This window comes from Pelobates fuscus, chromosome 5 (assembly GCF_036172605.1).
Source record: "Pelobates fuscus isolate aPelFus1 chromosome 5, aPelFus1.pri, whole genome shotgun sequence".
Lineage (NCBI taxonomy): Eukaryota > Metazoa > Chordata > Amphibia > Anura > Pelobatidae > Pelobates > Pelobates fuscus.
Window position 1 is genome coordinate 280,811,593 of NC_086321.1, and position 144,179 is coordinate 280,955,771.

General features: G+C 41.5%; 1 protein-coding gene across 1 annotated transcript; it reads right to left on the reverse strand.

The window, feature by feature from the left end:
* Positions 1–6,900: 6,900 nt before the first annotated feature.
* On the reverse strand, positions 6,901–94,279 carry TRABD2A (TraB domain containing 2A). The gene is made up of 7 exons (XM_063457286.1): positions 94,175–94,279; positions 67,966–68,526; positions 30,534–30,680; positions 21,724–21,898; positions 16,358–16,448; positions 8,968–9,228; positions 6,901–7,375 (listed from the first exon to the last, which is right to left on the reverse strand). Exons 1-7 carry the CDS (start codon positions 94,277–94,279, stop codon positions 7,192–7,194), a joined length of 1,524 nt encoding a protein of 507 aa, XP_063313356.1. The 3' UTR covers positions 6,901–7,191.
* Positions 94,280–144,179: the final 49,900 nt, after the last annotated feature.

Genomic DNA, 144,179 nt, shown 5'->3' on the forward strand with positions numbered 1-144,179 from the left:
TAGACTAAGATTTGCAATGCCTTGGTCAATTCTATAGTGAATAATCCAGTTAGTGGAGCTCTTCATGTGAATTTAAACAGAAAGTGTGTGTATAGTGGGCATAGTGTGCATAGAAGATGTAGCGAGTGTATGCATTGGGGCTATAGTGTGTGTGTGTGTAGGTGATGTAGTGAAGAGTGTTTGCTTACAGGGGATCTAGTGTGTATCTTAAAAATGTAGTATGTGTTTAGGTGATTCTGTGTGTGCCTATAGGGAATCTATTGTGTGCAGGTGATCTAGTGTGTGTGTGTTGAGGATCCAGAGTTGTGTAGGTGATCTAGTGTGTGAGGGGTGCAGTGTGTCTGAGGTGTGCAATGTGTGTGTGTGAGGTGTGCAGTGTGTGTGTGTTTGTGAGGGGTGCAGCATGTGTTTGTGTGAGTGGTGTATTGTGTGTGGAGGGTACTGTGTGTTTGAAAGTTACAGTATGTGTGTGTGTTAGGTGTGTAGTGTATGTGTGAGGGATGTAGTGTGTTTTTGTGTGAGCGGTGCAGTGTGTGTGATGGGTGCAGTCAGAGATGTGTCTACCACGAGGCAAACAAGGCATTTGCCTTGGGTGGGCTGCCCCCAAATGACCAGGCAAATATCTTGTTTGCCTCATTTTATTGGAGCCCAAGAGCTGGCAGGCGGTTGTTTCTCGGGTGAGTGGCGAGGGAGCACTTTCCCCTGAGCTCTCTGCTCAGCTTCCTCACGCGAACCGCAATAATGCGGCATCAATCTGCGGTGCGCAAGGGAGCTGAGCAGAGAGCTCAGGGGAAAGTGCTCCCTTGCTGAAAACTTAGAGCTTCCGGCCGCCTTCCTGCCCAGCAGCCCCACTGGACCCCAGGTGAGAAATCTACCCAGCTATCCCAAATGTAGGGAGGCTGGGTGGCTTTAAATTTATAAAAATAATAATAATAATAGTGAGTGTGGGGAAATGTGTGTATCAGTGGATGTGACTGAGTGTGTGTCAGTGAATGTGAGTGTCAGTGAATGTGAGTGAGTGTGTGTGTGTGTCAGTGAATGTGAGTTAGTGTGTGTCAGTGAATGTGAGTGTGTGTGTGTTTCAGTGAATGTGTGTGTGTGTGTCTGTCAGTGAGTGTGTGTGTTTCAGTGAATGTGTGTGAGTGTGTGTGTTTCAGTGAATGTGTGTGTCAGTGAATTTGAGTGAGTGTGTGTGTCAGTGAATGTGTGTGTCGGTCAGTGTGTATCTGTCGGTCAGTCAGTGCGTGCGTCTGTCAGTCAGTGCGTGCGTCTGTCAGTGAGTGTGTGTCCGAGTAAGTGTATGTCCATCTATCAGTGTGTCAAATCAGTGAGTGTGTATATGTCATTGTTTGTCAGTGTATATGAGAATGTGTGTGTCTGTCAATGAGTGTATGCATCTATCAGTGAGTGTGTGCATCTGTCAGTGAGTGTGCGTCTGTCAGTGAGTGAGCGTCTGTCAGTCAAAGTGCGGCCTTGACAGGAAGGGGTGGGGAAAATTTAAATTAGGGGGGGGCTGCCCGAGCACCGTCATGCCTATGGCAGCACAAAACCTAAATACACCACTGGGTGCAGTATATGTGTGTGTGAGGGATACAGTGTGTGAGGGGTGCAGCATGTTTGTGTGTATGTGGGGTGCAGTGTGTGTGAGGGGTACAGTTGTGTAAGAGGTGCTGTGTGTGTGTGTGTATGTTGGGTGCACTGTGTTTGAGGGGTGCAGTGTACCTAGCTAGCTGTAGTTTGATGTGAAATGTTTATTGCCACTTTAAATCATTTTAATATATATGTGTGTGTGTGTGTGTGGTTGTATACAATAATACACAGACCATGTGGAGTGCAGTGTGTGTGTGTATGTGGGCTGCAGCGTGCCTGTTGTGTGTGCATGTGGGCTGCAGTGTGTGTGTTGGGAGGTATTGTGTATGGGGAGAGTAAAGCAATATATGTATTTTTTATTTAAAATAAATATACTATATTTGCCCCCTCCCTTCTTACCTTTGCCCAGGGAGAGGGGACCTTGCTGCAATCCCTGGCGGTCCTGTGTGAGAGTGATGGTGAGTGAACTCTAGCGAGATTGGGTTGTTGCCATGGCAACTGTGGCAATGCTCTGACCTCGCAAGAGGTTGAACCCGGAGGCGGCGCCTGCAGCAAGATGCCTTTGTTCCAGTGAGGGAGATCGTTTCCCACCGGCCAATCATGGCACACAGCAGGGCCTTGCTTTGATAGCGCCAGCCCTGCATTGGCTTGCAGGAGAGGTCCTCTGATCTTCCATGCCAGCCTCAACCCCTGGTCATCGTGGCCCACCAGGCATTTGCCCAGCTTGCCCGATGGCCAGTCTGAGCATGTGCACACCAGGGCCGGACTGGCCCACCGGGATACCGGGAAATTTCCCGGTGGGCCGCGGCACCTGGGGCTGGGCTGCCAGCCCTTATCATTACTCAGGCAACTGTGATCCCTGCCGGCCATGTGTGAGCTGTGCGGCCACACAGAGCCCCATGGGAGCAGGGGGAGCCAGGCGGCCGACACACCTCACACATGGCCAGCCGGGATCATTAAAAAAAAAATACAAATTTGCGGCGGGGGGCGGGGCTTAGCGTGCGGCGGGGGCGGAGCTTAGCGTGCGGCGGGGGCCTGGCTGACTGCAGCATGGGAAGCAGGAGGTAGTCCCTGCTTCCCCAACACCCAGCCTCCAGGAGCTCCAAGGGATGTGAAGGTAAGAAGCAGGTCAGTGTGTCTGTGTGTGACTGCCTGTGAGTGTGTGACTGTTTGTGTGTGTGACTGTGTGTGTGTGTGTGACTGTCTGTGTGTGTGACTGTCTGTGTGTGTGTGTGTGTGACTGTCTGTGTGTGACTGTCTGTGTGTGTGTGACTGCCTGTGTGACTGTCTGTGTGACTGTGTGTGTGTGACTGTCTGCCTGTGTGTGTGACGGTCTGCCTGAGTGTGTGCCTGTCTGCCTGTCTCTGTATGTGTGGATGTTTGCCTCAGTGTCAGTGACTGTCTGCCTGTCTCTGTATGTGTGGATGTTTGCCTCAGTGTCAGTGACTAGTGTCTGCCTGTCTCTGTATGTGTGGATGTTTGCCTCAGTGTCAGTGACTGTCTGCCTTTGTGTGTGTGCATCTGCTAGTGAGTGAGCGAGCGAGCATCTGTGTGTGTGTGTGTGCGCGCGCATCTGCTAGTGAGGGAGCCTCTGTGTGTGCGCGCCTGCTAGTGAGTTTGTGTGTGTCAGTGAGCTTGTCTGTAGTGAATCTGTGTGTTAGTGAGCTCTTCTGTAGGGAGCATGTGTGTGTCAATGGGCTTGTCTGTAGGGAGAGTGTGTGCGCATCAGTGAGCTTGTCTGTAGTAAGCTTGTGTGTGTATCAGAGTTTGTCTGTACTAAATTTGTGTGTGTGCCAGTAACCTTGTCTGTGTGTGTCATTGAGATTGTCTGTCAATGAGCCTATTTATGTGCATCAGTAAGATTGTCTGTGTCTGCATGTGCGTATGCTTTACTGTATAATTTAATTACCCTGAAAGAACTAATATTTTGAATTAGAACAAGAAATGTATATATATATATATATATATATATATATATATATATATATATATATATATATATATATATATATATATATATATAAGCTGTTGTACCTTGCACTCAGGCTTCAAAGTTGAGTGACCGGGTGCATTACCAGGGCTCCAGTATCCAGGCAATTGAAACAGTTGGCTGCACTCTCAGATTTCCTTAAAACATAACTTTTATTGAAATATTTAAGAGAAGATCAACGTTTCAGTCCCTCTTGTGGACTTTCATCATGATCCTGATGAAAGTCCACAAGAGGGGACGAAACGTTGATCTTCTCTTAAATATGTCAATAAAAGTTAAGTTTTAAAGAAATCCGAGAGTGCAGCCAACTATTTCAATTGCATATATATATATATATATATACACCCTACATAGCACAATGACTTATGGGGCTGGCATAGATTTTTTCCAGGGCTGCTTTGTATCCATAGTCTAGCCCTGGTGCACACCCATCTATAACATGGCAGCATCACACTGAATACTTGGCCTTGCAGCATGTGCTTGTTTCCAGCTATGTTCCAGTTTTTACTGAGATCCTGGAGGGCAGCAGCAGCAGCACGCTGTTCAAGGATACAAAGGAAGCAACAAAAATAGAAATGCAGAGATATGTTATGACATACTACACTCTGTAAGGTTCATAAAGTTTTCTTCTGGACTTACAGGAACACTATAGGGTCCGGAACACAAACATGTATTCCTGAGTCTATAGTGTTAAAACCACTATCTAGCTCCCCTTGCCCCCTCTTGCCTCCCTAAATATAGTAAAATCTTACTTGTATTCAAGCCTGCAGCTGCTGGCTCTGCCCCTGTCTGCCTCTGACCTGTCTGCTGACATCATCAGTAGTGGTGGCCTGAGTCTATCACAATGCTTCCCCACAGGATTGGCTGAGGCTATCAAAGAGGCAGATCAGGGGCAGGGCCAGCACAAGTCAAACACTGCCCTGGCCAATTAGCATCTCCTCATAGAGATGCATTGCATTTATGCATCTTTATGAGGAACGTTTAGTGTCTGCATGCAGAGGGTGGATACACTTAATGGCATTGCTGCTCACTGTGCAGCACTGCCACAGGAAACACCTCTAGTAGCCATCTGAGGAGTGGCCATTGGAGTTATCACTAGGCTGTAATGTAAAGACAGTGTTTACAGAAAAAAGCCTGAAGGGAATAATTCTACTTCCCAGAACCAATGCATGTAGTTGTTCTGGTGACTAAAGTGTCCCTTTAGGTTCCAGGTGTTTCTGGAACCTAGCAATGCTCCTAGATTGCAGAGTGAATATTTGGCCATTAGTTGCTAGCCACTGTATATAAAGGAAGACCATGATACACAACGAGACTGCTTTCTATAGCTTACCACAATTCAGTAAGATAACTATTTAAATACCAAAAATGAAAAGCCATAAACACGAATAAATAAAACAAATGTACAGCTGCTAAAACCCCATAACCTTAAAACCATACAACCCTGCTTTTTTGGGAGGTTGTGGATACCTCAAATTGGTTGTCCCCCACCTTTTATTATTTGTTCCTGTTTTTATGTGTCACCAATTAATTTATATTTAAAAAAAAAAAATGAGTCTTGTCATTTGTTTTGCGTATTCTAAATACTCACTTCTGCAAGATTTGTCAAAATAAAACAAAAGAGAACTATACAACACTGCTAAAGGCTGTTAATAAGGACCGGGGGAAATGTAATGATCCTTTTGACACTGATGCTTCCATTACTTTCCAAGGAAGCCGTCTGACGCCTGTCAAGATGATGGCTTTGGTTCGGACCAGTGAATCTGGAAGAATAAAGTGCTGTATTTTCACAGCATCTCGCACAATGCATTGCTGCATCCTGTGAAGTTACATATCCCTAGATGCATCACCCTTTTGTGCTCTGATGTGCAAATGAAATCTGCTATCTCTTAGCCCTGCACATTGTAATTTCTGTTCCAAATTACTGCACCACTGAGAAGTGTATTAGCAGCGTGCAGCAAGATGTGGGAAGTGGCATGTACAGGAAGCTCACATTATCCCATACTGCTGTTACTCGGAGCAGCATGAAGGGCTACGCAATTTCACATGTATATATTAAAACAGCATGAAGACCCAAGCTATTTCAAATATGTATATTAAAAAAGATAAACCAATTTACAGCACTAGTTGTGCCGTTTCAAAAGTGTACTTCCAGACAGTTTCTGGTATTTTAATGTTGTCACACTCCATGGCTATAAGTAATGTATGGCGATTGTCACATATCAACAGACCAGACTAACAAAAATAGAATGGAAGCAGTTCTGCTCACCTCTTTGAAAAAAGGATTGTGGGAAATTAAAGAGTTCTGCTAATAGAATACCGGGTAAACCTTCCTTATTGAATATACTTTCCCTTTTACTCAGGGCTTCTTACCTACTTAAGTCTAAAGCTTTCTTAATCTTTTAATAATAGGTGTGAAATCTCACGCTAATGAGCAAGGCAACTTGGCACAGAAGTAGAATGATGGTGAGAATAGACTTTTTTCCTACAGCCTTAATTCATTTTCCAGTGTGATGTTGTTTTTTCTAAATGTAATTTTCACTAAAATAATGTCTAACTTACTGATATTGCAAGTAAGATAAACAGTCACCTTGATAAGCTCACATTACATTTGTGTACTTTTTCTTATGATTGTGTTTTTACATAGCTTTTATACATAGTGTGTGCTATTGCTAGTTTTGTATCTTTATTTTATACTTGGCATATATTATGTTTTAATAAATATATTTTATTAGCATGTCTGTTGAGCTTTTAGGTATATTCACTAAACTGTGTTAATGTAAGTGCCTTTTATTTTTCGTTATCTGCTATTTGATTCTGCATTTAAATCAGATCGGTAGGATATCAATTGTTTAGTTTATTTCTGGTCACTTTAATTTCAGCTTTTCTGATTGGCTGACAACTTAGATTTCATCCTCTATCTCCCGCTCTTTGGTATTCACATGATTGCTTTCACTATAAGGCAGGTATTTTGGCAGAAGTAATGGGCAGCAGATGCAACACCTATCGATATTTGAGAGATATCAAAATGTCTGTCAATGTATCATTTTATATAAAAGCTATTTGTATGAAAGCGTGGACCATATAGCTGCTTTGGTCTCTGTACGAACTGCTCAAAGACTCACCATCACTAAGATAAAAATATATATTTATATGTTTCAAAAATGAAAATATGTTCGAATGTCTCCCCCTATACACATAGCTGAGAGGCAGTTTGTTAGACTACGAATTGCATTACAAGTATGCAAAACAGGAACACATGAACACCAATTATAGAAAAATTCAATTTTTAGTTAACACATTATAAATCTACAGTACAGCTATGTTACAGTAACATTTTACATTTCCCAAGTGCATTATGGGATTAACATGAAATCATTCTTCTTCAAGGGAAGAAAAATATAATGACTTTTCAAACAAAAGACATATATTCCGTATTAACCAGTAAATAATATTAGAGGTCCGATTCAAAGTAGAGCTTCAGGGCAATGTTTGCTAAGCAGTTTAATGCCATAAAATATTTTCCAGTGCTGGCAGAAACAATGTGATCCTTTTACGTGAATGTCCTCGGGTGTCAGTTTGCATTTATAATGTTTCTTCATCTTTACAAATCATCACTGTGAAACCACCATTTGTTGAAGACACCAAGCCAACAGTAAAAAGGGAGGTAGAATGAATTGGATGAAGGAACTGCTTTTGGCGGGCTGTGCGTAGTTGTCTTTTCCATGCTCTCTTGGCTGAGGTTCCACTGTAATGTATCCGTTAATAATCCGAATTTGCGGAGGAGACTCTGTGGCACTGGAAAGGCAAAAAGCAAACAATATTTTCTGACTATTGTATTTCTGTTTTTCTCTTTATTACCATGGTATTTTCTTTTTCTCCCCCACCCGATGGCCCTTTTATATGAGCTACAGAAATACTAAAAGCCTTTGATGTTGACTGATTATGTTTAGAATGTTTTATTCTGTTGATCTTTTATCAGAAATGAAAGTATACATTAAACTGAGCCAAGAATACTATGAGACAGCACCAAGGAATGCCGCCAGAACTTTTTCGTGACAGCTGTAAATGTATTCAGGAGTAAGTCAATAGCTCTGACAACCCATTAACTACAAAAGGTATACAGGTTTGAGCTCAGTTCTGAGAAGCATTTCTACAAAACATCAACAGCAAGGTCCTATCAAGATCATTACAACACAGCAGTTTAGGCCAATTTTAATAATCAGACAAAAACTTTAAGCTGGGTTCTACACAGTCAAGTTAGTGTTCAATATAACTGCTGTCAAATGTACATCAGAGAATGCGTCACCCGTTTTCTTTTTGTTTCAAATATTTATTGAGGCGAAAGAACATCCCAACATACATTACTCAAACAAAGAGTGGGACACAGCTCGTTGCAGTTATGATATTCGGTTCAGGCAGATCCATTTACAATAGTTTTTATGGTGTGAATATAAATCTGAGAAATACATCCCAAAACTTCAATTTTTACCATTTTTTGTTCGAGACACAAACTTTGTTTTTTTTCTTGTCCCTAATAGACAGATCAATATAGACAGATCTGCCCGTTTAGAACAACTGCTCCTCAAACAGCAAAACCATTTTTTTATGTTAATGGGAATCATTTAGGACATTGATTTATTCAAAGTATATCTTGTTCCAGGTCATCAGCACCTTTGGATCTGTATTCACCCTGTAGTTGCTGATAATACTTGATTTTCTCTGCATGACTGGTAATTCTACACTGTCTGTGAAGTCACAGTCTTCTGTGCACTCATTATACTTCATGGCATGTTTTTTAAGTCAAAGTCAATAAGTAGGTAGAGGGTGCTTGAACAATAGCACACTTGCCGAGTACGTCAGACCTGATCTAGAACTCAATATCTCTTTTGAATACTATAAGGAATGCAACTTAACATAAGGCAGCAGAAATTCTGTCATGCAGAAGTGCCTGACTAGAATAATTAATAGATGTTTAGATAATTTACCTTTATAATCCTCATTAAGCCACATTATTATCTGAGGTGCAATAAAAGTCTCTGAATAAATGACCAACAGACGTGCATTGAACTGGGTATATATGTGTCACTATTAACAGATTCTGGCCATATATATATATATATAAAGATGTGTCCAATGTGTCTGCCCTCACGTTACTAACATTTTTTTAGCTACCATAACATTACTGGAATTTACAATTAAAATGTCTGTCAATCTTAGTGATTTTTTTTTTTTATTGAGATTTTCTAAACTAGTTTATGTATCATACAGCAGGATCCATTTTGAAACTTGTGTCATATTGTTCACGCCTAGATCTGTTACTTTCCTATTTTATTAACTACACTCCTGTAGTTCAGAAACAAAAAAATCTACAATGGATGGTAGGTTACCTTTCCTGAATGCGAACCCAGAGGTCACTGAAATGTCGATGTTTTTCCTTTCGTGGCTTCTTCTTTTTGTACTTCCTTTCACTCTTGTCCATCATATCAAGATTTTCTGATAGTAATAACTTGGGCAATGTTGCGGAATCTTTGTGATTATGTTCAGTCTGTTTTGTTCTAGAAGCATCCGTGCATGGTGGAGATAACCAATCAACAGGCATTGATGATGACGGGAGCTTGGATGGCTGCACTACTTTTTTATTTTTACCACTAAAGACAAAAACAAACAACACATTATTAATATTTACTCATCTTAACTGAGATTATTATTCTTGAAGTATATTCATAGTTTAAACATGTATCAATGGTTAGGTTTAGATAACTGCTACCTTTGGATAGCTTACGTGCAATAATTGTTATTTGACAAAATGTTTTTATTAAAAAAAAAATGAAAACAAAGTACGGACTGACTACTGGCTTTCTGTCCTTTGTGGAAATTTATTTCAACATATTTGGAGATAAAAATCAATAATGAAAGATTACACCACATGCATCACAACGTGTTACCTGCTTAGATAAATTAGAAAACATATCAGCAGGATATGTTTTGCCGTCTTATTGATCAATAAACACTGGTTCTTGAAAAGGTTGGAATTGATGGACTTTCAACTGAAATAACGATGTCAGTCCTGCTTAATATATTAACCCATTACATTTCTCATTACTCACAATCCTGCCATTGAAATACTTCATAGGTGAGGTATGTTCATTTTTTATGTGAATAACAAGAAGTTACTTTATGTCATTCAAGCCAAAAGCAAGTAGTACAAATCACAGCATAGATCATTGGTATCTGCAATGTGCTACTGGTATATTTACTGGCATATTTGCTTAAAATCAAACCCTTTTTTTAAAATTAGAAATAAGTAAATAAATAAACAAAATACAGCAAATTTGAGTTTTAACTGAAGATAAGGGGACAAAGATTTTACGTGTTTAATTGCATTGATGATAATTGTGTAGATATTAGTGCTTTCTGAACAGTTCCCACACTTCAATGCTTCACACCAACATTTGTGTATATCACTGTTATGCTATGACTGCAACATCACCACGCACACACACCCTTTCTCAAAACTTTTGAGAAAGCTCATGGACAAAGTAAAATGCATATACTCACCATCCCGCCTCCTTCTGCTGAAATTTAATGCATTTTATTTATTTAATTATTTTTCCTAATAAAAAAATGATTTTTGTTTTGTAAACATGTTCTCTGAGTACAGAAGTGAGGATGTCATATTTTTCATACATAGTTAACATAGATCACATGTGCTGTAGGGATCCCAATTTCAATAATCAATTGCCTTCACGGTTACAGGAACTCCTCACAATCAATCTTTTCAAAATCGCTACGCATGGGATGGATTGGATATAGGAGCCACTTGGCTTTCTTCTTTTTGTTCCACTTGCCCCTACTCCACCAAGGCAGGTATATGTCAGAATTAATTAAAAAAGGTTTCGATACGTTTGTGTGGGCAGCAATTGATAGTTAAAAATAAATAGAATGCAGTGTGAGCGCTCCTATCAATAATCAATATAATAAAAAAGTATATTTTGATAAATGAAATACACAGACTCTGCAGCATTTGATACTCACTGCAATAAGGCATTTTTCTCATCTCATTGCATCTATGAAGTTTTAAATAGTTAAATAAAACAACTGATAATAGCCAATCATTAATCTGTTGACTGTTTTATCCCATAGGATTGAAGCAATTAGTTAGAGAGCAAAGCCTAAAAATAAGGTACACTGTAACAATGTAATTGGATTCATCTAGTGAGGATGATACCCAATTAACTTCATGATAAATCCAAACAACATGTTGCCAGAGTATACCAAATATCAACATGTATAACATGGAAAAATGTTATCACAAATCTCCAGAATACAAGTAAATGGCTGTAATTTAATTTCAAACACAACATTTGCTCCTTGGATACAAAATCTTAATGGTAACAATGCTTATGGGTATTTGATTTTACATCATGTGCTAGAGTTGGACGTCACAAAGCTATCGATGCATATAAATGGTTTCTATGTTTGATCTATCATTGCACTTTATGTACTGTGCTTGATTACATAACATGCCATTGCACTGGTGATAATTGTATTGATATATTTTATATTCTTCATGTTCATTTTCATTCTACTACTTATTGCAGCCCCTTGATATTTTACAATGACCATGTATACTGCCAGGAAAGAAAATACTTATTTTCTCCTTGGTATTATAAAGGATCACAGCTAACTGCGGCTTTTTGCTTGTCATATATATATATATATATAACTTGCAGGTCTGATGCTACTGTCTTTATGACAGTATGAATGATTTATAATGAATGATTTCTATTAAATAATTTAGCTGTTAGTTTCAAAAGTCGCCTTTATTTAAATATCCTGTTAAAACAAAAATATGATTACTGTAGCTCTTTTGATTCTTCCCTTTCATACTTTCAGGGGCAGGTTGACCGTTAATAATAATTTGAGCAGAGCAATCTCAGCTTTTCTTTTTCTTTCCTGGCACTGCTTTTAATACGTCTCAAACGTTATTCTGCAGAATTGACAGGCTGAATCTTTATTAGTGGTAAAAATGAGGCCATGGAAGATTAACACAACGGAAATGTGTTTAAAAAAAAAAAAAAAAAAGACCTATTGTAAAAACAGGCACCTAGAATAGCTTGTGGAATGCATAGCTTGATTCCCAGGCCCTTGGTATCTCGATCGATAATCATCTAATGAGTCCTGTCTTTGACACCCTAACAGCTCTGCACATCTTGCTTCTTCTGCCAGTTGGAAGGGAGAAGCCAATAACTGTCTGTGACTGATAATTAAAGATGAGTTTAACTAAGCATTGCTGGGCTAAGTACGAGAGAGATGTTTTGGAAAATGCAAGGTGACATTTGCCAAACTAATCATGGGCAGCACTATTTATGCATATATTTTCTATAAATTAACTTTAGAATGATTTATAGTATAATTAGTTATAACGCAAGTGGAATGAATTATGGGGATTGTCAACACATTGATTTTTTTTTCACCTCTTGGTAAATTGCAATAATTCACAAAAGCACCACTGAAGTGATAAAGGCGAGATTAGTCATATTTTATCACAAACTTGCTGTTGACCCTTCAGTGCCAAAGAGATGTGGAATGGTTGTTTGATCTAGGGTTACTATATATCAAATACTTAGAATATAGAATATACTCTACAGGTCTGTACAGGTCTACAGGCCTACCGTATCGTCGGTCTTGGCACACCACAACCAACTTGCTCCCTTTATACTATCCTACGCTTATGCTGGATCCTTACTCCATATACGGCTATTTGCCCCTTACATATATATACCCTAGATAATAAATAAACTGTGTGCAGCAACTCTAAGCAAGCACGGCTTCATAACTCCCCCAAATTAAAGGCCCACTCCAAGCAGCAACAGTCAAATCATGTATCTAGTAGATAATCATGCAAAAATCATTCCGATTTTTTTTTTTTTTTTGATACTTTGAATCCATGGTACTTTGGCAGAATTTGCATCATAGCTCCACCCTCTTTCTCTCACAGTTCTAAAAAAAGTAGTCAAATACCTAAAAGGAATTATTTAAGTGTACATTTCCTATAGAGACGTTGTTGTTTCCCTTTTATGGAGAATTAAATTAACTATCCAACAGCATAAGCAGGTTAACAGACCTCCCAAAAACCAGGGGCACTGGTAGATTATTTAAAGGAACATTCCAGGCACAATAAACACTACAGCTGGCGGAGCTGCAGGTTACAGCTCACGGGTCCTCTCTTCCTCCCTGCTGTCGACCGCATTTTAGTGCCGGTGGGCCGGTGATGGAGATCTCTGATCTCCCCTCTGGTCCTTGAAGGCACACAGCAGGGTCGGTAGGGAAGAGCAAAAGACAGCATGGGCACTGTACTGTATTCTCGGAGCGGTTTCCACCCTCACCCCCCGGATCAGCCACTGTGTGTGTGGTGTGGCTAGTGGCAGGGCTCTTCCGAGAAACATTATGTGACTTACTAATAATTCAACTAAAGTGTAATTTAGAACAATGTAGCTTATTTACACAGACTGATTTCTAAATACATTTATTGTGTTTAAAGGGACAGTTTAGGTAACATAAAATGTTATCTAAATTAAGTTATTATGATGCCAGGAGGCCCCTGGGCAAACTCTTAACTTAAGGGGTTATACTGTTCTCAAACATCAAACCACAAAGTGAGCCACCATCAACTATCCTGAGGTTCCGGCTTCTGAAATCTCAATAACAAATCTCAGGAGTATATTTTTTTTCAAGATAATTTTGATAAAGTTGTTATTGTGCCCGGAGTGCTTTAAGGATAAAGACGATTGTACAAGTTCTGAACCAAAACAAAACCAAGAATTTGAGCTATATGTCTGGTCAACCATAATTTACCTCTATCATGTTAAATGCACCTGTGACAAAACTGGAGATTGTGCACAAATATGACTATAGTCCATATTTTTTATGATTCCCTTTGTTTGTTGCACTGTTCCCCATGTGTTTCATCTGTTGGTTCGCTGGATAGACTACCAGACAAACTGTGGAGTTACTGGGTGGCCACCATTTTATGTATCAGAGGCACATGGTGAGAACAATGGATGAAGCACATGGTGAGAACAATGGATGGCGGCCATTTTAACTCACAGACACTGTTTTGACTTTTCTACACGGTGCCATCTCGCCGGTATTTGGTGCACAAAGACATCGTTCAGTAGTTTTAAACCACAGAACAGGTGACACATTTAACAGTAATTATTTTTCATATAGCCTGTATATGTTCTGCGGAATCTGCATTAAACCGTATCTTCCAAACTACTGAACGGATCTGGGTGAATTCCGGGTGAATTCCCGTTTCCGAGGATATATTTTTTATGGGGTTATTGCATGTTTTGGGGTCCCTGTGATATGTTTTATAATATGGTATTTTCCTGCCTGTGATAATTAAGTTAGTCTATTGTGTTGAGATAATTGTATCACAGGCAGAGGGGTGGATTTCTGATGTAATGAATGGGAGTGTTAGCTGTGTTGTAATGTGTTGATTGGTTGTTCTTCAAAACCCTGTGGGCAGTACTATGTTTGTAGAATGTGAATAAAAGAGGCTGTATGTGCCAGTACAGTCAGTTCTACTTCACCCTCAATTTGGAGTGCTATCTCTTATTGGGGGAATCTGCTACAAGGGATTGCTATGCTAGTCATACTCTCTTGCTATATCACTACTAAGCTCTTGTAAGAGCTTGTTCCTGCCTTGCTCTCTGGAGGAGTCTACGGTGGTTATGGTGTCTGATGCAGTGCTTGAAGTCCTCAGGAAGCGCTAAGAGCATCCTTCAACTGAGGTACCCAGTCGGGGTGCCCGTCGATCTGTTACAGCAACCACACTTATTATGTATAGAAACATAGAATGTGACGGCAGATAAGAACCATTCAGCCCATCTAGTCTGCGCAATTTTCTAAATACTTTCATTAGTCCCTGGCCTTATCTTATAGTTAGGATAGCCTTATGCCTATCCCACGCATGCTTAAATGCCTTTACTGTGTTAACATCTACCACTTCAGCTGAAAGGCTATTCCATGCATCCACTACCCTCTCAGTAAAGTAATACTTCCTGATATTATTTTTAAACCTTTGTCCCTCTAATTTAAGACTATGTCCTCTTGTTGTGGTAGTTTTTCTTCTTTTAAATATAGTCTCCTCCATTACTGTGTTGATTCCTTTTATGTATTTAAATGTTTCTATCCTATCCCCCTGTCTCGTCTTTCCTCCAAGCTATACATGTTAAGTTCCTTTAACCTTTCCTTGTAAGTTTTATCCTGCAATCCACGAACCAGTTTAGTAGCCTACTGCACCACCCTGATCAATTATTTTAGTTACCCAATAAAAAAAATCAATAAAATTAGTTTGGCATGATCTCCCTGAAGTAAACCCGTGTTGTCTCTGATCTTGAAATCCATGTGTTTTTAGATGTTCAACAATCCTATCCTTTAACATGGTTTCCATCACTTTCCCCACTACTGAAGTAAGGCTTACTGGCCTATAGTTGCCCGACTCCTCCCTATTACCTTTCTTGTGAATGGGCACAACATTCGCTAACTTCCAATCTTCTGGGACTACTCCTGTTATCAATGATTGGTTAAATAAATCTGTTAATGGTTTTGCTAGTACACCACTAAGCCCTTTTAATAGCTTTGGGTGTATTCCATCAGGTCCCATTGACTTATTTGTCTTTACTTTTGACAATTGAAATAGAACCTCTTTCTCTGTAAACTCACATTTAACAAATTAGTAATTTGCCCTTTTTCCTAACTGAAGCTCCATTATCATTTTGTTCAAGAGAAATAAGGCTTTCATTTCACATCAAATTTTTATATATTTAGCACAACTTAATATGAATAAAATCTAAAAATAAATTTAAGACATTTTGTTATTTTCTAAATAGCACTTTTTACTGTAACTGTCACAATTCTGCCCCCTGTAGGCAATCTTGCAATTCAGCTGGTCCGAGTCATGTGATCAAGGTGTCATCACGATTACATGACTCGACTGTAGGGATTGGCTGCAGGGGGACTGCTTTAGTTGTCAACCAGATCCGGTGAGTAGAATAAGTGTAGAGGCTGTAGGGAGGGCCCAATTTTTAAGCCAGGCTATGCCGCCCAAACAGTGTTAAAGCTCTCCTTTTGTAGGATGGCACAGCATGTCCTAATGTCAGGAAGGCACATTACTGTGAGTAATACGCATGTGCAAGATACATTTTATTTACTACTGTAAGAAAATAGCTGCAAATGTGACATATCATGTACACATGTATTGCAACTAATTATTCCACTGAAGGCTATGCCCAATCAGCATGTCTCCCAAGAGTCCCTATTTAAGAAGAACAGTCCTTATTTTGGGCCCAAAGCCCTCTATTCCTCTTTTTTTTTTTTTATCATATTGTCTCTTTTTTTTTTCAAGGAGCTCCATATTGTTGGAATGTCTGAATGTATAACAGAGCTCCAAATAAATAATAGTTACAGAATATTTTTTTTTAACAAATCAGTTTGTGTAAATAAGATAAATTGTTCTTCTTTAGTTGCGTAAATTGTCAGTAAGTCACACACAGCCCTGTCTCTCGCCATACCCTCATCCACACCCCTAAAATTAAAGTATCCTCTTTGTCCATATGAAATTTTGAGAGGAATGCAGCAGGGATTGATTGAAGTCGCTAACTAATTTTCTTGTTACTAGAAGAGGTCTACATCCTAAATATTTGCTGGAATAGACAGATGTTCAGTAGAACCTTATTAGTTTTTTGGTAATATAAAAAAGCAACTTACTTGAGGATTGACCTGCCAGCAGGTGTGTGTTGCACATTGTAGCCATATCGTTTTAGCACATCAATGACTGTATTGTTTCCTAAGAAGTGTCCTGCAAAGGATATAGAACAATAACTTCAATTAGATGTATGAAGTTTAACAATAGCACTTGCACAGCATTACCTAGTATTTCAAACACACAGATTACATCTAAACATTGTAGCTCTTTTATATTAATACACATCAATTAATATTTAACGCCTTACTAAAGAGAATCATCCTTTGTCTCCATATACTACTATGATAACCAGCAATTTCCCCTTTTCTACCATTGATTCTCAATAAATATTTAACCATACATATTTTATTACTTCTTCCATACATACTACACATATTTAGTTGGAGAACAAAAATGGTCCACATAATCATAATAAATACCAAAAACAGTCATACAATAAATGTTCATACCCATTGTACAACACTAGGGAATTTGCTGGTGCTACACAAATAATAAAATAATAATAATAATATCATAACGACTTCAGACATAGCTTAAATAACCTTTTGTAAGTATCTTATCCCACCCTAGTCTTTTTTTTTTTTGTAATTGCTTTATTGTTACTAATAGTCCCCCTTGCCCTCAGGGTTAGCATCTAAGTTCCCAAAAAGTTCTAGTGAAGGAATTCACTAGGCAAGAATTTTACGATATGTGGTCCTCAGCAGGTGTAATGCCAAAGGCCAACAATCATTGATAGCTGTCACTGACATGTATACTAAAACTGGACATGTTAACAAAGCCACACAGGTGGGTATTGGGTATATTTGATCTGTAAGTGATTTTAAGTGAACTACAAGTTTTTTCCCCCTAAGTTCAGCTGCTTATGGCAGCTGTCAATATACCTTCTTTTGAACTCAGCAGGTTACAAAGGGGCACTGAGTTCAGCTGCCAAGCCCCAGTTCACCTTATTAAATGGCCAAAGTTATTTCAGGAAGGCTAGCTTTGCATTATCAGCCAGTGGTGATCTCAGGGCACTGACGAGACAGTGTTTTTAATCACATTTGGGAATATGTCTGCAAGAGATCATTTCGTATGAGAGCTAAGTGAGATCACTTCATTTGGAGTTTTCTGGAACAGAATTATTTTTGCCAGTCCCTACACTGACAAAATCTAAAAAAATAAATAAAAAAACTAGTCAGGATATGTAATCAATGCAGCGGAAGTGGAACACACATTTATCGATCTATCCATCCCCCTTCAATATGAGAGCTGGATTTCGAATTTGTATAGTCTCTAAAGTCTCTCACATTTGTAAATTATCTGTTTAATGCAATACAGGAAGTAATAAGTAATAGGTTTGTGTCAATCGACTGATAGCGCTCTTATTCATCTGAGGCCATCTGCAATGAAGACAAATGCGTTGGGCAGGGTATGCTGCATCTTAACAGTAACTATTCACTAGAACTTAACATGCTGACTATGTGGTGCTAAGTACAAACACACATCTCTGAAGTGAGGACCGTCAGGTTTGTACATGTGTGAACACTGATACAGAACCAGAGCAGGATTAATAGTAAGGCGACCATAGGCAGTAGCCTAGAGCCCAGGGGTTATGTAAACCCCTATGTAAAGCATGAAGCGGGTGAAGGGGCACACTAGTATCCTGCTTAGGGCTCTGTGGGATCTTCTCTGTGCACAACCTGTAGATCGTTCTGTATAACAAATTGTTTAACGTTTAAAATGAAAATGCATAAAAATGTATGGAAAGCCTTTTGGGAGTTCTATATAATTTAAAGCACTATGCAATATCACAACAAAGAGTTAGTTGGGGAAAATGCTAAAGTGATCTACTCTCTGTTTTCATTGACTTTTCGGAATGAGATCATAGAGCCATCATGTGTGTTAAGGGGTTGTCTTCCTCCCAGTGTGTTCACAAGGATCCTTGATACATCACCCAGTTGAATATAAAAGAAACAAATAATAATTTGCACAAACACTAACTGAGTCTCAATTCTCAAAGAAGTCCCTTTATACACAATCCCCAATGTGCAGATGATTTGTCTCACCTAGATAATCCTACATATTGAATCTGAAAATCCTCTAGGAATGGTGTATTCCTCTAAGTGATCCTTTAAGCCTCCAAGGGCATGTGTGTGTGACTATTATCCACCTACACAATCACTAAACGGCTTTTTCAGATGCACTATATCATGCTTTCTTCTTCTATTATTATGATATTTACTTTTGTACTCATGTCGTATTTGTTATTAACTTATCATTCCATCGTACATATGCACCCCCGTCAAGCAAAATGTCAACGTGTTATGATTATAACACAATAACATAGTGTGAATGTTAGCAATGTTCTACATTTCAGTGTGACCTACAAATTAGACTTAAAGTGGAATATCATCAGACAGTACATGTCAAACGTGTTGACAATAGAAAGAGCCACACGGTTGTGCATTAAAGAAAAATATATAATATAAAATGCCAAGATCAATAATGATGTTCACGTATGTACAACCCCGGGGAACGTTGTTCTGCCATGCTTTTAGATGTTAAAAAGGAAGCACACAATAAAGTGGTCGCCTTTAAAGTGCATAAAGCATAATTAATTACAGATAAATCAAGACACTTTGTGAAAATCAGTCTCTATTGTGTACACTAATGATCAAGCAATCAGTTTATGATTCTTCCACATGGTTTGACACAAACCGCTGTGTAACTTGATACAAATGTCTTGACATGGATCTTTTATACTCGAAGACTTTCAACATCTTAACAACATCTTTTTATACACTGTTTATTTTCTTTTTATTAAAGGGTTTTAAATGGATTAATTCAACGAATGACGTGCATGCAGCCAAATTCCCCATTCTTTGCCAAGGACAAATGGCATTATGGCACTAAATAAAAAAATGTATCTCTCGTGTAGTCAATTAACTTTAAAAATGGTGAGCATCCCTGGAAATTGCATTTAGAAGAAATCAGAATTGGCATTCCAGCGAACACTGGACATAGCTGTAGTATGGCCAACTTATCAGTGGTGGCTTGACAGTGCTTCCTCCTCCAGCAGGCACAAGGTACATTGTATTAACATACTTTTTTTTTTCCATGTTGCTGAATGTTACTGTGCTCTAGATGAGGGTAGGTAACCTTCGGCACCTCAGATGATGTGGACTACATGTCTCATAATGCTCATACAGCCATATAGCTGGCAAAGCATCAGGAGAGATGTAGTCTACAAAATCTAGCGTGCCGAAGATTGACTATCATCAAGATCTTTGTGATGGGGCTGGCTGGAGGAGAACAAACCTCCACTTTAATGGGTGGCAAAAACAGCCCTTTTTAGAGGACCCCACTTGCACCAAGGGTGTTACAGTAGGCTAGCTGGATGGAGCGTTCTTCTGAACTACCCAGATGGTCTGTGGCTGAGAATCTGGACCTTACTGACTCTGCACATTGGTCTATGACCATTTTGCAAACTGAACAACTTCAGTCAAAAATCTTGGAAAAATGCATCCATACGCAACTATGTGAATATTATTAACGATCAAATTATCTGACCCCTGATCAATCAGACTTTTGTCCAAATCACTCAACTTTGACTGTCCCTTAAAGGTTTGCAATGAATTCCAAATTGGCATGAAACAAGGAGACTTAACTGGAGCTATTTTTCTTGATTTTGTCAAGGCATTTGACACTGTAGACCATGGCATTATTTAGCAAAACCTTAAAAACTCAGGCACTGGTGATCATCTGCTAACCTGGCTTTGATCGTATGTTTCAGGCCGATTGCAATATGGGACTATTTCTGATAGCGCTTCCCTCCCTCTTCCAGTCACTTGTGGTGTTCCCCAAGGCTCCATACTCGGCCCCCTGCTATTCACATTATTTATAAATGATCTGCCTAATGTCTGCAAATCCACAACTGTACACATGTATGCAGACGACACTGTAATCTACGCTAGTAAACCCAAACTACCTCAGCTTAAGGCAGTGCTCCAAAACCAATTTACCGAGGTAGAAAACTGGATAGCAGATAACAAACTCTTCCATGACAAAACTGTTACAATGATCTTTGGAACTTTACCTAAATTATGTAAACAACAAAATCAACAACTGTGTATCAGAACAAATTCAAATAGCACACTGACAGCAGTCTGCTCTTTTAAATATCTAGGCATGTTGCTAGACCCCAATCTATCCTTCGGCCTTCACATTGAAAAAATCTCTTCAAAACTTTACCCAAAACTAGGTGCCCTTTACAGAAACAAATCCTGCCTAAGCCCCACAGTAGGTAAACAGATAACCCACCTTAATAAACTTAATACATTATATAATTCATTCTGCTGCTTTGTACTAAAATGTAATTACTTTGCCCACCACTGTGACATGTTAAAAGAGCTAAACTAGATGTCGCTGGAATCCCGACGCACTCTTCATCTTTCCAGCCTTGTGCATAAGACCATTTCTGAGAAGCTCCCCCCTACCTGAGGAGAATTCTCTCCCCAGCTGTTCCCACCTCCTATAACCTCCGATCCAGTACTAGCACGATATTTAGCATACCGCAATAGTGTCTCAATCCTTCTTTTCCTACAGAGCACCGCAATTATGGAATAACCTCAGGGACACAGTGAAATCTTCAATCTAAAATCTTTTAAGAGATCTATGGCAATATACCTCAGCACAGAATGCACCTGTCATGGTTGAATATATTTATTACCTGTTATGTGTTAAATTTATATATGTGTATGTATATATATATTGTTTGTATATTGTATTTTTGTAATATCGTACCCTATTGTAACAATGCAATGTTTTGTGGACCCAGGACATACTTGAAAACAAGAGAAATCTCAATGTATCCATCCTGGTAAAATATATTTTATAAGTAAATAAATAAATAAATAAATAGAAAAAGTAAAATAAACATGGAGTTATTAACTTTCCACTGTTATTCACCCCTTCTGGCATTAAAAATCAATACAGGTAAAAGCAACTTTCCTAATAAATGTCCCAAAAGTCTTATTTTAAATGATTTAATCTAAAGCATTCAAACATCTAGTACTGTAAAACATACTTAATCAAGATCACTGATTGCTTCTCCTATTCCTTAAACCCCTGGTGAAAAGGGATTAATAGGATAGAAATAGAACTCATGGACCAAAATGGACCTGATTTGGAGAAGTCTGTCTGCAATTGCATCCACACCCACTAAATTGTGCACCTTTCGTATCATTTTCTGTATAATACATTAGAAAAATAGGGGGTCATTGTCCCCACAGTTCCACTACAATTTCAATAGATGGTAATGTAAACAGCATGCATGGGACAGACAGTTTAATATCCATTTTTAATTCTATTGAATAATAACACTACTTACCTGCCCCGAACGCAAAGAAAAAGCTTTTGTCCGGGAACTCTTCGAGAAGATTTTTAACTCTGTGCCCCATCCTCTCATTTCTCTTGTATATCAGCTCTTGTCGGAAATAATTATCGATCTCTTGTGCAGTTATTCTTTCTTGACTTGGTAAGGTAGCATTAATAAAATTGGGAACCTGGGTAGAATAAAAATGGCTTGGTTCATCAGTAACCTTGTACAGAAATCCCAAAAAGTAAAAAGTGCAACAAACTCTTTATTAAATATGCAAACAAATAGAAGGAAGATACAAAAAAACAACACACACTACTCACATCCTAACACTAAATAGTCATTCAATACCTTGCTTTTCCAAGCAAGGATCCAGATCATGTCATAATCTATTGTGCCTCGGGCAGTAACATGCTGTAACAAAGAAAAAAAAAACAGGTTGCGCCGAAACAGCAATATATGGTACTTGAATAGTAAAGTCTCAAAGAGTGAAAGTAACTTAGTTAGGTAGTTACAAAAGTAGTCCTTGTTGTGTGACCCAAGATAGTTCTTAGATAGAGATGGTGGTTGCACTATGTAGTTCAATATGTTCACCAGTTTGGGTATGCTCCGATATATGGAATGATAATAAATGACAAGAAAAAACGACAATAGTGTGATATTGTATATACCAAAAACAGCTGCAATCATTTGATAAAAAAATTATCAAATTATACCACTTCATGATTACACTAAGAATGAATTGTTACATGATTACACTAGAGCTGAATTTTTGTTTTTGAGTGTAGTTTATCCTTTTCTTATTTAATTGCACTAGTTGAACGTTCCTTTTATGTATTACATATGAGATGCGCACGTCCTTAGAGCACGCTATGATGTACCTTTGTTCCTATAAAGATTCCGTTTGATCCTCCAACTCATATCCTGTGATAAGGATTATATTGTCAGAAGCAAGTACAACAGAGCCAATAGTGGGTTCTTTGTTTGTGGGTGTATTTTTTATGAGATTATTGCATCTGTTTTTGGTATATACAATATCACACTATTGTTGTTTTTTCTTGTCATTTATTATCATTCCATATATCGGAGCATACCCAAACTGGTGAACATATTGAACAACAAAGACTACTTTTGTAACTACCTAGCTAAGTTAATATCACTCTCTGAGACTTTACCATGCAAGTACGATATATTGCTGTTTAGGCGCAACCTATTTTTTTCTTTGTTATCTGTCTTGTATCATTGGATTGTTAGGGTATCCAAGTACCAGAGTTTTCTGCCATTTTAGGAGTCAGCGCTGTATATATCTGCTTTTTTATTAGTAATATGCTGCGCTCAGCAGTAAAGGGGGGAACTCAAGTGGGAGGGCTAATGGTATACGCAGCAACTATAATGGATCTTTAGGTACAACCTTGTCAGCAGGGCCGGACTGGCCCACCGAGATACCGGGAAATTTCCCGGTGGGCTGCGGCACCTGGGGGCTGCGCATATATGTGCCACCGGGTGGCCGGTCCGGTGGCACACTCATAGGGGGCCGGCCGTGTTTCAGGCTGGAGCCGCCGGGCCGGGTGGCAGCCTCGCCGGTCCGGCGGCACTTCTGTCATTGATGATGCTGAGGGGGGAGGAGCATGTCTACCATGCTCCCTCGCGGTACCCACAATCCCCAGCACAGCATCATACTGATACAGCATAATGTGCTGGGGATTGTGGGTACCGCGAGGGAGCATGGTAGACATGCTCCTCCCCCCTCAGCATCATCAATGACAGAAGTGCCGCCGGACCGGCGAGGCTGCCACCCGGCCCGGCGGCTCCAGCCTGAAACGCGGCCGGCCCCCCTCTGACTTCTCTAGGTAAATGGGGATGGGGAATAGAGAGATGGTGGAGGGAGAGGCACTGGGAAAGTGGGGCGGAAGGGAGAGGGAGAGACACTGGGAAAGTGGGGAGGAGGGAGAGACACTGGGAAAGTGGGGAGGAGGGAGAGACACTGGGAAAGTGGGGAGGAGGGAGAGACACTGGGAAAGTGGGGAGGAGGGAGAGACACTGGGAAAGTGGGGAGGGGGGAGAGACACTGGGAAAGTGGGGAGGAAGAGAGGAGGGAGAGACACTGGGAAAGTGGGGAGGAAGGGAGGAGGGAGAGGCACTGGGAAAGTGGGGAGGAAGAGAGGAGGGAGAGGCACTGGGAAAGTGGGAAGGAAGGGAGGAGGAAGAGACACTGGGAAAGTGGGAAGGAAGGGAGGAGGGAGAGGCACTGGGAAAGTGGGGAGGAAGGAAGGAGGGAGAGGCACTGGGAAAGTGGGGAGGAAGAGAGGAGGGAGATACACTGGGAAAGTGGGGAGGAAGGGAGGAGGGAGATACACTGGGAAAGTGGGGAGGAAGGGAGGAGGGAGATACACTGGGAAAGTGGGGAGGAAGGGAGGAGGGAGATACACTGGGAAAGTGGGGAGGAAGGGAGGAGGGAGATACACGGGGAAAGTGGGGAGGAAGGTAGGAGGGAGATACACTGGGAAAGTGGGGAGGAAGGGAGGCGGGAGATACACTGGGGAAGTGGGGAGGAAGGGAGGAGGGAGATACACTGGGAAAGTGGGGAGGAAGGGAGGAGGGAGATACACTGGGGAAGTGGGGAGGAAGGGAGGAGGGAGATACACTGGGAAAGTGGGGAGGAAGGGAGGAGGGAGATACACTGGGGAAGTGGGGAGGAAGGGAGGAGGGAGATACACTGGGAAAGTGGGGAGGAAGGGAGGAGGGAGATACACTGGGAAAGTGGGGAGGAAGGGAGGAGGGAGATACACTGGGAAAGAAGGGAGGAGGGAGATACACTGGGAAAGAAGGGAGGAGGGAGATACACTGGGAAAGTGGGGAGGAAGGGAGGAGGGAGATACACTGGGAAAGTGGGGAGGAAGGGAGGAGGGAGATACACTGGGAAAGTGGGGAGGAAGGGAGGAGGGAGATACACTGGGAAAGTGGGGAGGAAGGGAGGAGGGAGATACACTGGGAAAGTGGGGAGGAAGGGAGGAGGGAGATACACTGGGAAAGTGGGGAGGAAGGGAGGAGGGAGATACACTGGGAAAGTGGGGAGGAAGGGAGGAGGGAGATACACTGGGAAAGTGGGGAGGAAGGGAGGAGGGAGATACACTGGGAAAGTGGGGAGGAAGGGAGGAGGGAGATACACTGGGAAAGTGGGGAGGAAGGGAGGAGGGAGATACACTGGGAAAGTGGGGAGGAAGGGAGGAGGGAGATACACTGGGAAAGTGGGGAGGAAGGGAGGAGGGAGATACACTGGGAAAGTGGGGAGGAAGGGAGGAGGGAGATACACTGGGAAAGTGGGGAGGAAGGGAGGAGGGAGAGACACTGGGAAAGTGGGGAGGAAGGGAGGAGGGAGAGACACTGGGAAAGTGGGGAGGAAGGGAGGAGGGAGAGACACTGGGAAAGTGGGGAGGAAGGGAGGAGGGAGAGACACTGGGGAAGTGGGGAGGAAGGGAGGAGGGAGATACACTGGGGAAGTGGGGAGGAAGGGAGGAGGGAGATACACTGGGAAAGTGGGGAGGAAGGGAGGAGGGAGATACACTGGGAAAGTGGGGAGGAAGGGAGGAGGGAGATACACTGGGAAAGTGGGGAGGAAGGGAGGAGGGAGATACACTGGGAAAGTGGGGAGGAAGGGAGGAGGGAGATACACTGGGAAAGTGGGGAGGAAGGGAGGAGGGAGATACACTGGGAAAGTGGGGAGGAAGGGAGGAGGGAGATACACTGGGAAAGTGGGGAGGAAGGGAGGAGGGAGATACACTGGGAAAGTGGGGAGGAAGGGAGGAGGGAGATACACTGGGAAAGTGGGGAGGAAGGGAGGAGGGAGATACACTGGGAAAGTGGGGAGGAAGGGAGGAGGGAGATACACTGGGAAAGTGGGGAGGAAGGGAGGAGGGAGATACACTGGGAAAGTGGGGAGGAAGGGAGGAGGGAGAGACACTGGGAAAGTGGGGAGGAAGGGAGGAGGGAGAGACACTGGGAAAGTGGGGAGGAAGGGAGGAGGGAGAGACACTGGGAAAGTGGGGAGGAAGGGAGGAGGGAGAGACACTGGGAAAGTGGGGAGGAAGGGAGGAGGGAGAGACACTGGGAAAGTGGGGAGGAAGGGAGGAGGGAGAGACACTGGGAAAGTGGGGAGGAAGGGAGGAGGGAGAGACACTGGGAAAGTGGGGAGGAAGGGAGGAGGGAGAGACACTGGGAAAGTGGGGAGGAAGGGAGGAGGGAGAGACACTGGGAAAGTGGGGAGGAAGGGAGGAGGGAGAGACACTGGGAAAGTGGGGAGGAAGGGAGGAGGGAGAGACACTGGGAAAGTGGGGAGGAAGGGAGGAGGGAGAGACACTGGGAAAGTGGGGAGGAAGGGAGGAGGGAGAGACACTGGGAAAGTGGGGAGGAAGGGAGGAGGGAGAGACACTGGGAAAGTGGGGAGGAAGGGAGGAGGGAGAGACACTGGGAAAGTGGGGAGGAAGGGAGGAGGGAGAGACACTGGGAAAGTGGGGAGGAAGGGAGGAGGGAGAGACACTGGGAAAGTGGGGAGGAAGGGAGGAGGGAGAGACACTGGGAAAGTGGGGAGGAAGGGAGGAGGGAGAGACACTGGGAAAGTGGGGAGGAAGGGAGGAGGGAGAGACACTGGGAAAGTGGGGAGGAAGGGAGGAGGGAGAGACACTGGGAAAGTGGGGAGGAAGGGAGGAGGGAGAGACACTGGGAAATTTGGGAGGAAGGGAGGAGGGAGAGACACTGGGAAAGTGGGGAGGAAGAGAGGAGGGAGAGACACTGGGAAAGTGGGGAGGAAGAGAGGAGGGAGAGACACTGGGAAAGTGGGGAGGAAGAGAGGAGGGAGAGACACTGGGAAAGTGGGGAGGAAGAGAGGAGGGAGAGACACTGGGAAAGTGGGGAGGAAGAGAGGAGGGAGAGACACTGGGAAAGTGGGGAGGAAGAGAGGAGGGAGATACACTGGGAAAGTGGGGAGGAAGGGAGGAGGGAGATACACTGGGAAAGTGGGGAGGAAGGGAGGAGGGAGATACACTGGGAAAGTGGGGAGGAAGGGAGGAGGGAGATACACTGGGAAAGTGGGGAGGAAGGGAGGAGGGAGATACACGGGGAAAGTGGGGAGGAAGGTAGGAGGGAGATACACTGGGAAAGTGGGGAGGAAGGGAGGCGGGAGATACACTGGGGAAGTGGGGAGGAAGGGAGGAGGGAGATACACTGGGAAAGTGGGGAGGAAGGGAGGAGGGAGATACACTGGGAAAGTGGGGAGGAAGGGAGGAGGGAGATACACTGGGAAAGTGGGGAGGAAGGGAGGAGGGAGATACACTGGGAAAGTGGGGAGGAAGGGAGGAGGGAGATACACTGGGAAAGTGGGGAGGAAGGGAGGAGGGAGATACACTGGGAAAGTGGGGAGGAAGGGAGGAGGGAGATACACTGGGAAAGTGGGGAGGAAGGGAGGAGGGAGATACACTGGGAAAGTGGGGAGGAAGGGAGGAGGGAGATACACTGGGAAAGTGGGGAGGAAGGGAGGAGGGAGATACACTGGGAAAGTGGGGAGGAAGGGAGGAGGGAGAGACACTGGGAAAGTGGGGAGGAAGGGAGGAGGGAGAGACACTGGGAAAGTGGGGAGGAAGGGAGGAGGGAGAGACACTGGGAAAGTGGGGAGGAAGGGAGGAGGGAGAGACACTGGGGAAGTGGGGAGGAAGGGAGGAGGGAGATACACTGGGGAAGTGGGGAGGAAGGGAGGAGGGAGATACACTGGGAAAGTGGGGAGGAAGGGAGGAGGGAGATACACTGGGAAAGTGGGGAGGAAGGGAGGAGGGAGATACACTGGGAAAGTGGGGAGGAAGGGAGGAGGGAGATACACTGGGAAAGTGGGGAGGAAGGGAGGAGGGAGATACACTGGGAAAGTGGGGAGGAAGGGAGGAGGGAGATACACTGGGAAAGTGGGGAGTAAGGGAGGAGGGAGATACACTGGGAAAGTGGGGAGGAAGGGAGGAGGGAGATACACTGGGAAAGTGGGGAGGAAGGGAGGAGGGAGATACACTGGGAAAGTGGGGAGGAAGGGAGGAGGGAGATACACTGGGAAAGTGGGGAGGAAGGGAGGAGGGAGATACACTGGGAAAGTGGGGAGGAAGGGAGGAGGGAGATACACTGGGAAAGTGGGGAGGAAGGGAGGAGGGAGATACACTGGGAAAGTGGGGAGGAAGGGAGGAGGGAGAGACACTGGGAAAGTGGGGAGGAAGGGAGGAGGGAGAGACACTGGGAAAGTGGGGAGGAAGGGAGGAGGGAGAGACACTGGGAAAGTGGGGAGGAAGGGAGGAGGGAGAGACACTGGGAAAGTGGGGAGGAAGGGAGGAGGGAGAGACACTGGGAAAGTGGGGAGGAAGGGAGGAGGGAGAGACACTGGGAAAGTGGGGAGGAAGGGAGGAGGGAGAGACACTGGGAAAGTGGGGAGGAAGGGAGGAGGGAGAGACACTGGGAAAGTGGGGTGGAAGGGAGGAGGGAGAGACACTGGGAAAGTGGGGAGGAAGGGAGGAGGGAGAGACACTGGGAAAGTGGGGAGGAAGAGAGGTGTGGAGGAGGGAGAGACAAAGAGGGAGAAATGAAGGAGACACACAAGGGAGGGGGAGAAAGAGGCAGAAGGGGGAGAGAGAGACTGGGAAGGAGAGGGGAGACATTGACACAGTGGAGCAGTGAGGGGGAGAAAGAAACATACAGCGTGACTGGGGGGAGACAAAAAGGCACACAGAGGGGCTGGAGATAAAAAGAGACACACATAGCACATAGGTGCTCTATATATCACTGGTGGATGGGGGGGCAACGAGGCAATTCCCCCCCCCCCCCCCACGAGACTTTCCCCTGCCGGCCGATCTCCCTCCCCGTTCCGCAGGCACCGTGCAGGCAGCCGGCAGGGGAGGGAGGAAGAGAGGACCCGGGAAGCTCTAGCAGCCCCCTGGGTCCTTCTCGCGTGAGCACAGAGCGTTTCCGCAGCTTCCACGGCAACGCTCCAGTTCTCACGAGGGTGAGCTCTAGCCCTGGAGCTACGGGCTAGAGTTCACTCTCAGCACTGCGACCACCAGGGATTCACATCTGCTTAAAATAAATCTGCACTTTTGTTTATTTTGAAGGCTATGAGTGCGCTTTTTACATTAGAGTAATTTTTATTTAAAGTTATCTGTTCTAACACTGTATCTGCACACTATGCTGGCGCAACGCATTATGGGGCTGGTAAATATTTTTTTTCCAGGGCTGCTTTTAATTCCCAGTCCGGCCCTGCTTGTCAGGATTAACAGAAGGGTTGGCCACGTAAACTGGTCATTACATTTTCTTATTTAGGCAATTATGCAGGCTGCTATAGTAATAAAGAGGTGTATCACTAACTAGTGAATTTTAGATTAAATGACAAAGAGACACCTCCAGATTTAGGCTTGAATACCAGAGTGGGAAAATAGCTCATTTTAAGAATACTTTAAGCCTATAATTTGTAATTTAATTACCAAACTTTGTAAAATGTAAAAGACCAACACTGTCTGTTGATGTTGTGTTTCTGCTATGATTCCCAGTGATTATTATAACTGTTTACTTTATATAAATATTAGCTTGACATTTCTTTTGTGACATTAGTGATTTGCCTATTCAGAATCCAGTCTTATATGCATGGTCGGAGAGAAACTAATATTTGGTCTGAAGAAATACCAGACCAAGTCAACAGTTGGACCTACCAGATTGGTCCCAGGGCATGACCCTTCAATATTCATAACGAGAATTCCCTGTCCATGTGGCAAATGTTTGTAAACACGTTCCTCATTTATATCTGTAATTGTTTGCTTGGCATTGTTTTTAATGTATGTATATGTATAAATGTACATTTATGTATAAAATGAAAGAGGCAAAATATAATCTAATTTGGAGCTAAAAACTTAAATTTCTACATTTTTCACACAAATTAAATAATTTATTTATGTAAGACCTAGTTGATACCAATTTTGATATTTTGAATGCAACCAAAACTTTGAAAGTGTCAACTGGCTCTACCAGATAGATGAAAAAAACCTTTACATTAGGCCCTACCTCTCAGCATGTCAAATGGACTCTTTCATTTTAGGGTTGTGAGTGGAGTTGTGACCAGGGATGGGGCTGTTCTGAGAAAATGTTGGTAACTTACTAACAACAATTTATACAACTAACTTTTTAATATAGAACAAGAACACCGTATCTTATTTAGTCAAACTGATTCCTAGACATAGTTTAGTAGTTTAAAGACACATTACTTTGAGTATTATTGCTGTGTATTTCTCTTATACACTCAGACACACCAACAATATGGAGCTCCTAGAAAAGAGGAACATTAATTTAGAAAAAAGGAACGGAAGGATTTAGGTTCAAAATAGGGACTGCCCCTCCTAGAAAGGGACACTTGGGTGGCATGCCTTAGACAACTACCTAAGAAGGAAATTGTGCCAAACCCTATCATACAAATACACATAATCCTGGTAAAGGAATACAAATTTTGGGCTATCATTCAGGTACCCTATGGTAACTGTTTTAAATGTTATAATGTCAAATTAATGGAATCATAGTTTAATATAATAATAATCATTAAAAAATACTTTGATTATTAATTTATGATATCTCTCTATGTTACCTGGAAAGGCTGGTACTATCACATATCAGATCCTGACATCAGCTTATGGAAACAAGATTTGTCAAATTAAAGAAACATTCATTTCTATATAATGTTTCTTTATGACAATTGTTCTGGTGTCCATCATAGAGACATTAATAGTTTAGCGGACAATATCAGTAAAGTTACATACCTGTGAAGAATCATGGTTGAAAATAATTGAGTTGAGATCTCCGCAGTTGTAATGTTTGATGAGGTCTTCTGTGGTGTAAGGAGCCTGTAGGACGCCTGCTCGAAGGCTCTCTTGCTGCAAGAGAGTCTGATTTAATGCAAATATTACCTATAAAGAAAAGAAAAAAGTCATAATGTGTTATAAATGCGTAAAACGGATGTATGCCTTATGCGCTATTTATTAGAAATGTTGCTGCAATAGATTTTTATACTAAAGGTTGATGTGAAAAGATTTGTAACTGCTTCGGGTTTCAGGTTGCTACTGTTTTTTTAGGGTAAGTAAAAAATCAATAATGTATTGTGCCATTCCGATCTATCAGGCATTAACGATTTACAGACTTCAGTTAAGTATTTTTCCTGAGCTATAATTTACATGCTACATGTGATCTCTGCCATTTTAAAACTATGGGGATTTTCTTTAGAGAATAAAAAAGGGTCGATTTATTTTTTAAAATGTATGAAATGTAGGAGAACTAATGTAATGTGTAATGTGTAATGTTCTGTCCAGGGATAGCTCCAAACTTCAATATGAAAATTCTGTAAATGGATACAATTTATATGTGTCATGTATATGTACATTCCACGCAAAAATATTCAGGGGGTTATTATGATCACTACTAAATATTATGCAGTATTCCCTATCTGAGCTAAAAAAAAAAAAATATATATATATATACTGTTCATAGATATTTACAAAAAAAAACTGCAAGTCATTCTGGGAAACAACTGCAAATTACAAAATCAAAAGGCAAACTTGGTGGTAAAATTAGTGGTAAAACCAGATGTTGGTATGGTATTCCTAAGGATAATGTAAGCTGAAATGTGCCCTATATGTGTTTAGAGTCCCTTCTAACTGCTCATCCCCTGGTGCTATTTTGCAACACTATACAGAATGAGTCATGTTGGTTCCTAAACAGGTGACATGATTTACAATCCCTCTGTGACAGGAAGAAGAGACTGACTGAAGACCCCAGTAGATGTTTCACCACAGAGTGAGGACCAACAAGGAAACAGAGAATTTTCTCAGGTGAAAAAACAACAGTTTTTCTGGTGGAAGTCTTGAGGTCGGAGTCCATAAGCAGGACTCCTATAACCAACTGCTGCCAATTGGGCTTTCTAGCATAGCTTAGCTAACCATGTGTGACGTGGGCCAACAGGTAAATGAATGCTTTCAATGGCACTGCATCTTTAATGCTGAAAGGGTAAAATAGATAAAATAATGGAAAAAAACTCAACATATTTAGAGTCCGATAGAGCTGTTCTATCATTATGCTCCTAACAGAGGATAGTGTCTGAAATGGAATGAGTTTGGCCTGGAAGGAGGTTCACAGTAGGATGTATTTCTTTCTATGGGATTCATGTTGGCTCCTCAACATTGAACAGGTGATATCATTTACACTCTGTGTCAGAACCAACAAGAGAGTTGAGGGGTTCCTCAGGTAAAAAAACAACAACTGTTTTTCTAAAGGTTACTCTATGGTTGGAGAGCATGAGCAGTAATCCTATAACTGCCTAGCATGGCCTTACTGGTTGTTAAATACACTTTAGCTTATTTAGCACTAGCACTATTTAATGTGTCTCAAACATTGGAATTAGTGTAGGACTCACCGATATTGGGGTACTGTGACGTATTGGTGGGTTTAACACAATATGGCCATACGAACTGATTACCCATATTTGTTTGCTGAGAGAGGTAATTTTAAATAGCCTTACAAGATTGAAAAATTTATTTTTATTTGTGCGCTGGAGCTTAATCTTGAATATGGCTGTGTCTTGACATGTGTACCATCAATTAACCATTCAATGCACAGTCTCTGTCAAGCTGACAATGCAGAATAAAAAAGTGTTTTCCTAAAGAAAAGAGTACACAGAATTTTCTTACATTTCCAAGTATATCCTGTGCAGCACAAACAATACAAAAGTTACAAGATTATCTACTTAAGACATATACAAAATAAACAATAAAACTATATATATATATATATACACTACTAGGAAGCAGAACTTTTAACGCACGAGATGGAAGATTTTATATACACACAAAACAAGCACGCACACACACAACGTGCACAGTGATGTACGAAAACAATGAAAATCATGCTCTGAACTTGGGCAATGGTGTTGTTTTTTAAACTTTTATCTAATAATATGACTGACTTGACCAGCAAACGGCTGACAGTAGAAAACACAGAAGATAGGGCAATTGATTTAACAGATGTGAAAGTTTTTGTTGTGAAGTCCTAGTTGCTGGTGGGGAGGTGATTGGCTAATTTACTTAGCATAATACTATAAGCCTTTCATATGCAGATTGTTCCTTTGATCCTAAAGGAATGAAAGCTCACAGCAGGGCTTCCTTTGTCTTAAAGAAAGACTGTCTGATGGACTCTTGGTTCTTTCCCACCCCTTCTGCTTATACAGGCTTCACTAACTATCTTTCCAGAGGGAACGTGACAGCTGCAGAAATATCAGTGTAAATATAATATTGCCTGTATAGAGGTCCAACTCCACTCAGTATTCTTCAAACATGCCACTAGATCAATGATAATAATGTATTACAATGAACACATATTTGGAACATTAACAGCTATACATATAAATATAAAAACATCCAAAAAGCAGTAAAAAGAAAAACTAGAAAACAAAAAAACAAACCGACAAAAATCAACAGCCACCTAGTTTCATGATTGAGTAACGGCACTGTAAATTATCTGGGCATGCATTCAACAGACACTTTTAATTGAAGATTCAATGCAACCAGCAATGTTATGGTTACTATTTTAAAATATATATATATAAAAAAAAAAAAAAAACAATCTACGACAACATCTCTGCTGTAGCAAATTCCAACACTCTGCACCTGTTCCAGGAACATCCACGTTAACAAAGACGTGTATTACACAACTCAGCCAATCCTTTGTTTCCCACTGATAACAATGGGTGAAGATCACACACAGTCATAGAACTCTCTTAGGCATGCATGGTACTTTCCAGAAAGCATTTACTACAGTATCCCTGACATACTTCCTATACTGTCACAAAGACATAGAAAACGTAGGGGGAAAAAATGGATAGTTTTATAAACATTATATGCCACTTTCTATATTTTATTTCAAAGCAAGTAGGCTATTGATGGTGCAACCATTGCAAGGGTGCCACTTCCTGCACTCACTTGCCATGATAATGAAAGAAAAGTGTGTGCCTGCATTGAAATAGTGTTTTTATACAGAGGGCCAAGGGGTAGAGCACAGCTTTATATGGAAGATTAAGAAGTTGATATGAATGGGGCGGATAAAAGATCAGAAGAGAAAACAGAAAAAGCCCAAAAACATTTTTATAATGAACCACAACTGTCTAAAGACAGGTAATTTTACACTCCCCGATGCCTGTTCTCAGCAGGAGCGTCATTACCTGCAGCAGCAAAATGAATTTCCACTTCATATGACAGATGATGGTGACTAGAATCAAACCAACAATCCACTGCAGAGATGGGACATGACTAAGCACAGGTCAGGTTTACACCACAGAGCGGTCTATTTTATGCATCTAACCACAAACCATCCTTCACACTTGTAGTTTGTACTTGCGTACTGCTCTCCATTTCCAACGACCACAATTTCTCCTTCTCACTTACAATTCCAACCACCCGTGGTCACCACCTTGGAGCCTTTCCACCCTCCTCAGTGCAGTTCCAGGTGTGGTACGGGAGACAGAGAGTCGGGATATGATTTTCCAAATACAATATTCTGCTGCCACACATCGGACTGCATTGACAAGGCTGGGAAGACAGGGATTGCAGCGTGGGAAGTTCACGTACACTACACAAATAATGATGAAGCTGAGCATTTATCTCTAGTTCTGGCTCCTTATTGGAGTAAACAATTATGTCATTTGTAATTAATTGCATAAGCATCTGGATCTTAATACTACAACTAATAAACACTGTGCTAGATAAAGACACCTGCTCCGTATTACATTCTACTTAGGATGCTACTGTAACAAGCATTCTTTAACAGGTCATTATTCATTGGCAGACGTTATAACAGAGAAAAGTATTACATTTTTAAATAGTCCAATCTTTCCCTTTAACATAAAAATTTCCACAAATGTGGCACATTTATGGCCTATACACTCATTTACCTCTTATGCATTAATTTATGTTCTCAAAATAATCAAAACAAAATCCACCAGTTCAAATTGTTATTCTGCATTCTGCTTATTGCTTTAATTAGTTTGTATCTTAGAAATAACATTACTGCCAATTTTTCTATTTGGCTGACATTTTCTTTTAATAATGTAAGGATGCCAAATAATTAATAGATTTAGAATTTTAAATTGTCCAAGCAATTCAGCAGGAAGACAAAATGGATAACTCTGTATGTACAATGCCAAATATCGCATGCCGTACAAATCTGGCTTTTACAAATCACATATATATTTACTGTTGAAAGCCATGAATTAACGTACAGATGTCATTCTTGAATAGTTTTGCGTGTACTTGTGAAGATGTTGCCATGTTAGAGTGGTTCCATGAAAAATATAATACATTTTGTTCACAACAATGCTGGCATACATGTCTTATGTTTTTTGAAATTGGATTTGACAGAATTGTAGAAATACTGTATTTAATAAAGTTAAAACATTTTTTTATTTAAAATATAATAGTGATGCGGAATGAAATATAAATTCTAGAACCAATATCTAAACACTATATATATATATATATATAAAATAACAAGTAATTACAAGATATCCTTAATATTTACAAAAAGTTGGCATTTAGAGAGGATGTTTATCATTCAATCAGTTAACCTGCTTAGTGTTGTTTTTGTTTAATTTGCTGTGTTCTAGTTAGTCTCGAGCACCCCTAGCATGAGATAACAGACATTTATCACCTACTGATACCTTGGCAAAAGGATCACAAACACTCCCGATCAAGGGATTCTACTTTATAGAGGATGGAAACGTGTGCAAAAATCACACAGATTGTGACAAGTTTCTGGTGGCCTGGCTGCATTGTCAAACTAATTTAAACACAAGTTACCGTAATTAATCAAAAAGAGTTCGGCCATTTAAAAGTCATTTTTAACAATAGATGGCAACATATTAAAGATATTTTCAATAATAAATGACAAATCAGTGAAATATAAGGACACTGGACCCTAAACGTACCAGGAAATCATATGTGAGAGGGCTGTGATAATTAGCAGCAGCCTCTGATGAAGTGACGTTGTTTAGTCACGAAACGCGTAAGGCAAGTGTACCTAACAGTTACTCCTTTGGAGGGGGATCGTAGTGGAACGCAGGAGAGCTTTTCCCGGTGGAACGCACGCGACGGTCTCCAGTCTGCACTTGTTTACTATCTTGCTGATACTTTCATTTGAAGCCGGCGAGAGTGAATTTATCAGAGGGACCTCATTGTTCATACCATCTGAAAATAGAATTCCTGCACCCATACCAATATGCCTGTGATATCTGGGAGTTTGTAAGTGTTTTTAACCGTTGTTACTACCAATAAAGTGTTTACAGAGAACACTATGTTTCTTATCTTTTGCTCTATGTCGACCTCAAGACAACTTTCAACACAAGAGACCATTATATGGTCGAGTATTTTATAAAGAAGAATATACACCTTTTTTCCCTGTCCAATATAGGTTATATTATATCAGCCTCTGATTGTTTCAGCTCCTGCTATTCTGTAACAGGAGTTTGTAATCATGATAGCCAGGGATGTATTTACCACAAGGCAAACAAGGCATTTGCCTAGGGTGGCACTTTCAGGGGGGGTGCCAAAAAATGCCACCCCAAGCTCCCAGACAAATGCCTTGTTTGCCTCGTGTCCTTGGGCTGTCCACCTTACTGTGAGTGAGTGAGTGTAGCTGTCAGTGTGTGTGTCTGTGAGTGAGAATGGGTGTGCCTGTGAGTGTGTGTCAGTGTGTGTGTGTAATTTTATGTGTATCTAAAAGTGTGTGCCTGTCAGTGAGTGGGTCTGTCAGTGTGTGTCTGTCAGTAAAAGTGTGTGTTGTTTAAACAGTGTGTGCCAATGACTGTGTATCTGTCAGTGAGTGTATATCAGAGCATGTATCAATGAGGGCATGTGTCTGTCAGTCAAAAAAATGGCCTTGACATGAATTGGGGGGGCAAATTTCGATTTTGGAGGTGCCCGAACTTAGTTTTGCCTAGGGCAGCACAAATCCAAAATACACCACTGATGATAGCTGTCACACACTTTCTATAAGACATTGCTACCCTTAGTTCTACAGACTGTTATTCCATGGACTATATTCTGATGAGAACTATTACTTCCACCCAGGGCCGGATTAACATAGGGGCTGATGGAGCTGCAGCTCCAGGCCCAGGCCCATGGAATAGGCCCATTTAAAAAAATTTTTTTTTTTTACACACACTACTCTTAGGTTTGCCACCTGACTGGTATTTTACTGGCACAACCAGTATATGAGGCTGTCTGGCCATGCCAGTATTGCAGTAATATCGGCAATACAAATGCAGGTATTTTTTTCAGAATAAATGGAGATTACTCTGCAATACCAGCACCGGCCAATAGGGGTCACTGTGTGTGGAGAGGGGCAGGGATAGGAAATTACAGCATATCCCTGCCTCTCTCTACTACTCACTGATCCGTGGGGGAGCAGCAACACAGCACAGAGTCCAGACAGCAGCTCTACAGCTCAGGTAAGTGAGGGATGGGGGGCAAGGCAGCAGGGACACTAGGGGACACATGTGGACACTGAGACACTAGGGGACACATGTGGACACTGAGACACTAGGGGACACATGGGGACACTAAGACACTAGGGTACACAGACACTAGGGGACACATGGGGACACAGACACTGGGAGACCTGGAAACACTGAGTCACTTGGGGACACTGGAAAACATGGGGGCACTGAGACACTAGGGGACACTGGGACACATGGGGATGCTGAGACACATGGGGACGCTGTGAGACATAGGGACATTGGGAGACATTGGGACACGGAGACACTATGTCCCCATTTCTCCCAGTGTCCCCATGTCCCCCATCCAGTGTCGCTAGTGTCTCGGTGTCCCTATGTCTCTGTGTGCCTAGTGTCCCCATGTGTCCCAGTGTCCCTATATGTCCCAGTGTCCCCATGTCTATGTCCACAACTGTCCTCATGGCTCCCAGTGTCCCCAAGTGTCTGTCTCCCAGCCAGTGTCCCCTTGTCTCCCAGTGTCCCCTAGTCTCCCAGTGTCTGTGTTCCCATGACTCTGTCCCTAGTGTCTTAGTGTCCCCAAATGTTTCAGTTTCCCCATGTCTCCCAGTGTCTGTGTTCCTAGTGTCTCAGTGTGCCTAGTGTCCCCATGTCTTCCAGTGTCCCCATGTCTATGTCCAATACTGCCCCCATGTCTCCCAGTATCCCCAAGTGTCTGTCTCCCAGCCAGTGTCCCCTAGTCTCCCAGTGTCCCCTAGTCTCCCAGTGTCTGTGTTCCCATGTCTCTGTGTCCCTAGTGTCTTAGTTTCCCTAAATGTCTCCCAGTGTCCCCATGTCTCCCAGTGTCCCCATGTCTCCCAGTGTCCCCATGTCTCCCAGTGTCCCCATGCGTCCCAGTGTCCCCATGCGTCCCAGTGTCCCCATGCGTCCCAGCGTCCCCATGCGTCCCAGCGTCCCCCTGCGTCCCCGCGTCCCCCTGTGTCCCCGCGTCCCCCTGTGTCCCCGCGTCCCCCTGTGTCCCCGCGTCCCCCTGTGTCCCCGCTTCCCCCTGTGTCCCCTGTGTCCCCGCGTCCCCGCGTCCCTCTGTGTCCCCGCGTCCCTCTGTGTCCCCGCGTCCCTCTGTGTCCCCGCGTCCCTCTGTGTCCCCGCGTCCCTCTGTGTCCCCGCGTCTCTCTGTGTCCCCGGTATCCTAGTGACATGGGGACACACTGAGACACGGGGACACTGGGAGACTGGGTGACATGGGGACACTGACACTGTAATACACTGGGTGACTTGTGAGACTGAGACACTGGGAGCAATCCATCTATACAGCAGAATCAAACTGTGAGTAGTTTGTTGGTGATTTTACAGAATTTTCTCTGATGTCACTCCTTGTGATTATACAAATGATTAAGGCTGGTATTTTTTTTCAAGAAAGGTGGCAACCCTAACGACTCTTCACATACTCTTGCTTAAAGGAGCACTATAGGGTCAGGAACACAGTCATGTGTTTCTGACCCTATTATGTTAAAACCACCACCCTGGCCTTTTCTTGGCTCCCTAAGTATAGTAAAATATGCTGCTGGGTCTGCATCTGAACTGACTGTCTGCTGACATCATCAGAAGTGGTGGTCTGAGCAAATTACAATACTTCCCCAAAGGATTGGCTGATACTGTCAACTAGGCAGATCAGGGGCACAGCCAGCACAAGCTCAACATAGCCCTGGCCAATCAGCATCTCCTCATAAAGATGAATCAATGCATCTGTATGAGGAACGTTCAGTGTCTGCATGCAGAGGGTGGAGACACTGAATGGCAGTGCTGCACACACAATAAGCTGTAGTTGTTCTGGTGACTATAGTGTCCTTTTCAGTTTGGAAGCTTAAGAGGGATGTATGGGAACAAAACTTGTGTGGACTGGCTGACAATAAAATTAGTTTAGGTAATGCAGACGTTGGTCTCTCTAACACTGTGGCATGTCCCCTTTCTTCTACACTCACTACATACACATTTTCTCTGTCCCAGACTATATACCAGGAACTTCTGCCTGCTAGTAAGAAGGTAAGGAGAGAAGTGGACCAGCGAGTGCTAGGGGACAGTCCTTAGAAAGCATGGAGTGAGCGCATCATTAGACGCATTTATGTCAATCTCAGGGTTCTGCCTGCATAGTATGCCCTTAGTTGGACAGCCTGCATTATTGGCGGGCAGCCTGACATGCATTCATGCCAGGCTGTCCTTCAAATTCTTTGGACAGACATGCCCCCTTTTTGGGCATGTTCTCCCCTTTTGGCAGGTCTGGTCACGTGATTTGCACCAGTGGCCCACCCTTTTACCCCGCCCATTGACTTCCTGCTTCACTGGGCACTGCTGTTAGGGGATATGGATTTACTTGAAAGATGAAAGCATAAATTAGAGAGAGATTAGCATAGAGTATGTGTTTTCTTATAGCTGCATCCTATGAGTTTCCCTCCAGCACCATCTCCATCAGATACATGATGCTTGGGAGGTATAACTGTTTTTGGTTGATAAAATTCCGTAATTAGGCCCATCATAATTGTCAGCACCAGGCCCAGTGTGCTCTTAATCCGGCCCTGCTTCCACCTATGACTTCTAGTGAAATATAAAATCGTATTTTATGCATTTATATTCCTTATTAATTTGCTGAAGTTTTTTGGATTTTTATCAGTTCACTGTTTAGTTAACAGTGCCCCATTGACCCCTGTTGTTTCTGTCCATAATAATTCTAATATATGACAAATACCTGCTGTTTCTGTGGAATTTATCCTATAGGAACTTCTGATTCTACCCCACTCTATTTTCTGTGTCTATCTCTAACTATAAAACCTGGTACAAGAGAATGAGCAGCCAAACATTACATAAAGACACTCTCCATATCCAGGAGTGCCTTTAAGTTCTATAGCGGGGAGGTACTACTGGTCTCTGCTGTGTTCTCCCCATGGGGATACTTTGAGGGCTCACTCTGTGCTCCAATTAAGATATACTTTATTTAGAGGAAGGATTGGCCTGCCATACTTGTCACAGTCCCAATAAAGCACCGTGAAATCACATTATTAAATGTGCTTCTGTTGGGCAAAGCTTTTCTAGAGCCTCTTTGTTTATACAAGAGAGACTCAAAAGAGCTCTGCACCCAGTAAAGGAAATTGCATCACTAGAATGCCCTATGTCAGGACTATCCCGCCCAATCTGGCTTCATATCTACCAGTGTTGACAATAAAACTCTGCAATGGCTGAGGCTATCATTGGTTAACAAGTTTTTCAATATTTTTTTTTCCCCTTTAAATGCTGGTTGTCCTGCACTCCCTTTTGCAAAATAGAACAATAGAGTTTGTGGCACGTTGTACCATGCATTTTTGCTCCACTTGCCCCGTGTGAATCAGAGAAAGATATAAGCATGCAGAGGCAAAAATAACAAAGAAACAGCAGATTTGTTTTGTAAAGCAGTAAGTAATCCAAGTGATATTTTATCCTGCTTTCTTTCCTCATTTCAACTATACGCCCTTTGGCTTTTTTTTTTTTTTTTTTAGAGACTATTGTATTTTGTAGAGTAACGTTATAAAAAGCCGCCACAAAATGATTCCTTTATACCAAAACTCAACAGTATCGCTTTACATTGCTGGACATGAATAAGAAGATATGGGGTTCTGTATACCTCATGCATAGATAGAACATGATCTAAACTGGCCCTGGAGGTTGGCGTATACAAAAAAAAAATCATTATTTTTTATTTAAAGAGCATTATTAATAAAAAAAATGTTTTTTAGATGGTGGTAAGTGGGATGAATTGGAAAATGCATATTTGCAGGGCAATATGACAACACTGTAGGGTGTATGTAACATCTCTAATTAAATGGCCAGAGACTTCACGTAAATAATAAACACTCCCGCAATTAAACATTTGTTTCGTTTTCAGTTACCACTTAAAATAATTTGTGTTTTCGCAGAATTGCCATGAAACCTATTAAAGGAAAAATACTGCCAACAGGAGAAACATGTAAAATATATGAGTGTGTGGATCCACTGTACTTTTTTTGCCAGGCGATTGTGCAGTGCTTCAAACCAGCGAGCTCTGCTAGCAGTGTCAAACTGTAATGCTTTGGCTTGATGTCACTGTGTTCAGAAGCTAAATTAGGCTTTTACAAAATGAATTAAAGTGCTTCAGTGCATTTCCTGCTTGATTAATGGCACATTCATCAGTGTTAACAATTGCTGACAATTTGGAGCTAAAAAGAAATATGAACTACAGAGAAGTTCATACTGCTCTGCTACCTTCAACATATTTAGTTCTGCTTTCACTTGGCGAGAGATGGTACTGGGTGGATTAGAGACATTTTAAAGCATTTCTCTAGCATGTAGAGGCAATAAAGTTAAAAAGAAATCATCCAAAAATGACTTATTTTAATAGACATACTATAAACCATATGTTAATTTAATTACTACATTCTGCAAACTCAAGTATAAACATTTATTGCAACATTTCCATACCTGTAAAGTTTCAGAAATGTTTTCCACACCTGTAAATGTTTATTTGGACCTAGGTGTAATGGTAGTGCAATGGTTGTGCATATTTTCATGCTACCTATAGATTGTTTTAATTTAAAATGCCCTAATAGACACTACTATTTAGGCCCTCCATGCATTGAGCAATAAACCTTCAAAAAAAGGCTTTTGCTCACCTGGCATCCAGCACAAGGCAAAGCTCCCAGCACTGTCTTACACGCCGCCACCTGACATCAGCGGTGCCCGGTTGCGGTCCTTCACAGGCTTCTCGTAGACATATTGAAGCTATGGAGACGGGAGGGCTCTAAAACCTCTAAAAGTCCTTTGCCAGAATGCAGTGTGTGCTGACGACGGACATGCTTCATGCACAGAATTGACTTTAGGCAGCTGCCTAAGACATGTGTCCCGGGAGCGCAACTAGCCCTCGGCACACAAGTGCTGATTTTTCTGTATGCTGCATACACAGACTTCAATCACTGAAGTTGCTATGGTGGTTGGAGTAACCCTTTAATTTTCGGTAGTTTCAGGCAATTCAAAGTGATACAATTGGCCTTGTTTATAAAAAAACTATTCTAGGACAAGGTTCAACACTTGGAATAATTGTGCTGGCTTCCATGATTACTCTGTAAAATTATACAGGCAGCCAGTCTTATTCACTAAAGTAAGAATTGCAAGGAATTCAAAGTGAATCTAGACCAAAATAGCTGATTTAGAAAAAAATGTCCAAGTCAATTCTGTGTTCAGTTTGGCTATGTTGGCCTTACAGTTGAAAATCAATTGTCACTTGAGTGAATAACCCTGTAAGAATAAATAGCCAGCTTGTCAAACATTCTGTCAGTATTAAAATTGCATTACATTCATTCCATTAAACTACTCTAATGATTATTGTTTACAGTTTCATATTCTCAAAATTCAAGAAAATGTCTCAACAACTGCTTTATATCTCAGACTGGGAATGTAGTTGATATATCAGATTATAAGCAATATTTGTTTTCTGCCTTTTCCCCTCTGATAGCTTGAGTGGCAAAATAATTACTTCTGTTGCCAAGAGCTCTCCCAAAGCATTGTTTATTTATACAATAGGATCTGAAGTGTAATTTAATATGTGCTCCTGTGCAAAAACACGGTTATGTCCAATAAATTAAAATAGTCCCCTGCTTTACATAATTTGTAGTGGCAGCATTTGTGGCAACATAAATTCCTGTATTATATAATAGGCAACTATGTATGTTATATAAGAAATAGTTAATGGAAAAATAGCACAAACTGTTGTTGTTTATTTTTGTTTCTTTACAATTATTTATTTATGCACAATTCAAAAAAAGAATATGTTGTGCAGTTTGTGTAGTTATAGCATACATCATAGGGCAATATAAACCTAATTCCACACATGTAAAGAATATTATTGGATTAAGGGTTTTGTTAAATTAAAGTAAAAAAAAAAATACAGGAAGAAACACTAACTGCACTTAGTTAACCCCTTAAACATTCAACTTTCACGTATCTTACAGGAGCTCTGGGACATGTCATTACCTCCTGAGTAAAGCTACAAAAGTAGATAAAGTACCAATAGAGGCTTATACCTCTTAAAAGAAAAAATATTCCATGAACTGTTACCATTAGTGGGGGGAAGTGGGGAGAAACAGGGTCTACATACTCCAGGAGCCAACAACTCCCATATGGGAGGCTCTGATAATAGTCAGTACATAATCTGAAGTTGAGAAATAAAAAATTAAAAAAAATAAAAAGAGCAAATACATTTGAGAAATTGATATAAAAAGAAAAAAGAGCAAAGTATTAACGTGCATAGTTGTAGTTTGAATAAAACATTTAAAAAAAAAAAAAAGCTAGCTGGTAAAACTAGACATTAGGTTCATGTTACACAAGCAGATATTGGGTCTCTGCGGTGTGATGCACGTACAAATGTTTCATTTTGGTTGGGCCGTAGGCAGTTAATTGAGAAGACACTGTTGATGGCTGTTGCTCACAGCAAGTGACACCCAATTTGGTTAGAATAGGGCTATATATGTGGCATCTTATACTTTGATTGTCTCAGAGTTTGGAATAATCCGTAGACATCTTCCAGCAGCAGGAATTTTATGCACTAGCAGCTTTTAGCATAGAAGTCAAGGGGGCTTCGCCAATCCATAGTTGCTCGGGACAGGTCTCAAAATAACAGTAGAGGTCTATCCTCGAATCGGTAGAGTATTTTATTCCGCACAGTAGACAATGTATTTTGCCTTGACTGTTTTGCAATCTGATGATGATATCACTGCTTGCCTCAGGCACAGGGTTAGTCAGTTCCAGGATTCGGTAGATCCATCTAGAATCATTGCATTTGCTTGTTAGATAAGTCGAAAATAGAGAACAATCTCCTAATAAAATGGGGCAGTTCAGCAATGTTCACACTAACTGACACTCATCAGACCTTGACGTTTTTCCATTGCTTCCTGTCTTCCATGACAGCCAGGCTGCAAACGAACAACACCTACGTCCATTGCAAGTCTTCCACCGAGTGTTACAATGCGGTAATCGTATCTTTTTTTTTATTTAAATACATTTTTTATTGACTTTTGGGGGGGGAAATTCCATAAGGTGTATAGATACAGTGTTGACAACATAAAACCAAAACATACAATACATTACATTATAGATAAAGAAACACAGAAAAAAAAAATGACATTTATCTAATTGGCTGCCAGCCAGGTACAAGGGAAATCTCAAAATTCAACTTATCATGATGTAAGGGACTATGACAAAGTTTTTTTGTGCTAGTACTAAAACATTATTAGATATGGAGTTTGATTTCCCCCCTGCTACCACATGCCATTTTCTCCCGTTTTCCATCTTTAGCTGCCATAGCAGCTGATTAGAGAAAGCAGACTTTGAACAAACGAGTTTCTGTTTCCATGCGCTTACGATCAAAACTTAAGCTGCCGCACACATATGGATTATTAATTAAACTTGTTCTTTTGAATATTTTGACAAATTCAAATTCAATAATCTGATTAGTGGCGAACTCTTTATATTTAACCTTAGGGCATTTTTAATCAAATCAAAGGCCCAGGACCATAAGGTGTACTTTGTTTACAGTCCCAAAATATTTGCATATAGGAACCTGTTTCTTCTTCACATCTCCAGCATTTATTGTTTGTATTTGGAAACATTTTAGCTAATCTCACTGGAACATAATACCATCTATTGATGCACTTAATGTGCATTTCTATTACTGAGAGGTCATGGATATTCTTAGAAAAACTGGAAAAAGCTGAGTTCCAAGCTCCCTCATTTATTAGTTGGTGAAGTTCTTTTTCCCAGATACTAAAGGGAATCTCCAGTGCCAGGAAAATGATCAGTTTTCCTGGCACTGGAGGGTCCCTCTCCCTCTCACCCACCAATCCCCAGGTACTGAAGGGGTGAAAACCCTTTCAGTCACTTACCTGAGGCAGCGATGATGTCCCTCGCCGCTGTCTCCTCCTCCGCAACGCTCCTCCTCTCCATTGCGTCGGCTGGTGGGCGAGACTGATCCCGCCCACCGGCGGAGGAGACCTAATGCGCATGCGCGGCAATGCCGCACATGCGCATTAGTGCTCCCCATAGGAAAGCATTGAAAAATAATTTCAATGCTTTCCCATGGGGAAATGAGCGACGCTGGAGGTCCTCACACAGCGTGAGGACGTCCAGCGACGCTCTAGCACAGGTTTCCTGTGCTGAAGAGCAGGAAGTGACCTCTAGTGGCTGTCTAGTAGGCAGCCACTAGAGGTGGAGTTAACCCTGCAAGGTAATTATTGCAGTTTATAAAAAACTGCAATAATTACACTTGCAGGGTTAAGAGTAGTGGGAGATGGCACCCAGACCACTCCAATGGGCAGAAGTGGTCTGGGTGCCTGGAGTGTCCCTTTAATATTTCTATTTTTCTGATCTTTGTTATCCAATATTTTAATAAAGCCTACGCATTTAGCCATTACTTTTTTGTTCTCTTTCTGCAGAAATATTTTTTCTAACGTTGATAATATTACATTATCTTCCAATAGAACATGTTTACTCAAAAAGCTCTTCACCTGAATATATTTGAATGCCTCTTTTGCTGTCAGCCCATAAGTGTGTTGCCAAACTGAGATTTTTTTTTTATAGAGCTGTGATACACCATTTGTATTCCTACATTTTTTCAGTGTTCTATCTTTACGTCCTCTGTGTTGTTTTTGATTACTTGAATATTCAAGAACTTCACAATTTTGTTGGATAAATTAAATATGTTTTTAATATTATTCCATATTGGTAAAATGTGATTATGTATCATACAGTTATATCTATCAGACAACGTAGTCTTCTTATAGTCTAAAGTCCATACTAACATACATAAGTCTTTACCATCTACTTGTTTTTCCTCTATTTGAAACCAATCTTCATTGTTAGAGATTGGTTTATGCATCTTTTGAATATGATATATGACACTTGCATTGTAATATTGTTTGACAATAGGAAAACCCATTCCCCCTATCTTGGTGTTTTTTGACATTATATCAATATTAATACGTAGAATTTTCCCTTTCCACGCAAAGTTTCTGAAGCTTCGTTGGATAAGATCTAGCCAGGGAATTGGAAATTTTAGTGGCAACATTCTGAATAAATAAACCCATTTGGGTAAGATGTATGCCTCAATGATGTTGATTCCGTCATACCATGATATCTGTTTGGTAATCCATTCTTTAAATAGTATAGTCATAGCTCTTAAATTATCAAGCAAGTTGCATTCGACAATTTGTTTTATATTTAATGGAATGATTACTCCCAGATAGGTAAAGCTCTTCCTTGAGAAGTCAAAATCATATTTACTTCAAATTCTCTCTCGTTCAGGTTTAGTTATGTTGTAAAATAAAGCTACAGTTTTGGTCATATTTAATTTGTAGCCAGAAATATGACTAAATCTATCTAATTCCTCTAACAAATGTTTCAGTGATTTGTTTGGATCAGTCAAAAAGACAAAAACATCGTCCACATATAAGCAGAGTTTTGACTGTTGGTGTTTTAATGTACCCGGTATACCCCTTTATGTCTTTGTTTTCTCAAATTTTTGTGGCAAGTGGTTCAAAGATGTACACAATGGGGGAACACACTTGGCTATTGGAGACTCTAGTCACTCCTCTCCCGTTCTCCCTGCTTCACTTTGCGCTCAACCGCTAGCCCCGCTTCCCACAGCGTGTGTCACGTCACCACACTGTCCCAGAGCGTATTCTGTGGAGGCGAGTGGATATTCCATTTACTTGTTCTCTGAAGAGGCCGACATTTGTGGCAATGTTGTGTCGCAACTCCACCAGTAGGCTCTATAGTGTTTCCTCTTTCACCGGGCAGACGGATCCCTTCAACGGGCTAGCATAACGTTTTTTAAACTACAAAATTACCTGATATGTTCCTAAATCTGTTACTTTTTTGGCATGGTTCCACATACAGTTGGTGCAGTTTAGGTCAGACAATATAAAAGCAGATTTGCCATGTCACACAATATCCTTGCATGATATGACACACAATTTGCACTTAGTCACCCTGATTACCTGACAGTCCAGGACATTTAATTATACTCGTTCTACAATTCAATTCAGGGCAATTAAAGCCCATAGACGAGAGCTTCAGCAGCGCTCAGACCATGCACTGTCTATCATCCTAGTGCAGAGGTGCCTTTGTGAAAAGGCACATATACAGAGAGTAATTTTTACATTTAATCTTCGGCACATTTCTGGGGATTTTTTGGTGAAATGTATTAAATCTGCTGGATTTTCTGGATTTTCTGTTGCTTTTTTTTGCTGCCCTGCTATTTTTAAAAAAAGTTTTAAAGGCTCAACAGATTTATGAATATTTATGCCAATTTTCAGGCATAAAAGTGGCAGAATTCTTTCACCACTATAAATTTGGCGTCCTTCTGAAAAGGAAATTTCAGCGACAATTGGCGGAATTTACTATGAAGAAAACCGTCACTTTTTCTATCAGTTTAATAAATAGGATCAAAATAATGAGGGTATTTAAATGCACATTTTAAAAAATATCTCCCATTGCTAATATTGCCAAGGACACACCCATGCAATGGTTATGACCACATCAGACCAGCCAAAGGGAGCAAACTTGTGAACACATTTTGTTTATGCAGTCATACTGGCTCTTTAACAGGGACATTTATAGAAGAGGCACTTTGAGAGGTTATTATATTAATGTAGCCCTGTAATATACATCTTGAATGTGTCCCTTGTGAAAGGAGATGTCACCCTAGAAGATAAAAACAGGATATCTTGGATCATGACACGTATCCGTCTTTCTTGAAAACTAAAGGCATTTTTTGAAAACTAAAGGCATTTTATAGCACAAAAAAAGAAAGTGAGCATAGTGTGTTGTTGCATGTTTCAGGTAGAAATATGACACTTCTATCTATCAATCATTTGTAACTATACTCTATACTGTAACATACTATAATTTGTCATTCTCACTATTATTGTCTGACACTGCCATACTCAATAAAACAAAACCAAACAAACAAAAAAAAGGTTCTCTGTATGAAGTCCGTGCATAGTCAGGCAGCTGTCACAGTAGCCTTCACTTCTTATTGCTGAGCTTGTGAGTCCTGCCAGGAGAAAAGTGCTATATATGAAGTTGTTTTTGTTGGTACTTGTGGTTGCTTGCATTGCAGTATATTTATTTATTTGTTTATGAGGATTCTCTGATGGCATTATTCACTGAAGTTCAAACGGCTTGTACCGAATGGAACAAGACCATCCAGCTGCAGTCTGCAAAATCAGGACATTGCTTGCACTATTTAACAATGCTTGGATTCAGCAATTCAGGCACCAAATGGGCCTGAATTTGGCCTGGATGGAAGCCAGACTCAACACCAACAGACAGCTGAAATCCAGAATCCAAATACTTCAAGTCTGGGCCAAGATGCTTAAAAAAAATGTAACTAGCATCCAGCGAGAACTAACAGCAAGGAAATAGTTAAATAACCCTTGACAGTGTGATGGGGTGTGGGCTTTAAAATAAATAATTTAATTTGACTATTTAATAAAAAAAAAATGGGGAGGGGGCATCCCTATGTCTCCCCATGTCCCCACCCATGGTCAACAGGTGGAGGTTATTAAATGTATATCAGGTGGGTTATTGTATCCCCCCAATAAGCAAAGGGTGAAGGCTATTATAAGATAACCAGGGGGAAGGATAATGTCTCCACCCATTAGCGGCGGGTAGGGGCACTTATAATAAGAATATTGGGGCAGACCTAGTGTCTTCCACCACCGCCTTCACCCATTAGCAGAGGGCGGGTATTCTAATTATAGTATACAATGGGGGTTGTACATGCCAATATCCACAATACCATAATTGCCATTGTTGCTCCCCAGATGGCTGATGGTCATCAAGCCCTACCTACTGTTACAAAATTAGCCCTACCTAACCCCCTCACCTTAATGATAGTGAAGGGAACCCTTTAAAACTAATACCAGTAAGAAAATAAATTATACTATCAATCTAAAATCGTCTCTCTTGCAAATCTTTTTATCTTCCACAAAAAAAAGAAAACAATCACATTGCACAACTTTTAAACACCATAAAAAAGCAAAAAAAACTCTGAGCGGGTGTTTCCTAATACACAAGCAGGAAGTGGGATCTGTGCCCCCTCATCTTACATCTGAAGCAGAATAGCTATTACTACTGGGTAGGTGAACCCTTTGTTGGTCCTTTGCTTCCTCCTCTAATCACTGTGATATAGAATGAGAAGGTGATTTATAGAGGTTGAGAGACTTCTGGGACACTACCCAAGAGAAGATCGAAAAGGCACTCTCTGACCCTCTCCTGCACATGAAAAAGGGGGAAATTGTGCAGTGGATCTAACCAAATGGGTACTTCTAACCAAATGGGGCCCAGAAGAAAGGTGCCAGTATTCCTTACCACCATATATTTTACATAATCTAGCAGTGTAAACCTCATGTTATGTGCACAAAAAACATTCCATGCTGACGAGGCGGTGTCAAACAAATCCCTGAATCTGCATCTCTGCAATTCAGGTGCAATTTGTGGTCAATTTGTCTGATGACAAATAGTCAAACTGCTATTATTCCCATTGCAGTTAAGCTTATTTTTTTTTAGCAAACCCACGTTAAATAAGTAAATTCATATAAATTACCTTCAATAAATACCCTGATTGTATTTTTTTATCCAGTGTAACTATTTCACAATTCAAGTGCAAATTTTGAGCTTAGTAAATTACCACCTCTATCTTGTAATAAATGATAGAATACCAGACTCTAAATACCTTAACTTTCTAATGTAGATCTATCGTGAAAGGCCTTAACAAGTAAAGAGAGCAGTAAATCAAGTTTTGGAGCAAGGTGTGCTTACCAAATGTGACAATTTAGCTCAAGAAGCTTCCAATTTACCCTTTGTTACCACAAACATTAAGTCAAATTGCTAGATATGGAGCAGTCCCCATGGGAAACCAATACACTGTTCCAGTTCCAGAATTTTGCCGCAAAATTGCTCATTTTACTATAGGCCGTCTCTGGGACAGTTCATTGGCTGGGCACCATCTTCTGACACACTATGGGGAGCAGCACCCATCAGGCCCCAGGTAAAAATTCAAAACATTCAAAAAACGAGTGAGTAGTTTGGGACATGACTTCAAGGTCTTATTTAAAAGACCATGGCAAAAATTAATAATGAAACAAAGAAACAGAAACATTGATTTTTTTCTCCTCTTCTGGACATGATTTCTCTATGCTGACTGCCAGGTGCAAAGGATAGAACTTAGAACAATGACTGTCAGTGAGCTAAGATGGAGAAGCCCAGATGCAGGATCAAGAGATGTGGGTTTCAACGTTTAATTACATTTTTCATACCTCATGAATACATATGTGCTAAATCTAGGGATAAGAAAGCAAAATATTAAAAACCCTGGGAAATGACAGTTTCCCTTTAAAAGTAACAATGACCCACCCCCCTCCCATAAATCCACCCAATGTGTAAAAAAATGCAAATTGTAAAAAAATAACATAAGGTATGAATTTTCAGCTTTTATTGTCATTGTTCATGTTCTATGGTTGTAATAAATAATGCTCACTCCTTAAGACGACTTCATTAAGTTTTGCAATTCCATTACATTTTTTAACCTTTATTATAACAGTGCGCTAACTGCAACCCTTACTTCAACTTTGCTGTCACTTCTCAGAATACATTGGTCTCTCTGCCTTGCGATCACTCTAGAAGCACGGCTCTTAAACTCAAGGGGGTTGGGAAGGAGAATTAAAGTACAGCAGATGCCTTTTTTTGTCAAAACAAAAGACCCACCACTGCCACCATCTCTACTTCTCAGAACTTTCATCCAACTTGGATCAAAGCTGTACTTTGCATATGAAAGGGTTATGGTATTATGCAACTCAAATTAGCCAATCGCCACCCCGCCAGCATTTATCTCTTCACAACTAAACTCTCACATCTGCTCAGTCAGTTGCCCTATATTCTGTTCTTTTACTTTCTTCATCCGGGGGGGGGGGGGGGGGGGGGGGAGAAGGGGTTGAAAGCCACTTAACTTCTTTGATTTTGGCAAAGGAATCCATAGCACAATTGAAAGTATGGATAAAAAAAAAAAAAAAATTCAAATACATATTTTAGAAGTTAAGTAAACTGAATACTAGTTACACATCATCAGATACCAGTACATATAAATATTTCATTTTATATACATTTTCTTTATTTGATCAAACATTTTCTGTACTGCTTAGAAATGCTCCACAACAAAAGTACAAAAAGCAGTGAAAATCAATAATCTTACTTTGTCATGCTAATATTCATTACCATGCAAAAGTGAGCTTTCGGCCTACAACACAGCAACATAGTTCCCTTGATTTAGATCCTGTGATACTATTGAAGTTGACAGCTGGGATTTCTGTTTTACAGGCACAGGCACCTAAATTACTCCTTATTTAACTTTTTTTTGGCCAGCAGTTATAAAGCCCTGATGTTTAAGCAATGTGTTTTTGTCAGGTATAATTTCATGGGGTAAGTTCTAAGCAATGCCTAGGCACCAGATTAATACTGATACAGACCTTTAATCAAACCCTAGAGAAAATTAACATTGAATATATTACTGGTTATTTTGCATAATTTATTTTCTCTGTTGTTTCTCAACCCTCCAGTGGAGTTATTAGAAAATCAATCACTTAAAATAATACATTAAAAAATTTCATTTTTCTGTAGTTTTTGTTTTATATGCAGATATTATGGAGACATGGTCTACAGGGTTAAATGTTGTAAGATCTAAGCTTTGTGTATTCTTGGTGGATTTTAAAAAAATATATATGTATATTTTTTTTGTATGGATATAAATTTTGTTAATAACTTTTTGCACCAGTGATAATCATCAACCAGAAAATGGCTGAGATGTCATCCATTTCTAGCATTCTTTTCCATGATGCTTTGCAATTCCAATGGCCGGGAAAGCATCATGACATTATAGTATATTGAAGTGGTCTGGGTAAAGTGCCTTGTTCTATTAACCCTGCAATGTAAAACAACATTGGACATCCTCACACTTTACGTGCGAACGTCCAGTGTCTTCAAAATCCCTACAGGAAGGCAGTGCTTTCATATCTATATCCCTTAAATTGACTGCTGCACTCACCGTGCATGTGCATTAGGTTCCCCCATCGGCATGACTCCACTGCAAGAGGAGACCAAACCAGAAACAGGTAAGTGTAAAAATGTTTTTTAGCCCTTTTTCCCCTGGGGTGGGTGGGACACTATAGGGAAAGGGCCCCTAGAGTGTTAGGAATTACATTTTTATTCTTGCCAGGAAATCTCCATGTAGGCTGTTCTTTGTGTGATTTTGTTTCAAGCAGTTGAAAGAGGGAACCCTACACTAGAAGGTATGACGTTTGGAAGAGGTAGGGGCAGTGCCAGGGTTACATGTTTTGGTTGGCTGGACATGGGTCCAAAAGTGGCACTGTCCCACCAGAGTTTAGACAGTGGGAGGTATTCTACATTTCTATTAAAAAAATTCTCCCAGTTTTATCAATATTTTAAAAATCAGCATCATAAGTTTTCTAGTGCCAACATATTTAGTACTGCTTTGTAATTTTACAACATATCATTAATTGGCAGTGGCAGAACAATGTCAACAAAAAGAGTTGAAAGTACCCTTCTCAAAAGAGCTATAGATCATATTTGTCAAAATTCTAAACTCTACATACTCTCTAGTGTGTAGTATTCTGTTGACCAACACAAAGTTAAAAAGTGAACATATTCATTTAAAGGCAATGTGTTCATTTTAAGAAATTCAGAAAAGAAAACTTGTGTTTCTTCAAATACTTGTAAATTTCCTCATATCAGATGTCCACCTTTACTGAAAGATTTACTAAGAATTTAGTGGTGAAAAGGTAAATTGAATTATACAATATAATTCACAACAGAAACATATGTAAGAATTATTTAGAATATTTGGTGCCCCTGCTTATCTTACAAGGATAATGGGAGTTGCAGTGTAAACAGAACTGAAGAACTGTAGGATAGGTTATCCATCCCTTGATATTTGTAGGTGCCAATAAACTAAGGACCTTAACCCTAAACTTTGGTCTCTTCAGTGGCCACCAAACTTATTCTTCTTCTGTGTCTCATTAGACATATCTCAAACCACTTGTAACCTTGTTTAGTTGTTTACGCATGTTGGTTAATGAACGATCTAAGAATGTATTAAAAATGTTATTGGTCCATAATCTATATTTGTGGGTATATTGACACATTATTATTATTATTTTATTATTTATATAGCGCCAACAAATTCCGTAGAGCTGTACAATGGGTGGATTAACAGACACATAATTGAGATCAGACCACTGGACGTACAGGAACAGAGGGGGTTGAGGGCCCTGCTCGATGAGCTTACATGCTAGAGGGAGTGGGGTATAGTGACACAAAGGGTTAAAGTAGGGGAATTAAATAGTTTGTTAGAGAAGGGTTTATTGAGTGCTTGGTAGGTCATTTTTGACAGTTGCAGGAAAGGAGTCATGGGGTGAGGGATGAGAAACCTGCTGACAGTTTAATTTATAAGCTTTAATGAAGAAGTGAGTTTTCAAAGATTTTTTGAAGGAGTAGAGGCTGGGTGAAAGTCTGATTGAGGAGGGAAGGGAGTTCCACAGAATAGGTGCAGCCCTGGAGAAGTCTTAAAGGCGAGCATCAGAGGTGGCTGAGCGCAGGGCTCTCGACGGGACATACTTGTGTATGAGGGAGAATAGGTATGTTGGAGCAGCATTATGTAGGGATTTGTAAGCAAACGCCAGAATTTTGAATCAGGCCCTATATCAGGGACTGTCAGGGACTGACAGAGCGTGGAGGCGTTGGAGGTGCGACCGGACAGGAAAATAAGCCTCGCAGCCGCATTCATTACAGATTGTGCAAGCTAGGAACATGTAAGACCGGTGAGAAGGGGATTGCAGTAGTCAAGGTGAGAGAGAACAACAGTATCTTGAGTAGCAGCACTTGAGGGAGGAAAAACTCGAAGTTCTGTTTTGGACAGGTTGAGCTTAAGGAAGTGAGCAGCCATCCATTTGGAAATAGCAGAGATGCAGTCAGAAACACAAGTCAAGGTGGGCGGAGAGAGATCGGGGGAGGACAGGTAGATTTGCGTGTCATCTGCGTATAAATGATATTGGAAGCCAAAGGAGCTGATGAGTTTACCAGGGGAGGCAGTATTGATAGAGAACAGTAGGGGGCCCGGGACAGAACCTTGGGGGACGCCGACAGATAAGCAAAGATCTAAATTTGTGGTTGATTTTATGGATCAGGTGCAATGTTCACCTTATGATTGTTTTTTCCTGTATCATACAGCAAACTGCTATTGATAATAGAGTTCCAGGAGAAAGTATTTACGCCCTTCCTGGTTTTCTCTGTTTTTGCATTATTGCCCCACTGAATGGACTCAGATCTTCATAAAACAATATAAGACAACGCAAATGCAAGTAAACACAAAATTCAGGTTTTGAAAGTTAGTTTTGTTTATATAACCACATAAAACCATACCAGCTGTGCCTTTATTTAAAAAAAAAAAAAAAAAGTATTACCCTCCCCCCAATTTAATAACTATTTGTATAATTTTTAGTAGCAATATAATTGGAGATCGGTCCATATCACTGTTGAAGAATTTTGGACCTCTCTGGCTAGCAGAATTGCTGACATTCACTGACATTTATGGATTTTCAAGCATGATCTGCTCCTTTAAGGTCCTGCCACAGCAATGGTCTTCAAATCAGAACTTTGATTAGACTGCTCTAAAACCTTAAAGGGACACTGTAGGCACCCAGACCACTTCAGCTAATTGAAGTCATCTGGGTGCTGTGTCCCTATTTTACTTAGTGCTGCAATGTAAAACATTGCAGTTCCAGAGAACTTCAATGTTTACATTGCAGCTCTAAGTCTGCCCACGGTGGCTGTCGAAAACGACAAAGACCTTTGGTCTGTTATTTGACGCTGGAGGTCCTCATGCTCTGCATGAGGACCTCCAGCGTCAGATTTTCCCCATAGGAAAGCACTGATTAATGCTTTACTATAGGGAAATTCTAATGCGAGCCCGGCCATTGACATCAGCCGGCAGGGGATGAGTGTGGGCAGAGCCTGGCCCAGCACCGAGGGACATCGCTGCTGGATTCAGGTAAGTGGTTGAATGGGTTTTAACCCCTTCAGCCCCTTGGGTGGGGGCGGGGGCACCTTTTAAACCTATAGTGCCAGGAAAACGGCTTTGTTATCCTGGCACAATTGGATCCCTTTAAAATTGTTTCTTTTGAGTCAGTCCAAGTGTTTTGATGCATAAAGCATTTATTTTTCAGCTTCATAAAATTACCTGATGACTAGACATTCCCCTTCAGAATTATGGTATAGAGCATAATTCATGGTTCCTTCAGTGATGGCAGGTGTTCCATACCCTGAAGGCAAACATTTTGGGATCATCAATGCATTTTTTTTGTTTGATCGTTTTTTATTTTGCAAATGCAAGACAAGCACTGTTTCTCTTAGATTTATGCCATGCAGTTCTCCCATGATTTCTATTATTGTCAATTCTTATTGTTGCATCATGAATGCTCATCATAGTTAAAGCAAGACAAGTATGCAGATATTTAGATGCTTTATTAGGTGTACATTTGTGCTCAAAAGTTTGCATACCCTTGGAGAATTGGCAATATATGAACAGAGAAGACAAACACACATTGCTTTTATTTCTTCCAGGATTCATATTTAACGGTAGGTTATAAAGAAAGCACAATGCTAAAACAAAACACGGCAACAAAGAAACATAGAAACATAGAAACATAGAATGTGACGGCAGATAAGAACCATTCGGCCCATCTAGTCTGCCCAGTTTTCTAAATACTTTCATTAGTCCCTGGCCTTATCTTATAGTTAGGATAGCCTTATGCCTATCCCACGCATGCTTAAACTCCTTTACTGTGTTAACCTCTACCACTTCAGCTGGAAGGCTATTCCATGCATCCACTACCCTCTCAGTAAAGTAATACTTCCTGATATTATTTTTAAACCTTTGTCCCTCTAATTTAAGACTATGTCCTCTTGTTGTGGTAGTTTTTCTTCTTTTAAATATAGTCTCCTCCTTTACTGTGTTGATTCCCTTTATGTATTTAAATGTTTCTATCATATCCCCCCTGTCTCGTCTTTCCTCCATGCTATACATGTTAAGATCCTTTAACCTTTCCTGGTAAGTTTTTTCCTGCAATCCATGAACCAGTTTAGTAGCCCTTCTTTGAACTCTCTCTAAGGTATCAATATCCTTCTGAAGATAGGGTCTCCAGTACTGTGTACAGTACTCCAAGTGAGGTCTCACCAGTGTTCTGTACAATGGCATGAGCACTTCCCTCTTTCTACTGCTAATACCTCTCCCTATACAACCAAGCATTCTGCTAGCATTTCCTGCTGCTCTATTACATTGTCTGCCTACCTTTAAGTCCTCAGAAATAATCACCCCTAAATCCCTTTCCTCAGATGTTGAGGTTAGGACTCTATCAAATATTCTGTACTCTGCCCTTGGGTTTTTACGTCCAAGATGCATTATCTTGCACTTATCCACATTAAATGTCAGTTGCCACAACTCTGACCATTTTTCTAGTCTACCTAAATCATTTTCCATTTGACTTATCCCTCCTGGAACATCAACCCTGTTACATATCTTAGTATCATCCGCAAAAAGACACACCTTACCATCAAGACCTTCTGCAATATCACTAATAAAAATATTAAAGAGAATGGGTCCAAGTACAGATCCCTGAGGTACCCCACTGGTGACAAGCCCAAGCTTCGAATATACTCCATTGACTACAACCCTCTGTTGCCTGTCACTCAGCCACTGCCTTACCCATTCAACAATATTGGAATCCAAACTCAAAGATTGTAGTTTGTTGATAAGCCTTCTATGTGCAACAGTGTCAAAAGCCTTACTGAAATCTAGGTAAGCAATGTCTACTGCACCACCCTGATCTATAATTTTAGTTACCCAATCAAAAAAATCAATAAGATTAGTTTGGCATGATCTCCCTGAAGTAAACCCATGTTGTCTCTGATCTTGAAATCCATGTGTTTTTAGATGTTCAACAATCCTATCCTTTAACATGGTTTCCATCACTTTCCCCACTACTGAAGTTAGGCTTACTGGCCTATAGTTGCCCGACTCCTCCCTATTACCTTTCTTGTGAATGGGCACAACATTCGCTAACTTCCAATCTTCTGGGACTACTCCTGTTATCAATGATTGGTTAAATAAATCTGTTAATGGTTTTGCTAGTACACCACTAAGCTCTTTTAATAGCTTTGGGTGTATTCCATCAGGTCCCATTGACTTATTTGTCTTTACTTTTGACAGTTGAAATAGAACCTCTTCCTCTGTAAACTCACGTGTAATAAATGACTCATTTATCCTTTTTCTTAACTGAGGTCCCTTTCCTTCATTTTCATCTGTAAATACCGAACAAAAATATTAATTACCCCTGTTCCTTTAGAGCGCACCCCCAAATGTCAGTGAGCCACCACCATGCTTCACAGGGGGGATGGTATTCTTTTCATTATAGGCCTTTCTGACTCCTCTCCAAACATAGCGCTTATGGTTGTGACCATAAAGCTCTATTTTAAATCTGGTCACTCTAAATTACAGTGTGCCATAAGCTGTGAGGCGTGTCAAGGTGTTGTCGGTATATTGTAACCGGGCTTTTTTGTGGCATTGACGCACGAAAGGCGTCTTTCTGGCAACTCGACCATGCAGCTCATTTTTGTTCAGCATCTTTTTCCAGAGCAGCCTGTATTTCTCCTGAGGTTACTGGTGAGCTTTTCTTTGTATCCCTAGCAATTCTTCTGCCAGTTGTGGCTGAAATCTTTCTTGGTCTACCTTACCTTGGCTTGGTATCAAGAGATCCCAGAATTTTCAATTTCTTAATAAGTGATTGAACAGTACTGACTGGCATTTTCAAGGCTTTGGATATCTTATTATATCATTTTCCATTTTATAAAGTGCCATTACCTTGTTATGCAGGCCATTTGACGGGTTTTTTTTTGCTCCCCATGGCTCAGTATCTAACCTGCTCAGTGCATCCACACGTAAGAGCTAACAAGCTCATTGACTATTTATACATGAAGATGTTCATTCAGCTTTACTGGTCTGATGTTTTTTTTAAAAAAAACTTAAAATAGCTTCAATTATCCAGAAAAATATATAATTGCACTAACACAGTAGAGCAAAGAGTTTTTTTTTTTATTTATTTATCCCAGAGTTGTCATCAGTGCTCTGCCAGGAGTGCCCTAAAGATAAATCTCCAGATTCTAAAGACTGACAAAGGACCATTAGTTGGTTCTTCAACATTTGGAGATCTACTATCAACTCCAAACTTCCAATGCTACCTCTTGTGTCAAATCACCATTGTATCCTTTAGATTGTAAGCTCACGGGCCATCTAGCTAAGCACTTTGTATAAAAGAGCTCCAATGGCTAGATATCAGCTTACAGGCAGGGCTCTCTCTACCTCTTGTTTATTTGTCTGTGTATATTGTACGTTCTCCACTAATTGTACAGCGCTGTGGAATCTGTTGGCGCTTTATAAATACCAGTAATAATAATAATACACAGACACTAATTGCAATTTAAAAAGCCACAGGTGTGGGAAATTAACCTTTAATTGCCATTTTAACATGTGTATGTCACCTTGTGTGACTGGAACAAGGCTAAACAAGGCTAAACAAGGCTAAACATTTTGATCAGGGCCATTTGGGTGATTTTTGTTATCATAGTTTCAAAATTGATGCCAAAATGTCAGAATTTCTCCCAGGGTATGCAAACGTTTGAGCACAACTGTATTTGTGACTGTGGCAAAAGTAACCTCGCCACTGGTTTTTGGAGGAGCCTGTTTGCCAGCCTCCTACCGTGTGACTATGGCCCCTGTGTTAAACCCTAATTAAAACCACTGTGCCTTTTTGGACTTATATGGCCAAACTTCGAACTTCCAAAGCAGTTGGAACATTTCTCACCGCAGTGTTCCAGTTGTTCGTCTGGGTGGCTGCAATTCCTATGGACAACCACAAGGTGGCGGCCATCTTGTTCACATGAACGCAGGCAGCGGTGTTTGGGCATGAATCTCATGGAACTAAAATCGGATACAGAAACTCCCGAACACCGCTGGACTTCCATCATCGCCTGCGTTCGATTCAATTCAACTTAGAAGGGCACTGTTTGGTGAGATCATTCGTCTGGAAGAGGGGAACAAGCTCCAAGGTAAGGCTACTGACTCTATTTGATAGTTTGTTAGTTTTCAAACTACACAACTAGACCGACTGAAAGCCCTGATTTTCTGGAACTGTTTTGGGCATGGGACTATGCTTGCGGTGGGTCAAATAAATGACTTCCATAGAATTCCTGACCCCCTGAACTGATCTGGGTGATTTTTGGATATGTTGGTCAAAGATCAGGGATATCGGGGGATGTAATATTTGTGGGGATATTATGTGTTTTTTGGGGTTTTATAGAAATGTGTGTTTTTTCTGCCTGGAGATAATTGGGTTAATACAGCATCTGACTCAATTATATCCAAGGCAGAGGGGAGGGATTGTATGCTATGTGTGGGAGTATCATGCATTGTAACACTGTTATTATTGGTCTGTGAATATTGTAACTCAGTTCCCTACAAGGTCCATGTGGGCGTACCCCTTGCATGGGGATTGTCATATAAGGCCAAGTGTGGCACCATTAAAATCAGTTCCTCTTCACCCTCAACATAGAGCCTCGTCTCGTGTGGAGGGGACAGCTATATTCACTCTGGGGATTGCTATACTCATAATACTCCCCTGGGTTCTAATCACTAGCTATTATAAGAGCTGTTCCTGCTATACTCTCTGGAGTAGGAGAGGTTCACCCACTGGAAGCTGGATCCTGGTCTCGGGTCCAGGGTGGGTGGAGGACTGTGAGACCCCAACCAGCTGCGGTGGTTTGTGGGGTCTACGGTGCTGACGGTATCTAGTGGAGTGCTTGGAGTCATCGGTGAGCACTAGGAGCATCTATTGGCGGAGGCACCCAATCGGGGTGCCAGGAGGTCTGTCACAGTGACTTCCTAGATAAGTCATCTATATGCCCTAGATGAGTCATCCATATGCCCTTGGATGACTATCTTTAGGCCAGCTACACCTGGGAAGATTCACTGGTGTATAAAGTTATCTCCATTTGCAGATTATGGCTCTCACTGGTCTTTATGGGATTTTTTGACTTTTTAATCCTTTCCACACTGATACATCTGAATATGTTTTCCTCATCTCTTCTGGAATTTCTTTTGTTTGTGGCATAATGTGCTGTTTGTTAACTTTGTAGCCTGTTTCAGAATGATTTTTAAGGTTCTATCTATGTCATGTTTAGATTCAACTGGACATACAGTCATCAAGCCTGTGTCAATCTGCTTTCATTGATCAATTCAATTAGGTTAATGGGGTGATTGGAGTAACTAAAGAAACAATTACTTTTTCACAGAGGTCCAGCCCCTGTTGTGTAATTTGTTTTCTTAGATGAATAAAATAAAATTTAAAAAACTGATTTTGGTGTTTCCTTGGATTTCCTTTGTCTGATTTTAGATTTTCTATGTATAATGAAACCTTTCTGCTTGAAAAATATTCACAAGTAGAATAAATTGGACACTGGAAGGGTAATTCACTAAATTGAGAACTGCTGGGAATTCAAAGTGAATTTTAAATTTAAGATCACAATAGCCAAACTGGAAAAAAGTCACCCATGTTTCCAGTTCTACTATATCTACCTTCAATTTAAAATTCACTGTAAATTCCCAACAATTCTCACTTTAGCAAATAGCTCTGTGAGTACTTGCCCTGGAGCAGATGTACCTCAATCAAGCAATGGTCTACAGACAGTAGTAGAGTTTCCCTATTAGCAATCTCAAACTTAGCCAGTTGCTCTGGTGATACAGTCAAATACCCAACCCTTGAGATCCTTTGATGTGGTTATTTGAATTGTTGGCCTCTCAAGCATCTTAGAATTTACATTGTTTGTTAAAGGGGATATATCATCAAAATTCTATAATCCAATCTAACTTGTTAAGCACAGTCTCGATTTCAAACAGGAGCTCTGCATACACAGCCACACAACTTCCAATTAAACCTGGAGACACTTATGAAAAACATGTCCTGCAAATCTTTGTTGCATTTTATTTAGTTGCCTGTAATGAAATGGGTGGGGTACACACCATAGATATAATTGAACTCTAATTTTCCTTGCTATGTTTAATCAGTAGATAGAGCGTCTCAATTTTTCGAAAAGCTGATAAGTTAGACAAGCACATGGTAGATAAAAAATCAACGTGACTTAGATAAAACCTCATCTTTTTAGCTTTTTGAAAGATTTTTTTTAATCCTCGGGCACAAGGTATAATACCTATGAGTTGTCATATTGCCAGGTATTTGAAGACAAGTCAGCACTTCTGTTCCAACAAGACTATACATGAATGCAGACATTTGGAAGAAGTAGGAAATGTTGACCCCTGTTCTTTTCTTAAAAGTACAATTTAGAATGGATGTAACCTTTTCCCAGTTCAGTAAACCCCAGACCTTTTCCCAGTTCAGTAAATAGAGAAGGGATTATTAAAGTGTGTTTTGAGAAATAAAGTTGCATTTGTGTATTTACAGTGAATTCATGGGTTCTGGAGCTCGTCAGGCATGTCAGCTCAAACCAGGATCTAGTTGAGATCCGTGAGGCAAGGGGGTTATTTTTCTCCAGACAACGAGCACACAAGGGTTGTGGGCTACAGCCTCAAAACAATCTTCTCCAAATTAAAATAGTGGGACATTATTTGGCATGTCTGTTGGCAGAATACAGAAGGCAGCAAACTCAGCAATGACCATAGTCTAAATGTTTTCTAGGGCTGACTGGCCCAATGAGATATTGCCTGTGTAGACTGCAGTATATGGGCCCGACTAGGCTGCCAGTATTTGATGAGTATATATTGTGTCCCTGGAGGTGTTGGAAAGTATTCACATAGTGCTCAACATATTCACATCATATGCCAGTTGTCATTTGTACCAGTGGATTCATGTGAAACTAATTCTGCACAGATCTCGAACCTCATGCTCCGCAGGTCAAACATCTCAAATCAGGATAAAATAGATAGGAAATGACAATATTATTTATCAAAAGAATATTTGTGACTTTGGTGATCGAAGTGCCCATTGAGCAACACCAAATTTACTTTTTTTTTTTTCTAAATTTGTTAAACAGATTGTAATTTAAATTATATGACTTTATTGGAGATATCAACTGTTTTGTAATTTAAATAAAACTTTTTAACATTTTAACAAGCAAGCCATTTATCGATCTAAATCTCGAATTATAGTCAATTTGTTGCAGAATATCAAAGTGACTTTTACCCACACATACTAAAATAAGTTCTCAAGCTTGATATTTGTGTTGAATGATGAATACTGACAGCAAAATCTATCATCAGAGAAATGCCATAAACCCTAGCACCTGAGTGCTTTCTTATTCCATGTAACATTATATTTCCCATAAAAAATATATCGCTCAGATGATGAAAATGATGAATCAAAATTATATTTGTTGATTATTCTTACCTCTGTACAGTCCCAGAATTCTGGTATCTTGTTTCAAATTTTAAACTAAGACTTTTTCATACCATACCTTATTCATAATGCCCTCTAGAAAGGGAGAACTGCATTATTTATATTATTTTTGTATATTTTTTTTGTTACAACTATTCTTGTTCCAGCCAAAGTACAAGCTATTATTTTTAAAAGATAGCTCTAGGTTGAAGTTGACCCATTACATTTTGTTAATGCAATACTGTACTTCTATAATTCATTAAAACCAGATGGGAAAACTGACGTTAAAAAATATAAGCCTTTATATTTCAATGTCTTTATTGTATTTTCCATAAAAATATCAATAAAAATTATACATGGAAAAAAAAGTCTGAAATTTTCAGCAAACCTATGTGGCTGAAATGTACTTTTAATTGTGACCATCCTGTTCTGCAGGGTTTTATGAGAAATGGAGTTCAACACTCACTATTAGTAGAATAAACAAATTAATCTATTCTGCAAATTAACAAAATCAGCAACATGATTTCTAACAGCTTTCTCCAAAAAGCTTCATTAATGATTAGAACTGCCATCACATACTGTGGGGCTTCTTCAGAACCTTTTTGTGTGGGGCTCCTTGGCATACAGCTCTAGATCTGTGTAGACCTGCAAACTCATACATATTCCCTGATATATACATACATGGAGCCATTTTACTGGACACTCATTAGGACATTAGGAAGTTCCATGCTATCCTCTACATACTGTTTTTAAGGTCATCTGATTGTCATGGAACAACCTTTAGTTTTGGTGAGAACAGGGTTCCCGTCTCTCAGCTGGGACCCTTTTCGGTTGTTCCAAACTGGTAGATGAGTTGTATGTAGCTCGCAAAGTGTGCATTAATCCAATGCATCTCCGAGAAAATGCTGACTGGTGCAGCGTGGTGTTTTGTCGCACATGTGCCATAGCCACCCAATGTTTTACTATGGGAAAGTATTAGATGGGCTGAGATTGTAAAATTTGATCATCTAAGCTAAGGTGGTGTAACCAGCCGTGGCGAGACCAGCGTGATGATGGAAATAATGTGCCTAAAATCATCTTTAAAGGCAGGAGAGGGGAGCCTGCAACCTAAACGGCGATTTGAAAACTATAGGATGATATAGCATGTTTGTATTCCTGACGCTATAGTGTTCCTTTTTAATCACCACAGTTTTTAGTTTGAGATTCCCAGGGTCTGAAAAGACCCTGAGATGGTCTTCCTGCATGCCCTTCTGCCAACTATGCTTGGCACTGGGCTTTGCCAGCTGCCCATCATTGATGACGGCATGATTGGCAAGGACACCATGTAGGAGTTGCATTATGAAAGGGAGATCTCTTTCGCATGCTGCAATCAGAAAGTAAATGGTGCTTACAGAACCCTTGAAATCCCTCTGAGTTAGGGTTAGGAGTAGTGTTAGTGTAGGGTAAGGGTTATTGTTGTGTTAGGGATAATTTTAGGACCACGTTGGTGAACAGTTAGGGGTAGAGTTGGTATAGGTTTAGTGTGATGCTACCAAAAATTAATTTAGATCCTAGACATATGAGACATATATTTTTTACCTAGTTTTACTGTGTAAAAATATTACAAGCACACCCTTTTCCCCCACAATTTTTTTACATTTTATTAATACTTAATGTTCTGCTAGGTATACTGTGGGATACTAAAAGAAAGTATAATTTCTGTTCTATAAAAAATAAATTAAAAAATAAACACTTAAAAAAGAAACCTTTAGGGGGCGGGGCTTCACGTCGAGACCGAGTGGACACCATTTCTCGCAGCTCCAGGGGAGCACTGTAAAACTCTGGGCACTTACCTCCTGAACCTCTCCGGCATCGACACATGCCATTCTTTCTGACCGCAGAAACATCTAAAGCGGAGGCCAGCAGCCCACCAACCGCCCACACACCATGACTTTGAGTGGCTCACAGGGCCGCTCTCACCACTGAGCCTGCTGAACCGGGAGTCTGACCCCGGAGATACGACGGCCCTGCTGACTAAAATGGGAAAGAGATTGCAAAAAAAAAACAGCGACTCACAGGATATCGGGGCTCTGCTCCAGCGGTGGAAAATCTGGCCACAAAACAAGGCATTGCCAACTTACTAACAGACAATAAAAAACTACTAGCAGACAGGGTCCGAGCCTCAGAGCAGGATATTATTGACCTAAAGCATGATGGGTCCGACATGAAGGAATCCATTCAAACTACCCAAAATGTCCTCCTTGCACTTACCTCGCAACTAGCAGGGCTGGACAACCACACTAGATGCAACAATTTAAAGAGAAGGGGCATACCCGAAACTATAACTGTGGAAAAACTCCCCCACTATACAAGACGACTGGTCGCCTCGCTTCTACCGCCAGCGCAGGCAAAGAAAATATCCTCTGATGGTCTCTTTTGCCTACCTAAATCATCAAGGGCACCACAGACACACAGACAGACATACACACACACACATACAGAGATTCGTACAGACACACATACCTTTCCCTGGGGTCCAGTGGCTCAGTCTGATGAGAGTCAGATTTCCCACTCTGACTCCCTCCTCTCCTTCCTCCTGCTCGGCTCCCGGTGGTTGCTGGGAGGAAGTGGCAGTCACTTCCTCCCAGCGTCTGACATCAGCGCTGACCGGGCCCCCTGGAAATACATACCATCGGGTGGCCCTAACAGCATGGGCCACCCCATGGCCCCCTTCAATGCGGCCCGGTTAGTACACCATGCGGGCCGGGGACGCATTATTTAGCCGGTGGGACCCGCGGTCGCAGGAGTCCGCAGGGCGTCCGGGCCCCCTGGAGTTACGGGTCTGGTCGCAGCTGCAAGTCCTGAGACTGCGGTAGTTCCACCACTGGATGGAGTTAACAACCGCCAGCAAAAGTCATGTTCAGATAACCCTGCGTTATATATGTTGTTTTCTACAGTAGTGGTACTGCCTCCTAGAGGTCAAGATGGCAATGTGAGTTACCCCTTCCAAGGCCCAGCCCACATAAGCTCCTACAACTATTTGGTTAGCTCAGATAAGCCAACAGTACATTTTCTCTCTGGGCCTAGCATGTCAGTTTTACACCTAGGCATAACAGACAACACCTGCCCTAGGTCATACTTTCTCGGCCAGTACCACTGAAGCGTAGATCCATGTCACACGAAGTATGTACCATTCCTGTTTTCCATTCACCGAATTAAGCCAAGTACAACACCAAAAATGTACAGTTTTATCCGTTGCCATGTGATTGTTTATAATGTTTTTTCTTTCATGACGTTAACCACTGTTCCTAACGTGTTCATGAATCCATACAAAAAAACAAGTGCCAATGTCTCTGATACCATACCAATGTTTCTCCTACAATTGTTTTACTTCACTTGCTATTACTATTGTGGTATCGCAAGCTTGTTTGTTATCACGTGCACTACAAAAATAAAAAAAGAAACAAACACAACACACATTTGGACAATGTCAGGCAATTGCCCCCGTCCTTAAAAGGTTATGGCTTCCTCTTATATTCATACCTTTTTTGCTGTAGAAAGGTGGCTTCCCTGGGGTTCAGTGGGAGCCCCCTGCAGCAGGCAGAAAACTCCTCTTCTCACACGGCTCTCTGTGCTCTCTGGGAGGAAGTGACATAAAATCACTTCCTCCATGCTCATCACTGTTACATGAGGAGATAGTGAGCTTGTCTGATCTCTTCAGGAGCCTGGACAGTGAGACTCATTAATGTGGTCTGGTTTAAAGACATATTTCTATCCCTCTGGTTGGTCCTAGCCCCTGAACATATCATGCCCTGATTGCAGCCAAGTTAATGAATTTCCATGAATGATGCTATTTGTGGCTGTTTCGCTATTATCTATAGAATCTTTTTTTTTATCAACTATTAATAACTAGCACAATTATGAAAGGCATGAAGTGATTTTCATGATTATTTTTCAATGGCTGAAATGTAATTTATAGCTGCTCTGCTCATACACGGGAAGCTGGCCATGGAATTTAATTGGAAATTACTAAGCAGGGGATTCTGTGAAATGTACAGCTGACCAAAATTCCAATAAATAACTAAAATTACTTAAAGTCTTCATCATGTCTAATTTTGCAAATCAATACATTAATATTCTTGAGCTCAGCTTAAATCTCTCTCTCTCTATTGTAATAATTTTACAATGTTGTAGTTTAATTGAAATGTAGATTCAATAATGTGGCATAACCATGTACATATTAATTCAGTGCTAAATACAGCATATTTACCATGGACTTGCTTAGTTAAGAAATCCATAAGGTTAATATTTCTTATTTTAGAAGATGGCTCTTACTTACATAACTTTTTGAGTGAAAATATCAGTGGATACAATCATACATTTTGGAAAATGGTTCACGAACTACAACTAGCCAAATCAATTGCAACCACTTGAAAAGATTTCTATTGTTTTTTATATATATACACATTTCATTCATGAATCATGGGAGTTGTAGTCCAGCAACATCTGGAAGGCGGGAGTTTCTCCATAGTTTAAATATATATATATATATTATTTAGGAAATATATCACAGACATATCTTATTGTATACCAAAACAAACTGAATATGAAATTTAAAAAAAAAACATATTTCTGATAAACCATATCCTGATTATTGTAAGTTATGTGTATATCATGCATCTTGCTTATTTATTCTTGATAGTGTCAGTGATGTACCATGTTATAAAATCTAGGGACTCACTTGCCCCACCATTTAGCAAAGTATATGAGAAAGCATGGTATATTTACACTATGGAGATACTGAGTGTTTTTGTACCAGATAACATCATAGCTTATAGAAAGATCTGCCTTGTTCCAAAAGTACCCAGGTATGCACCTTGACACATTTCAGATTTTGCTCATAGGCATTTGATGTAGGCCAAAGTTTTTTTTTGGCATGGCGACGATGTGGGCAATATATATATTTGTATATTTCTTTATTGTTGGGGGTTAAGAGAATATATGCATGTGTTCTTCGGCAATAAAATAAATTAACCCAAGAACTAGTATACTACTAGACATGCAGTAACATCTTAATTATTCCAATGACCTTACCTGGGAGAAGTTCAACCCATTCAACGGATGACATTGCTCTTCCACTTTTTCTACTGCTCCTGTTCTTTTCTTGAGACGCTCAGCTTTCTGAGCAAGGTATAAATCCAACACTGGGACCCCTCTTGCCTTAATATCGATCTCCGTCAAAGAATTCACCATCAGCATTACCCATACAGGTCTTTTTCTTTCCCAATTCCCAGCTATCGCATTGAATAAATAATCCGCATAAAGCCCCTTCCCCCTTTGATCTGGAGTCATCCAAGAGGGCATCATGAGTTTAACGTATTCTAAATGGCGTTTCAGTCTGCGATAAATGTCCCTAGGAAGGACACTTTGTAGGTTTTCCCCCTGAGGCAACATCTGGCAACTGGTCAGAGCAGAAATTGTGTAGGGGTCTGTCAAGTCCAACTCAAAGTAGACAATATTGCTCTGTTGGAATGCTTTCTTGGAGTTCTCTGGGATAAAATCCCAAACCCTTGTATAAGGAACATGAATAGTGCCAAAGAAGTATGAGGGAGGGTCACGTTTTATAGTCCAAAGAAAGGAGTTTAACTGGCTTTGCTGGAACAGAAAAATAAAGATTAAAAAAGTAATGAGAGACAAATTCTGCATGAAATATTTATTTACACTTCATCTATTTGGTGCATTAAAAATGGATCATCTTTAAACTACAATATTCCTTACTGTGAACATGTAAAGAAGAGACGTGTTATATGAACTTTGACTAGACTTAATAACAAACAGTTCAAATGTTGCTATAGCCTTTACAGACAAATGGTATTTCAAGACAGGTTTGTTTTGGCAGATTAATTGCTCCACTGATCATATTGAAAATCACCTATAACTATAATGTTGCTATAAGATACTCTTTTTTTTCTTTGAAAATTAAATTTAAGAATTTCCCAGGCATAGCCAGGGCATATATTGCACTGGAGATTGAGAAACAGAAATGTTTAAAAGGTTTAAAAAGTGTCTAAAACAGGCTTATCCAAACTCCAGCCTTCCAGATGTTGCTGAACTACAACTCCCATGATTCTCACCGTATCTATTTCATTCATAGAATCATGGGAGTTGTAGTCCAGCAACATCTGGAAGGCCGGAGTTTGGGGAAGCCTGGTCTAAAAAGTGGCACAAACATGTAAAAGGGGTGAAGTCAATAAAGCAATGTGCCTGCTGATTCCACTGGTTTCCATGACGACTGTCCCAGTTTTAGTACTGTAGACTAAATTTCTTTACACTTTTATACATAAGCCCAAATGTTTGTGTTCCTCCTCATTTCTCTAGGTTTTCTCTAGGCTGACTGTCAGATGCAAATGTTGGAGCTTAGAACAATGATTAACAGGAAACCAAGAAACCAAGATTTCCTTTTAATTTCCATATATATATATATATATATATATATATATATATATATATATATATATATATATAAAGTTTGTAAAATATAATGCATAGTATTAAAAACCATGGGAAGTGACATTCCCCTTTACTGGGTTTAGCAGTTTACAACAATAGGTGCAATGGCAGTAGCTGTAGTGGGCTTTCGTACTTCAGCGCTACCATTCCATATCTACCAAGTGCCCCTATTTAGGATGGACAGTCCCTAATTTGGGCTCAAATCCCTCTTTTCTATCTCAATGTCCCTGTTTCCATATTGTTGGTGTGTCTGAGTGTCTAACAGCAAAAAAGCATTAGTACTCCCAAAATTGTGTCTTGAAACTAATTATGTATTATGGTGTTTAGAAATCAGTCTCTGTAAATAAGATACATTGTTCTTGTTCTAAATTACTTTTTTATTTTCTATTAAAATTTCATTTTATTTGAATAAATAGTTTTTAGTAAGTCACCTAAAATTTATCAGAACAGAACTTGAAATAAAACTGTCCCTCTTCGTCCATTTGAAATGAGGTGTGCCATTCTGATATGTCTGTGGGCATCCTACATATGTAACATTCTTCCCACCAAGCAGGATAATCCTAACTGATGAGCACATTATTGTCAGAGCATCCTAGTAGAACAACCACAAAGAGCAAGTTAACTGGTTTTAGGAGGGTACGCTTACGTGTCATTTAAAGGAACACTCAAAAAACAATTTAGTGGACATACCACAAATAATAAATACATTTAATTTGTTTTGTATGTTTTCTTTGGGTGTATATGACATGTTGGCTTTCAATAGCTGAAGATCTACTATCTACTAGCTACTGCAAGTGCTCTCCTCCCCTTTCCTTGCAAGGCAGGTGCTCTGAGAATCTGCCTAAAACTTGAATTTAGCTGCATGGATTTAAACTACCAGGAAGTAAAAGGACCAACTGTCTGATTGACAGCCGTCGATGTGTAACAAGGTGCATTTTAATGTTCTGGTTTCTATTGTAATCTGTAATTTTATTAAATTAAAAAACGGGATATGTGCTTCACACATGCAAGCTAACAATATTTAACACAGAAAGTTATAACAGAACCCCTAACGTCAATTGGAAGAGTATGGCGTGCAAATTCCATATGTAAACTGGGATTTAATAGATTTTGTATGGAATGTTCTGCTTCCTTTCACCTTTGAACTCCATCTGTTTACGTTTCACCTAATCAAAACCAACTTTTGACAACTGACCAGGCAATGATGATTAAAACAGAGGCAGGAAAGGTTCCGATTTTAAAGACAGTAAGTATAAGGACTGCAGCGTTAACGAACGACCATTTAGATAGGTGTTGAGTGTGATCTTAATTTGTGAAATTGTTTTCAGGTATTGCAAAGCAATGTTTTAAAGAATATAAATGTCAAATATCCCTAAAGAAAATTAATTAAAAAATAATGCATGAAAAAGGGTTGGCGCAACCTTTAAACCTTTCGTACAACCAGTATGGAACTATTCTCTTACGGCACTTGAAATGTTAAAACCTCCATTTATTGCATTGCAGATTGCTCAAGTTCTCACTCACTCCATTTTACCTTTAATCCTGTCCATGACCTACAGATAGAAGTCAAATTGCTTCTGACCTGCTAGTGACCTCTGTCCCCAAAGCACCGCCAGATTGTCATAGAAAAGAGAGAACAGCTGTTAGGACTAGGCCTGGTGTTAAAGTTCAGCTTGGGAGACTTATGCTTTTTGGACGGCATCCAACATCTGTCACATGTTTTCACACACTCAATTATATGTCCTAAAGACCTTTGCTTTGAGGTTTTAATAAGGGCACTTTTTTTTTTTTTTGAAGAGACCTCTTCTTACATAAATTTGCCTGACACTTTCGTTTGCCTTTCAGTGTTCTAGTTAGCACTGCGTACAGCACTATGGCGTTTGCTGGCGCTATATAAATAATAATAAAATAATAATAATAACTGCATTACCCGTACATTTTAGTTGCGTCCATATTTTTCAATTTTTCACTTCATCTTTCTTAGTTTAATAATTCACAACTGCATATAGCTATGGAGTAAGAGAAAATAATGTTTTCTACCTGTCCCTCAAATCTCCTTTCAGAAATTATAATAAAATATGAATTGCAGACATTATAGACTTTATTTTCATTATTTTTCATTAAGGGCTTTTTTTTAGAATATGCTCGTACAAAACAAGACGCCCATAGAATAACCAAAGGGACATACTAGGCACCACTTAATCTTATTGGTCTTGTTTTAATGAGCTAAAAGAACACTTATTTTAATACCTCCTAAAACAAAAGTAGCTCTCGCTATTGTCTAAGTTATTTATGCAAATGACACATTTCCTAGATTTACAACATTCTGTTAAATAAAAAAAGATATAGAGAAAAAATGTTTTTTACAAAGAGCTTTAAATTTACATCATACGTTGATTCAGAGCGGTACTCCTAGAAAACGAACTGTGCTCTTATTTTTATTAAAAATGTGGAAGAGGACAAAATTGAGCCAATTATTTCATTATATGTTGAGCAGAAAATATATTAACCCATAAACGACTTCAACTCTATTTTCTACATTACCATAGTTTTCTAATCATTTATAATATTTTTTTTTTTTTTTAAGTAGGTCAAAATGACTTTTTGACTCATGTTTCTATTCTCTTGAGAAGGAGAATAAGATTTTAAACAGCCATTACCCATTGAATATGGGACAGATAAATACTAATTTTAGATAATTTCAGTGAGGGAAAAAATTATTTGATCCCCTGCTGATTTTGAACGTTTGCCCACTGACACAGAAATGATCAGTCTATAATTTTAATGGTAGTTGTATTTTAACAGTGAGAGACAGAATGACAAAAAAAAAACAAAAAAACAGAAAAACAAATGTAAAAAAAGTAATAAATTGGGAGCGGAGCCAACGCTTGAATCCTCACAGGCCTTAACAAAATCCCCTTAAATCATCGCCCAGAAACGCCATCCAGCCTTACCACCCCTGGAATCGACTTCGGGAAGCCACCCCACACAATTAGATGCCTTTCCAGTACGCCCAGCGACAAAATAAGCAGAGGCGCAAAACTGGGGCCTACCAATCACCGACGCCACAAGGCCTGGAGACGTTGCTTGATCACTTCCTTGAGGCACAGGGCCTAAGCAAGCCAGAACCAACCGCACTACCAGGCACCTCGAATTAGAGACGCTGGACACAAAAGCCCGACAGAGACATAGGGGCCATGCTCCAGAGCCCAACGCCAACTACAACAACACAAATGGAGACCCCACGCAAGGAAGGGGCACCAACAAGAGAACCGCTCAACGGGGGCCGCGAGGCAGTGAATGAGCTCGACACTGAATCCTCCTTAAGCCTGCAACATGCTGACAGCTCGGCCCGACCACCAAAGGGGATCTTAAAATCCTCCTCTCAGACCTACGCAAAATGATGGCAGCTGACCTGGCGCCCCTACGAACGGAGATCCAGGCTAACACTACACGCATTAAAACAATAGAAGAAGACATCATGGATGTCAGCACCACAGTGAATCACCTGAACGATGAGATCCCGCAACTTCACACTTACTACTACAACCTGTCCCAACGCCTGACTGCCCTTGAGGACCAACAGCGCCGCAATAATATAAAGATCCGCGGCATACCCACCACAGTAGTGGCCGAGGAGCTGCCACACTACGTCAGGAGGCTGCTTACCTCCATCCTCTCTCCCTCGGTGGCCAAGAAAATCACCCTGAACGGCATATTCCGGATCACAAGCACGGCTAAATCCTCTTCAACAGAGCCGAGAGACGTCATAATTAAATGCACCTCAACGCTGGATAAAGCGTTGCGGGGGAAAACCCCACTGACTTTTGAAGACTCCTCACTTAACTTCTTCAACGATCTATCCAGGGCAACACTACAATGATGCAGAACCCTGGGTCCAGTCACTACTCACCTCCGATCCTCAGGTGTGACTTACCGCTGGGGAAACCAGGGCACCCTACTAGCGAACTGCAACGGAGCTACATACATACTCCGGTCCCACACGGAACCATCAGCGTTCCTGGCAGCATTGGGCCTCTCCACACCTGATACCTCCAGCTGCACAAGCTCCTACAGAGACATTAAACCCTAATAATGCCATCACATTTGTGCCGAGGGCCGCAACAAGCACTGCCACAGGGACCTGAACACCCGGAACAGAAATACTAAGGCCCCAAGAAAGGCATAACAACGCAAGGCAAAGGATCACACCTGCTAGCTCGTTTTTTATAGTTTGCATAATGTTTGAGAATAATTGTCTTTTTATTTAAAACTGTATTTAGCCAGACACTGCATCCTCCCCATATTCAGCAACCCACAAAATTTCACCTACAGTAGCAAACGGGCCACAGCACACACCCACCAGTCCTGAGCACAAGCCCGCACAGGTGCTGCACTCACACAATCACCCCCCCCCCCATGAGCCTTAGACACTGGGGTAAACCTTCCCACCAGACCTCTTCCTGGCCACTCAACAACCTAACCACAGACCAATTAAATGTACCCAAGATAACCGGCCCCTCTAAACAGGCCAGCCAGAGGCTCACGAGCAACACGAACCACCATGACATACTACTACAGCACATGCGCAACACACTTATGTTCACCTACAGATACCTACTGACGCATAGCAATCTAAACACCCTAGAAAACCTGAGTTACCACACTAACACATCGTATTATCCCCACCAACGTTCTAGGACAGTTTCCTCCTATCTATAAGAAAAATGTGCCATGAAACTGTCATATAATGACTATCTTGTTAACATTGCTTTGAATACCTTATTTGACTGACAATATGTATGGTTAATCTTGAGCACTACAAAAATAAAGAATTAAAAAAAAAAAGTTATAAATTGATTTGCATGTAAATGAGTGGAATAAGTATTTTACCCCATCGCCTTAGTACAGCTTGTTGGCAATCACAGATTGTTTCTTGTAGTTGGCTACCAGGTTTGCTCACATCTCAGGAGGGATTTTGTCCCACTCCTCTTTGCAGATCCTCTCCAAGTATTTAAGGTTTCGGGGCTGATGTTTGGCAACTCGAAACTTCAGCTACCTCCACAGATTTTCTATGGAATTAAGGTCTGGAGACTGGCTAGGCCACTCCAGGACCTTACTGTGCTTCTTCTTGAGCAACATATTTGTTGCTCTGGCTGTGTGTTGGGTCATGGTTATGCTGGAATACCAATTTCAATGCTCTGGCTGAGGGAAGAAGGTTCTCACCCAAGATTTGACAGTACATGGCCCCGTCCATCGTCCATTTGATGCGGTGCAGTTGTCCTGTCCCCTTAGCAAAAAACACCCCAAAAGCATAATGTTTCCACCTCAATGTTTGACGGTGGGGATGGTGTTCTTGGGGTCATAGGCAGCATTCCTCCTCCTCCAAACAAGGCGAGTTGAGTTGATGCCAAAGAGCTCGATTTTGGTCTCATCTGACCACAACACTTTCACACAGTTCTCCTCTGAATCAATCAGATGTTCATTGGCAAACTTCAGACAGGCATGTACATGTGCTTTCTTGAGCAGGGGGACCTTGTGGGCGTTGCAGGATTTCAGTCCTTCACGGCGAAGTGTGTTACCAATTGTTTTCTTGGTGACTATGGTCCCAGCTGCCTTGAGATCATTAACATGATCCTCTCGTGTAGCTCTGGGCTGATTCCTCACTGTTCTCATGATGATTGAAACTCCACGAGGTGAGATCTTGCATGGAGCACCAGACCGAGGGAGACTGACAGTTATTTTGTGTTTCTTCAATTTGCTAATAATTGCACCAACTGTTGTCTCCTTGTCACCAAGCTGCTTGGTGATGATCTTGCAGCCCATTCCAGCATTGTGTAGGTCTACAATCTTGTCCCTGACATCCTTGGACAGCTCTTTGGTCTTGGCCATGGTGGAGAGTTTGGAATCTGATTGATTGTTTGATTGCTTCTGTGGACAGGTGTCTTTTATACAGGTAACGAGTTGTGATTAGGTACTCCCTTTAAGAGAGTGCTCCTAATCTCAGCTTGTTACCTGTATAAAAGACGTTTTGGAGCCAGATACTTCTGATTGATAGGGGATCAAATACTTATTTCACTCATTGACATGCAAATCAATTTATAACTTTGTTGACATGCGTTTTTCTGGATTTTTTTTGTTTTGTTATTCTGTCTCTCACTGTTAAAATACACCTACCATTAAAATTATATACTGATCCTTACTTTGTCAGTGGACAAACGTTCAAAATCAGCAGTGGATCAAATACTTTTTTCCCTCACTGTACATGTTTTGTTTTGTTTTTCTGAAAAGTCACTGCTTTTTGAGGGATTTCACTTTTATTAAGTGTCATGATAACAAAATATGAGGAATCCTATTAAAAAGTAATTCCTTGAAAAAGTGTGGGAACCCTGGACCTCTAGCGACTTAGCCTGAGCGAGCACAAACACAGGTAGGGAACAACTGACTCAGTCTCCACCCCTCACGGGACAGTCCCAGACAAGGTCCTACTTGACTTGGGATCATATAATCTCATATTGTATGGCGCTGACATCCCCAACCTGATGAACTCTCTAATATCTTCTCTCTCTCCCTTTTTCTTTCATCTCTCTTTTTCTATGTCACTCATCCAATGGGAAACTCGACACGACAGCCAGTAAAAGAGTAATGAACAGGCACAGGGCGTAGCCCATCATTGTTTAGAGGCCACCTTGGGGAGAATGGTGACACAAGCCCCATCGGAGAGGTAGATAGATACAAATGATATTGTAAGCAACGTTGAATAGTTTGGTTACATAGTCTTCGGACTTTATTTACAGTTGTATATTACAATATATAAAAACAAAAAACAAAACGAATGTGTCTTGACAAACTGGAATGCAACGCTACACACGATAGAGGTGAAAAAAGCTATGTATCAATGCCAAGAAGATTGATCGAAATTGCATAACACCGGCAATATTTATTGTGTTCTATGTATATGTCAAGTGCTTCACTCAAAAAAAAAGTATTTTTTAAAAAAAAAAGTAATTCCATGGCCGGTTGTGTGTGTGTCGGTTACCTGGTTAAGAGATGGTAGCAAGGCGCATTATGAGAAGAAGGATCTAGCCAGAGACAGTGTTATGATCTGGACAATGTTCAGCTGGGCATTTACCTTTGGCGGCACTTTCAGGAGGGCAGCAAAAAACACTGCCCTTTCCAAGTGCACTGGCACTTTCATAAGGGGCCCAAGAGCTCGCCTGCTGGCCACTCTAGGGCCTCCCTGAGAGAGATGGCTATTAATATTGCAGGCAGGTGGTGAGGGAGAGCCGTTCTCTGAGCTCTGCCTGCTTAGCTCCCTTGTGCGCCTAGCGATGATACCGGAGCCAGAATATGACATCCCTCCTGCTCCCGACATCACTTAGCAGTGCGCAAGGGAGTGGAGCAGAAAGATTACAGCTCCCTTACCTCCCCTATTGAAGGCCTTTCCGCCCTCCCACCCACCGAGGTGCACAGGATCACAGGAGCCTTGGAGCCTGCACAGCCACCCAACCAGCCCAGCACCTACACTGGACCCTAGGGACATCAGACCCACTGGACTCCCCCAGTAAATAATCCACTCCAGCTTTCCCAAAGGTAGGGTAGCTGGATGGATTTAAATTAAATTAAAAAAAATAATAACAATTTGTGAGTTTGTGAGGCAATGTATGTGAGTCTGTCAGTATTAAGTTGTGTATGTGTCTGTCAGTGAATGTGAGTGTGTCTGTCAGTGACGGCAAGAGCTGCTAGATGAATCACAACTTGAATATCCTTTTTTCTAGGCATGGGTATGCATTTAGTTGTTTATTCATGTTCATCAGCAGTGATTTACTTTATGCCTCATTGTATAACATTTTAAAATGCAAGTATCGGATAATGTTTTGTCGAAAATGGCATTGAGGGAGACATTCAGTTTTGTTATGTGCCTATTGACTGCACAGAATTATTTTAAACTGCTTTTGTTTTCTTTAACCACAACATGCTGAAATGTTGTTCCTACAAATTGGCTTTTGATCAACTTGGATCACAAAAATGTCATTGCAGAAATTAAGATGAAAAGAAAAAAACAAGTGGCTGAAACGTAATGGAATATGCACATAAATGTAATTCTCCAACTTTGCAGTTTTTTATTCCATTATACGATCAGTAAAGTATTTGTCAACACAATCATACTATTTTCATTTTTTTTTATTGGCCATGAACACCATGTTTACCTGTGCAACGTGCAAATCTCATAGCAACGCACCTTGAAATGTATTTTTAGATCTGCTAAAATGTGGCCTTAGTTTGCTTGATTTTATATTCATATTATCATCAATTTAGGTTTAGTTAGATTTTATATACTTAAAGAGCCCCTAAAGACACCCAGATTATGTTAGAGAAGGAGTTGCAAGATGCATGCACTGTGACACAAAAAAGGGTAAGTAAATCTTTTTTGGGAGTAGGTCCTCTAATCTAAATAGGCAGTATTAGAATCTAGTGTTAGAAATATATATTTGTATTCTTAATGCTACAATGTTCCTTTAAGACAGCTGCCTTTAGAAATAAACCATGCAGGAAAATGTTGTTGAATATACCTAGTTTTATTTTGATTGCGCCCTAGAAATCTGCATTTTATAGTAGACAAAGGATTGCCATTCATTTATTCTCATATACTTAATTTCAGATTCACTGACCATAAACTGTATTCTGATGGGATAAACACACCAGGCAGCCAATCAGAATAAAGCTTGGTTTCATCCCGTCTCTGGCAGCTTTTTCTAATATTACAGCCAGTGGCGTACACATGACCCATGGGGCCCCGGTGCGAAAATTGATCAGTGCCCCCCCCCCCCCCCCGCTTACTCTGCGCGGGCCGGGGCAGCAACACATGGCGGCGGGCACCTGGTCGCAGGGGTTGCAGGGCTGCGACCGCGGTATGTACGCCAGTGCATGCAGATGCACACACACTTAAAGGACCACTACAGACACCCAGATCACATCAGCTCAATGAAGTGGTCTGGGTGTCAGGTCCCTCTAGTTTTAACCCTGCAGCTGAAAGCATAGCAGTTTCAGAGAAACTGCTATGTTTCACTGAGGGTTAATCCAGCCTCTAGTGGCTGTCTCACTGACAGCCGCTAGAGGCGCTTCCGCCATTTTAAGACACTGAACGTCCATAGGAAAGCATTGAGTAATGCTTTCCTATGGGCGGTTTGAATGCGTGCGCGGCTCTTGCCGTGCATGCGCATTCGGAGCTGAGAGGCGGAGGGATCCCCAGCGCCAAGGGAGTCCGGCGCTGGAGAAAGGTAAGTGCTGAAGACACACACACACACTCTCACGAACAAATGCATACACACTAGCTTACAGACACACACATTTACTGACAGACACACTCAGCGGCAGACATACATACACACTCACTTACAAAACATACACTCTCACTGACAAACACACACTCACTAACAGACATCAAACAGACTCACTAACACACACAAACACTCAGTAACAGACACACACAGTAACACACTCACTGACACTCACTAGCAGACACACACACTCTAACACAAACACCAACACTCACACTAACACACACACACACTAACACTCACACACACACTAACACACACACACTAACACACACACACACACTAACACACACACACATTAACACTCACACACACACTAACACTCACACACACACACTAACACTCACACACACACTAACACACACACACACACACACTAACACTCACACACACACTCACACACACTAACACTCACACACACACTAACACACTAACACTCACACACACACTAACACTCACACACTAACACACTAACACTCACACACACACTCACACTCACACACACACTAACACACACTAACACTCACACACACTAACACTCACACACACACTAACACTCACACACACACTAACACACTAACACTCACACACACACTAACACTCACACACACACTAACACTCACACACACACTAACACACTAACACTCACACACACACACTCACACACACACTAACACACACTAACACTCACACACACACTAACACACACTAACACTCACACACACTCACACACACTTACACATGTTTGTTTTTTATTTAATCCCCCCAGCCTCCCTACCTTTTGGAGTGCTGAGGGGATTCCCTGGGGTCCAGAGGTGCTGCTGGGCTCCGAGGCGGGCAGTCAGGTTGGCCGGTGCGCGAGGGAGCACTCTCCCTTGAGTGCTTCCTCTTCAGCTCCCTCGCGCGCCGCGTAGGGATGCCGGCGCCGGAAGATGACGTCATCTTCCGGCTCCGGTATCAGTGCGGTGCGCGAGGGAGCTGAAGAGGAAGCACTCAAGGGAGAGTGCTCCCTCGCGCACCGGCCAACCTGACTGCCCGCCGGGTGTAAGCAGGGCCAGCCTTGGGGGGCCCTGAGGTGGCCGGCTCCTGGGGCCCCCAGGAGAAGAGGCTGGCCCAGTGGGTACATACAGGGTCGCAGGGGCGACCCTGGTATGTACGCCACTGATTACAGCAATACAATGCTTAACAAGTAAGTCCAATAGCTTCTTCATACAAGTGTTATGGAACTATTCTTCCTGGACTACAGCAGTTAAAAGAACACTATAGCGTTAGGAATACAAACCTATTTCGCTAATGATATATTGATATGGTGTGGCCTGTCCCTTACTTAATAGGTTCTCTCCACCTCAGCTCTTGAAAACGTTAAAACCCATTTGTACTCTTAACTCCTTCTAGCGCTGAGGCCTCTTCCTCCAGCGGTGTCGCAGCGATGGGGGACCTAATGTGCATGAGTGGCACTTGCCACACGTGCATTAAAGTTTCGACCATAGGGAATTTGAAGAGAAGCATCCAACATGCTTTCACAGAGTCACAGACCGGGGAGCGCCTCTAATTGATGTCTCTGAAACAGCAAGTTTTACATTGCCGGGTTAAGAGGACAGGGGCTCTGCACCAAGATCACTTCAATGGGTGCCTATAATGTCTCTTTAATATAAAAGTAATTTACAATATATTAAGACATGGCTAAAAGTTTAACATTGGCTTGTAAAGTGGTGTTGTCTGCGTGAAGGGGGAAAATTTAGAAAAAAATAATAATTTGTAATTATAATTTTAAACAAAGTGAGCGCTCCCCATCACACAGAAAATCTCAAAATGTTCGAATTTCTACACAGTTTTTTTAAACATGACTGGACAAATAAACATTGCCACATAACACTTTACAGTGTTTCTTGCTAACTACTACCATAATGCTCTCATGTAATCCTTATCAATGAATTGCATAAGGCCTATTAATAGTGAAATCAATATAAATGCCTATTAAATATAAATGCCTATTAAATAGTATCTTTGTTAGCTATTTTCAATTTTTGTTTTTCCCTTTAAGTTTTTCTTCTCCAATTTCTTAATTTGTTTCCGTCCTTTTGATTTTGTTCCCCTATAGCAACTCTTTCATGATCAGCCTTCCGTTTTCTTGTTTGTGCTGTCTTTGGAATGCTTACTTCCAAATATATTACTCTACTACAAGGTGTCTGAAAGTAAACACGCATCTTTACAGATATGTAATCTTTTCAAACTTCCCTAAATCCTCACAGGCATGACTTTTTCACCTAGTGTCGCAGTTTTGAGGACACAAAAGAAATTCCTGGAAAATGTCAAATTACTAAACAAGACCATCATGAGCTGATTAGATACAAATATTTAATGGCGAGAGTGTAAGGTTACTCTTTTGGAAGAAATGGGGGATATTGTTATGCAAAAACGGAAAAAGAAGTAAGGGATAAAAAGATAGAAAATCCCGATAGAAAGAGGAGCAACCCAAAAAATTAAATAAAACTTGACTTTTATTAAAATCCTTAAGAATTTGCTGATCAAGTGATGATTATTATGAATCCATTACATGGAAAAAAATAAAATAAAATTGCAAGTATTATTTTTGGGTTGCTCCTCTTTCTACAAGGATTTTCTATATCTTTCTATCACTTACTTCTTTTTCCATTTTTGCATAAAATTAGGACCATCATGAGCCACGCTTCTGACCAATGAAAGTGTTCCTACAGAGAGGAGCATGTTCAGGCCTGTCTGGTGGACAGGTTGCACACACAAACCTTTTTCAGGTGTACATCCAGAGTCAACATTCCATTGAAGTCCTGACACACCAAAGATATAGTAATACTACATTCCTAGAAAACTTTGCCTCATTGCTTTCCTATAGGGTTTTCTCTGACCTCTACATGCATAGAGTGAGGATGTCTAGCATCATTTTATGGAGTCAAAGTACTGCAATGGTAAACATTGCAGGACTAAGGTGGATAGGGAAAGTGCACCCAGACCGCTTCAATGAGATGAAGAGGTTTTGGTGCCTATAGCATCTGTTTAAGAGTGTACCTGCAAACTTATCCCCATTTGAGTTCATTCTTCAATTAAAACAAGCAAATGTTTAAAAAAAAAAACAAAGAAAGAAATACTTGCTTTTTAAAGTACAAACCAAAAACGATTTTACATACATTACAGACTTAAAGCTGGAAGTAATTTTATAGGAATATGTAATTTCCTTTAAAATAGCTTCAGGGATTAGCTGTCACAAATACTTGTGACTAATTGGATCCAAATGTCTCTTTACCTAGCAGATGTTGGTATACATTTACAGGTAATTCAGGTAGGAAAAACAGGACTTGGATTTTAAACTTTTTTTAGACATATGGTATCAAGATGCCTCGAGCAAGACTGAATAGTTATAGACTCACAAAATAAATACCATTTTAATGACTGAAGTATATTTCCTTCAATTTTGCTACATGCAAGGTGAAAATATATAATCTCCTAGGATTTAACAATCTAAACTGGCAGCTAATCTAATTGTGAAACTTGATAAATACAATGGATGGCACTGATATCCCAGTATATTCTGTATGTGTTGATTTAGCATCCTTGGATTTAGTGGCAGATAGTGACCCTAAAGAGTTATTCCTCCAGGTTCTAAATATTTTCTACCAGCAAACCGAGCTGAACTAACACTTAGTTACAATATATATCATGCTACGGCCTCAATTTAATATTATACAGAAGAGACTGTAAATCCATGTTTATTTTTTTTTGTAGATAAATAATTTGAAAAGTTTGTGATCATTTAAAAAGCTATTTTGATGTGAAATAATTAGCAAATATAGGAGTAAGGACAATAATAGAGGAATATTGTAAGGTAATCATACAGTATTATTATTATTATGTTATTATGTATATAGCGCCAACAAATTCTGCAGGGCTTTACAGTTGGTGGACGAACAAGCATGTAGTTGTAACCAGACAAGTTGGACACACAGGAACAGAGGGGTTGGTTGAGGGCCCTGCTCAATGAGCTTACATTCTAGAGGGAGTGGGGCAAAGTGACACAAAAGGTAAGGATGGTATTAGACTAATGAAACTTGCAAGAGAGGAATCAGTCGTAAGCTATTAACAGTTTAATTGATACGCTTTTATAAAGAAGTGGGTTTTTAATGATTTTTTTGAAGGAGACTGGGTGAGCATCTAACAGAGGAGGGAAATGAGTTCCACAGGAACGATGCAGGTCTTCGAGAAGTCTTGAAGGCGAGCATCAGAGGTGGGAGTACAGACAGAAGATAGACGTAAGTCTTCAGCAGAGCGTAAGGGCCTAGACGGGACATATATGTGTATTAGGGAGGATAGAAAGGTAGGAGCAGCATTATGTAGAGATTTGAAAGCAAGAACCAGAATTTTAAATTGAGCCCTATATCTTAAAGGAAGCCAATGTAGGGACTGACAGAAGGGTGAGGCGTGGGAGGTGCAGGCAGACAGGAAGATGAGCCTCGCTGCCGCATTCATTATGGACTGTAACGGCGCTGGTTGGGAGCACGTAAGACCACTGAGACGTGGATTACAGTAGGCAAGGCGAGAAAAGACAATGTAATGAATCAACACCTTAGATGCATCTGGCGTGAAGTAGGGTCGGATACGCGCAATGTTTTTGAGATGGAAACGACAGGATTTGGCGATAGACTGAACATGAGTCGTGAAGGAGAGGTCGGAGTCAAAGAGAACACCTAGGCATCGAACCTGCGTGGTGGAGCAGATGGTAGCACCGTTGACTTAGAGGGAGACAGACACAGGAGTAGCAACACTTGATGGAGGAAAGACCAGAATTTAAGTTTTTTTCAAGTTGAGTTTAAGGAAGTGGGCAGCCATCCAGTTAGAAATAGCAGAGAGGCAGTCAGAGACACTAGTCAAGAAGGACGGGGAGAGTTCAGGAGAGGACAGATAGATTTGCGTATAATCCACATAGAAATTATATTGGAAGCCAAAGAAGCTAATGAGTTTACCAAGAGAGGTAGTATAGATAGAGTATATCTGCAATGAGGTGCATTGCACAGCTGGTAGACCTGTGTTTGTCTATGCTCCCTCTGACCCCATCACTCCCTAAACTTCTTGAGAGTAGAAGCATAAGCAGCCCCGTTAAATCAAAATTAGGAGGTATTTAAAAAAAAAGAATATGCTAAATAAAAAAAAATTATGGAATAATAGAATTAAAATAAACAGAATTAATAAAAAAAAAAGAAAGCTATTACATGTGTCCCTTACTAAAGAAAAAGCTTAATGATTTAGAACAGGCAGTATTTTGAAACACTGCACAGACAATGTCCTTGTACCATAATCGCTTCAGCTAAATGAAGCGGTTATGGTCCTTGGTGCAGCTCTTTAAATACCCCTGTTGGAGGCCTGGCTGACTAAAGAAAAGCCATGTGTTGACTAAGAAAAAGCCAGTAATATCAAATAGTATTTGTCTTAAAAAGTATTTTTTTTTTCCTAAAAATCCTCAGGGCTTCTTCATAACAACTTGTTTCTTTTACAAATGCAGCAAATTTAAATCCTTTATATCAGTGGACTACAGCTGCACACAGAAAAATGACACTTCACTTTTATAAAAGTAATTATGTGTAAATTATATTTGAGGTATAATTTTCCCTTGAAAACAAAAAAGTGAGGATCTTTCAATATATCTCTTGCAATAAATGGAATCCTGTGCTAAAATGTTTTAGAACTATATATACCCCAAACTGCAATTACTAAAAAGTCAGAAACAATTTATTTTTAACTGATTAAATATAACCACCAAATATTCTAGCGCTGTGTTGTAGTTATATTTCTGTAAAAGGGATACATGTTTTCCTCAGTATCATTGTTGGTATTGTACATTAAGTAATCAAACAAATTACATATATCATATAAAAATCTTATCGATTATCAAAAAAGCATAAAAACCTTATTACTGCCTGTGTTTTGCTAAAAATCTCAAATGATTGCAATTTGGAAGATATCTAATGGAACATTAGATTAGGAACATTATCAACCAAAGTCCCTCTCAATCAATGAATATACACTTCTCACAGCAATAAGTTAAGTGTTTCATTGCTTTCTCAACTATTAGCCGACTTAACTTACAGTCTCTCCAGTGTAGACTATCTTGTCATGTTACCACCCCTTTCTATGAAACTGGCCCTGCCTTGCCCTCCCTCATTGAATTTATTGCCATTAGAACTGGGATAAGAATCAACTTACTAGAGGAGTAATCATAGCAACTACAGGTCACTGACTGACAGGTATATTTTTTATAAAAACCCAAATATGAGAAATCACCATAGAAACCTTCTAATTGCTTAATTTTTATATCCCAATCCAAGTTTGGGAAAACAGTAATTACTGCATTGTTCCTAAATTTGTATGATGTGCCATATAATCTGTTCCCTAATAACAAATTGATGAAAAATATGATGCAATAGAGAGTGTTAATGTTCATTGAGGACATTGATTACAATCCGATCTGATTTTTGTACAAAAAGCAGATACTTTGACCATAATTAGAAGAAGAAATGATTCAGACCACCATATTGTAGTGGACCACACAGAAGCAGTGCTTGCTCTGTTTCTGAGATAGATAGATAGATAGATAGATAGATAGATAGACAGACAGCACAGTGATTATATTAGTCTTGTCTAATTTTGCTATTTTTCAAAAGAAACATATATGTCTATGTCTTAATAAATATTCATATAATTAATTTGCATATTTCCATTATGATATGCAGGTTAAATATATTTTTCATTATGAAGAGCATGTTTTAGATTAAAATGGTTCAACCTTTGTTTGCAGGTAGAAGGGAACTGCTCAGAGCATCCCTCTTACACTATCACTAACTGTGTTTAAGTCACACAGGGCCAGAATAACGACTCATGATGTTCATCTGTCCTGTCTGACAGGGAGCTGTGAGCTGCATGCAGTAAGTGGAGAGGGCAGAGGCTAAAGTCATAGCCTCCATTTTTAGCCACTATTTGCACACTACTTGGAGCGCCCAGTCAGACTAGGCAGGGGAACATAAAGATCTTCTATCACGGAGTAGTGGGTTAGAAACTGTTGTGGACATGAAATATTATCCTGATTTCTTTTACTTAGTAAAATGTCTATATACTTTATATAGTTCTTGATCAGCATTTATCGTTTCATATGATTTACCTAAAATGGCTGCTAGGGCCAGGGAGTTTCCCTTAGTCATCGAATAACACCCTTACTAACAAGATGGCGCTGGAATCTGGGGGAGACCCGCAAGATGCCAGTGACATCACACCCGGTAGGACGAGCAATGAATCAACCACTTAACCCCTAACCAATTATTGTTGTATAAATCAATGTTATCTCTGACAATGCTCGTGATGTAATTTTGCTTCATAAGGGGCATGCCACCCCCTCTAATAAACATTCATTAACCTGAAACGCGTGTCCGGTGTGAATTACTTCAGGGAGCGTGCATGCACTGTTTCTTTAATTTGGCAAGGGGCAGATACACAAAATAATCAATTTATTGATTGATTTCCACTTCAGAAACATACAAAGGGAAATGGGGTGACACACAAGTAGTGTTAAGAGACACAAAGGGGGTAAGATTTTAAAATACCCACAGAAGAGATGGGGGTTAACAGATGCACAGGGGGTAACTATAACTCTCAATATTCCAAATGGACAAAGTGGGACACTTTAATTTTAGAGGTGTGGCCATGGGAAGGGTTATTCTTAGACATTTTAGGTGACTTACTAATAAAAAAATATGCGACTGAAATGTGATTTGTAACAATATATCTTATTTACACAGACTGATTTCTAAATACATTTATTGCAGTTTAAAGACACATTACTGTGAGTATTATTGCTATGGAACTCTGTTATACACTCAGACACACCAACATTATGGAGTTCCTAGATAAGAGGGGCATTAGGAAAGAATAGGGAAAGAGGAATTTGTGCTCCAAAAAACGACTGTCCCTCCTAAATAAAGACGCATGGAAACTATGGGTAAGGGTTGGTTAGTAGAAACACAAGGACATCAGTGGTGTATTTTGGATTTGTGCTGCCCTAGGCAAAACTAAGTTCGGGCACCTCCAAAATCGAAATTTGCCCCCCCAATTCATGTCAAGGCCATTTTTTTGACTGACAGACACATGCCCTCATTGATACATGCTCTGATATACACTCACTGACAGATACACAGTCATTGGCACACACTGTTTAAACAACACACACTTTTACTGACAGACACACACTGACAGACCCACTCACTGACAGGCACACACTTTTAGATACACATAAAATTACACACACACACTGACACACACTCACAGGCACACCCATTCTCACTCACAGACACACACACTGACAGCTACACTCACTCACAGTAAGGTGGACAGCCCAAGGACACGAGGCAAACAAGGCATTTGTCTGGGAGCTTGGGGTGGCATTTTTTGGCACCCCCCCTGAAAGTGCCACCCTAGGCAAATGCCTTGTTTGCCTTGTGGTAAATACATCCCTGAAGGACATACAAGGGGGCAAAGGGTGTCAGGAAATGCACACAGGAGGTTGAAGGTGTGTGAGAGGACACAATGAAGGAGTAGAGGAACACTTACATTTTTACAATTCTGTACAAATATGTACCATAGAAAATCTGAGTAGGTGAGTCTAGTTGATATAAAAGTGTCATTTTAAGAACAACAGCCCTGTAAACAATAAATGGAAACCCATCCAAGTAGAAGGTCTACTAAAAGTAAACAGTGTGAAATCCCACAGTACAGCAGAGATCTCTATTCATAGAACTCCACCAGAGTGAAACCGGAACTTAATTACGGACACTCAGATTACTGGCAGGTGCAGGGAGCACTATTGTAGTACATTATTAAGCTGAATGAACAATACAGATTGCCTTTATACCTGCTGAATAACAGTCCACATTGTCAATGTCTTTATAATGCCATTCATGCATGCAAGGATTTTCAAACAGGTAGAGTGAAAAGGAAGTGAAAATAAAAATAAAGATAGGTTAGGAGAAAAAAAAAGTTAAAATAATAAAAAAAAATTATAATTCAATTCTGCACCTTGCTGTTATAGTAATGTTCACAGTCTATTCTTTTTAGTCTTTTGTATATATGGAATAGGGCGCTTGAATTGAAGCATTTCCCCAGAGCTGAGTAATTTTACACTTACATAGTAAATAAAAGTGTTTTTAAACAATCATGGTGTATTATCAGTTCCTCCAGGGATGCCAGTAAAGCTAGTCCAATTGTGAAGCTAACTATGGGTTTTGTAAGATAAAAGATAGAACAAGCAGGGTGAATATCCGTTAATTAAAATGCAAATGGATACAGTGATAATGGAAACAGGAGATAGCATAAAAGAAGGTAATGAAGCAAAAATGGCTGTGTTAAGAGAGTCCGGCCTCCTGTGATCATTGGCTGGAGATAAAGAGGGGTCAGATTGCATTGAAAGAGGTGCTTGGAAAAGAGATGACAGTTGGACTAAAACAAACAATCTCACAAATAGGGAGAAGACACAAAGCACACAAAGGTCTTGCACACTTCACAAGGTTTTATCTCTGCTGACTGGATCTCATTAACTAGATCTGCAAGCAAGGCTATTTACAGCTAACAAATACCATAATAGCAATTAGCTCATAATTTATACCACTGGTATGTTTATTCCAAGTTCTCCTCTTAAAGGCAACATGTGGGACATACATCACACCCATTTGTGCAGCTTTATTTATCCAACTGTTACAACAGGACTGGCTCACAGTGGATAATGCAATGGGTGACATTTATAAAGCAGTTGCACAAATTTCACTCTGGTAAAGATATTATTTTAGTCTGTAGTGTTTAACAGTTTCCTATCAGCTTGGACAGGTCTGAAGCCTGTGCTCCCTTGCCACAGACAGATAATTATACATTTTCTAGCTGATGGTGGCTACACTGAGCAATGTATTAAGCAAACTTGGCCTGTGTCTGGCATTGTAATGGGCAGCACTAAGCTGCAATAAAAAATAATTTAATGTATTCAGTTATTTTTTATTAATTGCTGCCTGTCTGGCTGATACAAATGTTAATAGTGTTGTTTTTTTAATGGTTTGCATTGATTAGAAAGGGAGATACAATAACAGGGAACATAGATGAAGTCACACACACGCGCGCGCCATACCTACACATTTACTTACACACACATTTATGGTTTGTGGGGGTTGATTTAGCAAGGAGGTGTTGTAAGGAAAGGTCCGGCAAAAAAAGTGAAGAGCACTTAGGGCTTTAGGGTAGCACATACATCTAATGCATCACTGTCTACAACATGTGGCTTTGACAGTACTTCTGTTGCCTAATCCTAGAACAAAAGGTTATATTGGTCTGTGTGTGATCTGGTGCAAAGTGTTACATGCAGAGCAATCACCATAGAAACCAAATGGAATGCCCCAGCTGATTGCTCCACTGGTTTTACATATGGCTATTGCATTCTCCTTTTCTGAAAGGTCACAAACGGTGCAATCATCACTTCAAGATTACTACTGAAGTCCAGAAGGAGTGACAATTTTTATGATTAACCATTTGTGAATTAAGTTAATTAAGTTTTTAAAAAGCCAGTATGTAAACATATATAAACAACTCCTGTGCCACTATGTTGTGTGTTTTATCCACATATCTCTCAGCATCTAATGGGCAGCTGACTACTTCTCTAAGTAAAAAAATAAACGAGTTAATGAATAGTCCATAACATTGAAACAAGTAATGTAGATGGTTGTGGTCTCCACAAACACTAGAAAAAAAAGGATGGGGTTGACCAACTATCATCCATGTGACATTTCGGCTTGGACAAATTTTGTTCATTCAATTGTTTCAGGAAAAACGGTTCGAATGAATTAAAACGGCGTGAAAAAGGGCCAATCAGTTTACAGTGTATTTTGCAGTACATGGATAGATGCATTCGGTTCACAGATCAAATAAGAAGAAAATACCAATAGAGGGACAAAAAGGATGAGCAGTACAAGATATATATATATATATATATATATATATATATATAAAACATTATTATTATTATTATTAATAAATATATTATATATAGATTTTTTTGTTCTGCTCATCGTTTTTGTTCTGCTCATCTGCACCCTCTTTCTGTCTCACTTGATTGGCGAATAAACTCAATATTTAGTGGCTGTCCCCTAACCAATCGTATTTTTCCCTCTGAATTATCTAATTTTTGGCGCCATGGGTGGAACTCTATATAAGAAAACAAACAAAACTGCCCATTGTCCCTGTTGTTTATTTCGTGATATGTGCTTTGGAGTTACGGATTTCGGACAACCCACTAATCGACCAGAATTCAGATGTATTGCAGTTTGTTTGAATCCAAAGTCGATAAAACCTTAAGAGGCTGCATGGCTGCTCAAAGCAAGTTCAAGTCATATCATTATTCAAAATAATTATTATACTAAAAAATACAGGGGCTAAAAGCCACCCTCCTGCACCTAAAAGGTAGGAAACAGGAGGGTGACTAAAACATTTTGTATATGCGTGTGTTTGTATGTATGTGTGTGTGTTTGTATGTATGTACATATGTGTGTATGTCTATCTGTCTATATGTATGTGTCTGTGTGTGTGTGTGTGTGTGTATGTATGTATGTATGTGTGTGTATGTATATGTGTGCCTGTATGTGTGTGTCTCTGTATATGTGTGTGTATCTGCATGTGTATCTGTTTGTCTGCATGTGTGTGTGTGTGTGTGGGGGGGGGGGGAACCTATGGGAGTTGGAAGGTAGACGTATGGAAGGGTGGCAGGGGGGAAGACATGGCAATTTTTGCACCTGGGCCCCGTGGTTTCTAGTTGCGCCTCTGGCTTAACCCATAAATCTAAGTATGTTTTTTTTTATCCAGATATCATGTTATCTTATCTTGCACTTGCAAACAACACAATCCATGTAACAAAGTGATCTCAATTACTCAATTTATTAAGCTTTCAAAATGATTCAACACTGTTGCAAAGCTTTAAAATGAATTGTCTGCAAAAATCCCCATAAACATTAACGGTGTCTTCTGTTATTAATTTCACTTGGAAAGTTTTCTAACAGTATGGAATCATCTGGAATTACATCGACACTTCAGTTGGGAAATGTAAGGTTATTTACTCCTGATGCCCCTGAGGACCTACCATGCAACATTAAAGGGCACTATGGCTCCCTCTGCCTCCTTCCTCCTTCGCTCTTCCCCTTGTGCAGCGGTAAATAAAGGGTTAATAACTCTTTATTTACTTACCTGACCCAGCCAATTTCCCTCAGGGCTGAGCCTCCTCTGATGCCGACGCTTGACAAGGTGGCACTAATGTGCTTTCGCGGCAACATTAATATTCCAGTAATATTCCGGAAGCGCCTCTGGTGGCTGTCTGGTAGTCAGCCACTAAAGGCTGTCTTAGTGCAGCAATGTAAACATTTCAGGTTCTATAAAACTGCAATGTTTAACATTGCAGCACTAAGTGCAATAAGGACACTGTATCCAGACCACTTCAATGAGCTGAAGTGGTGTGGGTGCCTATATTGTCCCATTAATTAATGTTAAATAAAAACTGTATAAATAAACCATGAGCATCCTCCTATGGCCTCACTCTGTGTATGTATGAAAGTAAACATATATATGACCTTAGTTACTTCGCACAAACACTGAGCTGTAAAATTGGGGTACTTTTTAACACAGAATAAGCAGGGGGGACTACTGAATCACACTGCTTCTCTTTCTACATGCAGAAGGAGTCGTACTCTATCCACAGAACAGTGCTTTATGACTGGAAAACTCAGGGGGCCTTTTGCGTTAAACCGTTTGGTTTAACCCTTTAAGATAAAAGAGCACCTGGGGGCCTCCTGGCACCATAACAACTTCATTTAGATGAAGTTGTTATGATGACCAGAGAGTTCCTTTAAGTAAATGGTTTAAGGACCTCTGATCAGTTTGGCTCTATCTACCTGGCATTTACTTGGCAATAGTTGTGATTAAACAACATAACAGCTATTAAGCATCAACATACTCTCTTACACTCGGACTTTCAAGTGAATAAATCATGTAATGTTTGGATTGGAATAGCAAATTTGAAGACTTTTATCAAAATTGTTCCCTCAAATGTAAATTTACTATTTGAATTGTACTAAGAAGACTCCATACTATGGACAAGTGTTCTAACCCATCAGAGAGGAACATAATGTATGTATATTGGAATGATTAGTTTATTACCTAAATGTGTACAGGCCTAACAGTCTCTCCTGTACATAACTGTAAATACTGTGACAAACATACTTGCTTTACTTCAAAGTCACTTCCAGAAGAAAATACTATGATGAATCCATGAGAACATTGTTAAGTACTTATATTACCATTGTTAATAAAAGATAATAGTACATCTCTGAAAAATCTCATGTTATGTCATGGGACAAAATCCATCAATCAAACAGCATTGTATTGGACATATACATTGTACATGAGCTCTTCTCACAGCTCAACATGAGATCATTGAGTTGCGTTAGATGTGTATGAAATATTCTCAATACACGTTTGGAATGCCTATATTTAAATTAGGATTAATAATCTATTTAAGACTAGTAAGATTACATATCCAATACAAGCAAAAATAAAATATAGTGCCATTGTGAATGTTATAAAAAGTTTCCCCAGAATTTTCATTTAATTCGACATGCCTCCCAGTTGATGAGGCTGTAGTTGTATGCAGAAATTATGGGTCACACCCAATCAGCAGCTCTAAATACCATGTAAATACTAGGGTCTTTCACTGATGCAGTCCAACTGGTCTCCACCCTATAAGACCTGTTAGACTGCATCAGTGAAAGACCCTAGTATTTACATGGTAGTTAGAATTAGGGTCTCTCACCAGAGTAATTTGTGTCTTTCATACTATGCATATCAGGCTCGGCTAGAGGTCAAAATACCATGAGTCTTAAAAACTGCAAGAAAATTTTCTATTAATCATCAATTATTTTTAAATATTTACTTCTACTAAAGAAGCAAAAGTTTACAGAAAAGTTTACACTCTCTTTCAGTGCGCCATGGTCACAAGTTAACGCCAGCCGTTGAAATTCATTTTTTATTTAAATTTAAATATATATTTTTTAAAATTAGCTTTAGGCCCGGTTGTATATTTGTGCATGTAACTTTTTTTTAACGTAAAATAAGAATGCTACTAATCTTTTGACACTAACAAAACAGACCTCTGAATGCATTTTATATCTTACAAAAAAAAAACTATAATCTTGCAAACTGTTTAAATAAAAAGCAATGTACTGTAACATTGTATTAAAAATGAATAAAACATGAAGCAATATTGCAGAGGCAGGTAAAGTATAATACTTTATTAAATTTTAGATTCTTACAAATTTGATTTTTACAAGTTTGTGGACCAGGGAAAAAAAACACTACACACCTAATATGTATTAATCGTAGAAAGTTGTTGTTTTTTTACGTTTTATGTTTTTATGACTGCAATCAGGTCTTACTGAAATCCATCAGATTCAAGACTAAACCAAGAGAGATGCCATGTTTTAATAAAAAGGCAAACAACTAATATATATATATATATATATATATATATATATATATATATATATATATATATATATATATATATATATATATATATATATATAAATATTAGGAACATTGGTGGGGCTGTTGAATTTAAAGCCCCCTGGGCTTTATTCACTAAACACTTTTGTGACAAACCAATATGCAAAATGAAGACTAAAGCAATGTATTTTTTTAAGCCTGAATATTTCGGCACATCTTTTACAAGTTACTACCAACTTATCAAAACTCACTATATAGAAAGCAAACCTCCTAACATCTATTAAAGATTTTTTCTCTCTATAAATCCCCATTACAGTGTACATAGTTAGAGTCTATCTTCCAGGAAAATGTATCTGTTTTAAAACAGCCATTTCACATGAGTATCATCATTTAAATATTATTTTGAATGTGTCATCAAATAAAACTATTTCCCCAGTTAAACAAAAACCCTCTATTCAAACTTGGATGCTCATAACAACTTCACCTTGAAGAATTTACAGAACTTGATAAACTAGCAAACTGAATAGAAGCCTATCACAGATTAGCACATTTTCCCCAACAATGATGCTACAAAATGAACGTGTGAAAATATGATTTAATATACTGTAACAAGCATGCCACTGATACACTGTAGGTACCCAAAAAGTGGGTAATGATGTGGGAAAGTTCTAAAAGTGGAGCAATTACAACGAGCATTCTTATGTTTCCATGGTGACTGCTCCATTTTAGAACTTTGCTCCAGAATTCTCATCTAAACATAATCACACAGAGCTATGACAGGTATTTTTATGTGATTTTAGAATACTATCCGCTCACGTTAGCCTAATTTGAGTGCTGTGCAACTTTTAACTTACTTTATTGGTGAGTTTACAGCTCCCAGATTCTCTGACACTCTTCAGACTTGCTTTGGCCAGCACCAGGAAAAATACTTGAAAAAATAAATCCCAATGAATGACCATGACGAATTGGGGAAGATGCTTCTTGATATCAATATTGTGCATAAAAAAAAAAATGCCAGCAATTCAAAGAGGACTTAATATGATGAGCCTGTGCTTGATTCCCCTTGGTAGATAAGGAAGTGTGATGTGGGAATGTAGGCTCTGTGCCATGCTTTCTAATATTTACAGAGTCTGAACAGCTTTTTATACTGTGATGCTTCTACACTGCCCAAACGTCACTCACATGCATCACTTCCAAATACTTCCAAGCGTGTGAGAAACTACCCTGTGTAAAACAGAAAGTTGTGGGAGGTGTCAGGGAACTTCTATTCCTCCCCTGTTGCATTTGCCTTTCCCTCTTCATCCAACCTCCCCTCTTAGTCCAACTTCTCCTCCCCCACCTCCCCCCTTTAAGCTGTGTGATCATGTTGGAGGTTGGATGTGTGAAGATTGGAGAGCAGGCAAAACTCCTACCTCACTCATTTTGCCTTAAATTAACTGCTATCTATAAACACATTATATGTGAATAATGTAACCTCACTTTTGGCTAGATACTAAGATCATCATGTTTTGCTGAGTACATAAAACTAGCTTGGAGGCCTGAGGCGTTTTGTGCATCTGTTACAAATATCATCTTTATTATTATTATTAATAATGCAATAATAACCCAGTCTCTGATATTTTGTCCATTTACACTTTTTTTTTATTGTTATTAATTTTGTTGGTTAATAATGCATTACTTACAGTAATACTAAACTAACTGCATTGATATTATATTTTAAACCATTCAGCGTCCCTATAAGTAAAGCAAATTATTTTGAAACCTAACTACAAAGGGTTAATAAATTCATTTTGAAGTTTTAACGTTGTTGTTGTTAAGAAATCTACACTTTTTGTGTTTTTCACTTTGTCAGTTTGTTGACATGTAAATCTCAGAATTACATTTCCTTATGATCTTTCTTTTCATTGATTTAACAGAGAACAAAGGGTGAATTTTTATATATGTATAAAAAGCTTAATCTCTGGAACAAAAAGCATGAATTGAATCTAGATGTGAGCGATTTATAGATGTCATGAAATTAGTTGTACATGCATTGAGTGGACAACCAGGAGAGGTGGTAGAAACTGTTCAAAGGAGAGATGTTCAAGGAAGACACATTTAAGTTCTGAGTTAAACAAGATGATTGAATTAAGAATATTTGCTTTTAGATATGAAAAGGACAGATGAGATTGGTCAGATTGCCTTTTATCCACTATGAATATCTATGTTTACTGAAGCAAAGTAAGTCAGCGTTAATAAAAACAATATGTCCCTTTCTAAAAGACTAGCTGCTACCTGTCATGATGAGGATAACACAGATGGGATTACCAGGGCTCTTCAGTTGAAACAATGGGTACTAAATTCATCATTTAATCATCGCCGTGATTGTAGACATTTTACTTGGCTTGTGATTAATGTAGCGCTGCAGCATGCTGGCTCAAAATCATTTTAATAGATTGTAGAACTGACGTCATCAGGATTTAACAGGTTTATGAATAGTTATTTGGCTTTGTCTACACAGTTTGCAAATGCTTGTAATCTCTTAGTGTAGGTGTATTCTGAAAGGGTAAAGGTAAATATCTGGATAATGACCCGCATTATTCAGCTAATGTCTCTATGGAGATTATTCATTAAGCAGCAAAATGTGCCGAGTTGAGGACTAAGATGCAATATCTAGGCCAGAGCCAGATCAGCATGGGTATTTCAATTGAGAATTCAAAATAGATGTAAAGTTAATTTCAAATTTAAGGTAAATCTAGTCAAACTGGAAAAATTCAGCTTTCAGTTTGGATACACTGGCCTTAAAGGCTTACTCCAACCCCGATTAAAAATGAATTGATTTATATTCTGAATTCCCTATGGGGCGTACCTATTTGGTCCACCTTTAATTATCTGAAAAATAAATTTTAATTTACCTTAATCCAGCTGCTCTTCCATGTTCTGTCATGACATCAGCTAACACTCTCGCAGTCCAATCAAAGGTTTCTACAAGAAACCTGTGATTGGACCAGTTTGCTGGCTCAGAATGTATGTGCGCCCGCCATGCTGGCAAGTGGAGGGAGGCGGAGGTAGAGGGTGACAGGAGTTCTACCACTTTTGAAACCTTGGGAGGGAGGGCCCACAGGGAGTGAGGGTGGGTGGGAGAGGAAAGCAAGCTCCATATTGCTGGCTTTCTGCCTGCAAGTTGAAGATTTTAATGCCTGTTTGCAGCATGCAGTGAGGACAGATGTTAATTATGCACAGAATTGACATTAGCAGGTAAGAACAAAGTTCTAGGCTTCCAGTGTCACCTGAACCTTGGGTAACCTAGCCCCCAGCACCCAATTCAAAATATCTCTGTATGTGCACTGTTTCAAGCTCAAACATTGCACATACGGACTCCTACCACCATTACAGGAATCCTAAAGTACCAGGAAAACCAGGCCGTTTTCCTGGCACTATAGGTTTAATAGGTCCCCCCTCCCTCGCGCACCCTCTCACGGGGCTGAAGGGGCTACAACCCCTTTAGTCGCTTACCTGAATCCGGGGCTGATGTCCCTCAGCGCTGGGTCAGGTTCCCGCCCCACTCCTCCCCCGCCAACGTCAGCCGGCGGGGGAGACCTAATCCGCATGCGCAGCAATGGCCACCTGCGCATTAGACCTCCCCATAGGAAAGCATTATTTAATGCTTTCCTATGGGGAAAGTCTGACGCTGGAGGTCCTCATGCAGAGCATGAGGATGTCCAGCGTCAGATAACGGACCAAAAGACCGTTCAGATTCCGGAAGTGCCCCTAGAGGCTGTCTGTTAGACAGCTACAGAGGGCAGACTTAGAGCCGCAATGTAAACATTGCAGTTCCAGAGAACTGCAACTGCAACTGCAATGTTTTACATTGCAACACTAAGTGCAAAAGGGTCAAGGCACCCAGACTACTTCAATGAGCTGAAGTGGTCTGGGCGCCTACAGTGTCCCTTTAATATTTCAAATCACTGAAGTGGTTATGGCAGCTGGAGTAACCCTTTAAAACACTCTTAAATTCACCTAGGCCACTTAATCTCAATGACTTGGCTTGTGGTTCTGTCATTTTAACCAATCAAGGAGGTTTTACTTTGAACTGTTAAACACACATCTATTGGCTGTTACACTGACTGCAACTGCAAGCACTGCGGCAACAACTGAGTAAAACCTGGTCACGTGACATTGTAGCCCCCTATAAAGCATACGCATTAGGTTTTCTTTACGAGGAGCATTGAATTGAACCACGCTCAGTGGCGTACATACCGGGGTCGCAGGGGTCGCGGCTGCGACCGGGCCCGGCCCACCAGGGGGCCCGGCCGCCCTGCGACCCAGGTATGTACCCACAGGGCCAGCCTCTTCTGCTGGGGGGCCCAAGAGCCGGCCACCTCCGGGCCCCCCGAGGCTGGCCCTGCTGTCACCCGGCTGGCGGGCGCGCGAGGGAGCACTGTCCCCTGGGTGCTCCCTCTTCAGCTCCCTCGCGCACCGCACTGAAACAGGAGTCGGAAGATGACGTCATCTTCCGGCTCCGGCATCAGTACGCGGCGCGCGAGGGAGCTGAAGAGGGAGCACCCAGGGGACAGTGCTCCCTCGCGCGCCCGCCAGCCGGGTGACAGCAGGGCCAGCAACACCACTGGACCCCAGGGAATCCCCCCTAGCTCTCCCACAGGTAAGGAGGCTGGGGGGATTAAATTAAAAAAAAAACAAAAAAAAAACGTGTGAGTGTGTTAGTGTGAGTGAGTGTGTTAGTGTGAGTGAGTGTGTTAGTGAGTGTGTTAGTGAGTGTGTTAGTGTGAGTGAGTGTGTTAGTGAGTGTGTTAGTGTGAGTGAGTGTGTTAGTGTGAGTGAGTGTGTTAGTGAGTGTGTTAGTGTGAGTGAGTGTGTTAGTGTGAGTGAGTGTGTTAGTGTGAGTGAGTGTGTTAGTGAGTGTGTTAGTGTGAGTGATTGTGTTAGTGTTAGTGAGTGTGTTAGTGTGAGTGAGTGTGTTAGTGTGAGTGAGTGTTAGTGTGAGTGTTAGTGTGAGTGAGTGTAAGTGAGTGAGTGTGTTAGTGAATGTGTTAGTGTGAGTGAGTGTGTTAGTGTGAGTGATTGTGTTAGTGTTAGTGAGTGTGTTAGTGTGAGTGATTGTGTTAGTGTGAGTGTGTTAGTGTGAGTGATTGTGTTACTGTTAGTGTGAGTGATTGTGTTAGTGTGAGTGTGTTAGTGTGAGTGATTGTGTTAGTGAGTGTTAGTGTTAGTGAGTGTGTTAGTGTGAGTGTGTTAGTGTGAGTGATTGTGTTACTGTTAGTGTGAGTGATTGTGTTAGTGTGAGTGTGTTAGTGTGAGTGATTGTGTTAGTGAGTTAGTGTTAGTGAGTTAGTGTTAGTGAGTGTGTTAGTGTTAGTGAGTGTGTTAGTGTTAGTGAGTGTGTTAGTGTTAGTGAGTGTGTTAGTTAGTGTGAGTGTTAGTGCGTTAGTGTGTGTTAGTGTTAGTGAGTGTGTTAGTGTGTGTGTGTGTTAGTGAGTGTGTGTGTCTGTCACTGAGTGTGTGTCTGTCAGTAAATGTGTGCGTCTGTTCATGAGAGTGTGTGTGTGTCTAAAGCACTTACCTTTCTCCAGCGCCGGGCTCCCTTGGCGCTGGGGATCTCTCCGTCCCGATCCGCCTCTCAGCTCCGAATGCACATGCGTGGCAAGAGCCACGCGCGCATTCAAACCGCCCATAGGAAAGCATTACTCAATGCTTTCCTATGGACGTTCAGCGTCTTCTCACTGTGATTTTCACAGTGAGAATCACAGAAAATCCTCTAGCGGCTGTCAATGAGACAGCCACTAGAGGCTGGATTAACCCTCAGTGAAACATAGCAGTTTCTCCGAAACTGCTATGTTTTCAGCTGCAGGGTTAAAACTAGAGAGACCTGGCACCCAGACCACTTCATTGAGCTGATTTGATCTGGGTGTCTGTAGTGGTCCTTTAAGTGTATGTGTTTATGCATGCACTGGCGTACATACCGCGGTCGCACGGTTCGCAGCCCTGCGACCAGGTGCCCGCCGCCATGTGTTGCGGCCCCAGCCCGCGCAGAGTAAGCGCGGGGGGGGCCCACGGATCAGTTTTCGCACCGGGGCCCCATGGGTTGTGTGTACGCCACTGACCACGCTGGAGGTGGCAATGCCTCCTCCATGATGTCACAGGAGGCGGAGAGGTAAGCAGCACCAAGTAAGCCTCGGTGCTGGAAAAGATAAGTAAAAACCTTTAAAGGAACATTCCACTTCCCTTATGGGCAATCACTGTTTGGTAGATATACCCCCAATTAATACATGCATGTTTTTGTCATGCATGTATTCATTGGAGGTATATCTTAAGAAAGCTTGCAGAAGCTGCAGTTCCGATGACTGCAGTCTTTGCAAGCCCTCACCTTTTTCCCTGGAAGGGACTTTCTGTCTCTTCTCAGGGACATAACCAATCAAAGGCTTCTCCTCAGAGATCTGGACTAGCTCAATGTGCTGATCTGAGGTCTGTGACAGATGTAATACAGTCCGTCTGCCACTTCCGTTAGCTTGGGAAAGCTCATTGAAGGAGCCGGCAAAGCTCCCTGGCTCTTTCGTCAATTTATAAAAGTGATGATTTCTCATAAAAACTTTTATAAGCTTAAAATAGGACACTCTTCATCCAGCTGACATGCTTTTGGGGTGTGGAGTGTTCCTTTAAATTGCAAATTCACTTTAAATTCTCACTTTAGTAAGTAACCCTGCAAGACCTCATAAGGTCACAGGCACAAAAGTTTTTGCATAAACTGTAGTTAGATTAATTCTAGAATATTGTATAGAACAGAGACAGGCGATAAAGCTTCCCAACTCTGCAATTATAATGTGAGTGATTCTTAGCCAGCCACACACATACCCATTATTTTAAACTGATTGCTGAGCACCATGGGACCTTTAGTTGCACTGTAGTTCATGTACTACCTGCTGAATCCGATGATTTTTATTATGCAATCAATCTCAACTTGGTGGCCTGCCATTCACACATACACACTTCCAGCAGATATAAAGATTGATAGCATTCACTGATTATTACCATATGCTGAGCTGCACAGAAATACATTTAAGATGTTTATTCACAAAACATTGATTTGTGGTCAACTGACATAGAAATTGCTACATTTCAGCCAAGAAAGCAGAACTTTTCCAACCGGGGTATGTTGTGTCCTCGGGGGTGTGTTCTGGCTCCATATCTCTTGAACACGTTTATTAATGATTTTACAATAAGTACTGATAATCATGTGTTGGTGTTTGCAGGTGACACAAAACTAGGTAAAGTACATTGTGAGCAGGATATTACTTTACTGCACTGAGATTTTGACAAATTAGCGGATTGGGAAGTCAAGTGGCAGATGAAAATTAATGTAGATAAATGCAAAGTTATGCACTTTCAGGAGAGGAATCCACAAGCAATTTATAGCCTAAATTACACCAAGTTATGGAAAACAATAAATAAAACGTGCTTGGAAATAGTTATAGAAAACAGACTAAGCAACAATGTGCAACGTGAGGTACCAGTTAGGCCATTAATGTTTTGTCATAGATAAAAGGGATATTAATTCCCACAACAAAAGTATAATCTTGCCTCTCTATAAATCAATTGTAAGAAGGCACATTGAGTGCTGATTTTGGGACCTGTCCTAAAGAAGGATCATATGGAACTAGAAAGAGGTGGGCTGCCCAATTAGTTAGAGGGAACATATTAATTAAATAGATATATAATTAGCAGGTACAAGGAGTCCTCTGATAAGCTGTCCATTACACTATCTATTTAGACTTGAAGAGAGGAGATTTCACCTACAGCAAAAAAAAGTTTATTTACAGTCTGAATGCTTTTTTTGGAAAAATTAATTATTCAAGAATAGAATATTTAGTATGTGGTTTACCAACTTGTTGATCCAAGGAGAAATCTGATTGCCACTTTGCCACTGGTAAAATTGGAAATCATTGTGTTTGTTCTTCTTTTGGATCAACAACATTAATACAGATATGTGAAAGGCTGCACTTGATGGATTTATATCACTATGCAACTATGTATTCTCATGGCTCTCTATCAATTTAGTCCTCTTTAGGCACATGGTCCTTACCTAAAACTCTTTGTAGCTTATATTGTAAAACGTTTCTGTCAAGACAGATACAAGAGGATATTGGTAGGTTCTTGTGCATCATTCCCAGTATAACTGTGTGGAAGTACAGTTTGGTTAGAAAATAAAACCAAACAGGAGTAAATATTGTGTTTTTAAACCTGCCAGTCTTGGTGTTCAGCTAGTATTATATATACTGTAGATAAGGTTATTAGATGAAAACAAGACTCATACATGGAGAGGCATCTTCTACAAAAGACATTGTAGCCAATACTTATGGTGGAGATGAGGAAGTTTACGGGCTAGGGATGGTACTAATAGAGGGGCAATAATGTAGTTGTGGAGGGCTATAATACATGTGATAGGGAGGGCACTTTGCAGCTGGGGTTGGTACTAATAGAGAAGACAGGTGGCATTCTAATTGATGGCCCTGGGAATGGTATTAATGAACTGATTAGGAAGAGTCTAGTAAAGAGAAATGGGGAAGATACAGGAAGCTTGGGAGGATGCTAATAAAGGGTGCTAATACAAGAGAAGCATACAATAAAGCTGGGATGTTACTGGGAGATGACAATATGCATTTTCATCCACGCCATTCTACATTTCCCCTACTATACGCATATTTTGAAGAATTACCATGCCCACATCCCTACCTTTTGCCAGTAAGGGTGGTGTGAGGCTTTATCTTTTGCATTCATGGTGGAATGAAGGGGTAATGCAGCTTTGCATCGGGTTCTAACTCATACACAGTGTTCAAGCTCCCATACCACTATTAGTATGGTAGTATGGGAGGACACCATATATTATGGTACCCCAAAATCTTGCTGCCATATGTTCCCAACTTGCCATAGTTAGACCAAAATAGTCAAATTGTAATAAATATCCTAATGATTAATAGTTAATATTTTCCAACTTGGCTATTATGGCCTACATATACAATATACATTCACTGTTTAGTTAATAGATCTTAATGTCTATTACAATGAAATAAAGTAAGTCACTGTTATTAAAAAAGCAATATATCCCTGTCTGAAAGATTAGCTACTTCATGTCATGATAAGGATAACACTGATGCGATTATCAGGGTTCTTCCATTTAAACAAAGGATACAAAATTCATCATTTAATCATCACAGTGATTGTAGACATGGTACTTGGCTTATTATTAATGTAGCGCTGCTACATGCTGGCTCAAAAAACATTCTTGTAGACTTCAGGGTTCTCTTCCTCAGGATTTAACAGGTGTAAGAATAAAATAAATATTGTACTATACGTTTTTAAAATTTCTTAGAAGTGCTTATGTATTTGGAGTGAACAGTGAGAGAAATCTGGATTTTGTTCAGCTAATCCTGTGGTGTGTAATCCATCAAACATCAAACCATTGTGTATTTAGGATCAATATGCTAAATTTAGGATAGAGATGAATTAAGAAATTATTTGGCTTCAAACAGGGTGTCAGTTACAGGCCACTGTCACACACTTTCTTTCTACATCTTTAGAATATGCTACTTTGTCTATCATTGTTTCTTTATTCATTACAGATAAAGGATTTATTCTGGGAAGTGTTCAGAATTATTTGTCAACATAATTAAGCTAATGCATTGTATGTATAATGTTGGACATTGGATAATGTTAACTAAATCTGGATAATGTCTGATATTATCCAAAAACACTTGGCAGTGTCTCTTTTTCTTAAACATTTATCCATAATTTCCTGGATTTTGTCAATATTAGTCATGAGAGATTTGTTAAAGGGATACTATAGTGTAAGGAATACAAATCAGGATGCCTTCTACTATAGATCCCCCTTTCCCCCCCCCCCCCCCCCCCCTCGCTCTCCCTTTGAGTACTCACCCGATTCCTGCACGACCTCTCTCGGCTCTGGGTCGGCGCTTTGCCTCCTCCGACATCACCCGATGAGAGGGGGGCTAATATGGATGCGCGGCGAGCGCATTAGGGCCTCCCTATGGGAATTTAGCTGACTCTGGATGTCCTCATGCAGAACGTGAGAAAGTCCAGCATCAGTCGTCAGTGAGAGAGTCCAAAAGTCGCCTAATCACCAGGAAGTGCCAGAAGTGTGGGATATAAATGAGATATATATATATATATATATCATGACCATAGATTACTCATGACATCATTCTGAATGCTTTGCATGAGTGCAGATGACATCATGGGTGACAGCATGACATTGTAGGTGCACATGCAATGCTTTCATAACATACATATACATCAAATGTATTTGACCGTTTTTTTTGCAATGGCCAGTCTATGCCAGCTACAGGTGGAAAACTGGATGGATAACATCCATCCTTATCTAGCTCATGCTGACATTATCACTATGAGCCGATAATGTCTGCAGTCTGCACGTCAGCAATTTCTCACTTTAGCTGTTACTGACATTATCTGACGCTGAACAATGTTTATTCCAATGATTGATTTTCTTATCATCCCTCTCATTCCACTGTATTCTCAAACCAGTTCTGCAGTATATAGCCAACAACTGAAGAGATTTTTTTTCTGTGTATTCTCTTTAGCCCTGAGACTTTAAGCTTATTTAAACAAGGTCTTCATCATCTGTTGTTCCTCTGTCTCCAACTGCATGTTGGCTTGTATATATAGTGTACAGCGATGTAGAATATAATGGTACTTTATAAATAATAATAATAATAATAATAATAATTTATATCTTCTTTTGAGAAAAGATAGACTTTATACTAACATGCTCCCTATTGCAACTGATCGTGCATTTCCTACCGTTCAGTCCTTCTCCCTGGCTTCTGAACAGGAGGTGGCTGTTCTTCTCCTTTCCTCTCGCCCCACAATTTGTCCACTTGAACCTGCCCCATCTCACTTTATCAGATCTCTCTCCCCATGTATTGTGTCATCCTTAATGCATATTTTTAACTGCTTACTTTCTTCTGGCATTGCACCTGCTACCCCTAAAGGGACACTATCGGCACCAAAACAACTTTAACTTAATGAAGCAGTTTTGGTGTTCAGATCATTCCCCTGCTGTCTCACTACTCAATTCTCTGCCATTAAGGAGTTACATCACTTTGTTTATGCAGCCCTAGGCCTACCTCCCTGCATATGAATTACACAATGTTCCTAAACACTTCCTGTAAAGAGTCATCTACACTTCCTTTATTGCAAATACTGTTTAATTTAGAATTTCTTATCTCCTGCTCTGTTAATTGTGTGCTACACCCTGTAGGAGCCTCCTGTATGTAATTAAAGTTCAATTTACAGAGCAGGAGATAAAAATGCTTAAAGAAAGTTACAGATGATTGAAAATGAAACCGTTTTGTTTTCATGCAGGCTGTGTCAGTCACAACCAGGGTGTGTGTGGCTAGGGCAGCATAAACAGAAACAAAAGGTATTTAACTCCTAAATGGCAGAGAACTGAGCAGGGAAACTTCAGAGGCATTATGTACACCAAAACATATTTATTAAGCTATAGTTGTTTTGGTGACTATAGTTTCCCTTTAGCCCCTTAAGGACCAAACTTATGGAATAAAAGGGAATCATGACATGTCACACATGTCATGTGTCCTTAAGGGGTTAAGCATGCTATTGTCGTACCCATCCTAAAAAAAAAATCTCTTGACATATCTTACCTTTCCATCTATCATCCCATATCCCTGCTCCCTTGCTCTTCTGGAACAACTCGTCTTTACTCATTTGGCTTGCGTTCTCATTACCAACTCTCTCCTCGACTCTCTCCACACTACTGAGACTGCTCTGATTAAAGTAACAAATGATCTAATTGGGGCTAAATCCAAATGCCACTATTCTATACTAATTATTCCTGACCTGTCTGCTGCCTCTGGCAATGTTGACTATGTCCTCCTTCATCAAACTCTACAATTCCTTGGACTCTGTGACACTGTCCTCTCATGGTTCTCCTCCTATCTCTGCAAATATTCGTTCAGTGCCACCTTTTCTAATAATACCTACTCCCCTCGTCCTGTCATGGTTGGAGTCCCCAATTCTTTGTTCTTTGTCCCCTTTTTGAAAACTGCCTCTCTTGTCTTAATTTCTTTGGATTCCACTACTACCTGTATGCCGATGACACCCAGATTTATTTCTCCTACCCTGTCCTCTCCTCCACTGTCTTAGAACGCATTACTGGTTGCCTTTCTTCCATCTCTGACTGGACGTCCTCTCACTTTCTGAACCACAATCTCCCTAAAACTGAGTTTCTTATTTTTCCTCCTCATAATACTAATCCTCCTCTTTCATTCTCTCTCACCTTTATGCCCCACGACCAGCCTGACACATCCTGCGGATTCCTTAAAAATCCTTACATTGGCATCCTGTACCCTATATGAGTCCATAAAAAATTCTAACCCTTAACTTTAAAGCTCAAGCCCCTGTTACATTTCTTCACTATTTCATAGTTATGGCCCTTCTCGGTCTTTCTGCTCTGCTGGTGATCTTCTTCTGTCCACTCCTCACATCCCAACTGCTAACTTTTGCTTGCAGGGCTTCTCCCGTGCAGCTCCTTTCTTTTGAAAAAGCCTGACCCTCAAATCCCATCTCTTCTGAAAAGCTTATGACCTCCCAGAGTAACTTCTATTTGACAAACCTGTCTCTTGCTTTTTCTTCAAAGGGCACTCATAACTTCCAGTTCTGCTACTTTCCAACATTTGGTTGCTATCACCCTCGATGCTCTTCATATTGTAGTTTAATACCCCACCTTCTCTAGACTAAAATCTGTTTGAGCAGGGTCCTGATCAACCTAATGTTCCTCTAACATTATGTAATTGTCTCATTTATTGTTAAATTCCCCCCTTTATAGTATTGTAAAGAGCTGCAGAATAAGTTGGCGCTAAACAAATGCAGTAAATAGTAATAATTATTATAATAAAAATATGTTAACTAACCTCATATGTTTCATATTGCATATACTAGTTGATCCCTCATGTGCCAGTTTCATCATTGCCCAAATCTTTTGGCTTATGTTTACCTTATTATTTAGATTGTAAGCTCACAGGCTAAAAAACTTAAAATAGCTTCAATTATCCAGAAAAATATATAATTGCACTAACACAGTAGAGCAAAGAGTTTTTTTATTTATTTATTTATCCCAGAGTTGTCATCAGTGCTCTGCCAGGAGTGCCCTAAAGATAAATCTCCAGATTCTAAAGACTGACAAAGGACCATTAGTTGGTTCTTCAACATTTGGAGATCTACTATCAACTCCAAACTTCCAATGCTACCTCTTGTGTCAAATCACCATTGTATCCTTTAGATTGTAAGCTCACGGGCCATCTAGCTAAGCACTTTGTATAAAAGAGCTTCAATGGCTTGATATCAGCTTACGTTGCTGGAGCTTTATAAATACCAGTAATAAAAAAACAAATAAAAAAAATTATGATTTAAGCTAGGACAATCAGTCATTATCTAGTCCTCAATATTGTAAAGCACTGAGGAATTAGTTGGCGCTATATTTATACCAATAATAGTATTAATAGTGCTGATAAAGCCAGACAATATAGTCACATAATGTCCAATAGTCGTTTTGATTTTTTTCCCCAATTTAATTATAGTAAAAGTGTTGTCAAAGTGGTTAGTTTTTACTGAAATTAAGTGACAAAGGGTAACAGAATTATATAAAATATATGTATGGTAAACAAAAAAACTTAAAAAAAAGTGCATTTTACTTAAAAAAGGTATTTTACTTAATTCAGAATGTCTCTGTCATTAGTTTACTTGTTTCTCAATCTCATGAAGTCTGATAGAAAATGAATAGAGGCTAAGATTTCCTTAAACTCCTGATATGTTTTAACACCTGTGCAGAGCACCCATGGTGGCTAAACACTTACATTTGTAACACTGAGGCACCCTCCGAGCCTTTCAAATATGTCAAAAGGAAGGAAATTGTTATGGGTGTGTAAACCCATGTAACTAAATTATTTAATTAACTAATTTCCTCTTTCCAGTGGGTTTTCTATTTTACTTTTTAAAAGGGTAATGATTGCCTAATAATGAACTTGTTAAATATGTGTTAAGAGTTAGCAATTAAGGCAAAAGTAAACTGATTGGACATTAGCACATACATATGTTGCTTCCCCGTTTTGTTTCTTCTTTGAATATTTGCATAATAATTGGACAAATCACAAGGTGTGTTACTGACTTCAATGTACAACAGCTCAACTGCTCATCTTTTGTCTTACTGCTTTTTACAAAAACAAATAAATCCGGGCTTTTATACCCCATGCTATCCTCCATTTAAATGTATACGGAGTCTCTCCACTGAGGATCTACATGCACAATGTTGGGTTAAATAGCCATTATTGTGGAATATTTTAAAAGATGTCTCCTCTCTAAAGGCAAACTGATTGCAATAAATCCTCTCTAGCAAATTACTTGTACTGTCCAACATGGCAAATATAACAATCTGGTTATTTACTAAGCTCTGGATTTCCCAACAGAGACAGGTCACTTGTTCAGAAAGGGGATTTCAGGTCAAATGCATTTGTTGTACCAACCTGAACAAATATACAGTGAAAAGTTCACAGTGGGAACACCATTCAATTACAAACTAAAGAGATCTCTACTCACATTACTGTCCCTCTGTCCAGAGCAGGATTAACCATAAAGGCAACCCTAAGCAGCCACCTTGGAACCAGGGTTTAGACAGGGGTTCTGGAACCAGGAATGCTATGCTCTGTCCCTATGTGAAGAGTTAGGTACGGCTCCAAACTGGAAAACTAACCATGGCCCTTGTGGGATTGTAATCCTTCCGTATCTTTGTCCCCGCAACATGAACAGAACTAAAAATATGGAGGTGTTCCAATCCTTATCTTAACTGGTAGAACTCGACAAATGGTCAAATTTATTTTTAGAAGACGCTGAATTACCCCAAATTAAACTTTGCACTCAGGGTTAATACCCATACGTGCATCCAAATGGCCTTTAGAAAACAGATTTCATTGAAATTCAAATATTTTTCGATTTGGTATTGCATTGAGAGCTTGGTAGATAACCCTTATTCAATTGTTGAAGTTTATGTTATGATACGCAATAAAACAGTCTCTTTATATCTAGATTCTATATCTAGTTTGAATCTGTAAAGATGGCAGATTGCATGGGGCAAGTTCAGCATCTGGGATGAAATCAGATGTTACTAGAAATTCAAGAGATATCTACTTTTCATAGGACTTTAAATATCAACATCCTCCCTCTCTTAATTAATATTTTTTTCTTTGAAAGCTACCAGAATGGAACATTATTACCCGTAACTCTGCTTCATGTGGCAGTTGCAGAGGATAACATCTCTCCCATCTGTTACCATGCTATTTATACAGGCATTTATTTACTTCGAGCGCTCTCTTAATTACGGTACATCCTTTGTATTTCTTATAAACTGCTTTCTTCTAACCTATTTAAAAGGCCAATATTTTAGTTTAACTAGTGTCTGAAAATAAAAAAATTCAATAAACAGTGTATGTGCTAGCTTGTAAATTAATTCTGATGTACAACAAAAATCTGCTTATACTTGCATATATTCTCACAAATGTCTTATAAAGCAGACTAAAACATTGGTAAATAAAGCAAATTAAACAGAATGTGTGCAGACATTCCTTTTTTTGTGATAGTTAATAGAAAATATAACTTAGCAAATCTTGCTTTTATTGCAGAAGTCTCGTTTTGCAAATTTTAGATTGAGAAATACCTAATCTGGGAAGCAGGATTTTCATCAGGGCTGTAGCAACTTTCTCAATGTCCTTCACTTGAAAAAGATGATTTGAGATTGGTCTGTAATTAGTCTTAGGGTTTGAGTCTATAGTGGGCCTTTTCAGCACGACTCAACCTTTTCAATAGGTCTAAGTGCTGCTTTAAGAGGTTTTGGGAATATCCCTAACTCTAATGGGGACTGTACTGTTTTAGGAAAAAAACAAGGCCAATTAAATGAATACACTCTACTTGAAGGCACATTGGACTTAATAATGGATTTTCAGAGTTTGTTAATTTTTAATGAAATATGTTCTATACGCAAATCAAACCTCTCTAGAAGCGTAGAGGCCTACCATTAACATATTAATACTGCATTATTGGATTGTTTACGTAACCTAGCATGTACATAAGTCACACTGCCAGCAGAGAAAACAGCAAATTAGTTTGTCCAACTTTGTCCCAACATGTCCTCTTTTTTACATAGTTATCATCTGTCCAGCCGGTCACCTATATAAAATACATTTAAAGTAATCAAAACAGATCAAAGAGAGAACACAGATGCTCGATGCTGATAGGTGGGCTCTGCACCCTATCATCTCCCAGCATTTGTGTTCTTGTGTCTCTTCACTTCTGTCCTGGGTTAAGAGGAGTATTTATAGAATGAGCTTTGTCCAGACTGCCAACAAGCACTGAAATCCAAAGTAGAAACGGCACTCACCAATCAAGAATAGGGGTAAACAGTATGGTACCGCTCAGTTAAGGAAAACTACAAATCCCTCAATGTATTGCAAAATATGAAATAAATATCCGGGCACACATAGGCTCTTCCGAAGATCGTTAATAGAAAATAAAACTTGCTTTATTTTTGTGTTAAAGCATACAAACCAGGTATTTTCGAGGCACCATAACCACTTCATTTTAATGTAGTGGTTACGGTGCCTGGAGTCTCTTGACACCATCTTACCCTCTAATGCTAAACCATTTTGGAATGTATTTAACACCAAAGACGTGTCCCCAGGGGCTAGTATGCTGTCTCTCCTCCTGTTCTCAAGTTAATGTGGAAACAATATCGCTGGCTGTCCATCGTAATTAAACGGAACTACATATAACCTTTACTTGCAATGGGCAGACAGTGAGGCTGACGCTGACGCTGATGACAGAAATAAGAACTTGTCACTTAAAGCGTGGGTATAAAGCAATTGTATAAGCTGCTATTATTAGCCAGGAACATGGGAACATTTATGCATTTAGTCTTATTTGCTCTCATTTTCTTTTCCTGGCTTTTGTCCATTGCAGCATAAGGTTTTCCTTCCTATTCTAATTATTATGGTACAGGCAAAGGTTAGTTGAATATTTGATTATTTTATGTCCTTTTCCAAATATGGAGCCTTTCCTTACAAGTATCTAACTCATTAAATATATGCCGAAGTGGAAAATATCTATCCATGGTTATTAAAAACATAATCTTTAAGGGTTATACCAGCCCGGTGTGCTGTTTATAATGCTGGGAGTACCCTGGCACCATTCCATGATAATGGGTCCAACTAGCTCCCAAGGTTCCCACAATGGTGGCCTAACAACACCTGGCTTGCGCAGAGCTGCATAAATCAGATGCTGATTTTGCTACTCATTCATTGGCTGAGAGTGTCAGCTGAGCACTGCCAACCAATGAATGACCTTCTGTATATTCAGAGACTTGACATTAGCCAGACTGGAACTCTTGGTCCTGGCTGCCTAATGACATACTAATAATGCTGCCAGAGGTGGAGTTACATTAAAGGGTTACTACAACCACCATGACCACTTTGGTGATTTGAAGTGCTTATGGTGGTATGAGTTTGCTGCCAGAGGTGGACTTACACCTCCAGCACAACATTAAAGCGTTAGTACAACCACCGACTACTTCAGTGATTTGAAATAAGAGTTTGTATGTGCAGCGTTTCAGCTTGAAACTTCTGTGCTGGGGGTGGTGGGCTAGTTACAACCCTGGCACACGTGACTTAGCTGCCTAATGTAATTTCTGTGGATATTTTACCTCTGTTGTCAGAGTGCACAGCATGCTTGTGACAGACGTAATCAGCTTCTTCCTTTCAGACAGACAGTAAGAAGTTTATCATCATTATAACTCCAGGTCTCCTTGCATTTCTTTTATAATTTGTTTCTTATTTCTCTTCCCTGTCTACCCTCCACTTCCTCAATCCTTCCCCTCTGTGAGAAGCCTGTTATTGGACTGCATGAAGACCCCTGCTGACATCATATGGAGGAGGGAAATCAGAGCCAGGAGCTTCGCCCAGGGCTGGATTGTAGGTAATCTTTAGCATTTCATCGGGCGGGGGAAATGTACTAGTTATGTTCAATAGAGCATTTTTCCTCTAAGCTTAAGTATTATTGTGTTCAGGGAGGTCCTGGGGCCACTGATGTGCCCTGTTCCCAGTAGTCCAGCATTGGTATAGGACCTTAGGAAGTTCCACTTTGGGCACAATGGGCACCTGGATTGGCAGTTTGTGTGTGCCCAGTAACTTTGGAATAACTGGACATGAATTCGGAGAGAGAGAGATAATTTAAAAAAATCTTCCTTATCTTTGAGAGGGGGGTTATTCCACTGAGTGCCAGTCAGTGAGGAGACATAGAGATGTATCAGTGTAGGAGCCAGAGAGCTGAGCAGGTCAAGAGGGAATGCTGGATTAGTGCATTTGAGTTATTGTTGATCAGTATTGCTAGCCAAGGCCAGCTATAAAGTAGTCAATGCAGTAGTTGTCTCTGGGGACGACAAGGTCTCCTTTTATAGTTGATGTGGAAAAGGTGTTGATTAGAAGAGGTTTGGAGACAGACATAGTAGATTGCCTTTTGGGGCTAACAAGAGTCCCAGCTGGGTAGTGTTTTGGCTTTGTGAGTGCGTTGAGGGTGGGTCAGGGCTCTTGTAACTATAATACCGTGGAATCTGTACTGTTAATGCTGTTTAGATTGTGGGGAGGGGGGTTCCAATGTATTCTATATAGAGCATCTCGTTAGCTATACGACATTGTCGTTTGGGGAAACCCAATAGATTGGGTTTGTATTGTGGTTGTATTATTATGTTGAATTTGGGTTGAAAAGAAAAAGAAAGGCTCTTATTATTATTTTTATTATTATTATTATTGCCCTGTGTACTAAAGTCCCTTGAGTTGCCAAATCTAAGCTCTATGGTAGCGGTACCGCTTGCTTAAAAGTCCAGCAAGTTTATTTGTAACTTGTAAAACTTGTTGAACTAGGCTCGCATTAGCTAAAATTATGAAAACTTGCGCCTCGAGCTGTGAACATTTTCAGGTGGGAGCTCTCCTTAAAGTTCCTGAGCTTGAAGGAGCATCAGGAGAGGATCAGCCCTGAAGAGCTTGTATTGCGGTTGTTATGGCTATTCCAAGTTTTTTGAGAAACCCTGTGCTAACCACTGGGTAACGCCATGTGGCTATATTCCCATTGTGATTGACTATTATTCTAAAGGGGTACCTCAGTCATCCTCTTTTAATGACTATTAAAATATATCTTTTGTAAATATGGAGTTATTTCAGTTTATTTTTGACCATATTTTATAGTATTAGTTTGCTATAAAATCCACTAAAATAGGAGTTTATGGTGGAATTTGAGATCTTTGATTGCTTTAAAAGTTATAGCACACATTCACCAAAAAGCAATCCTATCTTTTAATATTGGCCCTGCAATGGTAAAACAAAATGTAATATTTTTTTATAACAAAGCTATTCTGACCCTTAATACTCACCACTTTCAACACGCTATACAATAGGTTGCTAAGCTCATTTATAGGGGAAAACAGTGTATCTGATTTTAAAGTTTAATTGACAATAGTCACACAGACTACTGCGGGCCCCTTCATTTAAAAGGCAACGCTCTTATTATTATTATTGTTGTTGGTATTTATATAGTGCCAGCGTATTCTATAGTGCTTTACAATGTTATAAAAGGGGGAGATTGAACAATAAATGAGACAATTACAAAAATGTACAGGAGCAATAGGTTAAAGACGACCCTGCTCAAATGAGCTTACAGTTCAAGCACCATAACTATTACAGGGGGAGTAAGGAGGGGGGAGTAATTTGGTCCCAGCAGTTGGACATACTGTGTTTTAGAAGCCCCAAAGAGGTGGTCCTACATAAATTTGGAATGCCTGTTCTTAAAGTGAGCACAAGTCCCCACTGGTATAGAAGACCAGAACTTGTGTATGAGAGACTAGAGTATGTATGAAAGTATGCTAGGCATCTGAACAGCTTCATACATAGGGTGCTGTCATAAACCTGAATTAGCTAGGAAACTGTCGGGTCTGCAGGAACACACAAAATTTGTGTCTGTATGGTTTAGCAGATTTTTAGACAAACCTTATTTAGACAAACCTTATCAGTATCAGTAGGAAGCTGAAGGAAAGCTATACGCTTTGTCACAAGAGCTTGTTTTACGCTGTTTAGTTTCTTGTACTTTAATCAGCCTGTTATTGGTATTACCTAGCATTTGGGTCACTTGTACAAACTGGGATGGCACCAGGTCAATCTGGGCAGCATAACCAGTACAGAAGGCTGTAGTGCATGTGTTGGTCGGAGTGTTTCTTTAAAATACCTGGGTAGTATTAATGATCTTAATTAAAACTGTCTCTTTTTGATTAAAATTGGAAGGTATGGTATTACAAATCCAATATTAAATTAAATGAAGAGCACAAACGTAAATGACAACTGTCATCACATGTTCAGTTTATTAAATATATATATATAATATGTAAGATAAATAAAAGTTCATTACTTTTAATGAAACTTAATTTTTTTAATGTTGTATATTGAAGTTTCACTTGTTTATCTGACAGCAGACATTTTTCTTCAGACTCTACTGTTATCTGACCAACTGCTGCTCAACCTATTTTGCTTCCTGCTGCAATTGCTCTGTGGGCTCTGTGTGAAACAAGTTAGGTTGAGCAGCAGTTGGTCAGATTCTTCTTCTTATTATTATTGCCATTTAACCCCTTAAGACCGCAGCCAAATGTACAAGTTGTGATCCAAAAAAACGTAAACAAAACCTGGCATTTGCGCTATATGTCTGTCCAACCATAATTCACCTCTTTCATATTAAATGCACCCCCCATTATTATATATCATTTTATTCAGCGGAAACGGGGCTTTCGTTTAACATCAAATATTTAGGTATGGAACATAATTTAATATGAAAAAAATATTTAAAAAATGGGAGAAAATAAGAATTTTTTAATTTTTTTTAGTTCTACGTGACATTCTAACTGTGATGTCAAAATACTGTTTGCTTTTACTGCAATACAATACACATATTTGTATTCAGCGATGTCTCGCGTGTAAAACAGTACCCCCTATGTACAGGTTTTATGGTGTTTTGGGAAGTTACAGGGTCAAATATAGCGTGTTACATATTTCAGTTTTTTTACATTGAAATTCGCCAGATTGGTTACGTTGCCTTTGAGACCATATGGTAGCCCAGAAATAAGAATTACCCCCATGATGGCATACCATTTGCAAAAGTAGACAACCTAAGGTATTGCAAATTGAGTATGTCCAGTCTTTTTTAGTAGCCACTTGGTCACAAACACTGGCCAAAGTTAGTGTTAATATTTGAAAATGCAAAAAACTAATTTGAACGCAAATTTTGGCCAGTGTTTGTGACTAAGTGGCTACTAAAAAAACTGAACATACCCTATTTGCAATACCCTGGGTTGTCTACTATTGCAAATGGTATGCCATCATGGGGATAATTTTCATTCCTGGGCTACCATACGGTCTCAAAGGCAACTTGGCGAATTTTAATGTGAAAAAACTGAAACGCAAACCTTATATTTGACTCTGTAACTTTTGAAAACACCATAAAACCTGTACATGAGGGGTACTGTTATACTCAGGAGACTTCGCTGAACACAAATATTAGTGTTTCAAAACAGTAAAACGTATCACAACAATTATATCGTCAGTGTAAGTGCCATTTGTGTGTGAAAAATGCAAAAAATGTCACTGTCACTGACGATATCGTCGTTGTAATATATTTTACTGTTTTGAAACACTAATATTTGTGTTCAGCGAAGTCTTCCGAGTAAAACAGTACCCCCCATGTACAGGTTTCATGGTGTCTTGGAAAGTTACAGAGTTAAATATAGTGCTAGACAATGTAATTCCCTGAACTTTTGGCCTGGGTTGGCAGGCAGGTCCTGCAAATTGTAATTAATAAAATGACCTAATTATGTAAAATTATTACATAAATATATGCGTAGAATTATTATATATATATGTGTGTATATATATATGTGTGCATATATATGTATATAATTTTTTTTAATTATTTTTATTTATATATAGGTATATACATAGTGATATATACGTATATACTTATGTATATAGATATATATATTATTTCGTTCTACATGTATTTTGATATCAATATATATATATTAATTTTAAAATACAGTTAGAACGAAATTACGCATGTTTATATATTTTTATCTATTTTATTTTTTATTATTTTTTTATTATTTTTTTATTATTTTTTTATTTATTTTTTTAACGTATTTATATATTTATTTATTTTTATTATATATAAATATATATATATAATGAAAATTATATATATATTTAATCAATATCATTGTACGTGTATTTTGATATTAATATATATATATATAATTATGTATATATTAATATTAAAATACACGTAGACAGTGTATGCATATTTATGTGTATGTGTGTATATGTGTGTATATATATATACTTAGATCATATATATAATAAATATATATATGATCTAAGTATATATAATTTATTTTTACACTGTTTTAACATTTTTTTTTTTTTTTTCAGACAGCAGGGGGAGTACCTGTCATTACAGGCACTCCCCCTGCTGGCAATGCCTTGGACGGCTATGCCGTCCATGTGATCGCGGGGTCCTCGCAAGGACCTCGCGATCACATGGCCCTGGGCGGCTGAAGAGGACGCAGGGGGACTCCCTGGGCTCCCAGGTAAGTCCCCCATACCGCGATCGCCGGCGTGGGATCGCCGGCGACCGGGTAAGTACATAAGATCGCAGGGCGTACTATGCCGTCCTGCGGCTTTTAGAGCCACCAAAATAAGGACGGCATAGTACGTCCTGCGGTCTTAAGGGGTTAAATAGCGCCAACAGATTCCGTAGCGCTTTACAATATTATGAGAGGGGGGATATAACTATAAAGGACAATTACAAGAAAACTTACAGGAACAATAGGTTGAAGAGGACCCTGATCAAACGAGCTTACAGTCTATAGATAGATAGGTAGATAGATAACAGTCTAATCCAACATGGCTACTCAGTCAACAACAAAAAAGTTAAATAAATACTAGTAATATTGTCACTATACTGACTGCATTTGAAATCTTTATAGTAGAAGCTACAGTTCCTGTTAAATACATACCTTAATCTCCATATTATCTGCCGATCTCCATATTATCTCCATACTGCACAGATTTTATTTATTATTATTTTTTTTTTATTATTTTTTTTTTTACATTCTTTATTTTTGGTGTGCATAAAGAGTTACAACATTGCTTGCACAGCCACAACAGCTCTCACAAGCGCACGTTTCATATAAAAAGGGACAAGTATGTGGTCTGCAGGGTATCTGCGCACAATTTTTTGTTATGAGCTTAATTGACAACGTGTCTTCAACAAGTTGAACAAGATTACGAATAATAGAAGGTTACATGCTTAGATATTAGTGTGGCATCAAGTTACGTCAACGTTAGTAGGTATACGAGTATTGTAATGTATGTAATCGCAGGATAAAAGGTACAATAACATGCTACTTGGCTGGTCATGATGGTTGTGCTAACTCTATTAGGTACATTGTTAAGCTACTTATAGCAAGGATTATCATGGTGAAAACATGTAGGTCACGTATGTTTGGTATCTCCTAAAAATGTGTCGTCAGGATAAGTTAAGCGAGCAGCGTTTACCTATTCTGAGTTATCTGCTCTAGTGCACAGCTCTGGGAGACATTATAAAGGGATGCAATTGGCAGCATGCAGTGTTAACTCCGGTAGGGTACATTAGCTGACTGACTCTTAAATATGGTTAAATCTCTGCCATTCTCTACACCCAAGGGATTACTATATTTATTCTTGAAGTGTGCACGTGAGAAGGGTTCAGTTAAGCGGTGCTTGGAGGCAGAAGGGCATTTATCACAAATAGGTTGCGTCTGTATGAGTATTGCCTGTTAGGGTGTCAGTGAGTAGAGCTATTGTCAGTACAGTTGAAATGATTCCGTTTTAAGTCAGTCTACAAGTGCTATGTTGCGATTACACGTCCAGCATGCTCAATCTCTAAAAAAAACAGCAAACATACTAAACTGTGACCATGCTAAACTACAGGACATAAAAACATATAGGTAGAACAGCTATTTTAAGTGCTTCATTTGGCTGGCTTACGAGAGTCCCGTAATATGGAGCTAGCCGCCACTAAGCTCTGTATCCCGTGCTCAGGTAGATGCAGCTTGACGGCCCCTTATCAGTAGTGTTGTCGCGAACCCGAAATTTTCAATGGCGAACCGCCATTGACTTCAATGGGCAGGCGAATTTTAAAACCAACAGGGACTCTTTCTGGCCACAAAAGTGATGGAAAAGTTGTTTCAAGGGGACTAACACCTGGACTGTGGCATGCCGGAGGGGGATCCATGGCAAAACTCCCATGGAAAATTGCACAGTTGATGCAGAGTCTGCTTTTAATCCATAAAGGGCAGAAATCACCTAACATTGACACCTGTCCTCAAAGCCCTGCCCTGATACACACTGACACAGAGCAGAATAGAGACTGTTCCCCGTCCTCAGAGACCATGATACACACTGACACAGAGCAGAATAGAGACTGTTACCCCTACATAGGGTCACTTGGCAGATATGGCGGGGTCGTGGGAGGGGGAGGATGACTTTCACCTCTTCCCCTGTTACATTCCCGTTGTGCTGTGACATCACCCTTATACGCTGTGTAAAGCATACTATTTAATTTGATCAGCATGGCCACTTAAGTTTTTATAGTTTTCACGCTGCTTGTAGTTTATATATGGTTCACAAAAATCAAACAAACGATAAAGTAAACGTGTAAGGATTCAGAATATTCTTTCAAACCCTTACACATTGTGTGTACGTATTTTTGGCCTTAAGTTTGTGGCTTTAAAGAGGTTTACGTTGTTTCTATGATGTGCATAACATGTTCTTGTAAATGTTTGTTAAATTTTTCCTGGAATTGTAATTTTTCAATCTGAATAAAGATAGTCAAATCCCTGATACACACTGACACAGAGCAGAATAGGGACTGTTCCCCCTACATAGGGTCACTTGGCAGATATGGATTGACACCTATCCTAATGATCCCTGATACACACTGACACAGAGCAGAAAAGAGACTGTTCCCCCTACATAGGGTCACTTGGCAGATATGGATTGACACCTGTCCTCAAAACCCCTGATACACACTGACACAGAGCAGAATAGGGACTGTTCCCCCTACATAGGGTCACTTGGCAGATATGGATTGACACCTGTCCTCAAAACCCCTGATACACACTGACACAGAGCAGAATAGGGACTGTTCCTCCTACATAGGGTCACTTGGCAGATATGGATTGACACCTGTCCTCAAAACCCCTGATACACACTGACACAGAGCAGAATAGGGACTGTTCCCCCTACATAGGGTCACTTGGCAGATATGGATTGACACCTGTCCTCAAAACCCCTGATACACACTGACACAGAGCAGAATAGGGACTGTTCCCCCTACATAGGGTCACTTGGCAGATATGGATTGACACCTGTCCTCAAAACCCCTGATACACACTGACACAGAGCAGAATAGAGACTGTTCCCTGTCCACAGAGACCATGATACACACTGACACAGAGCAGAATAGAGACTGTTCACCGTCCACAGAGACCATGATACACACTGACACAGAGCAGAATAGAGACTGTTCCCCGTCCACAGAGACCATGATACACACTGACACAGAGCAGAATAGAGACTGTTCCCCGTCCACAGAGACCATGATACACACTGACACAGAGCAGAATAGAGACTGTTCCCTGTCCACAGAGTCCATGATACCAGTGGCGGATCCAGAGCCTGATTTTGGGAGGGGCACTTGTAGATTATTTAAATAAATAATCCAGACACAATAACCACTACAGCTCAGTTTAGTGGTTATAGTGCCAATAATGCCAAGACCCCCTCCCAGAGTAAGTAGTCAAACTGTTTAAGAACTGTTTGACAACTTACCTGAGGTCCTCTGGGGAATGGGGCTGTAGTAGGGCAGAGGAGCAGTGGTATGTGTGAGTGGTGCAATGTGTGAGGGGTGCAGTGTGTGTGTGTGTGTGTGAGGGGGACAGTGTATTAGCAGTGTGTGTGTGTGAAGGTTGCAGTGTGTACGTGAGGGCGGCAGTATATGTCAGGGGTGCAGTGTGTGTGTGGGTCAGTATGTGTGTGTGACAGTTACAGTGTGTGTGTGGGGCAATGTATGTGTGTGGGGGCAGTGTGTTTATGGGGGGCAGTGTGTGTATGTGGGGGCAATGTGTTTATGGGGGGCAGGGGCAATGTGTGTGTATGGGGGACAGGGGCAATGTGTGTATATGGGGGGCAGGGGCAATGTGTGTGTATATGGGGGGCAGGGGCAATGTGTGTGTTTATGGGGGGCAGGGGCAATGTGTGTGTGTGTGTGTATGGGGGCAGGGGCAATGTGTGTGTGTGTGTGTGTGTGTGTATGGGGGCAGAGGCAATGTGTGTGTGTGTGTGTGTGTGTATGGGGGCAGGGGCAATGTGTGTGTGTGTGTGTATGGGGGGCAGGGGCAATGTGTGTGTATGTGTGTGTATGGGGGGCAGGGGCAATGTGTGTGTGTATGGGGGGCAGGGGCAATGTGAGTGTATATGGGGGGCAGGGGCAATGTGTGTGTATATGGGGGGCAGGGGCAATGTGTGTGTATATGGGGGGCAGGGGCAATGTGTGTGTATATGGGGGGCAGGGGCAATGTGTGTGTGTGTGTGTGTGTGTGTATGGGGGGCAGGGGCAATGTGTGTGTATGGGGGCAGGGGCAATGTGTGTGTATGGGGGGCAGGGGCAATGTGTGTGTGTGTGTATGGGGGGCAGGGGCAATGTGAGTGTATATGGGGCAGGGGCAATGTGTGTGTATATGGGGGGCAGGGGCAATGTGTGTGTATATGGGGGGCAGGGGCAATGTGTGTGTGTGTGTATGGGGGGCAGGGGCAATGTGTGTGTATGGGGGGCAGGGGCAATGTGTGTGTATATCGGGGGCAGGGGCAATGTGTGTGTGTATGGGGGGCAGGGGCAATGTGTGTGTGTATGGTGGCAGGGGCACTGTGTGTGTGTGTGTGGGGGGCAGGGGTAATGTGTGTGTGTGGGGGGGGGCAGGGGCAATGTGTGTGTGTATGGGGGCAGGGGCAATGTGTGTGTGTATGGGGGGCAGGGGCAATGTGTGTGTGTATGGGGGCAGGGGCAATGTGTGTGTGTGTGGGGGGGGCAGGGGTAATGTGTGTGTGTGGGGGGGGCAGGGGCAATGTGTGTGTGTATGGGGGCAGGGGCAATGTGTGTGTGTGTATGGGGGGCAGGGGCAATGTGTGTGTGTGTGTATGGGGGGCAGGGGCAATGTGTGTGTGTATGGGGGGCAGGGGCAATGTGTGTGTGTGTGTGTATGGGGGGCAGGGGCAATGTGTGTGTGTGTGTATGGGGGGCAGGGGCAATGTGTGTGTATGTGTGTGTGTGTATGGGGGGCAGGGGCAATGTGTGTGTAGAAGAAGGATGGGGGGGGGGCTTTTTTTTTTTAATGTGTGTGTTTTTTTTTTTTACATTTAATTAAAATTAATATATAATTTATGTCCCCCCTCCCTTCTTACCTTTACTGGGAGGAGGGGGGACATCTTTCTTTCCCTGGTGGTCCCAGTGGGGATTCCCTGGTGGTCCCAGTGGTAGGAGTGAACTCTAGCCCGCGCTCCAGGGCTAGAGTTCACTCTCGCGAGATTTGGAGCGTTGCCGTGGTAACCGCGGCAACGCTCCAAATCTCGCGAGAGGAGGACCCAGAGGAGCTGCTGGTAACAGCTCCCGGGTCCTCTCTCCCTCCCCTGCCGGTCGGCTGTCAGTAATGTGCCTGCAGACCGGGGAGGGAGATCACTGATCTCCCTCCCCGGTCTGCAGGCACAATGCAGGGCTGGCACTTGGGCAATGTCAGCCCTGCATTAGCCGGCAGGGGAGAATCTCGGGGGGGGCAATTGCCCCGTTGCCCCCCCCCTGGATCCGCCACTGCATGATACACACTGACACAGAGCAGAATAGAGACTGTTCCCCGTCCACAGAGACCATGATACACACTGACAAAGAGCAGAATAGAGACTGTTCCCCGTCCACAGAGACCATGATACACACTGACACAGAGCAGAATAGAGACTGTTCCCCGTCCACAGAGTCCATGATACACACTGACACAGAGCAGAATAGAGACTGTTCCCCGTCCACAGAGACCATGATACACACTGACACAGAGCAGAATAGAGACTGTTCCCCGTCCACAGAGTCCATGATACACACTGACACAGAGCAGAATAGAGACTGTTCCCCGTCCACAGAGACCATGATACACACTGACACAGAGCAGAATAGAGACTGTTCCCCGTCCACAGAGACCATGATACACACTGACACAGAGCAGAATAGGGTCTGTTACCCCTACATAGGGTCACTTGGCAGGTATGGATTGACACCTGTCCTCAAAGCCCATGATACACACTGGGGGGAGCTACTGTCCTCCCCAACCCCTGCGCGGTGGGTGGGGGCCATAAATCACAATGGGGGGACCTACTGTCCTTCCCCCCTCGGCCCCCACCCCTGCGCGGTGGGTGGGGGCCATAAATCACAATGGGGGGGCCTACTTTCCTCCCCCCCGGCCCCCATCCCTGCGCGGTGGGTGGGGGCCATAAATCACAATGGGACGGACCTACTGATAGGAGTGGAGTATTGTTCATATCAGTTTAATACCTTCCGCGTCTCCTATCAGTGGACGTGTATATGGCAGCCATTTTAGGAACCGCACACCTGGGACCCGAGCAAGGTCACCTCGTTCAAGCTGCTCTGGTTCCTTGATGAGCCAGCTGCCCGTGAGTTAACATGTCCCGTGGAGAAGCACTCTGTCCTGTAAAGCCTCACCACAAAAAAATTAAATAAATAACAGCACTCGGAGTGGTGAGTTTAGTAAATGTTCATATCAGTTTAATACCTTCCGCGTCTCCTATCAGTGGACGTGTATAAGGCAGCCATTTTAGGAACCGCACACCTGGGACCCGAGCAAGGTCACCTCTTTCAACAGGCGACATGATTTGGCCCTGTAAAACTATCCTGGATATTCTCTACAATTTCTATGGATATGGCATTGATTTATGTAACAGGGAGATGGAAGAAGATGCTTGGTCGGTCCTCTTACTTGAAATTTGGGGCACTGCACGGGCAAGCTAATGTGCCACCAGATAGGAGTGGTGAGTTTAGTATTGTTCATATCAGTTTAATACCTTCCGCGTCTCCTATCAGAGGACATGTATATGGCAGCCATTTTAGGAACTGCACACCTGGGACCCGAGCAAGGTCACCTCTTTCAACAGGCGACATGATTTGGCCCTGTAAAACTATCCTGGATATTCTCTACAATTTCTATGGATATGGCATTGATTTATGTAACAGGGAGATGGAAGAAGATGCTTGGTCGGTCCTCTTACTTGAAATTTGGGGCACTGCGCGGGCAAGCTAATGTGCCACCAGATAGGAGTGGTGAGTTTAGTATTGTTCATATCAGTTTAATACCTTCCGCGTCTCCTATCAGTGGACGTGTAAATGGCAGAGATTTTTAATTGTTGAATCACCTCCCCTTTTTAGGCCAAGGTGGGAAGATGCTTAGACCACTGGTATATTGGTGCCATTTTGGAGGATTTTTTTTTGGTTTGGTTTTTGAAGCCACAGTGCTGCACCAGTGGGCCTAAAAATTAGGCATGTACACATGCCTGAAAAATTTGGTATTGTTGCAGCCGCTGCTGTAGCAGAGGCCAGAAAAATTGATGTTTGTTTCACAGGCAGAAAGTGCCCTAAAACATGGCGGCTTGAACCCTAGTTGGTGGCGGATAAGTCACGCAAGTCAAACGTCATTCAGAGCTAAAATACAGCAGCGTGTGGACGATTTTTAGCCCAAGGCAGCTCATCTCATCAGGCCTTTTTTAATCGAATGTATCGCCCAGTGTCAGTCCATTCGGGATCCATCCCTCATTCATCTTAATAAAGGTGAGGTAATCTAGACTTTTTTGACCTAGGCGACTTCTCTTCTCAGTGACAATACCTCCTGCTGCACTGAAGGTCCTTTCTGACAGGACACTTGAAGCGGGGCAGGCCAGAAGTTCTATCGCAAATTGGGATAGCTCAGGCCACAGGTCAAGCCTGCACACCCAGTAGTCAAGGGGTTCATCGCTCCTCAGAGTGTCGATATCTGCAGTTAAGGCGAGGTAGTCTGCTACCTGTCGGTCGAGTCGCTCTCTGAGGGTGGATCCCGAAGGGCTGTGGCGATGCATAGGACTTAAAAAGGTCCGCATGTCCTCCATCAACAACACGTCTTTAAAGCATCCTGTCCTTGCCGGCGTGGTCGTGGGAGGAGGAGGAGGAGGATGACTTCCACCTCTCCCCCTGTTAGATTCCCGTTGTGCTGTGACATCACCCTTATACGCTGTGTAAAGCATACTTTTTAATTTATTTTGCAAATGCTGCATCCTTTCCAACTTGTTGTAATTTGGTAACATTTCCGCCACTTTCTGCTTATACCGGGGGTCTAGTAGCGTGGACACCCAGTACAGGTCGTTCTCCTTCAGCCTTTTTATACGAGGGTCCCTCAACAGGCAGGACAGCATGAAAGACCCCATTTGCACAAGGTTGGATGCCGAGCTACTCATTTCCCGTTCCTCCTCCTCACTGATGTCATTGAAGGTATGTTCTTCCCCCCAGCCACGTACAACACCACGGGTACCAGATAGGTGACAATGAGCACCCTGGGATGCCTGTTGTGTTTGGTCTTGCTCCTCCTCCTCTTCCTCAAAGCTACAATCCTCCTCTGACTCCTCTTCCTCACAATCCTCTTCCAGCGTTGCCGCAGGTCCAGCAAGCGATGCTGATAAGGCTGTTTCTGGTGGTGATGGTGACCACAACTCTTCCTCTTCCTCTTCACGCTCATCTACAGCCTGATCCAGCACTCTTCGCAGGGCACGCTCCAGGAAGAAAACAAATGGTATGATGTCGCTGATGGTGCCTTCGTTGCGACTGACTAGGTTTGTCACCTCCTCAAAAGGACGCATGAGCCTACAGGCATTGCGCATGAGCGTCCAGTAACGTGGCAAAAAAATTCGGCAAAGTGAGCCATGGCCGTGTAGGAATGCCTGAAATGGCCACACACCTTCCTGGCCTGCTTCAGGACGTCTTGTAAGCCTGTATACTTATGCACAAAGCGTTGTACGATCAGATTACACACATGTGCCATGCACGGCACATGTGTCAACTTGCCCAACTTCAATGCTGCTATCAAATTTTTTCCGTTGTCACACACCACTTTGCCGATATCCAGTTGCTGCGGAGTCAGCCACTTTTCCACCTGTGCGTTCAGGGCGGACAGGAGTGCTTGTCCGGTGTGACTCTCTGCTTTCAAGCAAGTCACACCCAAGACGGCGTGACACTGCCGTATCCAGGATGTGGGATAGTACCTGGGGAGCTGGGGGGGTGCCGTTGATGTGGAGCAAGACGCAGCAGCACAAGAGGACTCAGCCGAGGAGGTTATGGAAGAGGATGGAGTAGGAGGAGTAGAGGAGGTGGCAGCAGGACTGCCTGCAATTCGTGGCGGTGTCACCAACTCCTCTGCAATGCCACGCATTCCTTGCTTGTCAGCCGTCAGCAGGTTTACCCAATGCGCAGTGTAGGTGATATACCTGCCCTGACCATGCTTTGCAGACCAGGTATCAGTGGTCAGATGGACCCTTGCCCCAACACTGTGTGCCAGACATGCCATGACTTCCTTTTGCACAATCGAGTACAAGTTGGGGACTGCCTTTTGTGAAAAGAAATTCCGGCCGGGTACCTTCCACTGCGGTGTCCCAATAGCTACAAATTTTTTGAACGCCTCAGACTCAACCAGATTGTATGGTAAAAGCTGGCGGGCTAATAGTTCGGACAAAGCAGCTGTCAGACGCTGGGCAAGGGGGTGACTTGGTGACATTGGCTTCTTACGCTCAAACATGTCCTTGACAGACACATGACTGTGGGCAGATGAGCGGGAACTGCTCAAGGCGGGAGACGGAGTGGCGGATGGTTGAGAGGGGGCAAGAAGGACAGCAGTGGTTGACGTGGCTGAAGATGCTAGACCAGGAGGAGGATGGCGACTTAGAGTAGGCGTGCTGCTTGTACTCATGTGTTGATCCCATAGGCGTTTGTGATGTGAGATCATGTGCCTACGCAAAGCAGTTGTACCTAGGTGGGTGTTGGACCTCCCACGACTCAGTTTCCTTTGGCACAGGTTGCAAATGGCATCGCTGTTGTCCGAGGCAGACACACAAAAAAAATGCCACACTGCTGAGCTCTGCAATGACGGCATTCTGGTGGTGGACACAGCATGCGTTGATTGGCGTGCTGTCGGGCTGACCCCGGGTGCCAATGCATGCTGTCTGACTGTGCCACTAGCTCCTTGCGACGACCCCCCCCTGCTTCCAACTCGTCTCCTCCTCCTCTCTGTCTCCCCATCTGAACTTTCGCCCTGTTCTTCTTCTTGCCGAGCGGGCACCCACGTGACATCCATGGACGCATCGTCATCATCAACCGCTTCGCTTGTATCTGACAACTCAGAAAAGGAAGCAGCAGCGGGTACAACATCATCATCATCACACCGTACCTCCATGTGTTTAATGCTGCCTGCCTGAGACATATCCCTGTTATCTACATCCTCTAGCAATAATGGTTGCGCATCACTCATTTCTTCAAACAGGTGTGTGAATAACTCCTCTGACATACCAAGTAAAGCGGCTGTGGTGCTAGTTTTGGTGGTGGCGGCAGGCGGGTGAGTGGTATCTTGAGAGGTGCCTGAAGCTAAGCTGGAGGAGGATGGTGCGTCAAGGTTCCGAGCGGAGGCTGTACAAGATTGGGTGTCCTGTGTTAGCCAGTCAACTATGTCCTCAGAACTTTTCAAGTTCAGGGTACGTGGCTTCTGAAAACTGGGCATTATTCTAGGGCAAAAGGGAATCACAGCACCACGACCACGACGGCCCCTGCGGGGTGGCCTGCCTCTGCCTGTCATTTTTTTGGGGATTAGTGGTACTATGCGTGCAAGCTACTGTGAGACCAGATATGATTGGCAATGTGAACTGTAACAGTTCTGCAGAGCACACACTGTAGGCCTGACACACCGGCTTGAAGACAAGTAACTGCTATTCAATCTATAACAGTGAAAAACAAATTTTCTTTGAAAAAGCACGCTATAGAGACACCAGATATGATTGGCAATGTGCACTTGAACAGTTCTGCAGAGCACACACTGTAGGCCTGACACACCCGCTTGAAGACAAGTAACTGCTATTCAATCTATAACAGTGAAAAAAAAATTTTGGTTTTAAAAGCATGCTATAGAGACACCAGATATGATTGGCAACTGTCAAAGCACGCTGGCACAGGTCTGCAGAGCACACGCTGAAGGACGGACTGACAGAGCCGCTTGAAGGACACTGACTGGCTGCTATTAGCTTACACTAGAAACCTTTTTTCTTTGTAAAAGCACGCTATAAAGACACCAGATATGATTGGCAATGTGCACTTGAACAGTTCTGCAGAGCACACACTGTAGGCCTGACACACCCGCTTGAAGACAAGTAACTGCTATTCAATCTATAACAGTGAAAAAAAAATTTGGTTTTAAAAGCACGCTATAGAGACACCAGATATGATTGGCAATGTGCACTGGAACAGTTCTGGAGAGCACACGCTGAAGGAAGGACTGACAGAGCCGCTTGAAGGACACTGACTGGCTGCTATTAGCTTACACTAGAAACCTTTTTTCTTTGTAAAAGCACGCTATAGAGACACCAGATATGATTGGCAATGTGCACTTGAACAGTTCTACAGAGCACACACTGTAGGCCTGACACACCCGCTTGAAGACAAGTAACTGTTATTCAATCTATAACAGTGAAAAATAAATTTTGGTTTTAAAAGCACGCTATAGAGACACCAGATATGATTGGCAATGTGCACTGGAACAGTTCTGCAGAGCACACACTGAAGGAAGGACTGACAGAGCCGCTTGAAGGACACTGACTGGCTGCTATTAGCTTACACTAGAAACCTTTTTTCTTTGTAAAAGCACGCTATAGAGACACCAGATATGATTGGCAATGTGCACTTGAACAGTTCTGCAGAGCACACACTGTAGGCCTGACACACCCGCTTGAAGACAAGTAACTGCTATTCAATCTATAACAGTGGAAAAAAAAAAATTGTTTTTAAAAGCACGCTATAGAGACACCAGATATGATTGGCAATGTGCACTTGAACAGTTCTGCAGAGCACACACTGTAGGCCTGACACACCCGCTTGAAGACAAGTAACTGCTATTCAATCTATAACAGTGAAAAAAATTTTTTGTTTATAAAAGCACGCTATAGAGACACCAGATATGATTGGCAATGTGCACTGGAACAGTTCTGGAGAGCACACGCTGAAGGAAGGACTGACAGAGCCGCTTGAAGGACACTGACTGGCTGCTATTAGCTTACACTAGAAACCTTTTTTCTTTGTAAAAGCACGCTATAGAAACACCAGATATGATTGGCAACTGTCAAAGCACGCTGGCACAGGTCTGCAGAGCACACGCTAAAGGAAGGACTGACAGAGCCGCTTGAAGGACACTGACTGGCTGCTATTAGCTTACACTAGAACCCTGTTTTCTTTGTAAAAGCACGCTATAGAGACACCAGATATGATTGGCAATGTGCACTTGAACAGTTCTGCAGAGCACACACTGTGGGCCTGACACACCCGCTTGAAGACAAGTAACTGCTATTCAATCTATAACAGTGAAAAATACATTTTGGTTTTAAAAGCACGCTATAGAGACACCAGATATGATTGGCAATGTGCACTGGAACAGTTCTGCAGAGCACACGCTGAAGGAAGGACTGACAGAGCCGCTTGAAGGACACTGACTGGCTGCTATTAGCTTACACTAGAAACCTTTTTTCTTTGTAAAAGCACGCTATAGAGACACCAGATATGATTGGCAATGTGCACTTGAACAGTTCTGCAGAGCACACACTGTAGGCCTGACACACCCGCTTGAAGACAAGTAACTGCTATTCAATCTATAACAGTGAAAAATAAATTTTGGTTTTAAAAGCACGCTATAGAGACACCAGATATGATTGGCAATGTGCACTGGAACAGTTCTGCAGAGCACACGCTGAAGGAAGGACTGACAGAGCCGCTTGAAGGACACTGACTGGCTGCTATTAGCTTACACTAGAAACCTTTTTTCTTTGTAAAAGCACGCTATAGAGACACCAGATATGATTGGCAACTGTCAAAGCACGCTGGCACAGGTCTGCAGAGCACACGCTGAAGGAAGGACTGACAGAGCCGCTTGAAGGACACTGACTGGCTGCTATTAGCTTACACTAGAAACCTTTTTTCTTTGTAAAAGCACGCTATAGAGACACCAGATATGATTGGCAACTGTCAAAGCACGCTGGCACAGGTCTGCAGAGCACACGCTGAAGGAAGGACTGACAGAGCCGCTTGAAGGACACTGACTGGCTGCTATTAGCTTACACGCTGAAGTAGGCCTGACACCCAGACGCTTGCAGACAACTAACCGCTCTTCTATTACAGTGAAAAAAAAATCATTTCTTTTAAATGTAAAGCTTAACCTATTGTTAAAACAGATATGAGTGGTGGCACTGACTGTGCAAATGGGCAAGGCATCCAACCTGACACAGAAGCTGGCAGGCAGGCAACTGCTCTTCTATTACAGTGAAAAAAAATTATTTCTTTTAAATGTAAAGCTTAACCTATTGTTAAAACAGATATGAGTGGTGGCACTGACTGTGCAAATTGGCAAGGCATCCAACCTGACACAGAAGCTGGCAGGCAGGCAACTGCTCATCTATTACAGTGAAAAAAAATTATTTCTTTTAAATGTAAAGCTTAACCTATTGTTAAAACAGATATGAGTGGTGGCACTGACTGTGCAAATGGGCAAGGCATCCAACCTGACACAGAAGCTGGCAGGCAGGCAACTGCTCTTCTATTACAGTGAAAAAAAAATATTTATTTTAAATGTAAAGCTTAACCTATTGTTAAAACAGATATGAGTGGTGGCACTGACTGTGCAAATGGGCAAGGCATCCAACCTGACACAGAAGCTGGCAGGCAGGCAACTGCTCTTCTATTACAGTGAAAAAAAATATTTATTTTAAATGTAAAGCTTAACCTATTGTTAAAACAGATATGAGTGGTGGCACTGGGCAAGTAGGCACAGTATCCAATGTGAACCTCACACAGAAGCTGGCAGGCAGGTACCTGCAATTACATTACACAGGAAAAAAAAAAAAAAGCAGCCTGATGTTATAGCCCTAAAAAGGGCTTTTTGGGGGTGCTGTCCTTACAGCAGAGATCAGATGAGTCCTTCAGGATTGTAGTGGACACTGAATACCCTAGCCTAGCTATCAATTTCCCTATCTAATCAGCAGCAGCTAAACTTTCCCTCCTCTCACTAAGCATGCAGCTTCAGAATGAATCGAAAATGGATGCTGGGAGGGAGGTTGGAGGGTGTGGAAGGGAGGGAGTGCTGCTGATTGGCTGGAATGTGTCTGCTGACCGAGAGGCACAGGGTCAAAGTTTGCCCAATGATGACGAATAGGGGGCGGATCGAACTGCGCATGTGTCCGCCCGCCGCGGCGAACGCGAACACGCTAAGTTCGCCGGGAACTGTTCGCCGGCGGACAGTTCGGTACATCACTACTTATAAGCACTCAGCCGATTCCTGCGTTTAGTCTCTGCGCGACCCGTTCCGGTTGTTCTGCGATGGGGGCTTGGCATTTGCCCCGAGGACAACGGTGGGATAGCTGCCGCTGTAGGGCCCCGTCCTCCCTTCGTTTCGGAGAGGCTTTCCGCATATGTCCGTCGCTGGCTTGAGTCTGGAGCGCCCGGATCGCCGTCTGTGGGGATGCCTTGCGCTGATGGACGGTTCCCGTCGCTGCTGTGTGGTGAGTGGGCTTGGTGGACCCGCTGTGGTGCGTGCGAGACTGAGTTTCAGGGTTTTTCTCCCTTTCCCGCCACTTAGTTTCCCGGCTCTGTCTTTGGCTGGAGGTCGGCCCGGAGGCCCGTGTTGCGTTGCTGCACAGGTGCCGCCGTGTAAACGTCCGAATCCATGCCGCTGCTGCTTTTATGGCTAGGTAGAAGGACTGGCCCTTGTTGCAGAGCTTCGTCCATAGGTTGTGGTACAGCCGGGCAAAAAACTCCTGGGTGTGCCTGGGTGGCTGGAGGAGAGTGCCTCGTGGCGTCGGGCGCGCCTTTGCCGCCATTTTGATAGCTTTTCCTTTATCACTGTGGAGTGCAATTTTATTTGTTTGGTTAGACCGCTTTGTGGGGGTAACCGTCCCCAGCGAGGACCGGGATATCCCCCGCCGGTCCAGAGGGGGGGGGGGGGTAGCAGGGCTGTAGTCCGCCTCCCCCAGGCCTCAATCTCCGCTCACATGTAGGCCGCGTGGCCGGTCCGTGTGCCCATCGTTTGCCGTGGTACATGACGGGTATCTGTATGCTCCCTGTGCAGTCCTGCTTCGTTTGTGGGGCTTTGTGTACCGCTATCGTGGATAGTTTTTGCAGGATTCGCTTTTGTTTACCCGCTGGTGCTTTTGTTTACCCGCCCCCCCACAGATTTTATTTTTATAACCAATGCAAACTTTTTCAGTCACGTGTGGATTATAAGATTATTTTAATTGTACTACATTGATTACAAAAATACACAAACACATCTAAAAATACTTTTTTATTTCTACTTGGTGCTTGGTGAGATTATATACTATCCCTTAGAGCTCACTTATGCCATCTTGTGGTACCTTCCAAAAATGCATTTTCTAAACGGAATTCTTGGATGGATTGTAACAAATATTTTGTTTCTTACCCAAATCTTACGCTTTGTTACATTGTCGCTAAATGTACCAAAAGGAAAATAAAAAAACAGCAATTTAAACAATTAATATTTTTAAGATTATTAAGATAAAATAAGAAAAAAAGATAAAGTAATACATGGTATTAGTTGTTTAAAATGGCACTAGAGTCAATTTCTGGTTTAAAAGAAACAGTGATTAGATAAGAGTAATAGATTAGATACAAGTAAATCTCTACTACCCTAACTGGGGCATCCTAAGGCACTGCAGGTGCTGATGCAGCTCCAACAGCATATCCATCAACATATAATGTCCAGCTCTCTCTGTAGCTGCCATTATTGGTGTGTGCATTTGGGCAATGCTGTACATTATTGACAGTCTCTGAAACAGGAGATGCTTCACAACAGTGTGCTCAGTACTGTGATTCATCGTCTCTGTGCTGACTTTACATTCTTAAAATATATAAATGAGTGATTATGGAACTTGATTTTATATATCTTAGCAGGGATGTAGGTTTTTTTTATCACCTTGTCCAAGGGGCTCAAGTGGTAGTCCAATCTACTTTCCCATCATGACATTCTACTTGTCCTGGCGCTACATTATTTTAATGAAAAAGAATGAGGACCCTGTCAAGAGCCCTGGACATTTGACAGTGCTATTTACTGAACTCTGAATTTTCAGAAAATAAATCTGAAAGGAGAATTGGAGGCAAAAATAGCTAATGTGGAAAAATTATCTAACTCTTGTATAGTCATGACATGGTATTTTTTCCTCAGTTTTGCCATTTGGATTTATTTTGCAAACATTTGAAGTCTTGTGTCTCACCCATAGCCCTCCCATAGTCTCCCCCTTTTTCATAGTGTGTGTGGTGTGTGCTCACTGTGTGTTATCTGGTGTGGCGTGTGCTTGCTGTGTGTCATGTATTTGCGATGAGTGCTGGCTGTATGTGGTGTATGCTGGCTGTGTAACATGTGTGTTGGCTGTGTCATATGCATGTGGAAAAGACTGACTGTGCTTGGTGCAAGTGTGATGTGTGCTGGCTGTACTGGATGTGTGTGTGCGGTGTTTACTGGCTGTATGTGGTTGTGATACGTGTTACACCCATTCTCTGACACACTGACCCATACACAAAGACAATGCACAGTGACACACACATCCACCAAAACATACTCACTGACCCATGCACAAGCACACTGCACGACACACACATCCACCAACATACACTTACTGACCCATGCACAGTCACTTCACACAGACTCACACACCCACCAACACACACTAACTGACCCATGCACAATCACACTGCACAATAACAGACACATCCACTAACACACACTCACTGACCCATGCACAATCACACTGCACAATAACAGACACATCCACAAACACACACTACTGTCCCATGCACAGTCACACTGCACACAGACTCACACATCCACCAACACACACTCTCTGACCCATGCACAATCACACTGCACAATAACAGACACATCCACCAACACACACTACTGTCCCATACACAAACACACTCCACACTGACACACACATTCACTAATACACACTCACTCACTCACTGACCCATGCCCAAATAAACTACACTTTCTCTGACACACACAGCACTGATTACTAGCAGCAGCCTGTCCCATGCTGTCTCTGCCAATTAACAGCATGTTGGCCTAAGTGATTTGACGTCACTCTGAATCCCAGAGGCCATTTATCCCGAGCATCATGAGGAGCAGAGTGTTCCTTAATGCTTACTAATAATCTTCTCCAATTTTATATGAGTAACCCTAGTCTTGCCTTTTATATGCCAGCATTTCCTTCTGTATTATGCTTGACTTTGAAAGTGTACTTGCTTTCAGCATCTTTTTAAGAGTACAGTATCCCTTTTAAACTCTGTACTGCTAATTCTCCAGTTTTGAGAAACTTGAATTTCTAGTTCTGGTCTCTTTCCAGATCTATTTTGGTAAGGGCCCTCTTCTGGGCTGGTCAAATACTCAAATAATATGCAACTTGGTTCCTGGCATTTCTTGAACTGTGTGGTGGCTTGAAATATTGTGCCCATTATTGAGATCACTATTATTATTAGCATTTATATAGTGCCAACATATTGCACAGTGCTTTCGATTATTGAAAGGGGATATTTAGAGGTGAAGAAGGTCCTGCTCAAACAAGCTTGCAATCTATTATTGAGTATTCTTTCTATGGTTCTTTCTATTCCTCTTTTCTCACATTATGATGTTTTTTAAATGGAATATAGATCAATATTTTGTATCCAATCACACTTATGTAACCAATGCTGGGCTTTAAACCAGTCCAACATTTGAAAGGAGAATTATGGATAGTCTTTGGTGTTTTTTTTTTCCTATTAGTTTATATTAAAGTTGTTTCGTATTTAAATAGGTTTGTGCTTTATTACTCATGTATTTGATATCATTGCCTGTGCAGTTTATTTATTGTTTATAAAATTAAATATAACAGTGAATATTTTAGCATTGCAGTCACATTTATGAATGTATTGAGCTTTTCAATCCAAATCTCAGTTCCAAATCTGCAGTTCAAAACATAGTTTATTTGGGTCAAAGCAGTGCCACCTAATTTCTTCTTAATATAAGTTTATTTCAGTTTGTTTTGGTGTCAAAACCTGTTGTTTATGTTTGCTGAAAGAACTTAAAGGAATGCTACAAGCACCATAACCACTACAGCCTGCTATAGTGGTTATGGTGCCAGGACTGCCCTGGCAACATAGTGTAATTTGTCTAGCCGTTCAGAATAATTTGACAATTAAACTATAGTCCCACTGGGTGTCCACAGCCGCATACCTTGCTTCTGTGACTTTTGTTTAGGAGAATCAGGTTAGCACCCCAGAGGTAAGCAGTGACATGCAGGACTACACTGATTGGCTGAGTGCATCAGTTAAGTACTCTTAACTAATCAGTGAGAGGTTCAGTATTAGCCGTCTCTAGTATGTAGAGACATCTTTCTTCTTCTGTAGGGGAAGACTCGAGTAGACATGTGCAATTCGTTTCGGTCCGAATAGGAATTCGGACAAATTTCGGACAATTCGGACATTCGGGTACTTCTGAATGTCCAAATTGCCGAAGTCCCGAATTGCCGAAGTTCCGAAATTACCAAATTTCCGAAGTGTCGAAGTGCTGAAGTGCCGAAGTTCCGAAGTTGCTGAAGTTCCGAAGTGTCAACGTGCCGAAGTGCCGAAGTTCCGAAGCACATTATTGCCTAAGTACTAATATACTTACCCAGTGAAAGAAGAAGAATGTTACATTGCATACAATTTTAAATAAAAAGTATACAAACATAGCCAGGATTCAGCTGTAAGCATTTGCAACACTTACAACTAGTGATGTACCTAACTGTCCGCCGGCGAACAGTTCCCGGCGAAATTAGCATGTTCGCGTTCGCCGCAGCGGGCGGACACATGCGCAGTTCGATCCGCCCCCTATTCGTCATCATTGGGCAAACTTTGACCCTGTGCCTCTCGGACAGCAGACACATTCCAGCCAATCAGCAGCACTCCCTCCCTTCCACACCCTCCAACCTCCCTCCCAGCATCCATTTTCGATTCATTCGGAAGATGCATGCTTAGTGAGAGGAGGGAAAGTTTAGCTGCTGCTGATTAGATAGGGAAATTGATAGCTAGGCTAGGGTATTCAGTGTCCACTACAATCCTGAAGGACTCATCTGATCTCTGCTGTAAGGACAGCACCCCAAAAAGCCCTTTTTAGGGCTATAACATCAGGCTGCTTTTTTTTTTTCCTGTGTAATGTAATTGCAGGTGCCTGCCTGCCAGCTTCTGTGTGAGGTTCACATTGGATACTGTGCCTACTTGCCCAGTGCCACCACTCATATCTGTTTTAACAATAGGTTAAGCTTTACATTTAAAATAAATATAGTTTTTTCACTGTAATAGAAGAGCAGTTGCCTGCCTGCCAGCTTCTGTGTGAGGTTCACATTGGATACTGTGCCCACTTGCCCAGTGCCACCACTCATATCTGTTTTAACAATTGGTTAAGCTTTCGATTTAAAATAAATAATTTTTTTTCACTGTAATAGAAGAGCAGTTGCCTGCCTGCCAGCTTCTGTGTGAGGTTCACATTGGATACTGTGCCTACTTGCCCAGTGCCACCACTCATATCTGTTTTAACAATTGGTTAAGCTTTACATTTAAAATAAATATTTTTTTTTCACTGTAATAGAAGAGCAGTTAGTTGTCTGCAAGCGTCTGGGTGTCAGGCCTACTTCAGCGTGTGCTCTGCAGACCTGTGCCAGCGTGCTTTGACAGTTGCCACTCATATCTGGTGTCTCTATAGCGTGCTTTTACAACCAAAATTTTGTTTCCACTGTAATAGAAGAGCAGTTGCCTGCCTGCCAGCTTCTGTGTGAGGTTCACATTGGATACTGTGCCTACTTGCCCAGTGCCACCACTCATATCTGTTTTAACAATTGGTTAAGCTTTACATTTAAAATAAATATTTTTTTTTCACTGTAATAGAAGAGCAGTTGCCTGCCTGCCTGCTTCTGTGTGAGGTTCACATTGGATACTGTGCCTACTTGCCCAGTGCCACCACTCATATCTGTTTTAACAATTGGTTAAGCTTTACATTTAAAATAAATATTTTTTTTCACTGTAATAGAAGAGCAGTTGCCTGCCTGCCAGCTTCTGTGTGAGGTTCACATTGGATACTGTGCCTACTTGCCCAGTGCCACCACTCATATCTGTTTTAACAATTGGTTAAGCTTTACATTTAAAATAAATATTTTTTTTTCACTGTAATAGAAGAGCAGTTAGTTGTCTGCAAGCGTCTGGGTGTCAGGGCTACTTCAGCGTGTGCTCTGCAGACCTGTGCCAGCGTGCTTTGACAGTTGCCCCTCATATCTGGTGTCTCTATAGCGTGCTTTTACAACCAAAATTTTGTTTCCACTGTAATAGAAGAGCAGTTGCCTGCCTGCCAGCTTCTGTGTGAGGTTCACATTGGATACTGTGCCTACTTGCCCAGTGCCACCACTCATATCTGTTTTAACAATTGGTTAAGCTTTACATTTAAAATAAATATTTTTTTTTCACTGTAATAGAAGAGCAGTTGCCTGCCTGCCAGCTTCTGTGTGAGGTTCACATTGGATACTGTGCCTACTTGCCCAGTGCCACCACTCATATCTGTTTTAACAATTGGTTAAGCTTTACATTTAAAATAAATATTTTTTTTCACTGTAATAGAAGAGCAGTTGCCTGCCTGCCAGCTTCTGTGTGAGGTTCACATTGGATACTGTGCCTACTTGCCCAGTGCCACCACTCATATCTGTTTTAACAATTGGTTAAGCTTTACATTTAAAATAAATATATTTTTTTCACTGTAATAGAAGAGCAGTTGCCTGCCTGCCAGCTTCTGTGTGAGGTTCACATTGGATACTGTGCCTACTTGCCCAGTGCCACCACTCATATCTGTTTTAACAATTGGTTAAGCTTTACATTTAAAAGAAATATTTTTTTTTTCACTGTAATAGAAGAGCAATTAGTTGTCTGCAAGCGTCTGGGTGTCAGGCCTACTTCAGCGTGTGCTCTGCAGACCTGTGCCAGCGTGCTTTGACAGTTGCCACTCATATCTGGTGTCTCTATAGCGTGCTTTTACAACCAAAATTTTGTTTCCACTGTAATAGAAGAGCAGTTGCCTGCCTGCCAGCTTCTGTGTGAGGTTCACATTGGATACTGTGCCTACTTGCCCAGTGCCACCACTCATATCTGTTTTAACAATTGGTTAAGCTTTACATTTAAAATAAATAATTTGTTTTCACTGTAATAGAAGAGCAGTTGCCTGCCTGCCAGCTTCTGTGTGAGGTTCACATTGGATACTGTGCCTACTTGCCCAGTGCCACCACTCATATCTGTTTTAACAATTGGTTAAGCTTTACATTTAAAATAAATAATTTGTTTTCACTGTAATACAAGAGCAGTTGCCTGCCTGCCAGCTTCTGTGTCAGGTTGGATGCCTTGCCCATTTGCACAGTCAGTGCCACCACTCATATCTGTTTTAACAATAGCTTAAGCTTTAGATTTTAAAGAAATCATTTTTTTTCACTGTAATAGAAGATCAGTTAGTTGTCTGCAAGCGTCTGGGTGTCAGGCCTACTTCAGCATGTGCTCTGTAGACCTGTTCCAGCGTGCTTTGACAGTTGCCAATCATATTTGGTGTCTCTATAGCGTGCTTTTAAAACCAAAATTTATTTTTCACTGTTATAGATTGAATAGCAGTTACTTGTCTTCAAGCGGGTGTGTCAGGCCTACAGTGTGTGCTCTGTAGAACTGTTCAAGTGCACATTGCCAATCATATCTGGTGTCTCTATAGCGTGCTTTTACAAAGAAAAAAGGTTTCTAGTGTAAGCTAATAGCAGCCAGTCAGTGTCCTTCAAGCGGCTCTGTCAGTCCTTCCTTCAGCGTGTGCTCTCCAGAACTGTTCCAGTGCACATTGCCAATCATATCTGGTGTCTCTATAGCGTGCTTTTAAAACCAAAATTTGTTTTTCACTGTTATAGATTGAATAGCAGTTACTTGTCTTCAAGCGGGTGTCTCAGGCCTACAGTGTGTGCTCTGCAGAACTGTTCCAGTGCACATTGCCAATCATATCTGGTGTCTCTATAGCGTGCTTTTAAAACCAAAATTTGTTTTTCACTGTTATAGATTGAATAGCAGTTACTTGTCTTCAAGCGGGTGTCTCAGGCCTACAGTGTGTGCTCTGCAGAACTGTTCCAGTGCACATTGCCAATCATATCTGGTGTCTCTATAGCGTGCTTTTAAAACCAAAATTTGTTTTTCACTGTTATAGATTGAATAGCAGTTACTTGTCTTCAAGCGGCTCTGTCAGTCCTTCCTTCAGCGTGTGCTCTGCAGAACTGTTCCAGTGCACATTGCCAATCATATCTGGTGTCTCTATAGCGTGCTTTTAAAACCAAAATGTATTTTTCACCGTTATAGATTGAATAGCAGTTACTTGTCTTCAAGCGGGTGTGTCAGGCCTACAGTGTGTGCTCTGCAGAACTGTTACAGTTCACATTGCCAATCATATCTGGTCTCACAGTAGCTTGCACGCATAGTACCACTAATCCCCCAAAAAATGACAGGCAGAGGCAGGCCACCCCGCAGGGGCCGTCGTGGTCGTGGTGCTGTGATTCCCTTTTGCCCTAGAATAATGCCCAGTTTTCAGAAGCCACGTACCCTGAACTTGAAAAGTTCTGAGGACTTAGTTGACTGGCTAACACAGGACACCCAATCTTGTACAGCCTCCGCTCGGAACCTTGACGCACCATCCTCCTCCAGCTTAGCTTCAGGCACCTCTCAAGATAGCACTCACCCGCCTGCCGCCACCACCAAAACTAGCACCACAGCCGCTTTACTTGGTATGTCAGAGGAGTTATTCACACACCCGTTTGAAGAAATGAGTGATGCGCAACCATTATTGCTAGAGGATGTAGATAACAGGGATATGTCTCAGGCAGGCAGCATTAAACACATGGAGGTACGGTGTGATGATGATGATGTTGTACCCGCTGCTGCTTCCTTTTCTGAGTTGTCAGATACAAGCAAAGCGGTTGATGATGACGATGCGTCCATGGATGTCACGTGGGTGCCCGCTCGGCAAGAAGAAGAACAGGGCGAAAGTTCAGATGGGGAGACAGAGAGGAGGAGGAGACGAGTTGGAAGCAGGGGGGGGTCGTCGCAAGGAGCTAGTGGCACAGTCAGACAGCATGCATCGGCACCCGGGGTCAGCCCGACAGCACGCCAATCAACGCATGCTGTGTCCACCACCAGAATGCCGTCATTGCAGAGCTCAGCAGTGTGGCATTTTTTTTGTGTGTCTGCCTCTGACAACAGCAATGCCATTTGCAACCTGTGCCAAAGGAAACTGAGTCGTGGGAGGTCCAACACCCACCTAGGTACAACTGCTTTGCGTAGGCACATGATCTCACATCACAAACGCCTATGGGATCAACACATGAGTACAAGCAGCACGCCTACTCTAAGCCGCCATCCTCCTCCTGGTCCAGCATCTTCAGCCACGTCAACCACTGCTGTCCTTCTTGCCCCCTCTCAACCATCCGCCACTCCGTCTCCCGCCTTGAGCAGTTCCCGCTCATCTGCCCACAGTCATGTGTCTGTCAAGGACATGTTTGAGCGTAAGAAGCCAATGTCACCAAGTCACCCCCTTGCCCAGCGTCTGACAGCTGGCTTGTCCGAACTATTAGCCCGCCAGCTTTTACCATACAATCTGGTTGAGTCTGAGGTGTTCAAAAAATTTGTAGCTATTGGGACACCGCAGTGGAAGGTACCCGGCCGGAATTTCTTTTCACAAAAGGCAATCCCCAACTTGTACTCGATTGTGCAAAAGGAAGTCATGGCATGTCTGGCACACAGTGTTGGGGCAAGGGTCCATCTGACCACTGATACCTGGTCTGCAAAGCATGGTCAGGGCAGGTATATCACCTACACTGCGCATTGGGTAAACCTGCTGACGGCTGACAAGCAAGGAATGCGTGGCATTGCAGAGGAGTTGGTGACACCGCCACGAATTGCAGGCAGTCCTGCTGCCACCTCCTCTACTCCTCCTACTCCATCCTCTTCCATAACCTCCTCGGCTGAGTCCTCTTGTGCTGCTGCGTCTTGCTCCACATCAACGGCACCCCCCCAGCTCCCCAGGTACTATTCCACATCCCGGATACGGCAGTGTCACGCCGTCTTGGGTTTGACTTGCTTGAAAGCAGAGAGTCACACCAGACAAGCACTCCTGTCCGCCCTGAACGCACAGGTGGAAAAGTGGCTGACTCCGCAGCAACTGGATATCGGCAAAGTGGTGTGTGACAACGGAAAAAATTTGATAGCGGCATTGAAGTTGGGCAAGTTGACACATGTGCCGTGCATGGCACATGTGTGTAATCTGATCGTACAACGCTTTGTGCATAAGTACACAGGCGGACGTCCTGAAGCAGGCCAGGAAGGTGTGTGGCCATTTCAGGCGTTCCTACACGGCCATGGCTCACTTTGCCGATATCCAGCGGCGAAACAACATGCCAGTGAGGCGCTTGATTTGCGACAGCCCTACACGTTGGAATACAACATTCCTAATCTTCGACCCCCGCTCCAACAAGAAAAAGCTGTTAATGAATATTTTTATGACCGGGGTGCTAGGACAGCCTCTGGGAGCTGGGAATTTTTTTGCCACGTTACTGGACGCTCATGCGCAATGCCTGTAGGCTCATGCGTCCTTTTGAGGAGGTGACAAACCTAGTCAGTCGCAACGAAGGCACCATCAGCGACATCATACCATTTGTTTTCTTCATGGAGCGTGCCCTGCGAAGAGTGCTGGATCAGGCTGTAGATGAGCGTGAAGAGGAAGAGGAAGAGTTGTGGTCACCATCACCACCAGAAACAGCCTTATCAGCATCGCTTGCTGGACCTGCGGCAATGCTGGAAGAGGATTGTGAGGAAGAGGAGTCAGAGGAGGATTGTAGCTTTGAGGAGGAGGAGGAGGAGCAAGACCAAACACAACAGGCATCCCAGGGTGCTCGTTGTCACCTATCTGGTACCCGTGGTGTTGTACGTGGCTGGGGGGAAGAACATACCTTCAATGACATCAGTGAGGAGGAGGAACGGGAAATGAGTAGCTCGGCATCCAACCTTGTGCAAATGGGGTCTTTCATGCTGTCCTGCCTGTTGAGGGACCCTCGTATAAAAAGGCTGAAGGAGAACGACCTGTACTGGGTGTCCACGCTACTAGACCCCCGGTATAAGCAGAAAGTGGCGGAAATGTTACCGAATTACAACAAGTCGGAAAGGATGCAGCATTTGCAAAATAAATTAAAAAGTATGCTTTACACAGCGTATAAGGGTGATGTCACAGCACAACGGGAATCTAACAGGGGGAGAGGTGGAAGTCCTCCTCCTCCTCCCACGACCACGCCGGCAAGGACAGGACGCTTTAAAGACGTGTTGTTGATGGAGGACATGCGGACCTTTTTAAGTCCTATGCATCGCCACAGCCCTTCGGGATCCACCCTCAGAGAGCGACTCGACCGACAGGTAGCAGACTACCTCGCCTTAACTGCAGATATCGACACTCTGAGGAGCGATGAACCCCTTGACTACTGGGTGTGCAGGCTTGACCTGTGGCCTGAGCTATCCCAATTTGCGATAGAACTTCTGGCCTGCCCCGCTTCAAGTGTCCTGTCAGAAAGGACCTTCAGTGCAGCAGGAGGTATTGTCACTGAGAAGAGAAGTCGCCGAGGTCAAAAAAGTCTAGATTACCTCACCTTTATTAAGATGAATGAGGGATGGATCCCGAAGGGACTGACACTGGGCGATACATTCGCTTAAAAAAGGCCTGATGAGATGAGCTGCCTTGGGCTAAAAATGGTCCACACGCTGCTGTATTTTAGCTCCGAATGACGTTTGACTTGCGTGACTTATCCGCCACCAACTAGGGTTCAAGCCGCCATGTTTTAGGGCACTTTCTGCCTGTGAAACAAACATCAATTTTTCTGGCCACTGCTACAGCAGCGGCTGCAACAATACCAAATTTTTCAGGCATGTGTACATGCCTAATTTTTAGGCCCACTGGTGCAGCACTGTGGCTTCAAAAACCAAACCAAAAATTAAAATCCTCCAAGATGGCACCAATATACCAGTGGTCTAAGCATCTTCCCACCTTGGCCTAAAAAGGGGAGGTGATTCAACAATTAAAAATCTCTGCCATTTACACGTCCACTGATAGGAGACGCGGAAGGTATTAAACTGATATGAACAATACTCCACTCCTATCAGTAGGTCCGTCCCATTGTGATTTATGCCCCCCACCCACCGCGCAGGGATGGGGGCCGGGGGGGAGGAAAGTAGGCCCCCCCATTGTGATTTATGCCCCCCACCCACCGCGCAGGGGTGGAGGCCGAGGGGGGGAGGACAGTAGGTCACCCCATTGTGATTTATGGCCCCCTCCCACCGCGCAGGGGTTGGGGAGGACAGTAGCTCCCCCCAGTGTGTATCATGGGCTTTGAGGACAGGTGTCAATCCATACCTGCCAAGTGACCCTATGTAGGGGGAACAGTCTCTATTCTGCTCTGTGTCAGTGTGTATCATAGTCTCTGTGGACGGGGAACAGTCTCTATTCTGCTCTGTGTCAGTGTGTATCATGGTCTCTGTGGACAGGGAACAGTCCCTATTCTGCTCTGTGTCAGTGTGTATCATGGTCTCTGTGGACGGGGAACAGTCTCTATTCTGCTCTGTGTCAGTGTGTATCATGGACTCTGTGGACAGGGAACAGTCCCTATTCTGCTCTGTGTCAGTGTGTATCAGGGGTTTTGAGGACAGGTGTCAATCCATATCTGCCAAGTGACCCTATGTAGGGGTAACAGTCCCTATTCTGCTCTGTGTCAGTGTGTATCATGGTCTCTGTGGACAGGGAACAGTCTCTATTCTGCTCTGTGTCAGTGTGTATCAGGGGTTTTGAGGACAGGTGTCAATCTATATCTGCCAAGTGACCCTATGTAGGGGGAACAGTCCCTATTCTGCTCTGTGTCAGTGTGTATCAGGGGTTTTGAGGACAGGTGTCAATCCATATCTGCCAAGTGACCCGATGTAGGGGTAACAGTCCCTATTCTGCTCTGTGTCAGTGTGTATCATGGTCTCTGTGGACAGGGAACAGTCTCTATTCTGCTCTGTGTCAGTGTGTATCAGGGGTTTTGAGGACAGGTGTCAATCCATATCTGCCAAGTGACCCTATGTAGGGGGAACAGTCCCTATTCTGCTCTGTGTCAGTGTGTATCAGGGGTTTTGAGGACAGGTGTCAATCCATATCTGCCAAGTGACCCTATGTAGGGGTAACAGTCCCTATTCTGCTCTGTGTCAGTGTGTATCATGGTCTCTGTGGACAGGGAACAGTCTCTATTCTGCTCTGTGTCAGTGTGTATCAGGGGTTTTGAGGACAGGTGTCAATCCATATCTGCCAAGTGACCCTATGTAGGGGGAACAGTCCCTATTCTGCTCTGTGTCAGTGTGTATCAGGGGTTTTGAGGACAGGTGTCAATCCATATCTGCCAAGTGACCCTATGTAGGGGGAACAGTCTCTATTCTGCTCTGTGTCAGTGTGTATCAGGGCTGGGCTTTGAGGACAGGTGTCAATGTTAGGTGATTTCTGCCCTTTATGGATTAAAAGCAGACTCTGCATCAACTGTGCAATTTTACATGGGAGTTTTGCCATGGATCCCCCTCTGGCATGCCACAGTCCAGGTGTTAGTCCCCTTGAAACAACTTTTCCATCACTATTGTGGCCAGAAAGAGTCCCTGTTGTTTTTAAAATTCGCCTGCCCATTGAAGTCAATGGCGGTTCGCCAGTTCGCGAACATTTGCGAAAGTTCGCGTTCGCCGTTCGCGAACCGAAAATTTCGGGTTCGCGACAACACTACTTACAACAATCAAGTAACATACATTCATATAAAATGTAAGTTACTTAGCCAGTCAGTGTAATGACAGGAATAAATAAGTAGATAACTCCCTAATTCCCACGGTATTAGGGAGCTATCTACTAAAAGGCTGAAAGACCTAAATTGGTCTTTCAGCCAAATTTACTAATACTAAGTAAAGATTACTTAGTATTAGTAAATTATGCCCCTACTCGCTATACCGCGAGTAGGGGCATGTCTAGTAAACAGTGAGCAGCCTGTGCGGTGGGTGGGGGCCCTAAATTATAATAAGGGGGGGACCTAATGTCCTCCCCCCTGGCCCCCACCCCTGAGCGGTGGGTGGGGGCCCTACAGTAAAATAAGGGGGGGACCTAATGTCCTCCCCCCTGGCCCC

Coding starts and splice junctions, on each gene's coding strand:
- TRABD2A (XM_063457286.1), bottom strand. CDS start 94,279: ATGGTCATTCATTGGGATTTATTTTTTCAAGTATTTTTCCTGGTGCTG. Junction 16,449..21,723: donor TTTCTTTGCGTTCGGGGCAG/GTAAGTAGTGTT, acceptor TATCCTTTGCAG/GACACTTCTTAGGAAACAAT. Junction 7,376..8,967: donor TGGGTTCGCATTCAGGAAAG/GTAACCTACCAT, acceptor TTGCCTTTCCAG/TGCCACAGAGTCTCCTCCGC.